The following is a 144,179-nucleotide window of genomic DNA, read 5'->3' as shown; positions in this document are numbered from 1 at the left end:
GGCAACAGGGGACCCGGGCCGTGATAGGGTCACCCGGCCAGGCCAATTGGCAGCCCCGGGGCGGAGCCCCAACAGGAAGGGGAAATACAAAAGCCTGGCCCCTGAGCTCAGTAGGCCGGAGACTGCCGGCAGAGGCAGACGTGCTGCCCCGCCAGCAGAGGCCTAGGCCGGAGCCTAGCCGCCGCCGAACCCTGACCCCACCTGGGCCCGGGGATTGGATAGGGCCCTCGAGGAGCTGGACCAGGCAACCCGGCCAGGACGACTGGGCCGGGTTACCCCGACCCCAGGGCCGTGCTCTGGGACCACCAGACTGGGCCGAGACCCCAGAGCAGCCTGAGTGGCGGACACCCCCGGAGGCCGGGCTGGATTTGGAGGAACTGCCGGCCGCCGAACCCCTCCCTGCAGCGGGGCAGGACTTGGAGGAGCTGCCCGAGGCCGACCCGCTCCCCTCCTACAACGACCTGGAAGAGCTGCCCCCTGAAGAGGAGTTTCCTGCCTTACCCCCGGTCGACGAGGAAGGACTAACAATGCTACCCCAGGTGGACTATCCTTGGGACACGGAGGCAACAGGTACTAGGGTCAGTGGGAAGGAAGTAGCCCAGGGACAGCCACGGCCTGTGGCTGAAGCCGCCGTATTGCCGGTGTGTTGCGGCGGGAGCCCCGCCGGCACAGTGGCAGCCGCTTCTGCCACTGCTAGGGCCCTGTGCTGGGATGCAGTGGAGACGGGTGGGCCTGCGTCCCCCTCCCCTTCCCCTTTGTCCTAGCCACCCCAGGAGAATTGCTCTCCTGACCCCGCCGGAAGCTGTTGCCTCCTCTGCTCCTCCTGAGCGATCCGCCTGCTCACCCTGCCTAGGGGTTGGAGCAATAGACTCCTTGCTCGCTCGCCCTGCCTGAGGGCCTGAGCGATCCTCTGCTCACCCTGCCGAGGGGTTGGAGCAATAGACTCCTTGTTCGCTCACCCTGCCAGAGGGCCTGAGCGATCCGCCTGCTCACCCTGCCTAGGGGTTGGAGCGATAGACTCCTTGTTTGCTCACCCTACCTGAGGGCCTGAGCGATCCGCCTGCTCACCCTGCCTAGGGGTTGGAGCGATAGACTCCTTGCTCGCTCGCCTGGCCTGAGGGCGAATTGCATAGACTGATCTCTCGCCAAGCGTGAGCTATTTCCCTGTAGGAAGCCACTGTGGCCTCCCACGGAACCCGAAACACCTACACGTGGTGGAGAATGCAGGCAGAGCTGTGCCCTGACGCATAGGGACCCTGCGAGTGTTGACCTCTCACAACCCGTGACTATGGAAGCGGAGAAGTTGATTAAATGGTGGGCCGAGGCCCAACAACAACAACAGGCGGCCCAGCTGCAACAGCAGCAGCAACTCCGGCAGACGCTGGGCATGCAACAACAACAACTCATTCGGGACCTGGGGGCCCAGCAGCAGGAATTGCAGCGGCAGTTTCTGCAGCAGCTGGGAGGCCGTGCCAGACCCGCAATCCCAGGCCTGGAGGAAGCCCCTGGCTGAAGCCGGCCAGCAGCTGGGTCCCAACCGAGCCTGACAAAGTTAGGACCGGCCGACGACCCTGAGGCCTATCTTGTGACTTTTGAGCGCGTTGCCACCGCCGCTGGCTGGGACCCGACACTGTGGGCGACTCTCCTCGCCCCCTACTTGACGGGGGCTCCCCAGGCGGCTTATCGGGCCTTGGGAGACGAGGAAGCCCGGGACTACCCCGCCGTGAAGGCTGCAATCCTAGACGCGCTCGACATCTGCCCCGAGACATTCCGCCGCCGCTTTAGGGAAAAGACATACCCTCCTGGAGCCCACCCGTGGGCTGTAGCCCAAGAGCTCCGGGACACCGGTTGGCGCTGGCTCCAGCCAGATCAGAACACGGTGGCAGCAGTGGCGGAGCAGGTCATATTGGAGCAGTTTGTACAGATACTGCCAGCTCAAGGGAGAACCTGGGTGCTGCGGCACCATCCGACTACCTTGACTGAAGCCATCCGCCTGATGGAGGACTTTCTGGCGGCTGAGAGACCCATCGGGCCTACGCCGGCCTCCGGCGGACGAGGCGGACCAACTGGATCCTCCCCGCGCACACAGAACCACGCAGCCCGACCCCCAGGAAGCTCGGCTCTGGGTACGAATCGGGCCCCGACCAAGGAGGCGCGGCCCCGGGACCACGCCGGACAGAGTGGGCCCCGACCGGGATCCGGGCCCCCGGGGCCCTGCTTTGCTTGTTGCCAGCTGGGACACCTCCGGAGGCAGTGCCCAGCCCTTTCATGTACCTATGGCACCGTCTACGCCAGCGAGGGGCGGGCCCGGAGCCGATCTGGCCCCGCCGTAACCATCCCCGTGGGAATCGCGGGACTGCAGTATGAGGCCCTAGTGGACTCTGGGTGTGGCCAGACCCTGGTCTTGCGGGGTCTTGTCCCGGAGGATGGAAGGGCCCTCAGACAGGTGGGCCTCCGGTGTATTCATGGGGACCTTAAGTTTTATCCGACCTTGACGGTCCCCCGACTATTAGGTCCGAAACCCGAGTGCTGACCGTGGGCCTGGCCCCCCGGCTCCCGTACCCAGTGATCCTCAGCTGGGACTGGCCCCACCTCGCTGGAATGCTTCAACAAACCGAAGATCGACCTGACACCAACCAAGGGAATCCGGGGGATGAAGCACGAGGGGGCCCGCCAGAGGACGAGGACCCACCGGAGGGCGAGGGACCCCGGGAAACCCCACCTGACCCCCCATGGGAGTGGAGGATCCAGGGGCCGGGACTAGGCCAACTGAGGGCGACGCCCCCGCAAACCCTGATGAGGCCCTGGCCGATTTCTGCTGCGATCAGAGGGAGGACCCTACGCTCAGCCGGGCATATGAACAGCTAGCTGCCGTAGATGGGGTCGTGGTCGACTCCCAGCGGGCTACGCAGTGGCCGCATTTCGAGCTGAAAAGAGACCGGCTCTACCGCCTGGAACGAGATCCCCAGACACAGGACCCCCACGCCCAACTCGTGGTTCCCCAGCCGCACCGGAGGGCCGTCATGAACTTGGCACATGATATCCCGGCTGCCGGACACCTCGGTGCAGACAAGACACTAGCTCGGGTGCTCTCCCGATTCTATTGGCCGGGGGTGTACCGAGAGATCCGGGAGTATTGCGCCTCCTGCCCGGAATGCCAACGAGTAGCCCCGGCTGGTGTTCCGCGCGCTCCCCTCGTGCCCCTCCCAGTGGTCGGGAACCCGTTCAACCGAGTGGCCATCGACTTGGTGGGACCGCTGGAAAGAAGTGTGGCTGGGTTTCGGTACATCCTTGTCATGGTGGACTACGCCACCCGCTTCCCCGAGGCCATTCCCCTGAAGAACGCCACCACTCGCACCATGGCAAGCGAGTTAGTGAAGGTGTTCGCGCGGGTCGGTCTACCCCGAGAACTGTTAACGGACCAAGGCACGAACTTCACCTCCCGGCTAATGCGGGAGGTGTGTGCCATCCTCGGAATTAAGCAGCTCCGGACTTCAGTGTACCACCCGCAAACCAATGGCCTCGTCGAACGCTTTAACAGGACACTTAAGCACATGCTCCGGAAATTCCCGCCGGAGGAGCTGCGGCGATGGGACCAGTTAGTCCCCCCCTTGCTCCTAGCCATTCGAGAGGTTCCCCAGGCCTCTACCCTCTTCTCACCATTTGAATTACTATACGGACGGCAGCCCCGGGGAATCCTCGACCTAATGAGGGAACATTGGGAGCAGACGTCATCCCCCTCCAAGGGGGTGCTACAGTACGTGCTTGAACTCCAAGACCGCCTGCGGCGGGCAGGGGCCTTGGCTCAGGACCATTTACAGACCACCCAAAATACCCAGGCCCGAACTTACAACCAGGGATCAAGGGCCCGTTCCTTCAAGCCCGGCGATCGGGTGTTGGTGCTACTGCCCTCGAGCGAGTCTAAGCTCCTAGGAAAATGGCAAGGACCGTATGAGGTCCTACGTCCGGTGGGACCGGTAAACTACGAGATCCGCCAGCCCGACCGGAGAAGGAAGAAACAAATCTATCATGTCAACCTACTCAAACCCTGGAAAGAACGAGAGGGGTTATTAATCAACCCCTATCCCCCAGACCCCGAGTTGGGCCCCGAGGTCCCCAACCCAGAGGAAGGGGGGACACCCCAACTCAGCGAGGACTTGATGGACGCTCAGCAGCGGCAAGCCTGGCATCTAGTGGACACGTTCGCCACCACATTTACTACGGCCCCTGGGCAAACCACCCTGGTCTGCCATGTGATCAACACCCCGCCGGGGGAAGTAGTGCGAACCGGCGCCCGCTCCCCACCCCGCCACCTACAAGCGGCGGTAGAGGAGGAGATCCAAACTATGCTCCGGCTAGGCGTGATCGAACCATCAACAAGCGACTGGCGAAGCCCGATCATGCTGGTACCCAAACCCGACGGATCACGCCGCTTCTGTATAGACTTCCGGAGGGTCAACGGCATATCAAAATTTGATGCCTACCCCACGCCCCGGATTGAGGAGCTGCTAGATCGACTTGGGAAGCTCGGTATTTTTCCACCCTGGACCTTACGAAGGGGTACTGGCAGATTCCCCTGGATGCTCGATCCCGGGAGAAGATGGCCTTTGCCACCGCCAGTGGTCTATACCACTTCGTCCGTATGCCGTTCGGCCTGCACGGAGCCCCCGCGACCTTCCAGCGCCTAATGGATCAGCTCCTGGCGCCCCACCTGCACTATGCCGCCGCCTACCTGGATGACGTGGTTATTTACAGCCAGGTCGCGGCAGTGCTGCGAACACTCCGAGATGCCGGACTCACTGCCAACCCTCGGAAGTGCCGTATCGGATGGAGGGAGACAACATGGAAGCAGAAGGAGGAGGGTGCAGGAGGGGAGGCCTCCCGATTCATACTGTGAAAGTAGGCCAATCGGCTACTTATCTCAAGTGCCTGTACACAAATGCAAGAAGTCTGGGAAACAAGCAGGAAGAACTGGAAGTCCTGGCACAGTCAAGAAACTACGACATGATTGGAATAACTGAGACTTGGTGGAATAACTCTCATGATTGGAGCGCGGTCATGGATGGATATAAACTGTTCAGGAAGGACAGGCAGGGGCAAAAGGGGGGAGGAGTTGCACTGTATGTAAGAGAGCACTATGACTGCTCTGAGCTCCAGTATGAAGCTGGAGATAAGTCAGTTGAGTGTCTCTGGGTTAAGCTTAGAAGCAAGAACAATAAGAGTGATGTCCTGGTGGGTGTCTGTTACAGACCACCAGACCAGGAGGACGAGGTGGATGAGGCTTTCTTTACTCAACTAGGGAAAGTTTCCAGTTCACAGGGCCTGATTCTCATGGGAGACTTCAATCACCCTGACATCTGCTGGAAGAGCAATACAGCAGAGCACAAACAATCCAGGAAGTTTTTGGAGAGTGTTGCAGACAATTTCCTGGTGCAAGTGCTGGAGCAACCAACTAGGGGCCGTGCTTTTCTTGACCTGCTGCTCACAAACAGGGAAGATTTGGTAGGGGAAGTACAAGTGGGTGGCAACCTAGGCAGCAGTGACCATGAGATGGTCGAGTTCAGGATCCTGACAAAAGGAAGAAAGGAGAGCAGCAGGATACGGACCATGGACTTCAGAAAAGCGGACTTTGACTCCCTCAGGGAACTGATGGGCAGGATTCCCTGGGAGGCTAATATGAGGGGGAAAGGAACCCAAGAGATCTGACTGTATTTTAAAGAGACCCTATTGAGGGCACAAGAGCAAACCATCCCGATGTGCAGAAAGAATAGCAAACATGGTAGGCATTAAGCTTGGCTTAACAAAGATGTCCTTGGCGAACTTAAATGCAAAAAAGAAGCTTACAAGAAGTGGAAGCTTGGTCAGATGACCAGGGAGGATTATATAAACACTGCTCGAACGTGCAGGAATGAAATCAGGAAGGCCAAAGCACAATTGGAGTTGCAGCTAGCAAGGGACGTGAAGGGGAACAAGAAGGGTTTCTACAGGCATGTTGCCAACAAGAGGAAGATTAGAGAAAGTGTGGGCCCCTTAGAGAATGAGGGAGGCGACCTAGTGACGGAGGATGTGGAGAAAGCTGAGGTACTCAATGTCTTTTTTGCCTCTGTCTTCACAGACAAGATCAGCTCTCAGACTGCTGCACTGGGTGGCACAGAATGGGAAGGAGGCGAACATCCCACAGTGCTGAAGGAACGGGTCCAAGACTATTTAGAAGGATTGGACATTCACAAGTCCATGGGGCTGGATGCAATGCACCCGAGGGTGCTGAGGGAGTTGGCTGAGGTGATTTCAGAGCCGTTGGCTATTATCTTTGAAAGCTCGTGGGAACAGGGGGAGGTCCCTGAAGACTGGAAAAAAGCAAATATAGTGCCCATCTTCAAAAAAGGGAGGAAAGAGGATCCAGGGAACTACAGACTGGTCAGCCTCACCTCAATCCCTGGAAAAATCATGGAGCAGGTCCTTAAGGAATCCATTTTAAGGCACTTGGAGGAGAGGAAGGTGATCAGGAACAGTCAACACGGATTCACTAAGGGAAAGTCATGCCTGACCAACCTGATTGCTTTCTATGATGAGGTGACTGGCTCTGTGGATGTAGGGAAGGCCGTGGATGTGATATACCTTGACTTTAGCAAAGCTTTTGATACTGTCTCACACAGTATTCTTATCAGCAAGTTAAAGAAGTATGGGTTGGATGAATGGACTATAAAATGGATAGAGAACTGGCTAGAGCATAGGGCTCAACGAGTAGTGATCAATGGCTTCATGTCTAGCTGGCAACCGGTCACAAGCGGAGTGCCCCAGGGGTCAGTCCTGGGGCCGGTTTTGTTCAACATCTTTATTAATGATCTGGAGGATGGGGTAGATTGCACCCTCAGCAAGTTTGCGGACGACACTAAGCTGGGGGGAGTGGTAGATACCCTGGAGGGTAGGGATAGGATACAGAGTGACCTAAACAAACTGGAGGATTGGGCCAAAAGAAATCTAATGAGGTTCAACAAGGACAAGTGCAGAGTCCTCCACTTAGGAAGGAAGAATCCCATGCACAGCTATAGACTGGGGACCGACAAGCTGGGCAGCAGCTCTGCAGAAAAGGACCTGGGGGTAACGGTGGATAAAAAGCTGGATATGAGTCAGCAGTGTGCCCTGGTTGTCAAGAAGGCTAATAGCATATTGGGCTGCATTAGGAGGGGCATTGCCAGCAGGTCACGGGAAGTGATTATTCCCCTCTATTCGGCATTGGTGAAGCCGCATTTAGAATATTGTGTCCAGTTTTGGGCCCCCCACTACAAAAAGGATGTGGACAAGTTGGAGAGAGTGCAGCGGAGGGCAACCAAAATGATTAGGGGGCTGGAGCACAGGACTTATGAGGAGAGGCTGAGGGACCTGGGCTTGTTTAGTCTGCAAAAGAGAAGAGTGAGGGGGGATTTGATAGCGGCCTTTAACTACCTGAAAGGGGGTTCCAGGGAGGATGGGGCTAGGCTGTTCTCGGTGGCGGCAGATGACCGAACAAGGAGCAACGGTCTCAAGTTGCAGGGCGGGAGGTCTAAGTTGGACATTAGGAAAAAGTTTTTTACTAGGAGGGTGGTGAAGCACTGGAATGGGTTACCTAGGGAGGTGGTGGAATCTCCATCCTTAGAGGTTTTTAAGGTGAGGCTTGACAAAGCCCTGGTTGGGATGATATAGCTGAGGTTAGTCCTGCTTTGAGCAGGGGGTTGGACTAGATGACCTCCTGAGGTCCCTTCCAACTCTAATATTCTATGATTCTATGATTCTATGATATCTGGGATACACGATAGGCCACGGGACCCTACGTCCCCTAATCGGCAAGGTGCAGGCGCTGCAAGAGTACCCGAAGCCAGCCACCAAAAAGCAAGTACGGCAGTTTCTGGGCCTGGCGGGCTATTATCGCAGGTTCGTGCCGAACTTTGCCACGCTGGCTGCCCCCCTGACCGACACCTTAAGGAAGGAACAGCCCCTCCACGTTCAGTGGACTCCAGAGCGGGACCGGGCCTTCCGCTCCTTGCAGCAGGCCCTTTGCCGAGAGCCCGTCCTGTACAGCCCCGACTTTAGCCGGCCCTTTGTCGTACAGACGGATGCCTCGGCCGTGGGATTAGGGGCCGTCCTAACGCAAGTCCACGAGGAGGAAGAACATCCAATACTCTACCTCAGCCGGAGGCTATTCCCTCGCGAAGAACGATACGCGACAATCGAGAAGGAAGCGCTGGCGGTAAAGTGGGCCCTGGAGGCATTAAGGTACTATCTCCTCGGGGGTACCTTTACGGTCATAACCGATCATGCCCCACTTCGCTGGCTGCAGACAATGAAGGATACCAATGCCCGGATCATGCGGTGGTACCTGGCCCTGCAGCCATTTGCTTTTAATGTCCAGCACCGTGCCGGGCGCAGCCACGCTAATGCAGATGCCCTATCCCGAATTGACAACGGGAGGTCCGCCGGCCTCGGAGACCGGGAGCCGGACATGAAGGGGGGGACATGAGGGGGGGGTGTAGGAAGCCACTGTGGCCTCCCAGGGAGCCAGAGCCTGGGGAAGGGCCCAAGATCTCTGATTAGCCCAACTCACACCCTGCCCCAGAGTCTGCCCGGCAACAGGGGACCCGGGCCGTGATAGGGTCACCCGGCCAGGCCAATTGGCAGCCCCGGGGCGGAGCCCCAACAGGAAGGGGAAATACAAAAGCCTGGCCCCTGAGCTCAGTAGGCCGGAGACTGCCGGCAGAGGCAGACGTGCTGCCCCGCCAGCAGAGGCCTAGGCCGGAGCCTAGCCGCCGCCGAACCCTGACCCCACCTGGGCCCGGGGATTGGATAGGGCCCTCGAGGAGCTGGACCAGGCAACCCGGCCAGGACGACTGGGCCGGGTTACCCCGACCCCAGGGCCGTGCTCTGGGACCACCAGACTGGGCCGAGACCCCAGAGCAGCCCGAGTGGCGGACATCCCCGGAGGTCGGGCTGGATTTGGAGGAACTGCCGGCCGCCGAACCCCTCCCTGCAGCAGGGCAGGACTTGGAGGAGCTGCCCGAGGCCGACCCGCTCCCCTCCTACAACGACCTGGAAGAGCTGCCCCCTGAAGAGGAGTTTCCTGCCTTACCCCCGGTCGACGAGGAAGGACTACAACGCTACCCCAGGTGGACTATCCTTGGGACACGGAGGGAACAGGTACTAGGGTCAGTGGGGAGGAAGTAGCCCAGGGACAGCCACGGCCCGTGGCTGAAACCGCCGTATTGCCGGTGTGTTGCAGCGGGAGCCCTGCCGGCACAGTGGCAGCCGTTTCTGCCACTGCTAGGGCCCTGTGCTGGGACGCAGTGGAGACGGGTGGGCCTGCGTCCCCCTCCCCTTCCCCACATTGTCCTAGCCATCCCAGGAGCAATTGCTCTCCTGAGGGCCCCCTCTGCTCACCCTGCCTAGGGGCTGGAAGCTCCTTGCTTGCCTCCTCTGCTCACCCTGCCTATGGGTTGGAGCAATAGACTCCTTGTTCGCTCGCCCTGCCTGAGGGCCTGAGCGATCCTCTGCTCACCCTGCCTAGGGGCTGGAGCGATAGACTCCTTGCTCGCTCGCCCTGCCTGAGGGTCTGCTCACCCTGCCTAGGGGTTGGAATCCCCTGCCTGCTCACCCTGCCGCCGAGGGGTTGGAGCAATAGACTCCTTGTTCGCTGCCTGAGGGCTCTGCCAGCCGAGGGCCTAGACTCCTTGTTCACTCACCCTGCCAGAGGGCCTCTGCCTGCTCACCCTGCCTAGGGGTTGGAGCGATAGACTCCTTGTTTGCTTGCCCTGCCTGAGGGCCTGAGCGATCCGCCTGCTCACCCTGCCTAGGGGTTGGAGCGATAGACTCCTTGCTCGCTCGCCTGGCCTGAGGGCAAATTGCATAGACTGATCTCTCGCCAAGCGCGAGCTATTTCCCTGTAGGAAGCCACTGTGGCCTCCCACAGAACCCGAAACACCTACAATGTGCCTTCCCTGGGATCATTATTGCTGTCTTGTGTGCTGCTGGACTGCTCTGGGGTCAGGAATAGGTCCTGACTGTCTGGGAGAACAGACAGCCCGCTCTCCTGCACCCTGCTCTCCTCAGCCTCCTCCTCTTCCTCGTCCATGGAGTTCTCATCGTTGTCCATGGACTGTGGGGTCACTGCTGAGAATTGCATGCAGCTCCTCATAGAAGTGGCATGTTCTTGGCGAGGAGCCAGAATGGCTGTTAGCTTCCCTGGCCTTTTGATATACCTCCCGCAGCTCCTTGATCTTCACGTGGCACTGCAGAGCGTCCCTGTTGTGTCCCTTCTCCAGCATGCCCTGGGATATCTTCCCGTAAATGTCCAAATTCCTTTTGTTGGCTCTGAGATGAGCCAGAATGGACTCCTCACCCCACAGACCGATGAGATCTAAGACCTCTGGTTGATTCCATGCTGGAGCACGTTTGGACCTTGCAATAGCCATGAGGAGTCCAGTGACAAAACTCTCTCTATGCTGGCTGCACAGGAAATGAAAATTCAAATTTTCCCGGGGCATGAGGGGAGGGGCCATTTCCGGGTAGCATGACCACGTAACAGTAGAGAGCGAATGTCCAGAGCGGTCACAACGGGGCATTGTGGGATACCTCCCAGAGGCCATTAATGTCGAATTACGTTATGCTCTGTCTACACTGACGCAAAATCGACCCAATAAAATCGAATTAGGCGCTACGCCACTTGCGGAGGTGGTTTTATTACGTTGACTTTTGCTGCGGTTTAAGTCGACGGAACTGCCGTACTAGTGTACATGCAGGCTTTCGGAGATCGACGTAAGTGATGTTACGTCGACCTCCGTCGCCAGTGTAGACCAGGCCTGAGTAATTAACCAAGCTTCCTGGATGGGCTCGTAGAGCCCACGAAGCCGTAGAGTCATTGGTCTGGTATCAGCCACATTAAAACTAGCCTGGGTATGTCTACATGGACTGCAATCACATCCTATGACTGCACTGTGAACATATCCTCAGAGAAGAGAGCGCCACCTTCTCATTCAACAATACCACTTCCTTCCAACACCACTTCGTTGTTGCTTGGAAATCTTCCACCCAAGTGCTGACCTATCCGTATTCTATCTGTTTGAGAATTGATGTGGTGAGATCAATGTCTGCGGCAGTATCCTGGTCATTGTTTTTGACTGAGTAAACTAACTCATAATTTTCTGAACAGATCAGTGTTAAGTCCACTCTGTCATACTCATTTAATATTTCATCCTGGCTCTTCCACAATGATACACTTGGAAATTGCACCTTCTCCCAATCACCTAAAACGAAGCACTGCCTGTAGAAGTGAAGATTCAGTGTGATGAGAGTGCAAGCACTATCTTTAGTAAGGAACGTACTGTATAAAGAGATGACTCAAGGTTCTCTTACTTTAATGATTATAATAATACATCTTCTTTATATAGAACCTATCTGCATGGCAATCTAAGTGCTTCACAGAAATGAGAGATGACAGCAAACAGATTAAAATATTAAAATTCATCTTAAAATGAGAGAAAACAATCAAATGAATCATAGAGCCATGGAAAGACAAATCATTATTTTAAAAAATGCCATAAAACCAAAACAAATGAAAAGCATGCCCCATCTGGAGTGCTAATATCTGCAAGAAGATATTAAGTGACATCCCCATTCCTGCGCAGGGACCTGTCACAAGCCCTATGCACCATCTAAATCCCACTTAAGTTTTGTTTTGCGGGCTTAAATGAGACATAAGTGGTGCACTGACTTTGTGCTGGCCCCCTGCACAGATGTGAAATTCACTCCTTGAGTGCTTGCATAATGCCCTATCACCTAGCTCTTACATTATTCCTGAAGGATTCACTGGCATAAAGGTTGGAAAACTTGTTTTGCCAAATTATAAATCCCCTCAAACATAATCGATTTAAAATGTGACAATAATGGGGCAGAACTTGTTAATATTCAAGTGCCATTTTTCCCATATGAAATTCACCAACTTCTTCAGCTCTATATGGGTTTTGTGGGGCTGTCAATCATAGCCAGTTTTAATGCCCCATTTGTCTCCTCCACCTTCTGCTCCCACCTCTGTGCCATTATCATTGTTATTATTTATACCCACCCTCAGCCCAAATTCCCTAGCCATCATCCTCTCCACATTGAAGTCTCTCCTAATGACTCATTTTTTCTGAGAAGCTCTCCAAAAGTGAAACAAAACTATATAACAAATTCTCAGCTTCAGAGCAGGAAATGTCCTCATTTAAAACAGGGTTAAGCACAAAGTTGGTACCTACTAAATAAATAATGATTCTGATTTTGGGCTGCCACTTCTGAAGGTGCAGTACAGAAAGTGCATAGCTCGCTTTACGCTATCCAAATCTGCATTTTTCAGTTGAGAAAAATTTTGGCCGAAAAATTTTGCCCAGCCCTACTTGCGAGGTGGGCAGCATAGAGTAGTGTATGGTGGCTGTTTGCTATGCCTATGCTGGGAGGTTTTTCTTCAAACTATTGTGGTGGATTAAGGGGTCATATATACTGCTGGGTCAGTGTACTGAAGTCATAGGGAGTGAGAGAACCTGTCCCAATAACAAAAACAGCAACAGTGACACTTCTGTCAAGTTAATAAAGATGGCAAAATACTATAATTAGGATTAACTGCGGGGCCCTTCTATATAGTCATAAACCTAGACATCTGGGGCATAATAAAAATACATTAACACATGGACATGTGAATTATTTTTCTTTGTTAGCAGCTGGTCAATTACAGCTTAATTTTGCTCAATTGAAATTGAGGGCAAAAGTCCCTTTGACTTCAGTGTAAGTTAAAAGGGCTCTTATAATACACGGGGGGGTTTAATTCTGGTTTAAATGTAAATGGCCAAGCTTCTTGTACTTTATGGAGGAGAAAAATGAGAATATGAATGATTTAAGATTTGGCAGTGAAAAATATGAATATCTGAAATTACTGGGTGTCAGCTTCTTTCTGTAATTCTGCTTGATGTTAACATATAGTTAATGACAGAGGTCTTAGCTTCTGAGAGGTGTAGGTGTTAGCAATAGGAAACACTAAATCATTTCCCTGCCACTGTGGGGGCCTCGGACATTGCTGAATCTTGGTCCATCCTATTGCCTGCCTGTGGCACATAATAATCTAGTCTTCTGCAGGCTGTAATACTTTGTTCTAATTTCAGTTGTTGGTTTAGTGTGTGGGTGATGGGTGGTATTGGTGGCCTGTGATAAACAGGAGGTCAGACTAGGTGATCTGGTAGGCCTTCTGACGTTAAACTCTATGACTTTATGAATCCTTAAATAAAAAAACATTTGCAAACACCATCATGTTCTAACCGTTATAAATAAATGGGTGTGAAAGTTTAGTAACAAATTATGTTCCAGTTTTGGATGGATTACTCTGGATATTTTGTGATTCTGTAGGACATCAGCCTGTTGGCACTTTGTTTTGCTGGCAAATTAATATTAATCACACAAGAGTGTTATAGATATTCTTGAGATAAGTAGGTGAGGTAATATCTTTTATTGGACCAGCTTCTATTGGTGGAAGGTACAAATTTTCGACCTACACAGAACTCTTCATCAGGTCCAAGGAAAGAAACAGAGTGTCCAAGCTAAAATATAAGTTGGGACAGATTGTTAAACGGAAGGGGCAATGCATGTTGTTGGCGATCATTTGAAATGAAGTGGACAATTGGAGGTTAGATTGATATGCATAAAGGGTTTGAAGTGGGCAGTTAAGGATAGCTGGAAGTGTGGTACGTTGCAAAGTGTCGTAATGAACCATTAAAAGAGTATCCCTGTTAAGTCCATGGCTTTTGGAGTCTGGAAGAGTTATGAATTTAAGTTCCCATGCTCACCTTTTGAAGGTGTTGTTCAGGTTTTTCTTGAGGACAAGTATTGAAAGATCAGATATGGAGTGATCACTTTGTGAAAAGTGTTCACCCACAGGTGAAGTGGCGGTTTTGTCTTTTATCACTTTTCTGTGCGAGTTAATTTGAGAGTGTAGTGATTGTCTGTTTTCATCCACATAGTTGTTATTGGGGCATTTGCTGCACTGGATGAGGTACACCACTTGTTGAAATAAGCACGTGTAGGACCCATGAATCTTGAAAGGTGTGTTTTGGGTAGTTTTGCTCATCAGAGCAGTGGAGATATGTCTATAAGTTTTGGGTCTGTTGTTCTGGCATGGTGTAGGGTCGCTTTGAGTTGGTGTGTCCTGGTCTTGGGGAGCTTGTTTCTGATGATGAGCTTGGTAAGGACTGGGGCAGGGGCTTGTTTGAAAGCCAGAAGGTGGGGTTTGGGAAAGATTTCTATTAGAATGTGGTCCCTATCAAATATGAGTTGTAATGGTTTGATGAAATCCCATATGAGTTGCAGTGTGAGCTGGCAGGTGACAACTAGGGGTGTGCAGTCTGTGGGTTTCCTTTTCTTGTATTGAATCAGGTTCCCCGAGGATATTCTGGCAGCCCTTTCCATGATGTGATCTACTTCTCAGGTGGAGTGTCCTTGTTTAGTGAAGGCGGTTTTAAGTGTATTTAGGTGTGTATCCTAAATTTCCTCTTTAGAACAAATTCTGTGGTATTTGAGTGCTTGGCTATAGATAACAGATTTTGTTTTGGTGTTTTTGTGGTGGTTGCTGGAGCTATGGAGGTAAGTGTGGTGATTTTTGGGTTTCTTGTATATAGGCATTTGTAGGGTTCCATTGTTTAAGCTAATTGTGGTATTCTGGAAGTTGATGCTTGTGTGGGAGTGTTCTAGAGAGAATCTGATGGATGTGTGGTGGTTGTTGAAGTTGTGGTGGCAATCCGTGACAGAGTTTAGATCTTCTGCTTAACAATCTGTCCTAACTTGTATTTAGCTCACTCTGCTTCCTTCCCCTAGCCCTGAAGAAGAGCTCTCTGTAGCTCAAAAGCTTGCACCTTCCACCAACAGAAGCTGATCCAATAAAAAATGTTGCCTCACCTACCTTGTCTCTCTCATATCCTGGGACTAACATGCTACAACAACTCTGCAAACAGTAGATATCCTTCTAAGGCACAAAAATCTTCTTTGAATTAATAAAGCCAAGCCACACATGGAAGTGCTGAATTGGGCAGGATGACCAAGTTAGCTTTATTTGTGACTTGTTTAATTTGGCCATTTAAAAGTAATCCCTTTTTAAATGACTGTTTCTATAAATATTAAACATTATGGGCTTGATTCCCTGCCACATTGCACTGTATGTAGTCATTTACCTGTGCAAAAGTGGGTATAAAATGCTACCAGATTAGAAGGGTAGTATTTTACACCCACCTGACAAAGGAGTACATATCTACACAAGGTGCAAGGCAGTGGAGAACCAAGTCAAGTATCTCTATGTGGAAAAACTGTGATTTTTCTGTGCCCTGGTCTACACTACAGAGTTAGGTTGACTCAAGGCAGCTTACGTCAACCAAATTATGTGTCTATGTAAGTGTCTACAATAAAATTTCACTCCCACCAACATAACTCACCTGCTACACTGACTGAATAATTCCACCTCTACGAAAGGCGTAGAGTTAATATCAGTGTAGTTAGGTCGACGCAGTGTCAGTGTAAACACTGTGTTGTTTGCATCGACTGTTGCTGTCTTTCAGAAGTCATCCCACAGTGCCCCAGACGGGCAGTTCAATTGGCGCAAGCGCTCCTGGTGAGGATGTGCACAGCCAATACGAGCAAAGTGTAGACACATACAAGTGATGTGATTACTATGGCAGCTGTATACCTACATAGTTGGTCAACTTAATTTTGTAGTGTAGACAATGCCCTAAATTGATTATTTTTACATGCAAAGGTTTTGGTTCAGATATCATTACATTTGGCTTTAGAGAGGTGGTAAGGATCAGTCTAAAATTACCTATGAACGAAAATATATGAGAAGCCTTAGTAAAAGTACAATCTTAACAGAATTTTAGTTCAGTATCTTTGAAATACATAAAACAGACACTTTTTTTGTTAGGATCTGCTATTTTAAAATACCATCCATGGGAATTAAAAGGTATTGTTTTGACCACCAGAGGGCTCACATATTTCCCCATGGATGCAATAGAAATATATTGAGAATGACTAACAAATTAATTTAAAAATTGAATATAAGGATTGTGAAATACACAGTGCTTTCTATATTACATATAGATATCGATATGCATACACATTTAATTAAATATGACTTAAAATCCTATATTATGTTTTAGTTCTTCAATAAAAATAGTTCACGTATTTTTGTTAAAAGTATTTTGGAATGAATAAGATAATTAAAGGCCTAATCCTGCCCTCAGTTTCACAGGCATAATTCCTATCAACCCTTGTATATCTGTGGGCAGGAGTGGGCCCTGTGTAGCAATGCATGTGACACAGAGAAAATAGACATAAACTTTCCAAAAAATAAAAATACAGCGGGCCTGATTCGCCTTTCAATTACATGTGTTTTACACTGATATTAATTCCATCACTGTTATTTCTGATTTCCATTGCTGTAAATGAGATCATATCCAACATCTGAAATAGAAATATCTTTTGAAATAGAAAATATACTCTTTTTCTACAAGGCTATATAAACTTTGCAGGAGCCATTTCCACTGAAAATTATGGACCTGATCCTGAAAGGTACTGAACTCTTGAGAGAGGCTAACAATTCTTGACTCCTACTGAAGCCAATGAGAGTAGAGGGTGATCAGCACCTTGCAGGACTGGGCCCTGATTGTGTAGGGGATCCAGTCCTGCAAGGTGGTGGCTAGTCTCAATCTATTGACCTCATTGGGAACTGAGTGAATTCAGAGTCTGGCAAGAGGTGCTTAGCACAGAAACAATTAGATTTTTCTTTTGGCCACCACAAACATCCATATTATTTAATGAATGCAACAGAAACATATTGAACATCTTTTAAAATATTAATAGAAAATAAATATCAGAGATCTAGGGTCCTGAAAAAAGCTGAGGACCTTTGTCTCCTTTTCAAGAAGCACTTAGCTCCTCATCTGATCAGATCTCTGGAGCTTAAATGAAACATTTCCTTATTAATAATAATGCATTGTGTTTCCAATGAATAACATCTGTATGTATCCTAATTTAACGAAAAATGCAATTAATTTTCAGATTAAAATAAAATGTATGCTTTTCATGTTGGAATCAACAACACAAATATGAAGAAGACGAAGAAAAAAATTCTTCTATATTGTTCACACAATGTTTTGATAAATCGGACATGTAGAACTATAGTTTTACCTCTGTAATGTTAAAGTATGTAGGAACAAAACCATCAGAATAATATAGTGTTAAGGTTTAATACTGTCAGATCAATATGCCAGATTCTCCATTTAATTCAGTTCTGAATAAACAGAGATTCTCTTTTTTAACTTGCTTTGAGTCACTTCCATATCTCTCAGTACCATATCTCTCTATATTGTCATAGCTTATTTGCTTCACTGTCTTTTTGGAGCACTAATGTATTTTTTCTAAATGCATATATACTTTGGCCTATTTGCAAGCTATTATTATATACCAGTTTTGGGGCTGCTATAATTATTATTATTATTATTTAATATTTTATTTTGCTAAGAACTAACAAAGTATAAGACACAACTATAAAGACAACCCTTGCCACAAAGAGTTTATCTGAAAGATAGACACAGGAAAATGGATTAGGATCTCTAGAGGGAGAAGTAAATTTAGATTGTGTTTTAATTACTTTGTTCTGGTTTAAGAGATCCTTTCTGTAATTTGACATGCTCTGCAGTCTTGGAAGCAACTAATTTTTAACCCTGATTGCACTGTCTGAATGTTGATACAGGGAGAGGAAACGGGGGCACAGTCGTCATGACTTTAAAGCACAATGGCCAAATCATCGCTTCCTGCAAAGATACCCATGGAAGGGATACAGTGGATCCAAGAAACTCCAGGTGATTGTTGATAGACGTTTTCCTCAAATCATCCGCTTTAAGGGGAGGGGCTAGGGAGTCCATGAAGATGACCTAGCAGGAGTTAATCCTTGAAGCACATTAACTCTCAATCAGAAATCTACGGGATCAGCAGAGTACAATTACACTGAGAGCAGCTGTCCCCCTTATCCATTCCCTCTGACATTCAAGTATTACAGAGGCCCAACCTACAAAATTTGAGAGGAAGTGGGGAGAATGGTGTTGTGGAGGGCATGTTTCTTAATCTAATCTATCTATCCTTAGTTTTTCTATAGGACACATAAATGAAGTATCCAAGCATGATGTATTAATGAATCATTCACTTACCCCACTGAGGTACAGGGGACAATCTGACCCAAAATCTTTCCAAAAAATTCTAGACCTTTTGAGAAACACTGGACTTTTCTGGTTCTCCTAACTGTAACTGGAGAGCAGAGTATTTGGAGAACAGTATTCTCATTTATTTTCCAGGGAAACAGTATTCAGTTTGGTCTCATCTGAATTTCACTTGTTTCATTCCAAAACAGCTTCCAGCACAGTTCTTGTTAATTCATATAATAGATTACTTCAGCAATCAGACACAACAGGCCATGCTTTAATGGTCTATTAAGATGTGCCTTATGTACATTGTGAAGCAAAAGGCCAAGTAACTTCAACCACCCAAGAAGTGTATTAATGGTCAATTAATGCATGCCTTGTTATGTCTTATTGTTATAATAATGCAGATCTTTTGTATTTACCAAGAAATGTCTATAATGAAATTGTAAAAATGATTTTGTGTGTATTTCATTGAAAGCATCTTTATTTTAGGATCATAGTAAAGGGAAAGGAGGGATTTAGTTTACTGTTTGTATTGACATTTTAAAATTTGTACTTTTAAACTTGGTGCACCAGAAGAGATCACAAATTATGTTTGTCTATTGGGTTAAGAATTTAAAATAATAATAATAATAATTTTAAACAATTCCCAAAACCAACGGACACCATCAATGTGAACTCAGTCTTTGGAGATGACTAATACAATTGAAAAAGGCAAGATTTTTGACACATTCTCTTAAACAGGTCATGGGGAAAGAAGAGCAAGATGTAAAATATGGATACACTGAGACATATGTTTCCTTCTGCTTCTGTAAGTGGAAGTGTGAATAGCTGCAGATCCTGACAAGAGGACGGATGCAGAGCAGGGAATGCCAGCTGTATGGCCTGCTTTCAGAGGTGTCCCAGAAGCACCTCCTTTACCCTGTCAGCATTAATTTATGCCAGTTCCATCACAGTGATATGATGCCCATATCCCTCCTACGAAGAGTTTCCAGAACATCAAAAGGTAGGAGGCACTACAAAGCTGTGTTGCTACAGAGAACAGCAAGGGTCTCTATCCATGTGAATGGTTTTGGCCACTGATAGATACTGGAGGTTGGCAGATTCTGGAGGTCAGCATTCATTCGGAGAGGAAGGATGTGAATCTCAATTAACTTTTATTTTAAACTATTTAAATAGCAGGTGTCCTCTACAACTGCCTGGAATTTTAAAGCTTGATTTATTCATTAGCTGTTTTAGGCTATGTTCAAGCCTCAATTCTACATACATCTTGGGCAGTGAGCCTGTTAGCCACGGGCAGCTCGTGAACCACCCTTGTGGGGAGGCTAGCCTCTGGGCCCGCCCCTTCTGCCCAAAGCCCTGCCCCTTCCACCCACTTTCCAGCCACTCACAGCCCTGTCGGAGCATAGAGTGTCCCAGCACCACTGCCAGGTGGCCTGAGCACCCCCAGAGCCCTTGCCCCAGCACTGCCCCAACCCACCTTGGCCCCATGCTGGCCGCCCCACCCGAGCACCAGCCCATCCTCTCCTCCCCCCACTGTCAGAATGCCGGCCCAGCAAGCACCAGCGCTGACTCAACCCAGCTCCGGGCTGGCCAGTCTGCCACAGCCCCTAGAGCACTGCCAGCCCGAGCCACCCCCAGGTTGCCCCCACTAGTGGAGTGCCAGGATGGTCCGGCCTGCCTCAGCGGAGCAACACCGACCTGCCCCTGGCTGGCTGGTCTGCCCCAGCACCAGAGCGCTGGGGTGGGCCAAGAGGCCCCAGCCCTGGTGAGCCGGACTGGGCCTGCCCACCCCAGAGGACCAGCCCCAACAACCCTAAATCTCTCTGGCTAGGCTGGGCTCCCACCCACCTGCTTCAGTGGAGATGCAGTCCAGCCAGCTGAGACTGCTACCGCTGCCAGGCCCATGCCAGCAGGACTCAGCAGGAGGGGATGAAATGTGGGCAGGGCCATGTCTGCCTGTCAGGGAAAGCTAAGCCTTCCCTGGCCTTACATACCTGGCACCCATGCTGTTAGCTCTCACAAAGCCCAGCACTGCTTATCTTATCAATAGTTGAATGAAAGACCTCCAAGGAACACCAGGTTCTGCAGGAAGTGGTACAGGTGATTCGTTAGATGGCACACCTCCCTCAAAAGCAGCACAGAACTAAAATTTTGGCATGGGAGATTCTGTTTCTGAAGTTGGTGACCCAGATTCTTCCCTACATTAGAACCACTTTGTGCCATGCTGCCAGTGGTCCAAAAGCCAGTGTAGATGGTCACAGAAGGATCACTTCAGCAATGGGTGATCCACTGTGGTGTAGAGCTGGTGTAATGGCTCCTGCAGCATTCTCCTCCCATTGTAGGAGGTGTGACCATAAAAAAGGGGCATGGCTGCAGATTCTCTGTACCCTGGTAATCCCCAGTCACATTCAGGCTGTTCTAAATTATGTCAGCACACAGCTGGACAATGACTGGGGGACTGGAAAAGTGCCTTAATGAAATCTCTCCCTGCCCAAAGTTGGGCTGTGCATTCTTTGGCTATAGATGAGGATCTGGGCCAGCATCATCTGAATAAGATGTAAAATAAGGAACCTGACCACTTGCGGTGATTAAAAACACATAGCAGTATTTGTAAGAGTAGAAACGTTAACCCCCGAATGATCCAGTCAAATTACCTATTTTCTTCCTAAATTCAACCTGTAGTGTCATTTGGATTAGGGTATTCTTCTTCTCACCCTGTCCTAAGGTATTGTGTAGCACAGCTACTCACTGTTGCTGCATCTCCCCTGCAGGTTACTGCGGTAGATGAAATGATGCCTTTATGCAACACGCGTATCAATTTATGAAGTGTTTGGGGATCATTTAGGTTGAATGCTGATACACAACCAAACGGTAAGTAATTACTAATATTACCCAGTACAGCTTTGAACAGTTTTGTAGCCAAGACTCTGCTGTTTTTAACTTTCATATTTTCCTGAAAAATGTTTAATTCTCTAGATTTTTTTCTCTAATGAGAAATGAAAATCAACCTTGACACAGCCATAGATGAAGCAGTATTAGAAGCCACTGACAGTCTCTGCTGAAAATTTGATCTTTGTCTTCCTTTGATGGCACTAGCTCAGCTGTGACTTTCAGAAATTATCCCCCCTGACTTTACTGCTTTTAACTTTTTATTTAAAAAAAAAAAAAAAATCCCTGAGCTTTAAAGACCTCCCACAATTTGACTTTTATTAATTTTTTTTAAAAAACAAAACAAATGTTGAAAAGAAGCACTGTGGTTGGTGAAGTGCTTTTGAAAACCATACGAGCACTAATGCCAGAGAGAGGTCTGCTGAAGTCTGGAGCCAGAGCCAGAAGCCTGAAAAGAAGAAGGGGAAACAAAATGAGCATTTAGCTGACACGACTAAAAACACAAGAAAAAAAATAAAAATACCATGATGTTCTGTTATTTTTATGGTAATGCCTAGGGACCAACCAAACACAGGGCCCCATCATGGTAAGTATTGTCCACATACCGAGTTGTAGACAGCCCTTGTCCTGAAGAGCTTACAATCTAAATAGATAAGACAAAGGATGGAGGAAAAGGATATAACATTATAAAACACAAAAACAGGGATATTTTTACTATAAATTAATAATTAAAAAAAATTATACAGTGTTCTTCCCCAAAGAGCCAGGGGTTTTCTAAACTCAATGCAATATAAAGCATCTAACAAACTCAGTTTCGGTTTTGATTTAAAAACTCAGATTAGTCTCTGAATGTGAAAAGGTAATAGATTTCATAACCGTGGGATACAAACATGAACAGGGGAATTCAGTCCCGTCTCAACACTTGCAAAGGACTGGAGGGCTTTCACCACATTCAGAGGGCTGCCAAATGATCAATTAGGCCCTCAGTGCAGGCTCCAGCTGCCCTAACTTTTGCCTGTACTGCAATGGCACCTCTTGGCCACTGCAGCAGTGGAGAATATCTAGGGCATAAGAATGCCCTGAAAAAGTTCCTTGTGCCATGGTTTCCTGTGAGGAAAAAATGTGCAGAGCTGGCTCTGTGGCTCCCACAGAAGATTTCTAACACTGCGGGTACTCCCATGGGCTCATGCATCTGCTTTGCAGCCCACTCACACAAGAATGGCTGGCACAAAGGGGCCAGAGAGTTGAACTCCATCTTGGTTGTCATGGATTCACTTCATAATGGGAGTGATGCTGTAATGGGAGTTACACCTGTGTACATAAGGTCAAAATTGGTCCTTATGAGCCAAGTCGTCACAACTGGCCTCCAATTTCATGCCTGAAATTAACTGCAGGAGCAAACAATAGGTTTATACATCAAACTAACTAGACTGGGTAATCTAAGTAGCTAGATTTCTGTATTTTATCACTTGCATCTACAACTGTGGTTGCAAAATTAGAGCCTGGTTGAAGCCTTTCTGAAAATTTGCCTGAGAAAGCTCAAACCTCTGTCATAAAGTACGTTTAGGACAAACTGGCCTACATCCTAAATCCACAGGTTCTGACCTTTAAAAAAGTGTAAGGAAATTTAAGAGAAAAGTAAGTAGGAAAGGTATGCAGGGTTGAACCACATTCTTTCATCAGATATACACTTACAGCTCCCAATGATGTCATGATTATCTGAAGTGAGAATCTGGTCCTTAAATGTGGCTGTAATTAAAATGAGCACTTTTTAGATATGTGAAAGTCAGATACCGTAAAATACCTATCCTAATCTTTTCTTTTTTTCTCTCTCTCCAAAGTGTCTAACTTTGAAAATTGCCTCATATTTTGTCTCCCCTGTTTTCTTCTTTCTTTCTTCATTCAGGCAGAAAATCTCCTTTGATGCTACTGTCATCCTTGCCAGATCTGCTTGAGGTTACCTTTAAATGAATTTGCCATGGCAGACAGCAGGGAGCAGGCAGCAGTGCTTGCTACTGAAGATCATCATCTTCTATAAGATTGTCATTAGATGCTTAGTTCTTTCTCTGGCATCCCAATGAGCAGTAGGGATGCAGAGCAATATACTCTGACTTGAGAAGATTTGCAGCTGGTCAAGGAGATCTGGAAAGGCACTGCCTTTTGCAGCCATAGATATTTGCTGCAGAGTGAAAAGGGGTATGCAGGCCTGAGGATACTAATACTCTGCACTATTATGCAATGGGGTGTATATTTCTTCCTGACTGCAGCTGATGATTAGCTTTTTACCCTGAAACATGATAATTCTTAATCCTTATTAGTTTTACTTTACCTTGTGATGTCATTTTTTTTAATGTGTACATCAATCTATTAGGAAGTGATCTGAGTCCATTCACATATGCCACCAAACTGTAGCTTTTCTAATGCGCTGAGATCCACAAATTATTTGACTTCCTCAAGTTTATTTGAAGTTTTTTAATTAAAATTCTTTGCCTTTATACTCTGATTCTACTGAATATGAAAAAAGGTTGTTGCGGGCTTGATTCTTATTTACACTAAGGACCCTATACAACTTTATGGCAGTGTAAAAGAAACCTTAGTGCAAATAAAAATCAGGGTATTTGTGTTTATTAATGAGATTTTTTACTGAGATTTTATTTGTCTGGACTGAGGAAGTGTTGCTGAAAGAAAGGAGTTGCTGCACTTGTTGGAAGTGATTTTATTCAGATATGAGTACCACAAAGATCTCCGCCTCACAGAGGCCCAAATAGATTTCAAAATATGCAACAAAAGCCCAAATAAGGAACACAAAAAATAAAGAACAAAGCTTCTGTGGTGACAATTGACAGTTCTGTCCCTCTGTTACAACGGATCTACCAATCTCAAGGGTGAAGTTTGTACAGGCTGGAGACAGCACTTTCTCAGGCCTACCCCACAACTGTGGAATTCACTACTGCTGAACCAAAGAGCCTGATACACCATTACCCTTCACATTTTGTAACTATTTACACCAATGCAAATTTGGCTTAAAACATTACCTTTCTGCTCGTGTAGCATTCGCACTTTGTACTCATTGCGCTGCTGTAAATGACTACATACAGTGCAGAGTAATGGTGAACTAGCCCCTGAAAGTGAACACAAATTCTGGTCCACATGCAAATCCCACTTTTTATATCTATCTAAGGTACTTGTATGACATCCCTCACCATAGTTTCCAATCACCTCGCAATCTGTAATGTATTTATAGTCACAATACCCCTGTGAGGTAGGGAAGTGCTATTATTCCCACTTTACAGATGGGGAACTGAGGCACATAAGATTAAGTGACTCGTGCAAGGTCATGCAGGATGTCTGTGGCAGAGCAGGAACTTGAACCTACATCTCCTAATGCCTAAGCTAATGCCCTAACCACTGGTCTGTCCTTCCCCTGTGTGGCAACACAGAGCATATTATTTATATTTAAATTAATTAATTCAAACCCCACACATATATCATTTCCCCTATAAGGGACAAATGCAGAGAGAACATTTGATTAGCATTAGTCGCCTTGCTTATATTTAACACTGGAAGGTACTCGGACATTACAGTGAATGGTGCAGTACAAGAACCTGAATAAAATGAAGCAAGGTTGATTTATTTAATATAAATGATAATAATATATTTATCCCAAGATCTCAGAACCATTTATAAACATTAATTAAGCCACATAACAATCGTATGAGATAGTTATGAAGCTAGTATAATTTTAGCCCACTTTGTAGATGGATTAACTGAGACAGTTAACTGGAGAGCTGAAATAACTTATGTACTCACACAGAATCAGTGGAAGAGTGAGGAATAGAATCCAAGAACCCTGACTTCCTGTTCCCTCCTCTAAACACTACCCATTCCGTCAGTTTCATGCTCCAACACATTTCTTGTTAATACTGTACAGTAAGTGACACTGGGATAATACCAGATTTGTATGAGACAGGAAAATTTTAATCTAAACTAAATGAATGAACTGAGTCATATGCATTAAATTACATATTCAAGTACTTCCAGGGGCATACACACAGTATTTTCAGTTAGAAAATCTTCTGGAGCTCATCTTGCCACTCCGGAGGAAAAATGTCATTGAACTTATATGCTTATAGGCTAGTTTAAATCACATATGGTAATAAAAGCACATGTATGGCTATTGAGAAGATACCATAGTATTTAGAGATCTCCTGATTTTTATCTTGAACCTAAAACATTAATTATGGGGAGATAGATTTTGAAAGGCACGTGGCATTTTTATGGTATATCATAATTTGCATAGACTTAATGAAGATAGACAGTGACAGGAATGTATACAAGCAGATGCTTTGGAATGATAGGTCAGCAATTGGTAGACAGCAGATCGTGCAGAAATATTGCGGATGACTAGTCTTTTTAAATTGTTCTGGCACTGCAGTTATTGCAAGCTTAAAAACCTATTGCATTGATATGTAGTGCCTTAAATACTTTTGATAAATGCATTGTTTGTTACGTAGTGCTCCCTACAAAATTTTCATTTAGGAACCCATCAGATCCTAAAGCCCAATGTGATAGTCCTATGAGTCATGCCAAATCACCACATGAAGGTTTTGGCTTTAATTGACAATTGAATGAGATATAAACGGGACTCATCGCTCATTGTTAGAGAACAAATGGCAGTTTTGTAAGAGTTCAGGAGTGAATTTTGGGGTCTGGTCCAAATTCCAATTTGGATGATTACAGTCTACTTACCTAAATTCTCTCCACACATTCAACTAGATACCATATTATTCTTCACTTCCTTTCTTAAACTGTTCTGTATTAAATACAATGAATTGCTGTATGCTGTTAGGCAACTGCCAAGTTTTACTCAGGAGGTTGTTATACTTCAGTATGAACTGAAATTATCCCTGTTTTTGAGATGAAAAGTGGTATAAAAATTGAAGATATTATAATTATTTTTCAAGGATAATTTACCATGTTTCCCTTCTCTTTGTTCTTCACTCATTTTCATTTTTCACCTTTTTTTGGCTTTCTGACTCTTTTTTTCACATTCTTTTTTAGTTTCTGTTTTCTATTAAATTAATTTTCTACAATTTAGCCATTTTAAAAAATGTTCACATTTTCTCTTTAAAAACACCCATTATTTCTTTTCTGTGCTTGCTTTCTGTGCTTCTTTTATACAAGGTATGGGCAACAGTTCAACAATTGCAAAGTACAAGTAATAAGGTAGCTTGTTATCATCAGCAATACAATTATCAGAGAAGGACAGAGAGGGTTGATTCCCTCTGACAGAATCCAACTCCAATTGGAATAGCATGTATATAATTTTTAAGTTATGCTTTTTTATTAATATTCTTTGTTCAGAGCTAAAACAAGCACATACCTTGGGGAAAGGTGAAAGAGGGGAGAGAAGAATATTCATCATAGCATGTGGTATTTTTAACTGTGTTCCTTCCTCTTAAACACTATTTGAGTACCTTTCATCTAATTAGATAGAATATGTTGGCTATATTTGCCTGAAACACCCCACTCTCTTATTAGATGTTGACCCTTCTGGGAGAGGTTTAAGGGGGTTGTTGAGGCAGGTGGCTCAATAGCCCACATGGGTATGAGGATGGGATGGGGTAAGAGTGGCTGTCTATAAAGACAAAATATAGGGTGTTGACTGAGTAGTCTTCAGGTAAAAACCCTTGGAGCATCCCCATCAGGGGATAAGGCTTGAGATTAATTTTATGTCATGTCATCTCATGCTAATTTCTTTGTCAATAAAGCCAACCCCAGGAAGGGAGTGAGTTTTTTATTCTAAACAGTGCATGGCCTGAATGCTGAGAATGTATGTGGGCTGTGCACAGAGGAATGGAGCTGTACATTAGAGAATAATTAATAAGTTTAAAATTAATATCCTTGGAACAGTGATCAAGGATGGGCACTTCCCAGTTATACTATATTAGGTATAGCTTGTGGAGACTAAGTTCCTTCTGGAATATGGACTTCCAGGACACTCTGTCCTTTAATTGTAATCCTTCCACCCTCTAAGACAAAATAGTAAAGGACTGCTACATTCACATGGAGAATATAATTCTTGCACAAAGAAATAGCAAAATATTTTCACTTATAACTAACGTAGTCTCCCTGCTGCACACATTGAAGGAAAATAAAATTCAAGTATACAGACAGAACACCTACAACAATATGTTCATGCAATTAAAGAAAATGAACAGTACTTCTACAACTAAATATTCCAAACACATGTCAGTTTAGCTTCTAGCTAAAACAGCTGATTGTCATCTGCGATGAGGAGTTTCTGCTTGAGCCACCATGGGGACGCAGTGTTTTGGCAGATTTTATAGCAATACTGACCTGAACAGAAGATAATATATATTGCAAAAGTTGAGGAAAAGCCACCTGCAAACTCTTAATCATTGCCATTCTTGAGTCCAATCAATGCCTGCTATTTTTGAGCTGGCTGGCCAGGTCAGTGCTTTGGGGGAAAGTTTCTGACAGATATTTGGCAACACTGAAGGCAGTAATGTCCAGAGAGGAAAGTAATTTAAAAAATCTTAGTTATTATATTCCTAAAATATTGAACCTAACAGATGATCAAGAGAGGAGTAACAGAACAGGCATAAAAGGTCATTGATCTTTTGTCTATCTGGCCTGCTGGGCCATCTGGTCCAACTAGTATGGTATCCTCACCCCAACAGTAGTCAATACTTGTTGCTTTAGAGGAAGGTATTTTTCCCCTCTACTTCACCCCAATAACAAGGCCAGTTAATTCTGCAATGTTGTATATAGGCAAAAGAACCTTTCTTGATTCCACAGGGAACTAATGCTTTGAAATATGAGATTTGATTAGCTTGCCTAGTTACCAATGTTGTAAGCAGTCATGAAATTATCCAACCCTTTAAAAAATCTATCCACAATATTTGTCTTGATTGCCTCCTTCCGTGGAGTTGAATGCCATATGTGAAAATACTACATTGATGGAATAAGTAAAAGAGCCTAAATAAATAGACTTTATATTTTATAAAGAAATATTTCCTTTTATTTTTTCAAAATGTACTGCTTTTTAATAGAATTGAATGTTTCCCTAATTATCTCATTTGGGTCAGATAAAAGGAGAAATTGGTCAATTTTCACTTTATCCTTAATAATTGTAATGACCCCTTTGAATTCTTTTCCTTTCTAACTAAAAACTCCTAAAATTGTGCAATTTCTCATCAAATGCATATTTCACTCATGTTGCTTAACACCGTCATAGCCCTTCACTGGCAATTTATCACAATTTATTCTCAATTTGGAGGATTTCTCGTGAGACACCACTTCATATTATTTGCCTCAAACATCTAGCTGGATCCCTTATCATAAAGAACCCCATAAAAAGAGATCACTAATGTTCATTATGATTGCCTTGTATAGTATGTCAGCAGAATAAACAAGCTAGGAAGCCAATATCCCAGATGTTGGCAAATATGGCAAAATAATTGTGGGTCTATTGACTGCAACATATCATGTGACAAGTAGAGCATATTCCATGGGTTACCCAAGATGATAGGAGACTGGAATTACATCCATCTAAGAAGTAATCATAACAACCATATTTCATCAAAAAATCTCAATGTACTGCATGAATTTACCTGCACAAAGCTCTTGTGAAGTGTGCATTATTATATCCATGAAATGTAAACAGAAGCACAGAGAATACAGGATTTACATCGGTTGTACAGTGAGTCAGTGGACAGATGGTAACATAACCAAACAGTAGACTGATGCATATTCCCTCAATTAAACAACTGGACCACGCTGTCTCTCAACACCTGGATTATACACAGGGAAAACTTGATCAAAGAACAGGATCTTCTGAAGTTGGATCTGCTCACTTCACAGCTAAATCAGTAGTTATAACCATTATTCAGACTCTGATGGAATTATATAGAGCAGAAGAGAATTTGGCCCAAGATACTAGCAACAGGAGCATTCCTCCAATAATAGGTGAATAAAGGGGGCATATGCCTTTCCCCCTTTTACCATAATACCAAGAGTATTAGGTAAGGTAGGAGACAGAAATACACCATTATACTAGTAACAACAACAGAGAATTACCACAAAACTAGCAACCCTGTTCTCTTTCATTTTGTTTAGAGGGATACTGAGCATCTGAGCACCGGACATAATAAAGAGATGATTCCACATGAATGAGGCCCATTTCCTCATAACACAGAGGAGTGAGTTCACAACTTTTTAGGGCTGTAACCTCCAGTTCAGCCCAATGGTATTCAGTGCAAGACTGGATAGGGGGACAAAGATGCCTTTAAGCCACGCTCATGCTCCCCATCTTTTTCGCTGAGAAATTGTGAGAAGATTATAAGATGTTTGGGGCTGGGACCACATCCATCGTTCCATGTGTTTGTACAGTTCCCAACACAATGACCCAGTTCTGAGTGGGGTCTTTGGTTGCAACTGTAATTCAAATAGTAAATAATAATTATAGAAGGAATTTTACAGCCTGGCCTCCTAAGCGAAGGCCGCACATACAATGGCAAGATCTTATTTAACATGTGTATTTACTTGTTAATCTGAAAATTTTTAACATGCTGGCTGCTACTTCAGTTTCTTTTACTGGGCTCACTATATACATTGCTTGTTTGACTCCTCTGGCTGCATAAAAATCAGTTTGTTGGTTATCTAGTGGGTAGAGAGAGCATAATCCCAACCTGTTAAATGAAAATCAATGCCTAGTGGGTTTTTTTCCAAATGAACTCTACCCCAAATATCTTTGACTGTGCCAGCCCTTATTCCTCCTCCCCCTTACTGCTCCCACTGCCAGAGCCAGCGTGAATCGCATTGAGCCATTACTCAGAGTAATCATGTGTTCATCTCACTACTTGGTTTTCTTAAAGTGGTATAAATAGATAGATAAAGTCCAAAATGTATGTTCAATTTTAAAAATGGTTTTACAAGACTAACAGATTTTTTTTTGGAATGAAAACAGGTTGGTGGGAATTTTTTTTTTTTTTTTTTTTGTGGTTTGTTTTAATTTAAATATTTTCTTGCATTGTGGCTAATTCTAACCTTTTACATGCACATGATGCCTACAGGCTTCAACGGGAGTTTTGCATGCATATCTAAGGGAATAAATTGGTCCAGTGTTTGTAACTCAGATACTGCAGCATTGTGTTGGTCCATGAAAGCCTAAATGTGAAAGTTTCTGTGGCACAGACTATAAACAAAAAGAGATATCATTAGTCTATTGTCATTGTTCAAACTGAGTGAAATGCAAAAAGTAAACAGTGATTAAAGGCTGGAAGGAAAATTAGATTTTCAAATTTCTATTATTTCCATTTCAACAGTCATCGATGTTATTAGTATCAAAAGACGTTATTTTTCTTTAAAATATATATTTTATAACATGTCAGTTTCACTTATGGGGTGGCTAAAGGCATTGAGTAGGATCCAAAAAGGGACTTAGGCATTGCAATGATCAGCATCATGACGCCTAACTTTTAAGCAGCTAGAAAATCTGAGGAACACACTGTGAGCCACAAAGCCTGCATTAGGCACCTAGGCTCCCTGAACAATGAAAGATCAGTGCTGTAAGCCTGGTCTACACTGGCAATGGAGATTGACGTAATGCTGCTTACATTGACCCCCTAAAGTATGCATCTCCACTGGCACGTAAGTTCCGTCGATTTAAAGCGCGGTAAAAGTCGACCTAATAAAACCACCTCTGCAAGTGGCATAGCACTGAATTTGAATTCCATGGGTCAAATTTGCGTCACTGCAGGCAGAGCGCAACGTAAATCAATGCCATTGGCCTTTGGGAGGTATCCCATAATACCCCGTTGTGACTGCTCTGGACATTCATGCTCTGCTGTAATGTGGCCATGTACAAAGGAAATAGCTCCTCCCCTCAAGCCCCGGGAAATTTTGATTTTCTATTTCCGGTTTAGACAATGTGGAGGGAGCTTTGTAGCGGAACTGCTCATGGCGACTCCACGGCCCAAACACACTCCAGCTTGGAGTCAACCAGAGGTTTGGATCTGATCAGTCTGTGGGGCGAAGAGTCTGTTCTGGCTCAGCTCTGAGCCAGCAAAAGAAATATAGATCTATACGAGAAGATATCTTGTGGCATGTTTGAGAAGGGGCACAACAGGGACACGCAGCAGTGCCGTCTTAAGATTAAAGAGCTGAGGCAGGCTTATCAGAAAACTAAGGAAGCTAACAGCTGTTCTGGCGCCTTGCCCAAAACATGCCGCTTTTACGAGGAGCTGCATGCAATTCTCAGCAGGGACCCCACCACTGTGCTACCATGCAACATTGATACCTCCTAAGAATCCCAGTTCAGGATGAATGAGGAGGACTCTGTGGAGAGGAGGATGAGGATGAGGAGAGCAGGGTTCAGGAGAGCAGGGTATCCATTCTTCCTGAGAGCCAGGACCGGTTAGTTATCCCAGAGCAGTCCACCCACACACAAGACAGCGGGACTGATCAAGATGCAGGGGAGGGCACATCTGGTGAATGTGTGTGGCAAATCTTTCTTTTTGTGGTTGTGTCCCCAGTCCAGCTTCTTAAAAGGAGTTTGTGTTTTTGAGGGGAGGGTCTTATTGGGTGGTGGCAAACTTCAGTGGAGGGTTACTCCCGGAACAGACTATTTATGTGCAGAGGTATGCTCTGAGAATCATCTGTGGATATCTCAAGGAAACGTTCATGTAGGTAATCTGTTAACCTTTGCAGAAGGTTTCTGGGGAGGGCAGCCCTATTTCTTCTGCCACGATAGGATACTTTTCCCCACCACTCTGCTATTAAATGAGAAGGCATCATCGTGGAACACAGCATAGCAGCATAAGGGTGAGGCCTGTACCCCGGTGCTTGCAGCAAATCTTCCATTTCCGCCTGCGTTACCCTCAGGAGACTGATATCACACATGGTCACCTAGGGAAGATGGAGCAAGTTTAAAGTACCCGACCAATACAGTCACTCTGTTTTATTCCTCTGACGTAGCCGGGGTCCCTGGGCGCCTCCCCAAGACTATTCCTAGTCCTAGTACTGTTGCAATGGACATTATGGGTCAGGACACTGGTTGCCCTATGTTTTCTGCCACTACAATTCACGCACAGTGTCCTCTAATCTGTTCTGCCCACCTCCTCCCAAACCGGTCTTTGGCAGGTTACAGGGAAGCCCAGTGATCCCTCTCCTTGCACAAGTGTGGATTGTGAATTTTAGTGCTAATGAAGCCTCTCTATAGCAGATGCAAGGGCCCCTTGCTTACCATGTCCGTAACACCACCCGACCCTTCCGAGATGTACAGAATGGAATGCGGATCTGGCTTAGCCTTGTGAACATGAAGGGGAATACTTTTTACCTTGTAACATTTCCTTTACTACTTTGGGTCAGCTAACAATAGCAACTCTGTGCTTTACTTATCTTACAGTAGACACCTCGGCCTTTGGCCCCCCTTGCTGAACTCCAACTGAAAGACTTTCCCAGAGTAAGAAGTGGGAAAAAAACCTGCAGGATGACATGTTCAGCGCATTAATGCCTCTGCAGCTGCTGACACAGAGCTCAGAGCCTGGAGGATGTCCTTGTCTGAAAAACTAGACATGGAACACATAAGATCTGCACAGGAGTAGAAGCGTGATATGCAACAGGAGATGTTGCATATTATGAGGGATCAGTCCGACAAGCTGAGGCATCTGGTAGAGCTCCAGGAAGAGCAGTGGCAGGACAGACTCCCTCTACAGCCCCTCCAAAATGCTCCGCCGCCTACTGCTTTGTTATCAACCCCCACCCAAAAGCGGTCTAGGAGAAGACTGAGCAGGGTGCAGTACGTGCTGCACTCCACACTGGTGGAGGTGAGCAGAATGATGTGACGGCTCCTTTAAGAACTGCACGCAACCACAGTTGCTTGCACAGTGACACTTTACAATGTTAAGTTATCCTCCTTTCCCCCCATTAAAACAGGTCACAAATAAAACTTTGTAGCATTAAAAAACATCTGTCTTTATTCATTCACAGTTTGGATGGGGAGAGAAGAGGAGGGGGCTGCTGGAGCGAGGGTGGGGGATGGAAAATAAAGCACAGCACAGACATACATTACTGCAATTCATTGAAAAACTGGTTTTTCAATGTTTCCCAAAGCTGAAGCACTCCGCGGTTGACTCTGAGCATAGCGGTGGAATCTGGCTGCTCAAAATTTACAGCCAGCCTATCAGCCTCCATGGCCCAATCCTGAGGGAACTTTTCCACCTTTGTTTCCAAAAATTATGGAGCACACAGCCCGCAGATATAACTGATGGGATGTTCTTTTCACTGATGTCAAGCCTAGTAAGCAGACATCTCCATCTGGCTTTTAAACAGCCAAATGTACATGCCACCACCATTCTGCACATGCTGAGCCTGTTATTGAAATGCTCCTTCTCACTGTCCAGGTGCCCAATGTAGGGCTTCATTAGCCAAGGGAGCAAGGGGTAGGCAGGATCCCCCAGGATCACTATTGGCATTTCTGCATCCCCAATGTTTATTTTTTGGTCAAGGAAGAAAGTGCCTGCCTGCATCTTATTGAACAGACCTGAGTTCCTAAATATGCACGTGTCATGCACCTTTCCAGATCACCCCAGATTGATGTCGGTGAAACATCCCTTGTGATCCACAAGGGCCTGCAAAACCATTGAGAAGTATCCCTTCCAGTTTATGCACTCTGTAGCAAGGTGGTCAGGTGCTAGGATAGGGATACGCATGCCATCTATTGCCCTCCCCCCAGTTTGGGAACCCCATTGCGGCAAACCCATCCACTATGTCCTCCACGTTTCCCAAAGTCACTACCTTTCTTAGCAGAAGCCTATTGATGGCCCTGCACACTTGCATCACAGCAGCTCCATCGGTGGATTTACCGATTCTGAATTGATTCCCAACTGACCAGAAGCAATCTGGGGTTGCCAGCTTCCACAGAACGATGGCCACTCACTTCTCCACTGTCAGAGCTGGTCTCAAGCAAGTATTCACGTGCTTCAGGGCTGGGGACAGCTCCGCGCAAAGTTCAAGGAAAGTGGCCTTTCGCATGCGAAAGTTCTGCAGCCACTGCTCATCATCCTACACTTTCATAATGATGCAGTCCCACCAATCTGTGCTTGTTTTCCGGGACCAGAACTGGCACTCCATGGACTGAAGATGATGCATGACAGTCTGCAACAAATGGGAATTGTTCCACTCTAAGGCTTGTAGTAGTGCGGCCTCAGTAACATCGCTATTTTCCATGCTGCAGCTCCTCTGTTGCCTTTGAAAATACTGCAGGATAAGTCGTGAGGTATTTGTGATGCTCACAACAATAGTGCAGAGCTGAGTGGGCTCCATGTCTCTCCTGCAACAGCGTGCGTGCTGCATAGAAAAATGGCGTGAAAAACCATTTGCAGTTTGTTTGGGACAAGAAGGGAGCAGGAGGGAGCACATTGCATCATGGGAGGACTACAAGCTTCCCAAAAGCCTCTGAGGCTAGTAGCACTGTGGGATAGGTGCACTGCTTTGAATGTCGACCCAAGTGTGGCGAGCGGGGACGCAAGAGCCCAGTGCAAGGAGTGTGGTGTGATCACGCTCCTGCGACTTCTAAAAATCGACAGCTGAAAGTCGATGTAAAGTAAATCGACTTCAGTCTGCAGTGTAGAAATACCCTGAGAATGGGATCCACAAAATCCAGCATACTAGGCAGGGAGCTGCCCAAACCAGCCAATGGGAGACACCAAGCAGAGACGTGTGTGTTAAACCTTAAATCGATTATCTGGGGTTTAGACAACTAGTACCTTTGCAGATCCCACCCATTGGGCCAAACTAATCCCTGGTGTAACCCCCATCGATTTCCACCGGATTAGAGTGGAGTCCGAAAACTGCCCACAGGGAGGCGTCGCAGAGCCAATGAGGGCTGATGCGCTGTGTTCACCCCACTATGTGCAGGGCAGGATCCACAGTAGTTTGGGGGGGGGGGGGTTAACAGCCGAATTAAGGGTGTGACCTTGCTGCCACCCCCAAAACCAACCCGCCCACACTCGGGCAAAACACCAGCCGCAGCCAATGGACCTAAAGCAACATCTGTCTGTCCCTGGAGGGGCCAAGGCCTGCGGCCCCAAGACATGGGACGCTCCCTCTCCCTGCCCTCCGCTGTGGGTGGGCTCCCCCCGTGTGAAACAAGCGGCCACTGCAGGGCAGGCCCGTCCCGCCGCGAGCCGGCTGGCTAAGGAACGTGGGCAGGCAGCCCGCGCGCTCTCGGAAGGGTTAAAGGGGCGGGGTCGAGGGGGAAGGCAGGGGCGCGCTCGCGCGGCTGGAGCAGCACAGCTGTTGGGCGTTCCGAGAAGCGCAAATTACCGGCGCCGCTCAAGGCAGCGCTCGACTCGCGCGCCCGCCCGCCATAGTGGCCGCGGCCGCGCGCGCTCGCTCGCTCGCGGCGGCGGGGGAAAGCGTGCTGGAGGCTTGAGCACGAGCGGCAGCGCCGGCGGTTGCGGGCAGCGGCAGGACGGAGCTGCCTGGCTCGGATTCCCGGGCACCTCCGCGCCCGGGCCCCCGGCTAGCCGAGCCGTCGAGTTTGTAGATGGGGCTGAACGGCGCCCGCTGAGGAGGAGCCGGGGCGAGGGAGCCGGGGCCAGCCGGTGAGTGCTCCCTCCTTCCCGCCGTGGGGTCCGTGCGGGGTGCTGGAGGGGGGGTCCCCCCAGTCCCGGGTCCCGCTGCTCTTCTCTGTGGAGACCCTTCCGGCCCGCCCCTCTCCCCTGCCGGGCGGGCGGGAGGCGCCTGTAGCGAGTGGGGCCAGCTGAGCTGAGCTGGCCTCGGCGCTGCGAGGAGCGCCTCTGCCTCCCGGGGTCGGGTCGAGCCGCTGGGCGTGTGAGCCGATCGCACGCAGGCCAGCCCGGGCCACATACCTGCGGGGGAAGATGGCAGCGCTGGTTTGCCCCCTAGGTGGGGACGGACTGACTGACTGACCGATCGCTGCCGTGCGTGTCCCCAGCGATTCCCCCCGCCGCCCCGGATTGTCTATTCCCCCGCCGCCCCACTCTCTCGGCTCCCGGAGATATCTGTTCCCGCCCCTCCCTCCCCGCAGGGATTATCCCCCGTCGCCGCCTCTCTTCTCCCTCTGCCAGGGATTATCGCCCTTCCCTGCGGGATTATTCCCGATGGCTGCCCCTGCTCAGTGTTCCCCCTTCCCCGCGGAATTACCTCTCCTCCCCTCGCTACAATCCGCAGTGAGAGCGGGGAAGAGGGGGTGGGTTGTACAGGGCTGTCACTTTACTAGGTTTTGTACTCGTACTACAGGCTGATGGAAGTACACGGTCGGGGGAGTAGGGGGATTCATGGTAGAGTTAGGGCTGCAGTGTGTGCGCCAGATGCAGGAGGAAATATGCAGCTGCTTCACCTAAGCGTTAATGCTTTTCATGTTGATGCTGATACGAGAGAAGAAGCCAACTCTGGCATCATGCGTTATGTATGCACACACAGTAGCTGGTTGTTGGGTTGTGGAGTGTCCTTTTCAATCTTTTATTTTTTTGCACAGTGTCTCTAGAAAATACCTAGTCTCCAGTTCCCATCAACTGTAGTAGTGAAGGAAATTAAAACATGAATGAGAAGATGCAAGGATGACATTGCTGTGGTGCAGGGTCAGCTCTGAACTGAATGATTTCTCTTGGTTTTCAAGGCAATTGGTTGAAGGGGAACCTTCACCATTCACTCGGATGGTGGGGTATGTGCGTGGATTATTGCTGTAGTAACTCTGAGGGAAAATCAAGTTTGTTTAATGGGGTAGAGATAAGCGTGACCCTTTATGTATGACTCCCCCTTTGGTCCCACAACTCATCTTTTCTCTACTCCCAATAGCCGCTGTACATAGGATTGTTGGATCAGAGCTGCAGACCTACCTATCAGCTCTGCAGCTCAGAGCTCAAGATTACATCCATTAAACTTCCCTTGACTTGGTTCTGGGAGGAGGAGGGGCAGTGGGAAATTGGAGAGAGACTGGGTGGCTATAAATAGACATCTAGAGGAGGCATTGAACAAATCTTGGTGTGTTACTTGTGAAAACAGTGTCTGTTAACTGGTTGGTTGTCAATAGAGTGCCATAATGTTTCTTTTTATTCCTGCTCTGGTGGTTTGGCTTTTAACATTCATAAATGTTCTTAGATTAGACAACATCTTTCCCACGTTCTGTTTGGAAATGCCGTAGAGAAACTTTACATTTTAAATAAAACGTTGATTAATTGGTGGCTGGTTTACCGACTACAGTACACTTTCATATAATTTGAAAAAAATCTTAAAAGGCTGTTAAGAAAAGACTAAACTGACAAAACACAAGAATGTTGAGTTCAGAGGCTGTCTCTTTGCCTTTATTTCATGTTTGAGTCTGGGTATTGCACCACATAGATTACCTGAGATCACGCATTGCTCAGAGATGTCTGCAGTGTCAAGGAACAATGTCATGAATAAGGCTGGAGTGTCAGTCTTGCCTTTGGATTTCTGTGGCTCTGTTTTAGAGGAGACTGTCTCCTACTCTAACTTTTTTGTCTTGATTATCAAATAACATCCTTCCAATATCTTATTGAAGGTATTGAGCCTTCAACTCCTTTGAATTCTATGTGCTTCCATAGGCTGCAGATCCTACAGATCACTGCTGTTTCCATTTATCTTGTCAAGAACAACGTAACATGGAGGTTATTGCCAATTAGACCACAGTAGCTCCTTCAGAGCTGTATTTTGTTGATGTATTGTGGACTAACTGTGCATACCAAAAATTTCTGAAATTATTGAAAAGCTGTTGCAGCATATGTGCATTAGATCCTTTTCTGAAGAAAACTAATTTTTTTTTTTTTTTTTTTTTGCAAATAGCAGAAGCAGTTAATTTAAATCCTGGACTAATCACCTGCACCTTTTCAATAAAAAATCTTGTAAATTACCAAAGAACATAAGCATCAAACTGTTGGTGAGGATGTGGAAAGGGTTAATCTCTAAAGAAAGCAGATGTAGACACACATGCAATAGCTGACCTCGAGTTAGCACACTAAAATAGTAGTGTGGGATGGGTGGCAGCTCAGGATAGCTGAGAATCAGGAGAGATTCTGTCTTACTCCCTGAGTACACACTGGACAGCGTGCTGCGAAGGCCATGCTCCTGTGTTAGATGCTATCTTAAGCAGAACTAGTACATGTATATCTACCCATGCTGTGAATTACACTTCTCAGTTGTTTTGAAGAAATACCCAAAATGAGGAAAAAAGGCCTAATTGCATGAGATAGGAAGGTGACCTTAACAGCTGTCTTCGTGAATTGGAAAGGCGGGGGTGATGGGTGTTAGGGTTGAGGAGGCAGAACGGGCTGAAGGTGGCTTAGATGGGTCTTAATTGCATGGACTGAACAAAAAAACTAGATTTCTAGAAATGTTATGGGCGCGTGGGGGAAAGCAACAGGATTTGGATACAATCTGTGTCAGAGGATGAGGGAAGATTGAAAACTGACCCCATGATTAAGTCTGTGACAGGGAGGCTGGTGGTGGTGTCAGCAGTGACAGTAGTAGACAGCCTAGTAGTAGTAGACAGCCTAGAAGTGGTGAAAGGCTTGGAGGAAAAGGAGTTTTGTAGTGGTGGTTTCAGGGACATAGGCTGACATACAGGTGTAGATGGAGGAGACAAGACAGCAATAGATGTGTAATGAGCTTTGTCTTCACTGACAGATATTTTGTTTTTACTGTAGGATAACTTACAATAGTTATCTAACTGTAAAATCCTAAATGGAGAAAAGGCATTTGTAGTGTTTACCCAGCATGAGTTAGGTGAGGTCAGCATTACATCCATGCCTGTGGTTGACACCTAATTACCTCACAATAAAACTACAATTTCTTATTCCCACAATGTTTTTACAGCAGGATAGCTGATGTGCGTTGGCTATCCTGAGGTAACAAACCTCTCTTTTTGTCAGTGAAAACATAGCTTTAGTTGTTAGTATAAAGATGGTGGCTGAAACTGATGAGATCTGAAGGAAGGATATATGGGAAGGGATATGTGTGAAGGAAAAGGGAGCTGAGAAACAAGGGGGCCAAGAATGCTGCCTTGTCTACGCTGGAAAGTGTTGTCAACATAAATTACAGCGATGATCAAAAAGCGCTATAATTACAACACTTGTACCTGTCCACACAGCACTCGTCTTGCAGAAGCACGTCCACATTTGGTGCTCTAGCATTGACAGTGAGAGCAGTGCACTGTGGACAGCTATCCCACTGTGCAACTCACAACTTTGTGCCACTAAGAATTGTGGGAAGGCGGAGCAGATCATAGTGAATCATGGGTGAGAGTTTAATGTCCCATGATGCAGTGATTTCCATCCCATCATTCCATGGGTTTCCGACTGCATTTTGTGGCATTTTTCAATAGCCCTAGTTTCTTGTGCATTAGCCGTCTCTGTCTGAAAGGATAGATCCTGCACCTTCTCTCCACTGTTGTCAGTGTTCTGAAGACGTAGTGGCAGGTCATGCAATATATCATGTGCTCCCAATTGGAACAGGAATCCATAGCACCTGACCTGCTGTGTGCCACGCAAACAAACCATGCTGGATTACTGTTTGCATTCACGGAGCATCTGCACACAGTGCAATGTGCTTTGAGTGTGAAATAAGCACTGAATGATGGGATCGTATCGTTGTGCAGGTCTGGGATGATGAGCAGCAGCTGCAGAACTTTCAAATGCGCAAAGCCACCTTCATAGAACTCTGTGCAGAGCTCACCCCCGTCCTGCGGTTCAAGGACACCAGACAGAGCTGCCTTCTCGATGGAGAAGCATGTAGCGATTGCCATGTGGAAGCTGACATCTCCAGACTGCTACTGGTCGGTTGCTAATCAGTTTTGAGTCAAAGTCCACTGTTAGAGCTGTGTTAATACCCCTATGCTCTTGCTATAATTGCATTCTGCTACAAGGGACTGAGAGTCTTGGAAATGTGTGTGAAATAGTGGATGGCTTTGCAGCTATAGGATTCCCTACCTGTGCTGGGAAGATAGATGGCGCACACATACCAATTTTGACCCCAGACTATCTTGCAACAGTACATCAGTAGAAAGGGGTGTTTCTCTGTGGTACTGCAGGTGCTTGTGGATCACCATGGGTATTTCACTGACATCAATGCAAGCTGGTCATGGAAGGTGTATTACGCACGCATCTTCAAGAACACTGGCGTGTACAGAAAGCTACAAGCAGGGACTTTCTTTCCAGACCAAAAGAGTCCAATGGGGGATGCTGAAATGCCCACAGTGATCATGGGAGACCCAGCCTACCCCTAACTACCATGGCTCATGAAGCCTTATATAGGGAACCTGGATAGCAGTGTGAAGCATTTCATTAACAGACTGAGCAGGTGCTGAATGACCGTTGAATGTGCATTTGGCAGATTAGAAGTTCACTGGTTATGCCTTTATGGCAGGTTAGACCTAAATGAGAAGAATATTCTGCCTGCTGTTTGCTCCATAATATTTGTGAAGCTAAGGGTGAAAAGTGGCCTCCGCAATCCACCCATGGGGAAAATCACCTTGCGGCAGACTATGAACAACCAGATGTCAAGGCTATTAGAGGGGCACAACGGGGGACCATTTGAATCAGGAAGGCCTTGAGGAGCCATTTTGACAATGAGCAACAATAAAGTGTCTTTCTAAATAGCATTGTCCCATGCTATGACTGCTATCCAGCTTGCATTGTGTGTAAATGTGAGGTGCAATCACTGTGCGCAAGAGACAAATAAAGATCGCTTATTCCTCACAGAGTATGTCTTCATTAAATATTAAATAATTATTAACGACTCACAGAAAGCTAGGCTGGATGGGAGAAAGCAGTGAGGGGCAGTGTGAGCTATGACAGCTGAGTGTAAGTCCAGTTATCATTCTGGAAGCTGTTTGAAAGGGTGGAGTGAACGGGGATACCGAGATGGGCTGGGAGTTTGGTAGGAATATGTGGGTGGACTTTGAGGAGGGCATGGAAAATAGTTTTGTATTGGCAGTAAGGAGGGGTGAGCACACGCGAATTCAGTCTGCAGAATTATTAGTGAGGTTAGCAAGATTGTTTGCTCTTCCAGGCCTTTTATCATGGGCTCATAATCTGCTATCACTCACTCCTGGTTTCCCTCCTCTCCTGCCTATCAATTTTTTTTGATTTTCAGACAGTGTCTCCATGCCCTCCTCGCCTCCCACCCCCACACCTCAGAAGACAGGAGGAGTTTTTGGAACATCTCTTTGCTTCTCTGTGGTCATTTTCTTATCTGCAGGTGCTTGGCAGGTGTGGAGGGCTTTTCCCTCAAGGACACATCTGTAGAAGCACAATAAACAATGAAAAGAAGCATGATTGTGAGTGCAATAATAGCATTGATTCATTACTGTAAAATACACTTCTTTCTCACTGTCTCCTGGCAAGCACACAGCTCAATGATCAATCATGATGAGTTGTGCCTGAGTGGGGGAGGGCACTCAAACTGGGGAAAGGGCTCTGGGTGATTGTTTAGTGTATTGATTCAGATAGATAGGGACAAAATTTCAAATTGTGCTACCAGTGTCCATAGGCAGGGGCCAAAGAAGCCAATATCTCACTCCTGAGAGTTAGTAGGGATGCTAGGGTGTATCTCCTCCATGCTAGTAGCTTCAAACCGGGTCCGTATGCTGCTCGCCTATGTGCCACTTAGGTCCCTGTGCAAGTGATTGCTGATTGACATGGGAAAGCTTCCTACAATGGGGGAAGAAACAAAGCAGCTCTGCTGAGGAATCTCTGGCAGATGATTGGAGAGTACCTCCAGGAAAGCTTCCTAGAGATCTCCAGGAGGATTCCTGTGAAATCTCGGTGTACATTAATACACTTTTTGCTGCACTGTCTAGTTGAACAGGGGAATGGGAAGCACATTCAAACACAGCTGCTATGGTGCATTTATATCCCTTTGACCATCTGTAAAATGCAACAAAGCAAAGAACAGCTGTACCTCATGTAACTGAGCAGCATCAGCTCAAAAAAATCACTTACCTGAGTTCCCCTCTCCTGCATACCGGGAGTTGAAGGGCTTGGACTGACTTGAATCCTTTGGGGTTGAGAAGAGGTCCTGGCTCTCCATGTCACCAAACGACATGGTCCCCTGCTCCGCATCATCCTCCAACTCAATCTCGTCCATGACTTCTTTGTCAGGGTTGAGTCTGGTGTCTGCTGCATCCGGGTCCACTGAGGTATCCATGGGTCTCTTGGCTGCGGAAGTGAAGTTGCTACTGATGAAGGCTTCCAGCTTCTTATAGAAGCAGCAGATCTTTGGCTCTACACCAGAACGATGGTTTGACTCCCTAGCCTTTTGATACCCCTGCTGGTGCAGCCGCTCAATTTTTTTTTTTTTTTTTTTTAAACGGTACTGCAGCATGTCCCGTTCATAGCCCTTCTCCACTATTATGCAAGAAATTTGACTTTAGGTATCCAAGTTCCTTTGCGGGAGCGAAGCTGGGACTGCACATGCTCCTCTTCCCAAATGTTGATCAGCTCGAGAAGCTCTCGTATGCTCCAAGCTGCCATGGTAAACTGGGAAGATAAGATTTGAGCTCTCCATGCCAACCAAGCAGGAAGTGGAATTTCAAAAATTCTTGGGACTTTAAAAGGGGAGGAGTGGATAGATACAGGGTAGTGGAGTTCACATTGATGGCTAGAGCTGTCAGGATGAGCATTGTGGGACACTTCCTGGAGGCCATTTATCATGCCATAACCAAAAGCGTGGTCTACATTGACACTTGGTGTAAAAAAACTACACCTCTCGTTGAGGTGGTTTTATTTTGTTGCTAAATTGGGGGGAGTTGGGTTAGCTGGGGTGCATTGCAGTGTCTACACCACCGCTGTTTTGGCACAAAAAGCTGACTTTGGTCGACAAAAGTCTATATTGCTGACCAGGCCTAAGATCGTAACAACTCTTTAAAAAGACATACTGCTTTTATAGCATAAGTAGTTGTAAAGTAATTTCACAGGCCACATGAAATAATCCAAAATGGTATTGGTAAAAATAGAATTTGTTTCTATAATTTAAGCTGGAGGGAATTCAGAAAACCCTTCCTTATTTTAGTGTGTTTAATTACTTTCAAGGTCTTGTTGATTAAAGAATAACATGATTAAAGCAAGAGGGATGCTGCTAATATGAAATACTCTAGATATGTAATATAAGAATTTTTAGAATTCCTGCTAATTTTAATGTCCAAGTGCCTTGAAATTCTGTCAAAGTGACATCAGAGAAAAATACATTGGAATTAAGTCAGTTGATATGTTAGCAGCAAACTTGACATATATACTATGAAAGTGTCTCTTATTAAAGTAAGAGCTTTAGCTATTTTAACTTTAACCTGACTCTTTTCCTCATTTGACAGCCTTTTTCAACAGGAACAGCACAACAGTCCTATATCCTGGCTGGTTGATTGATTAATAGTCTCTCTTCCATAAATTTGTGGGGCTTAGTGTAGCTTTGACTTTTCTGTCTTTTGCATCTTGCACTGACCTGTCAGTTTTTGCTTATCTATAGCATCTCAAAGGATAAAATCTTGCTTTAGCTTTTGTGCTAAATTCATCTAGCAGTTGATCTCAAATCAATTCAAAACTTTGCCTTCTGACACTCAACATTTTGTCAAAGTATTGGTAGAATGCTGCAGATCAAGAAGCAGGTGAAGGCACACTTTTATTAACGTGTGCTTGATGGCTTTTTATCAGTGATTTTTTCCCCTCATATTTCCTTGCTTTCTGCCTCTTTATCAGTATAGCATAAGCATGCTGGTGTACTGCTCAAGAAGAGTGATTAGTTAATTCATTGGTTTATAATTTGTCCTTTTGTGGCTGTGTTGCCACCTGGTGGTCAAATGTGCTTATCAGAAAAGACCTGAGAATCTAAGTGCAAGGTGTACTCCTGGAGGAATTATGTACCAAAAAAGTTTTAAAATTCTGCACATTTTATTTGTCAAAATAACAATATAGTCATTCTAGTTTCAATTATTTTGGTAATTTTATTTAAAAATACCTGTCAACAAGTATGTCAACAATACAGATGACAAAAAAAAAGTTCCCCAAGAGTAGTGAGTTAAAGAAACCCCATATGACAATCTAGTTCCAGTTGGGGAGTACAGGAGGAGTTGTGTGGGTCCCCTCATAGCCCAGACAGCAACAACCCCTCCAGTAGAGGCCAGCTGCAGGGCACTGCTGGAGCCCAGGCACCTGCACTCTCTGAATCCAGTCGCGGGACTCCCCCAGAGCCTAGGCATGTGCACCCAGTCTCCCCAGAGCCCAGTTGTGGGGCACCCCCAGAGCCCAGACACCCACTCCCCTGTCCCCCCAGAGCCCAACCTTGGGAAGCCCTGAGCCCAAACACCTGCACCCCCCTCTACCCCAGGAGCCTTTACTCCCCCAGCTTCTTTACTGTCTTGCCAGGGGTGTGGTGCAGTGTGGCCCAGCACGGCCCAGCCTGGCCCTGCTCTATCTCACCTTTTGCCATCTCCGGATGGATGAGGATCAAGCCAGGCAGCCAGAGCATGCAGAGCCTCTATACCCACTTGGCTGGGCACTCCCCTCATTGAGAGCTGCAGAGTCCAGTGGTCCCTAGTGGCAGGCAGCAGCTCTGTAGTTCCATTTCTGCAAAGATCTTCGTTTCCCCCTGCAGATCATTAATTTGCACAAATTCTGCATTGTGCAGTGGTGCAGAATTCCCCCAGGAGTAAATGTGCAGGAAAATGTATACAAGCAGAATGAGTTGGTTTTGTTTTTTTAATCACAAAACTATCTGAGGGAGGAGAGCTAAGACTAAATTCTATAAAGTTATCAAGGAGAGGAAGCTCTTGTATAGCATCTACTGTCCATTGGGAAAATAAAAATAGGAAGGGTGTGAAATGAAAAATTAGTAATTCTAACTGATAGTCTTGTTAGATCTCCAAAAAAAATTGAATGCAACAATGAAATCATTCTAATGTAAACAAAGGTTTGCTGGTATTCATCCTTTATCACACAAGCAGAATTACATGGATGGGAAGAACCTCCTAGACAAACTTTTAATTTGTCTTAGAGACATTGACTTAAATCATTTGAAACTAATTTTTTGAAAAATCTGGTTACTGATAAATCAACCTTTAAATGGTCTCTTGCTTAAAATTCCTTCAGATGACTCTTAATTTTCCTGATCTTCTGTTAATGTTTACAAAGGTTTTTTCAACTATACACTAGCTGCAGTCAAATACACCAAACGATCAAATATAAAAACTAGAAAAATATTTCATACCAACTCTAGGTTACAGTATTCTTGGCTGTTGTCAGTAGGTACAATGTTACATAGAAATGACTTAAATATCTGGTGCCCACAATATTTCACACTAACAATCTTTGCACTTTTGTCATGGTGGTTGAAATGCGAGAGGAACTATTGTAATTAACAAGGCTTGAAAAGGATCTTGCCCACTAGAGTATCGGGTGAGGGGTTAGAGGACATAACTTAAATTCTGCGTAGTAGTAGTCATTTAAGTTTCTAGTCCTTCTGGCTGAAAAACAACCTCATTGTGATCTCCCAAAGTGTGCAGATAGGCAGCTTTTGTGGCTTGCTGTTAATCCTAGCTTTGCTAAGCAACAGCAGAATGAGATGAACAATACTCACTCTGCTCAATTCATTTTTAATAAGGCTTTTAAACCATAGTATTTGAGCACTTCCAGAAAGTCATGTTGTCTACTCTACAGCTACAGACATGTTGTCTACACTCTGCAACTGTGCTGTTGTAATGCTATTGTGTAGACATTTCCTACAATGATGGAAGGGATTTTTCCATCTCTGTATGTGATCCATCTCTCTGAGTGGCAGTAGCTAGATCATTGGAAAAAAATTTCCATCAACTTAGCTGCATCTACGTGAGGGTTAGGTTGGCATAGGTATGGTGCTTAGGGGTTTGATTTTTCTTTTTTTCACACCCCTCCTGAATGCTGTAGCTATGTTGACCTAGCTTTTAAGTGTAGACCAAGCTTAAGTTATGTGACTAGAATTTGTCATGTGAGCCCTTGTTAGGGCACACAAGACTTTGACGCGAAATCAGTATAGTTTGACAAGAGCAAGGCCCTGAAAGCAATGCTAAGCCAGCAGCCAGAAAGGCAAGAGTTAAGACCTCTCAGGAGCAGAACCCAGACGCTGCCCTCTGCCCAACCTTAGGCCAGAGGAGGAAGTGCCTTAGGGTCTGGAGCATCCTGAGATGACCGCAGACATTTGCTAATGCTTAATAAGCTAAAAGGTTCCTATTTTAGTAGTAATAAAGGGGAAGTAAGACTATGGCTAGGTTCTTTTTGAAGTAAACAACTAACGTCACTTTGTTCCAGAAGGTCCCTAGCTAACTATCAATAGACTAATAGCAACTAAGTGTGTTAAGGCCCAATCCCTACTGGGATTGAGATATACATCATGTATTACTGGGTAAGGCTTGCTGCAAGGTGAGGGGGGAAAAAGGGTATATCAATCCCCCGAGAGCCTCCCCAAGCTGAGACTCTCCGTGGATCCGTGGAAGCGCTAGCGGATGCCTCGGTCAAGGCGGTTCCCGTACGTCACCCGCTTATCAGAATGAAGTATGGGTCTCCATTGTTCTTGCAGTGGTAAGCGTCCCTGCACATGTTTAGATAAGGCTAGCTCTCTTACATCGATGGGCCCCCAGGAGTATATTGCTGTAGGTATCCTCTTGGCAGGTCTCTTCCTTGCTTAAGGTTCACTTCTCTGTTCACTAATTGCAGCTGCTGCTGCAGTTGCTCAGCTCATGATAATAATAAGTCCTGTACCTATAAGTTGCTACTTTATATCCTTGTGGTTAAGTGTACTTTCATTGTACTTTTCACCTTAAGACTTGTGCCGGAGCTTCAGTTTCTTTATGGTAAAGGACTCCCGCTCCTGTCTTTCTTATGCTATCTCATGTAATAAATAAGCACTTTTGACATCCTTTTGCCAGTGTGCTCCATCCCACCACTGAGATAAAAATACCGAACACTACAGCCCTTCTCTAAGGGGAAAATTGACATTGCCTTCATTATAACACATGGCATAGCAGACCAAAAAAAGAGGAGCAAGCACACTGATTTTATATTTTTTTGTTTTGAAGTGGAAAATTTGTGATATTTAAGGTGATTCTTAGCTCCTATGAGTTTATTTCACAGCCTTAGAACTTTTATTGTGACTGGTCCACAGATGAGTTTTAACATTTCAGTGGATTCATTGTGCCTGAGGAGTGGAATTGTCTATTTCATGGTCCAAATTCTGGAGCTTCAGGCAACCTTTTGGGTATCTGGATTGCAGTTGACTGATTGCCTTGAAAATGAAGAAAATTTTGAATTTGACTTGCTGTTCTATGGGAAGCTAGGTAGAGAGCAGAAGACAGTCTGGTGTGATGGGCTTATGGTAGCCTGTGGTGCTTAGATGATGCCGCTTATTTGGAGTTTCCTAAGGTCTGATGGTAGTGCTCTAGTCATCTTGACTGCAATTGTTAAAAACCCAGTGGGCAGCAGGCAAAACTCATGTTGCTGCTTCTTGCGTTGGGAGGACATGTATGAGTAGCAACAAGGACAGGCAGTGCATGGCCCAGAAAGGGAGTTTGTGGGAAGGTGTGTAACAGAGAATTCTGGAAGGTTATTTGACTTCCTTTAGGAGCCCTTTGATGTTTAACTCCATACAACAAAAATATTCTTTCTCTTTTCTCCTCCTTTCCCCCCGAGTGAAAGATGTGGAGTCCAGGGACAGTACCCGACTAGAAATGGAGTGGAAGAGAGGCTAGGTATTGCCTTTGGACTTCTTAGGGAGGGTGCTGCTGATGTGGGAGCATGTCTGGTTAGGTGGGGTTGTCAAATTTTTCAAGCCCTGTATTAGTATAGAAAGGGTTCTTTTCAGAAATAGAAAACAAATTTAGCTAGAGTACTCCCTCTTGTGGTTCAGTTGTGGTAGCTGAAATAGAGGAAGAGTCCTGGGGGAGCTTGGTAGTTAAGTGTGGATGCTATGTGAAGCTATATAGACACCTGATGAACTTTTTTTTGTGTAGAGTTCCTTTGTAGTGAGCTTTTTTAAAAAGATAACTTACTGTAGTGTCTCTTAGGGTAGCCTAATACATTTTTACAAAAATAAATGACAAAATATAGAGGGGTACAGAAAATATCATGTAATAACTGGGCTTGGAAATTTAACTTGCCTACTTATCCACCACTTCTTTCTCCCTGACAAGCTGATGAGCTTGTGCTATCAAATCATGCAGAATCTAGATCTTTCTTCCACTTGCACAAAACATGTATGTTTAATAGCTCCTGTGGTATGAAGAGAACTTTCTGAGCTAAAGTCAATACATGGCTTCCTTAAGTCTCCACATAAATAACATATAGACATGATTCTTGTCAATTTTGCAGCCTATCACAAGGTTCTGAGTAGCAAGCCAGTTTTCACTCTTTTGCAGTGAAGGAAAGCTATAAGCAGCAACAGGGGCAATGAAGTTGTCTATTTGGAGACTTAAAGGAGTCAATGCAATGAGACTAATCAGTGTGTGTGTGTGTGTGGTGCTCAAATCAGAAGCTGGGCTAGGGTGTGTAGAATAGAAGAGATACCCTCATCAGTCATGAAGTTCTGGAGTTGGAGGTGGAACAAAGAATGTCTTTCCAGCAGCCGGGGGAGATGGAGGGCTTCAGACTAATCACACATCTATCGAAGCAGAAGCTAATAAAAAAAATTGAGCCTTTTTAATAGTGACTGCGTCTTGGCAGAAATCCAGTGTTTCTACTCTTCCCAGACCCAGTCTACATTAAAAGTTTTTACTGGCTTAGGTAACTATGTTGGTCAGGGGATGTGATGATTTGTGACTGACATAGTTGTGATGGCAAAAGCTCCTACCATAGATGCAGTTATACTGGGGGGGGAATCTGTTTTTGGCAGTCTAGCTTTCTGCAAAGCATTCCTTATTCTAGACCCAGTTGCTATGGTAGGAGTCTTTGCTTCTTCCTCAGGCCACTGGAGCTTGACTACATTTCATTTGTCTTCTATCTAGAAATCTTGGTAACCTGGTAACTCTTCAAGCACTGATCATTAGGGATTTTTTGTGTCTGTTTAAAAAAAACATTTTTTGTTTTGTGGGAGTGAAAAATGAACTATAAATATAAAACAAAGTTATAAATGCCTGTTTTGTGGCTAATTATGTGAATATGTAACGAGCCAGAAAACATTAGTTTTAACAGTACTTAACACAGATCAGTGAAGAGTAAGGCATGTCTACATGAGACTTTTGTCGATGCAAGTTATGTCAGCATAAAGCTGCTGCAGTTAACATATTGCTTGTGCATATCACTTGGCTCTTTGCGTAAGTGCTGTGTGTTCACCAGAAATGCTTGTGTCTATGCACAGTGCAGTGCACCATGTGTAGGTGTTCCAGAGTGCAACCTGCTGCTATCCAATGTACTGTCTTTTGGGAGATTTTGGCAATGCATGGTGGGGCAGAGAGAAGCTGCTTGGAGTGACTGGGAGCAAGGGATCAACTTCTCAGTGTGCAACTGTCTTCATCTTATAATGCCATCTCTATCCCATAATTTATTTATAGAGCTGCAAGAAGAAATGGATCAGTGGGGTGAATGATGATTTCTTGGAAGACAGATGTCTGTGGTACATAGTGAGAACTAATTCAAGGTTGTTGGTGGCATTTGTGGAGCAGCTGCAGATGGTGTAGTGCTGCTTCGGGGCCTGAGACAAGCACTGGCTGGTGGGATTGGACTGTAATGTAGGCTTTGGATAATGAGCAGTGGCTGCAGAACTTTCCTGAATCTGTATAACAACCTCTCCCCAACCCTCCAGCCCAGGGACATGAAAATGAGAGCTCCACTCAGAGTGGAGAAGTGAGTGGTGATCTCACTGTGAAAACTTGCAATGCCAGGTTGCTTCCAGTCAATGGGAAATCCCTTTGGGGTTGGACTGTAGGGACCATTGTCATGTAAGTGTGCTGTGCCATTTATCATCTCATGCTACACAGGACTGTGACTCTCAGCAATGTACAGGACATGGGTGAATTTGCAGCAGTGGGGTTCCTGAATTGTGATGGAGCAATAGATGGTGCACACATCCTATTTTGGCACTAGACCACCTTGCCACAGAACATAAAGGGCTCCTTTTTTTGTAGTTATGCAAGCATTGGTGGATCATTGGGGATGCTTCACCAACAGTGATGTTGGCTGGTCAGGGAAGGTACATTACGCTTGCATCTATAAGAACACAGCACTGTTCAGAAAGCTACAAACCAGAGATTTTCTTTCCCAGCTAGCAGATTACCATTGGGAATGTTGAAATGCCAGTAGTGATTCTGGGGGACCCTTGCTCCCCAGCTCATGAAGCCATACACTGGCCATCTCAACAGTAATTGAATCTACCGGCTCAGCAGGTTCAGAATGACAGTTGAGTATGCTTTTGGTCATTGGAAGGGTCGCTGGTGTTTACTCACAAGATTGGATCTCAGTGGGGAGAAAGTCCCAATGGTTATTCTTCCCTGCTGTGTCTTGCATAATATGTGTGAAGCAAAGAGGGGAAAAGTTGCTGCTGGGGTGAAGGGCAGAGGTGGAGTGGCTGTCTGCTGAGTTTGAACAGTCAGATGCAAGAGCTATTAGAAGAGCTCAGGGAGGCTTTGAAAGAGCACTTTAACGTTGTGTACTGTGTTCTACTTCACTTTGCTGTTTTGAGGCCTGTCAGAAATTTTATTGTGCTTGGTGTATATCTATGAATATGTAGCCTTTCCTGTCTACTAGCCCAACCCAAGGGTGTTCAAAATAAGGAAAGTCTGCCTCTGATGTTTTTTACACAGCTTTGGGAAACGGGGCCTGAGGCTCCTCTGTGTCTGTCAGCGTGTATTCACCTCAGAGCAGACCCACTCAGACCATCCTCCAGGAACAAGGTTTTATTCTGCAAAGAAACATAGACCAGTATTACAATCTCCTCTTCTGCTTGCCTGCCAGGTGCTCCCAGCCTAAGTCAATGCTGAAACTTCCTGCTGGGAGGCCAGAGGGTGCTTCCTGGCAGGAGCCAAGAAGTTCTCCCAACATGCTGCAGTTTGTAGTCCATAGCTTGTAGTTTTCTGCTGCTGCTGTAGAAGCACACTGAACCTTGGGCTACAAATATAACCGTAATGCATCTATTAATTTTTGCAGTTCTTGCTGTACATTTATGATTACTGTCACTGATCCTATAAAGCAACTAGTAAAGTGGGTGCTTTCAGATCTGTGAGGCACTTTGCCGCATATGTTGTGAACTAATAAAGATTAATTACTTTCCAAATAGAATTTTATTCAGTAACAAAATCAGTGCCAAGAAAAATCTGCAATTTAAAAGCAAATACATTAAACTTAATACATTACTGGAACAGTACTTAACAACGGGACAGAATATTCATGTCTATTTTACCTACACATACACCAGTTTGTGAAAGCCACGGTTGCTATATGTGAAGCTATGGTTGTCCTTAATACCCTCCAGGGTGGAGTGGTAAAGGTAGGGATGCGCCCCCTGATGTTACGTAGAATGTAGAGGGGACTGTAGTGGAATTCTCTAGGGACTACCAATGGAGGTGAGCCAGTAATTGTTGACCCTGTAGGTCCACAAGAGTCTACCACATCTGTGTCTGCTGCTAGAGAAGCCACATCCTGTCCTGGTGCATCTCCCTCTCCTTTTCCTGCTGGGACTCCAGGGTCTTTCTCCTGTCCACTCTTTCCTTCTATAGGCTGTCTGCAGTGTTCACTCTCTAGGCCCTTTGCCCACGTCCTGAAGCAGCACTGACTTGCAAGACCTCATTGAACTTGTCATCCTGAGTCATCTTATTTCTGCTCCTTACCTGGCTCAGGTGTTCTGCAGGTGTGAAGGGGGAACCCTTGAGGCTGCAACTGTAGTAGCTGCAGATAAAACAGAGGTGCTACTATTAGTATAGTCACAACCAAAATCAAAAGTTAAGATTCAGAACTCCCTTCCCTTGCTTTTAAACAAGACATGATTATTGACACTTCTGCTTTGGAGTCTTTATTCCTGACACCATTCAGTGCACCATCCATGGTGAGTATGGCCTGCCCAGGGGTGAGAGAAATGAGAAGGGAATTTCTTGGTTGCATGAAAGTATGAATTTAGGACAGTGGCACTGAATATTGGCACAATTTCCATAGCCAGCGGTGATTTTAGCTGATCTCACTCCTGAGGTAGAGAGAGCACAAAGGTAGAGAGAGCACAGCTGTTGTTGGTATCTCAAAGCTGCCTGGGCCAGTATGCTGCTAGCTTGTATATTCCAATGGCCTACTGACGTTGTCACTGACTGGCATGGGAAAATATCCTGCTGCCGAGGAAGAAGTAAGGCTGCCATCCCTAAAAACCTTCAGGAAAAAATTGCAGAGCACTTCCATGAAAGTTTCATTGAGATCTTTCAGGAGGATTCAAGGGACATCTCTATGTACGTAACAAACTACTTCACATGGCCCTCCCTTGCCTAACTCTAAAGGAGAATGAAAAGCAGATGATAATGCTACCTATCTTTGTTGTAGTACGAGTAGATTAATGAAAAGTTGATAGCTGTGCCCTGGTAAGTTGGGAGTGCCATGAGTATTCATTGTAATTGGAAATAGTTTCATGCTTACCTGGGGTACCTTCCTCTTCATCGGAATCAACTGCCAGGGCTGACTGGACTGCAGTGAGTCTCAAACAGGTTCTGGCTCATGGCGTAGCTGGACCTCCTGGGTGCATGTCTCCCATCATTCTCCTCTTCCTCCTCCAACTTGTCTTCGCTGTTTAAGCTATGGGCCTGTGTCTTAGGCTCGTTGGAGGTATCTATAGTAGTATATGAGCTGGTTATGGGGTATCTGCTGGAGGACTGTTTGCACTGACAAAAGTAACACTGTGTCTAAATTCGTGCTATGTTGACCTCAGTACATTGACCATAGCTCAATGCTGCTTGGGGAGATGGTGTTATTGGGTCACTGTAACGGGGCATTTACATTGGTGGGAGATAAATTTAAGTGTAGACACATACACAACTACATCGTCACTAGGTGGCTTACATTGATCTAACTTCATAGTGTAACCCAGGCTCAAGTCTGACAGCACAAGTTACTTAAGTAATCTAACTAGAACAGGCAAACTTCTCATGCTTCCTCAACAGTGTTTGAAAATAGTCTTTAAATAAATGGGAAGAAACACAAATCTCATGGAAAGTGTCAAAAGCTGTTTTTTCCAAACTCATCAATCTTTCTTCCATTCAGCACTTTGATTTAGACTGATGATTTTTAATGCATGTCCAAGAAAGACTGAAAGATGCGTGTACTTCCAGGACTTAAGCAAGTGAGCCTTGTAGGCATTGGAGTTTCAGTTCAACATTCCAGTCTGTCCTAACTAAGTATGATCAATTAGATCATCTGTAATGGATGGTTCCCTGTTGTGATGCACCAAGTGAACAGTTTTACTAATAAATGGTCAGAGCATTGTAGCTATATTATTTGGTCTTATTTATAAGGACCAAAATGCCCATTGGGGGGGGAACCTGAAATCTCTTACAAAAAGTCCTCAGTAATATGTTCATCTAAAAGGTCTTGGTAATGCTGTCAAAAAAAAGCCTTTTATACATGGGATAAAGAGAGATTTAAAAGATTTAAAAGCCTGCTTTTCAGATCAAGTTAGTTGAAGGAACATTTGAGTTTGCACAAAAGAATGCTGTACTACTGATTATATTGCACAACGCTTTTTTGGAGCCTCTAGTTTCTTGTTGGAAGCTTTAAGCAACTCATGGTACTTCTTGGCTCTCCCTCTTTCTTACATAACAAATGCAGAATGGCTTCACTCTTTGTGTGCTGTGCATGTGAATGATAATAGTTTTATGCTGTTGTCGTTCCAATATCCTTGGACCAACCTGGCTACAACAAGGTAGGTGAGGTAATATCTTTTATACGATCAACTTCTGTTGGTGAGAGAGACAAGCTTTTGAGCTTACACAGAATTTAGTTTAGATTAAAAGGCTATTCCTTGCTTCTTACAATCAAACACTCTTAGCTGTCTAAACTTTCTAGGATGTTTCACAATAGGCTCTTGTCTTATAATTATTATGCAAAACCATCTGACTTCTAAATCTTTATCTTGCTAGCTATGTAGGGAAGACTGAGAGCCAAAGTTTAACCTTCATTTGTTCCTCATAAAGACATGCAATAAAAAATCAAAATTACTAAAGAGAAAATGCAGCATTTCAGGTCAGTGAGAGAGAACTGTTTGATTCAATCTTTTGCCTGTTTGCTAAAATTGTCAGTTGTAGTGATTGTCTTTAACTATGTGTGTAGGTACCAACTAGGGATGGGACTGAGACCAGACCCTCTCCATATACTTGAAGCTCATGTATATGCTCTTTATTTTGAAAAATGCTTTTTCTCTTTTAAGCTATTTCCAAGATCACATTAGTGAGAGCTCTGCATATGGGACTACAGGATAGATACAGCTTAGTCTATTTACAAACTGTGGGATGAAGTACTGTTGCAAGACGTTCCAAAATAATTCTTCACTTACTGATTTAAAGGTACATCTAGAAGTTACATGGAAACTATATGACTCTCAATATTTATATCTGTCAACCAGTGTTCTCTAAGCTCTTACCTCTTACATATACAAACAGTTATCAAAGCATTAAAGAGGACCATGCTAAAAAGGTCTTCCCACACATAAAACACTTCCTCAGTATTCATTCCAGGGCATCTGGAAATTTTACTCTCCTAAATTATTAAAAAGGATATTCCTCGGGCATCCCCACCCCAGAAACAAGCTTCTCCCCAACACAAACAAAATCACCATATTTCTAGAAGGCAAACTCTCCAGGAATACCTCAGACCAATTTTGAATTACGTTACTCTGATTGCTTTTCATTGGTGATGTTGGAGATCTGGGAACTTTCTCGTGTCAAAAGTGAAAAATATTGTCAAGTTTTTTGAAAAACAATTACCAGCAGCCATTTTTAGCATCATTTAATACAACACTCAGTTTCATCCACACTGAAAGTGCCTTATCATATTTGAAGAGCATTTTTTATTAAATGTCTCCAAAGATCTTCAGATATGCAAGAAGGCTCTTCAGTCACCTGCTGTTGAAGAAGGGGTTGATGGGTATTGCACCTGAGTAATCAGCACTGATATTCTTGATGACTGTCTTTTGGAGGCAAAACTCAGTTCACTTCACTGCTTGAACCCATAACTCACTCCATTAAAAAAAAAAAAAAAAAAAGAGTTCTGTGGCACTTTAAAGACTAACACATTTAATATTTGCAGGCATAAGCTTTCGAGAGACTTCAGCTCTCTTCTTCAGATGCTTTTCTGTATTACTGCATCTGAAGAAGAAAGGTGAAGTCTCTCGAAAGCTTATGCCTGCAAATATTAAATTTGTTAGTCTTTAAAGTGCCACAGAACTCTCGTTGTTTTTGCTGTATACAGCCTAACACGGCTACCCCTCTGGAACTCACTCCATTCAGAATATGGAAAGCTTTATAGTTCTGCATTATGCAGTGGTGTTCTAGCCATGTTGGTCCCAGGATAGACAAGGTGGGTGAGGTAATATCTTTTATTGGACCAACTTCTGTTGGTGAGAGACACAAGCTTTCACGCTCCACAGAGCTCTTCCTCTGGGAAAGATACTCAGGCCTGGTCTACACTACAGACTTTTTGTCGACCAAAGTCGGCTTTTTGTTCCAAAATAGTGGTGTGTACATACTGCATTCCCTGCCCCCTTCCCCGACCCAACTCCCCTGATTTTGTGACAAAATAAAACCACCTCAATGAGCGACAAAGCATCAGTGTAGACTCAGTGCTTGCATTTATTGTGGTAAATGGCCTCCAGGAAGTGTCCCACAGTACCCATTCTGACCCCTCTGGTCATCAGATTGAACTTTGCTGCCCTGCAACCATCCTCCACTCCCCTTTAAAATCCCAGGAATTTTTAAAATTCCACTTCCTGCTTGGTTGGCATGGAGAGCTCACATCTCATCTTCCCAGCTGACCATGGCAGCTCCACATACCAAATGCTCTCCTGCTTGGAGCACACCGAATCTTCTGGATCTGATCAGAATTTGGGGAGAGGAGCCTGTGCAGCCCCCATGTCTCTCCAGCTAAAGGAACTTCAATACCTATGGTCAAATTTCTCATTTAATGGTGGAGAAGAGCTATGAACGGGACACACTGCAGTACCATGCAAAAATCAAGGAGCTGCAGCAGGGGTAACAAAATTCTAGGGAGTCAAACCATTGCTCTGGGCAGAGCCAAAGACTTGCTGTTTCTATGAGGAGCTGGAAGCCACCTTTGGTGGCAACCCTCACCTTCACAGCCAAGAGACCAATGGTTACCTCTGTGGGCCTGGAAGTAGCAGACGCCGGACTTAACCCTGACGAAGAAGTCATGGATGAAGAGGTTGAGATGGAGGATGATGCAGAGCATTGGGACCATGTGATTTGGTGATAGGGAAAGCCAGGACCTCTTCTCAACCCCAGAGTGACTGAGCCAGTCCAAGCCCTCCAACTCCTGGCATGCAGGAGAGGAGAGCTTGGGTAAGTAGTTTTTTTATTTTTTTGGAGTAGATGCTGCTTTGTTATATGAAGTACAGCTGTCCTTTGCTTTGTTGTATTATACAGCTGACTGACGTGATAGACATGCACAACAGTAGCTGTGTTTGCATGTGCTTCTCATTCCCCTGTTCACCTATACAGTGTGGTGGAAAAGTGTGTTAATGCACGCCAAGATTTCACAGGAATCCTCCAGAGAGATCTCTAGGAAACTTTCCTGGATGCATTCACCAATCCTTTGCTGGAGATTCCTCAGCACAGCTGTTTTGTTTCTTCCCCCTTTGTAGGAAACTTTCCCATGCCAGTCAGCAATCACTTGTGCAGGGACCCAAGCGGCACACAGGCAAGCAGCGTAGGGACCAGGTTTGAAGCTGCTAGCATGGAGAAGATACACCCTAGCATCCCTACTAACTCGGAGGTGTGAGATATTAGTTTCTATGGCCTCTGCCAGTGGAAAATGGTGGCACAATTTGAAATTTTGTCCATCTGCCTGAATCAATTACCCCTGATAATCACCCAGAACCATTTCCCCAGCTTGAGTGTCCTCCCCCAGGCACAACTCACCATGCCCTGGTTGATCATCGAGCTGTGTGCTTAGCAGGAGACAGTGAGAAAGAGGTGTATTTTACAGTAATGAATCAATGCTGTTGTTGCACTCAATCATACTTCTGTTCATTGTTTGTTGTGCTTCTACAGATGTGTGGAAACCCCTCCACACCTGCTGAGTGCCTGCGGATGATAAAATGTCCGTGGAGAAGCAAAGAGGAGATGTTCCAAAAACTCCTCCAGTCCTCTGAGGTGGAAAACAAAGAAAAGAGCATGGAGACAAACTTTGTCCAAAAATCAAAAAATTGATAGGCAGGAGAGGAAGGAAAACCATGAGTGAGTTATAGCAGGTCATGAATCTATGATAAAAGCCTTGCAGGAGCAAACGGAGCTCCTAAAGTCACTAATAATACTGCAGACTGAATTCATGTGTGCTCACCCCCACTTGCAGCCAATACAGAACTGCTTTCCATGCTCTCCCCAAACTCCACCCACACATTCCTACCAAACTCCTGGCCCATCTTGGTACCCCATTCGCTCCCACCCCTTCAGACAGCTGCCACAATGATAGCTAGGCTTGCATCCAGCTTTCATAGCTCACACTGCCCCTCACTGCTTTCTCCCCTCCAACCCTCCTTTTTGTGTATGTTGTGAATAATTGTTATTTAATGAAGACATACTCTTCAAAGAATAAGCAGTCTTTGTCTTTTGCACATGGTAGCTGCACCTCACATTGATAGTGCAAGCTGGATAGCAGTCATAGCATGGCACAGTGCTGTTTAGAAAGAAACCTTGTTGTTGCTCATTGTCAAAATGGCTCCTTAGCACCTCTCTGAATGGTCCCCCATTGTGCCCCTCTAATAGCCCTGGCATCTGGTTGTTCATAGTCTGCCGCAAGGTGATCTGCTTCTGCTCCACCCTGGAGGGAACTTTTCACCCTTAGCTTCACAAATATTATGGAGCACACAGCAGGCGGAACATTTTCCTCATTTAGGTCTAACCTGCCATAAAGGCATCGTCAGAAAGCTTTTAATCTGCCAAATGCGCATTCAATGGTCATTCGGCCATTTATTGAAGTGCTCCTTGCTGCTGTTCATGTTTCTCGTGTAAGGCTTCATAAGCCATGGTAGTAATCGGTAGGCAGGGTCTCCCACGATCACCATGGGCATTTCAGCATCCCCCACTGGACTCTTTTGGTCTCAAAAGAAAGTCCCTGCTGGAAGCTTTCTGTGTACAGGGCAGTGTTCCTGAAGATACGTGCATCACACACCTTCCCTGACCAGCCTGCATTGATGTCAGTGAAATGCCCATGGTGATTCATAAGCACCTGTTATACCATAGAGAAGTAAACCTTTCTATTGATCTACTCCATCGCAAGATGGTCTGGGGCCAAAATTGTGATGTGTGCCATCTATCGCACCACTACCACCAGTTAGGGAATTTCATCAGTGTGAAGCCATCTGCTATTTCATGCACATTTCCAAGATTCTCAACTCCTTTGTAGCAGAAAGCGATTAATGGCCTTGCACACTTTTGATAACACAGCTCCAGCAGTGGACATCTTGACTCAGAACTTATTTGTGCAGTGTGCACAGTGTACTGCTCTCACTGTCTATGGTAGAGCACCAACTGTGAACGCACTTTGGCGACACAGTGAGTGTTGTGGATAGGCAAAAGCATTGTAATTATAGCGCTTTTTGATCATCGCTGTAGCTTGCATCGACAATACTTTTTAGTATAGACAAGGCCTCAGAGTGCCAAAGCTAAATACAAGGTGGAACAGATAGTTTAGTATAAGTTGTTAGCACATATTCCAAGGGACTGTTCAAAATGAAGTGGCTTGTTAACACTAAGGTAGACATAGGACAAAAAGGATGGGGGGAATGGTAGGTTACTGTTTGTATTAAGCCATAAAAAGTTATGAATTTAAGTTCCCTGGCTCGTCTTTTGAAAGTGTTTATGCAGGATTTCTTTGAGAATGAGGACTGATAGGTTAGATATAGTGATCACTTTCTGTGAAAAGTGTTTGTCCACAAGTGATACGGTGGTTTTTTAAATAATTTTTCTGAGTTATTTTGAGAGCATAGTGATTGTCTGGTTTCTCCCTCATGATTATTATTGGCGCATTTGATGCACTGTATGAGGTACACCACTTGTTGTGGTAAGTATGTGTAGGACCCAGGGATCTTGAAAGGTGTGTTGTGGGGGGTGTTGATCATTGTAGCAGCGAAGATATATTTGCAGGTTTTGCATGCGTCTGGCAGCGTCTGGTGCTGCTCTGAATTGGTGACTTGGTCTGTGGGGACCTTGCTTCTGATGAGCTTTTGAGAGGTTGTGGGGGGGGGGAGAGAGATTGAAGGCCAGAAGAGGGGCTTTAGGAAAGATTTCTTTCAGGGTGGGGTTGTAGTTTGATATCCCATAGGGGTTCCAGTGTGGTTGATGACAACTAGAAGTTTGCAGTCAGAGGAGGTTTTATTTCTGTATTGAAGCAGGTTCTCTTGGGATATTTGAGTGGCCCATTCCATGGTGCCTTTTTTGGTGAAAAGGTGGTTTTGAGTGTGTTAAGGGGTGTATCCCGGACTTTTTTCTTGGAGCATATTCTGTAGTATCTGAGTACCTGGTTGTAGATAAGTTTTCTTGGTGTGTTTGGTGTGGTTACTGGATCTATGAAGGGAAGTGTGGTTCTGTGGTTTTCTTGTATGTGGTTATCTGTTGGGTTCCATTGTTGAATATGATTGTCATGTCCCGGAAGTTTAATGCTAGGGTGGGAGTGTTCCAGAAAAAGTTAATGGAAAGGTGGTAATGGGCCACTTCACCTTGAATAGTCCTTTAGGATATGTGCTAACTATTTATGCTAAACTATCTGTTCGACCTTTGTATTTAGCTGTGGCACTCTGAGTATCTTTCCCAGACCCGAAGAAGAGCTCTGAGCAGCTCGAAAGCTTGTCTGTCTCACCAGCAGAAGTTGGTCCAATAAAAGATATTCCCTCGCTCACCTTGTCTCTCTAATAGTTCTGCATTGTCTGATGCCAATGAGTTTCTGAATCATTAAGAAACATAATTTTGAGAACACTGAACAGAGTCCACTTACAAAGGCTGAAGAGAAGAAAAAGGCAAAACTACATCACAGAAAAATCAAGTGATCACTCTTGCCCATGTTGCTGCCTACTACCTTCTTCCAGGGCCAAGACCTTTCTGATTAATTTGCTTGAACTTGTGACCACATGGTGGCTGTTGTAAATGTTAAAGGATATGCAGACAAACACAAAATTCTGTGAGAGAGCCAATTACAAAGCAAGAATCAGCTCATTCAATTGTAAAAACAATATGGAGTGCAGTCCCAGTAGTACAATCAAAAGAGCTTACTCAATTGTGATGGAGAGGGTTGTGTCCTGCTTGCACACTTGCTTCAGTGACAGAAATTCTTTTAACACTTCCATGTACTGCTGCATGTGCAGAATTAAATTGATCAGTTTGGGGAATCATCCATTCAGAAAACAAATTGATTGAAGATCTCCATGGGTGGGACACTGGTGGCTGTGTATCACAGTTTAAGACTAGAGAAGAAAATGGCAGATGAAAAGTTAACTCAATAATCATCTGATGAAGAGGAAGGAGTTAGTGATGGAATTTGACGATAAAGCTATAGATAAAGCTGGTGGAGATAATGAAAAGCAAGATGCTTAAAGAGTTGGCCTGCTACCTACCTAGCATAAATGCATTTTAAAATGACTTTTGTTTTGTAGTTGCTATGTGTTTAGCTTAATTTTTTGTTTACTAAAGACTGAACAGTTACAATGTTCACATTTAAATGCTAACCTGACATTGCTAAAAAGGTGGTGGTAATGCTCTTTTAGAACTCCATTTCATTGAATTTAGCATTTTTCGTAGTTAAAGTAACTCAGTTAACTAACTTGACTTTTGTAATTAGGCATAACTATCTAAGACTAAGTCTGTTGGATGCCATTAAGTCCAATTCTTTTTTTTGTTCTAAAAAATTAGTGCTGTGAATATTTGCTATTTTTAATCAGTGTTTGACCCATCTATTGACCACTTATTCAGGGTGGAGTGGATCATTCAGGTTCAGATTTAATCCAAGCAATGGGTACCAAAAAAGGCCCACCATCAGTTATTTAACTATGTTGAAGCTAATCTTAAAATACTGTTTCTTTTCTGGATAACACACAGGGCAAGTCTAGTTTACAAAATTAAGTCAATTTAAGATATGACAACATACAGCTGCCACAGTAATTGAATTGCTTTTGTGTGTCCCTACTACGCTCCTTGTGTCAGCGGTGCATGTCTTCACGAGCAGTACTTGCATTGATGCAGAGAGCAGTGCACTGTGGATAGCTATTCCACTGTGCAACTTGCCACCATAAAGTGCAAGGTGTTCTGGGAAGGGTTTACGGTGCCTCATGGTGGCAAATGAGTTGTGCAGGGATGACTGGGAACATGGTTTCAAAGTTCCATGATGCAGTTTTCTCCATCCCATCATTTCATCTGCATCTCATAATGTTTTGCGCCTCTTTTCAAAAGCCCCGCAAACATGTGCGTCCATCTCTGAGAAGCATGGATCCTGCACAGCCCTGCACCATTGTGATGAGCATTGTGAGCACAAAGTGTCTGATCCTGCAGTATTTGCAGAGAAGAAACGGGGAACATGACAATTCCTTGGAATCCAGCTTGCTGTGGGACCTAGAAAGAAACAATTCAACGTGGTTGTTGGCATTCATGGAGAAGCTGCAGATGGTAATGTACCAGTTCTGGGCCCAAGAAACAAGCACTGACTGGTAGAATTGCATCGATGTGCAGGTATGGGATAATGAGCAGCGTCTGCAGAACTTTTGGATATGACCTTCCTGAAAATGCATGTGGGGAGCTCGCCGCAGCACTCTTGCAGTGACACCAAAATGAGAGCTACACTGAGCATGGACAAGCAAGTGGTGATTGCTATGTGGAAGCTTGCAACGCCAGATTGCTACTGATCAGTCGGGAATCAGTTTGGAGTTGGGAAATCCACTGTAAGGGTTGCTGTGATGCAAGTATGCAGGGCCATTAATTGCATCCTGCTAAGAAGGACTGTGACCCTAGGCAATATGCCAGACCTAATGGATGGTTTTGCAGCAATAGGGTTCCCGAACTGTGGTGGGGCTATAGATGGTATGTGTACCCCTATTTGTGTCAAGGTGGTCTGGTGCCAAGAGTATATCAACAGAAAAGGCTACTTTTCTGTGGTATTGCTAGCACTGATGGATCACCATGGATGTTTTACCACCATCAGCACAGGGTGGTCAGGGAAGGTGTGTGACGCACGCATCTTTAAGATCACAGGCCTGTTCAGAAAGCTGCAAGCAGGGACTTTTTTCAGACCAGAGGATTATCATTGGAGAGATTGAAATGCCAATAGTGATTCTGGGAGACCCAGCCTACCCCTTACTCTTGCAACTCATGAAGCTGTATACCGGCCACCTCGACAGTAGTAAGGAGTTCTTCAACTACAGTCTCCGCAGGTGCGCAACAACAGTTGACTGTGCCTTTTGGCCATTTGTAAGGCTGCTGGCACTGTTTACTCGCAAGATTAGACCTCAGTGGGGAGGGGGGGGGGAAATCCCAATGGTTATAGTTGTGTGCTTCATAATGTCTGTGAAGCAAAGGGGGAAAGTTTCCACCAGGCTGTAGGTGGAATGGCTGTCTGCTGATTTTTGACCAGCTGGGACCCAGGGCTCTAAGAAGACCTCAGCAGGGAGCTATATGGCTCAGAGAAGCTTTGAAAAGACCATTTTAATAGTGAGCCATAGTAATGTGTGTTGCTGTAGTTCTCTCTGCCTGGCATTTTTATTTTTTTGCACCCTGCTAAGAACCTTGTAATGAGTGCCGTGTATGTAGTACTATAACATTGCAAATGCACCTATTGCTATTCTCTGTGAATGTCAACCCCAGCCAACATATGTTGTGATCTAATAAAGATGAATTAAGTTTCCATAAATAGACTTTTATTCCAAATGCATGCAAACAGACATCCTTATAACTGAATGAAACTTTATGAATACAGGGAAAAGAACCTTTGAAGGGGAAAGAACAGCTATTATTTTACAAATACAAACACCAACTATCTCTGAGGTTACATAAACAGTTCTGCAGGTCCCTCTCTACCTAACTATACAGGGTAATGAGAAGCAGATAGCAATTCTACCACTATTGGTTATTTCACTACCTCTTCTAACATGATTAAAAAAGAATAAATGAATAGATGTGTCCCTGTATCAAACTATACAAAGCAAACTATACAAAGCAAACTATATATTTACCAGAGGTTCCTTCCCCTGCATCTGGCTTGCCCATGCTGGATTCTAGGGACAGGCTCAAATGCTCTGGAGTCAAAAATAGGTCCTGGCTCGCTGAACCACTGGATCCCCCCCCAATTGCCTATCCTCCATACTCCTCCTTTTCCATGTCCATCACCAACTCCTCACTGTTAATTCTGGGGGCCTGTGACTTCAGATCCTTCGAAGTAGTCACAGGGCTGCTGTGGGTGGTGGAGGGGGCGGGGTCTCTTCTGAGGATGGCATGCAGCTCTTTGTAAAAGCAACTTGTCTGTGATTCCGCATTAGAGCGATGGTTAGCCTCTCTTGCCTTCTGGTACACCTGCCGCAGGTCTTTGGCTTTGACACGGCACTTCTGTGGGTCCCTCTTATAGCCCTTCTTCCCCATGCCCTAAGTGAGTGGTTCTCATCCTTTTTGGCTCGAGGGCCAAAGATATCATTTTTACAACCATGAAGGGCCACCTGGTCTCTGCCAGTAGCCCTTCCCCCCCCCCCCACTGCAGCCAGACAGAAAGAGTTCAGCAAGGAGACTGCCTCTTCACTGATCTCCCATCTCCCTGGCTGCAGCAGGGAAACCGCACGTGTCCCCTAGCCCTGTGCCTCCACCTGTGTCCCTAGGCAGTGGCTCCCTTCTACAGGCAGGGGACAGGTGATCAGTGCTCCCCTCCCTCTGGCTCCAGCAGGGACCCCAGCACTTTAGAACCCAGGCAGAGCACTTTGCTGTTTGATTGAGCTGGGGGAGAGGAGCACTGATTTCCCCTCCGTCTGGCTCCAGAAGGGACCCCAGCGCCTATGGACCTAGGCAGAGCGCTTTGCTGTGCCCCCTGCTACAGCCAGAGGGAAAGGAGCACTGATCTCCCATCCCCCTTGGCTGCAGCAAGGAGCCTACAGCGGTCTTAAAGCCCCATGGAAATGCGCTCTGCCTTGGTCCTTAGGCAGTGGCTCCCTTCTGCGGCAAGCAGGAGAGGAGCTGCAGGCCACCTTTTGGCCCCTGGGCCACAGGTTGGGAACCACTGCCCTAAATGATCTGCTCATAGATACTGACATTTCTATGGCTGGATTGGAGCTGTGCCGGCACAGCATCTTCTCTCCACAGGCCCAGGAGATCCACCACCTCCTGTGTACTCCAGGCAGGAGTGTGTCTGCAGCATGGAGTCTGCATGGTCAGCTGGCAGTTGCTAGGTGAGCTCTCCATGCTGAGCAAACAGGAAATGGAATTTAAAATTCACAGGTCCTTAAAAAGGGAGTGGCGTGTGCCTGGCCATCGGTCAGCGAGTTCAAAACTGTGACCAGAACAGTCACGATGAGGCATTGTGGGGCACCTCCTAGGGGCCACTGAATTTGACATAAGTAACACAGTATCTACACTGACACTGTGTCACCTAGTTATGTTGACCTACGTGCTACTCCTCTTGCAGAAGTGGAGTTAAGTTGGATTTAGTGGGCGAGTTACATTGGCAGAAGCGACATTTTAGTGTAGGCGTTTACAAAGTTAGGTTACGTAAGCTGCTTTGCGTTGACCTAACTAGTGTAGACCGTGCGACCTTCTGACAGATGCGTTTAATGGATTTTTTTTCATAAATAAGGAAGTACACATTCAGCCCTGTGCCATAGAAAAATAAATCAACCTCTCTTATTTTGTGTGAAGCAGTGATTTTTATTTCTATAAGCATTTTGCGGTTGCAGGTGTGAATTTTCTTCAAAAGTGACAAAACTGTTGCTGTGTTCAGTGGCCTATATTTAAATATGTTGATGGCTTATTTAGTTCTGATTTCAAATACCAGCACTGCTCGTCATCTGGCAGTCTGAGGCCAAGGATTGACTGGAGCCTTACCTATTTTCTTGGCCAAGAACCAGTTCCTTGAGAAATCATTATAGCAGTGTGACGAAGCTATGTTTGCTTGTCTTAGTCTCACTTCTTCAGGCTGACGCACCCCAAAAAGGTTTCTTTGAAGATAGTGGGGGTGGTGCACCATAAAACTAATATCTCAATGTGTGCTTCAAAAGTGATGGGTTAGATGTCTTGTAACTAACTGCACAAATTTGTCTTTTTTTTTCTTTTGCTGCTGAAGGACCCTCTTAGAACGCTCTACCTAGATTTGAGGTTTACATCTCCAATAAATTCAAATTTCTTTGTGACTTCTCACTCCAAACACTTCATCTATCCCCTCTCATCCTTGCTTTAAAAGTCTCTCTGCATAAGAGAATGCATTTCTTGGATCAGTATACAAAGCTTTAGGATACAGGGTATACAGATCAGTATACAGAGTTATAGGATCAGTATACAGAACTGAAGGAGTTGGTTTGATGTTTGGCAAGGTTTCTAAAACTGATATTGATCTCGATTTAAACTTCCAGTCAACATCTAGAGCTTGTTTTTCTAAAAAGTACCTGCAACTCCAGTCAGTTAGTGGAGCCTATGACTCTGGAGCCATTTTGAAAATGACTTCTCTCTCCTCATGTCATGAAGTGGCAATTGTCAGCAGCTATTCATTGCCAGGCCCTCATTGGGCCAAAAGTGCTGCCTACTACCACGCTATCTTGTTTAAAATATTTCAGTTACTGGCTTAGAGGACCTGTGCTTCCAGTCTTAGCATTTATAGAAATTGCTAATAGAATGTAATATGTAACCATCCTTTATTCTCTTTAAATGCAAAATATTAAGGTAGTCTTCTGATACATGGATGTCTCACTATATCATACTTTATAGTTATTGCAAGCTTCCTCATTAGGCCCTGTAAATTGATAACATGGTACTTCCAGTTCAGTGAACAGCCAGTAAGGTTACAGTGCCATCAGTTGGGTACAACTCCCATATTTAGTTTCATATTTGTTTTTATTCTGAAAGTAAATACAAAATGCATCCAAGTATTCCATCTGAGTAGCAGTGATTAAGAAATCCAGAATCATGAAGTAGCTGCTATACTTGCATATTCAGTTTAGGTACTACAGTATGGTAAACAGATCAGAATGCAAAAACGTTGTTAGAAAATTGAGTGATCTAAGCTTGATATAGCAATCACAATTATGATAAACAAAGCTGTCAGAATAAAGACTGTTTATTAATAAGGAGTTTTTAATATTTTTCTGTCATCATAATGCTTTGTGTGCGTTATTATTATTATTTTTTTTTTACAATTAAGCTCTGAGTTGTCAAAACTTGGACTTCGGCTTTGTGCCTTACAGTGTGCCAGTGCTATGTAATTGTAAAACAATAATGTGTAGTCTGTTATTGCCATAACAACCAAAATATGAAGAATCCATGAAAGTACAGAACTCTGGAACAATACGGAATAAGAACTGTAAAAGTTGACATTCTCTTAATATTGGTGATAAAATTAACTTCTAGTAATCAAACACTTGTCTGGGTCCCATGATGCAGAGGTCAACTTTTGTGGCCTTTAGGAATATCTTTTCAACTGTTTCAAACAAGTCTATTTAGTTGATTATCTTAGAATTCTATTGTAGTGTGGAAACACTGGTCTGTGTATAGCTTAAGGTTGAATTTGCACTTAAAGCAGGATTTCAACCATTGTTACATGTGAAGCGTACAGTATATCCTTCCAAAATTACAGAACTGAGTACAGAATGAATTTTGAGGAATTTGCAACTGAATCCATTAATTTTGAGTTACACCTAATTGAAAATTGGTCCTCTAAGAAATTCTGCCATGTTGTGTTAGTCGTCTTTTGGTCTTGAAATGAAGAACTAGCAGACACTGTCCTCTTCCACTGGAAAGCATACAGCCCTTTTCATCAAGGTACTCTGAGGCCTCTTGTGTGAACGTATATCCTGTTTGACTCCTCACTAGCTTAGATGACCATATAGCATTGATATCGAAAATGTGTTCTCTTGCCTTCAGATTGCTAGGAAACTGTACTCCTTCCTCTGGATGAGGTCCTGGCCAGGGCGATCCGTGCATTGCTCACTTCCAGCTGAAAAAAAGACCACTTTATTGTATCTGAAGCTGACCGTGAGGACCATGCACTGGCTGCAGCTGGTACACAATGTGGCTGCCCACCCTCCTCCATAGTCTAGGCCAGTGGTTCTCCGCCTGTGGCCCAATCATCACACAGCTGCAGCCCATGTGATATCCTCAGGGCCATCCAGGTAGTATATACATTGTGTTGAGGCATCCCACATGACACACAGAGCTGCATATGTGGCCTACAATGGTAAATAGCTTGAGAACCCAGTCTAGGCCATCAGGAGCACATCAGGTCCATGCTAGAATCATTTCACTGGCTTCCAGTCACTTTTAGCTGCTTTGGCTTAATTGAGAGGCACCTGGGGCCTCAGTTTTTCTTTGAGGACAGTAGGTAGCAGCTGTCTTGAAAAAACACCACTCTTCATGGAATTTTCTGAAGAAAAATATTCTTCTGTCCCAATTGAATAAACTTAGTTATAAAAATGGCCAAAAAAAAACAAACCAAAAAAACCCTTAGTCCTAAGTAGACACACTCAAACTATCCATTGCATCAGAGCTAGTGAACAAGGAGAACCAGACAAGAAACCTGTATGCTCAGGGGAAAGTAACAGGAGAAACTGGGGGTGTGAAGTGGAATATAGTGGTAAGTTATTACTGGAAACTGCCCAGCATGCTCAGACTGCTTTGAACTGCTCCCAGAATGTCAAAATACAGTCAGAATCAACAGGTGAATCTGACTCAAAGTAAAAATTAAAAAATTAAGATTGATACTATGTAATCTTAATAACTTGAAGGTTATGTTCTCTTTGGGTTTCTAGTTTAGTGTTCATGTATGAAATTTAAGAGTTCCCAGGGAATAGTGCTAACCGCAGTTTTTGTATATGTAAGGAAAACCTTAACTACTCCCTTCACATGCTCTGTTCCACAGTGACATGGGTGGGAGAAGGTGGGAATGGTGATGTCTGTGTTCTTAAATCAGTTTAATAGTATCTAGGACTAAAAATACTGCTGTGTACTAATCCTACCTTTCCTGTGGTGACACCATACAGTCAATATTTGGGTGCCTTAACTAGACATTTCCATATTTTAACTTGATTGGATATCCTTAAATTTGACCTTAATTCTAAATATCCATAGTTTGTAACGCATTTTTAGATAACTGAAATACTTGTAATACTTTTACCCTTAACTCCAGTTTAATGTGCTTTTTAATCTTGGAACTCAGTAAATGCTGTCATACTGTGTTTAGGACTAGCTTTATGTATGTGTTCTTTTTATGGAGAAAAAAGAAATGTAAATATTACATCATAAAAAATGAAAGTATTCAAACTTCATCACAATGTGTATGTCAAATGCAACTTTATTTTCAAATGAATGCCCCAAAAGCTACTCCTGTGCAAACTAAGATTAAAAAAAGTGTATGTTAAGATATTAATGAATAATTCAACTAACATTGTCTTGCTATGACTGTGAGCAGTGTTAGAATTATGCCGGGGCTTGCACTCTTTGATAATTCACTGGCAAACTTGAGTAGACTATTTAACTTGTGACTGAGGCTACAGTTGTGATAGTTTTGCCTTTCACTACTTTTTTGCCTCTTTCGTCTCCTTATTGAAGCTGTTTTTCAGAACATTTTTAGTGTTGGAAATTACCTACAGGCCTCAGTTGTTTTTCTTGCACTGACTGTTTCTAATCAAAGCCCTCCCACACTCTAAGCAATAGAGGAGCTGTTGTGGCTTTAGGCATTTTCAACACTTCAGAATATTTTTTGAACATACATTAAATCAATAGAGGAAAAACTGGGAAGTAGGAAATGAGTATGGTATTAAGTGAATGTAAATAAGTGATAAATGAGAGGTTGATGCTTGTTTCTTCATATTTAAAAACCCACCAGTCTCGAATCTGGAGCTGTTTGCTCCTTGTTACGCTGTTGCAGGTTTTTTCCTCTTCTCTCCTTTTTCCTTCACCCCACTCCAAAATAGACCCTTGTTTCTTGCTAGACTTTGGGGTTGAGTAGCAATCCTCCTACCTGCAGTAACCTCTTGGCTCCTCTTTTCTGGTACCTTGTGGTGAGACGGGGTGACTCCTCCTATTGTGTTGATGATTGGAGTGGCATATAGGTGCACTACAGTGACTAAAGTAGGCTTGAACCATTATGGAACAGATCTCTGCTGTCCTGTTTGCTCTCTGAGACCTCTTTCCCATATCTGATAAGATAAGGAGATTGTATGAGATGCCCCATCCCCTTTGCTCCCTTGACTAGGCAGACACTAGGATTGGCCTATCCAGGTATGGTATCTGCTGGGGCTAAGACACAGATTTCACAGAGAATATTCTGACAAAACTCCTCAACTGTGTTTGAGGAAACTAGATGGGAGAGCGCCACCTTCTTTTCCTCCCAAGGTTACTGATCCACCAAGGGCAGATAGTTTCTGCCTACCTGGGCCCTTGTGGTTCTAGCAAGTTCTGAGGAGAGTGAGTCCTTCCCTCCCTTGTATCCAGAACAGATCGGTTTTGGTCATAGAAGACTGTTCTTCCCTCCCTCCCCCACCCCCCGGCCAAAAAAAAAAAAAAGTGTCAAAATGTCCAAAGCATGAATTTTTGTCCTAAATAAAGTCTTGAGAACCAAAAGCTCTGAAGAAGCTATTCAGTTCCAGGAGGAAAGCCTGGCTCTGTTTTCCTGTTTTTATGAGGACATTGAGGTTGTTCTGGAATCCTATGATATACCAAAGAGAGACTTCCAAAAAATCCTTATGTTGGTTTGTCAATGAAGGGTTGGATAAAGCAGGAAATGGCTCTGGAGTATCAGCGTTAATGTGGGAAGAAAGATTAAAAGGGGCCATTATGATCATCTGTTCTGACCTGCACAATGCAGTCCACAGAACCTCACCCATCCACTCCTGTAATAGACTCCTAACCTGTGACTGAGGATGTATTGTATTACTACTTTTTTTTTTTTTTAAAAAGGTACTTTGTGCAAGCAGAATGGATACTTTATGCTGATTATTGCTGATAATTTAAAAGTTTCATCTGTTTAAAGTGATATGTGTAAAGACATATGACAAGGCTTTTAGTTTGGCTGGGATGCTTCCCAATTTGTCTGAAGCCTGATTTTTTTTTTTTTTTTTTTTTTAATAGACAAAGTAGATAATGAGGCTTTTTATTATTTTTGGATCCACATGCAAATTGTAATACACAAACTTTCAGGCTAGTAAAATTGCTTCTTAAGGGAATTATGTGAATTCATATAAGAAAGCATAGCTGCTTATACACAGTGATTTATTAGTGAAATTCCTACAAGATAGGAGGAGTGGGAAAGGCACATCAATGTTTCAAAGCTGTGGCCTGAGGTAAATAGCTTGTTATAATATATTTTAGAAAACGAGACTACTGCAAATCACGGAAAAAATGTATAGAGGAAGGGACAAATGCATTTCCTTGGTTGTGAAGTTATTGAATGTTCAGGACTAGAGAATGCATAGATTAGGGAAGGGTGCACATTTCCTTAGATTTTTCTTCTACAAATAAATCATTATGGATCCCGAGTCTACAAACACATCTATGCTTGTGAACAACTTTAGAACCATTCCAGTCTATTAATAAGATACATATTACAAGCTTTTAAAAAGTTATATACGCTTCAGCAAATGGAATTGACACAGTAACAATTTTTGGGCCCTATCCTGCATATTTACTTATGAGAATAATCTTTGTTCATGCAAGTAATCCTATTGAATATAAATTGACTTCAGTGGAACCACTGATGTGACTAAGAAGAATTCAGATGACATAGGGTTTTCAGAATCAAGTCCTTAAATATTTGTCAGTTTTAACTTTTTTTTTTCAAAATATTCTAAGCAATTACACCTTCTTTAGTAAGAATCAAATGCCAGCTTTAGTTTTAAAGAGGCAAGAGCAGCGAACGATGGGGATAAGAGCAAGCAAGGGCGGGGCCTTAAGGGAAGTGGGCAGAGCAGAGGTGTCTAGTTTTCAGAAATTGGAAAGTTGGCAAAACTACTTGGCTTACAATTGAACCATTAGAAGGAACTCACTTCCAACTTTTACTGTGTGTGGAAAGTGGCTCATGCTTAGACTGATCACTTATGGTAGAAAATGACAGTGCAAAATACAGAAAACATTTTGGCAGTGTATAACTGCAGTTCACGGAATATTTTTTTTCTTCCATACTTCATCAGCTTTAGGTAGTGAACATTAATTTCTCTCTCTAGAATTGAGTGCCATTACTACTGACTTGAGTATTTGAAGCAATCCCATGACAAACTGGTGACACGGGATGAACCACTTGATGATTACCTGTTCTGTTCATTCCCTATGAAGCACCTGGCATTGGCCACTGTCATAAAACAAGATACTGGGCTAGATTGACCATTGGTCTGACCCAGTATGGCCATTCTTATGTTTATGTTCAAACCTTTTCAGACAACCATTTGGTATTTTCTGGCAAACGGAATCAAATCCTGTTTTGTACTCTTCACAGATTTTCATTAACTGCCTAAAAGATAGTATTTGTTTTCAATCTGCAAAAGTGTTTCACATTACTTCATGATACATGACAAATGTATGGACAACTTTGTTTGCATTTGACAGCTGCAGAGTGGTTGTTGCACAAGAAATTTAATCACATGGGCTCTGCAACTGAACCCATATGGGCAGACCATGTATTATGACTTGGCCCAGTAACACCCTTACCCATCTCTGTTTACACAGTTATATCCGTGTAAAGGTGCTAGTCCTCTATAGGAAGGGGAATAAGTTGGACCGGTGTAACTGCATCCCCAGTAGTGATTGTAACAGCATAAATATTTTGATAAAAATCACACTCCTTAACAAAAGTTATTCCCTTACAAAAACAGTGTAGATCAGGCCTTGCCATAAAGTATTCAATACTTACATACAATTTAGTTTAGGAGAAACTAAAACTGGACTTTGAATTCGATTTAAATACATCCATTGGTAATGAATGCGTTCACATTTGTTGATAGTGGGGAAAATAGCTGACAGTTGGACATGCCATGCCTAGTTTTCCATACCCCATTATTAGTCTTGACTTAAAAAGGCAGAGCATTGGCTTCTATTTTGACTGTGTTCAGACAGTACATGGTGGGGGGGAGGGTTAAAGGTGTGTAACATTGTTTGTTTGCGACACCAATCCAGCTAAAGTTGACTGTAACACATGCAAAAAGCCATTGTCTATCAGGCAATACAGTGCCAGGTTACCCAATCTTGTAAACTGATGGAAATAATTTATCAGACTTCCAAATCATTCTCCTGTAATGATGTCTTTCCTCAGAGCTCTCCCCAGCAATATACCTTGAATTTCAAAATTTTTAAAACAAAAATGAGGGCTTTCTCTACTGTATATATTGTGATAAACATAGACACTTTGAGAACCCTTCTGGTATCCCATTTTCTCATAATAAAAGGAGGCAAGAATTGTTTTGAAAATAAGTGTTAAACTTATTTTTTAATTTAACATGTATATAACTTCAGTGGTTAACACTTTGAATAAAGGAAACCTTTGTTAAAAGTTCACTCTTGCACCTTTGATTAAAGTGCTAGAGCTCATGATTAAAATCCTAGAAACCTCGCAGAGGTCCATTCCTGATATTTCTGTGGTTTTAAAAAAAGAAAGGTAGCAAAACTTTTAGAAATACAAGTGAAATGACCACTTTTAAAAAGATTCTTTGGAGGTCACTTAAGATTCTGCAAACAGGTTTGATTGTTCCTGTATTAGTGTATGTCATTGTATTCACCACCACCATACTGTTAATTTTCAAATGAATCTCAAAACCTCACTTTAAATATTAATAAATACCAATCCAAAAAACACCTTTCACCGACTCAAACATACACTTTCCCCAGCTTCAGCTGCCCTCTTACAATAGGAAATACCAACATGTTTAATTTTTTTATTTTGGTATTTAGGCAATCTTTAATTGTCTACATTTAGATTATGAGCTTTAAATGTTCACATTTTACATTGCAATATACAAAGCAAAATGATCTAAAAAAATCTACTACAAATTGTAAAGCAACAGTATGAGATGATATTGATCTGGGATATTTCAGAGGGCTGAAATGCATGACCATGTGCTATTTGATTTAATCCAGCAGGGGAGGTATGAACTAAATGTCAAGGTAGTTCTGTTAACTGCGGAGGGGTAGATGTTCCTGAACATTGATAGCAGGCACTTTCAGACCTGGGAGATCAATGATATAGAAATACAAGTCCTTAGTAGATGAATGGGATTGTTTGCAAAGCCAAGAATAGTTTAGGAGACAGATGCATTATAACATGTGGTCTGGTGGATTCTCACACAACAGTACACACTTCCAAATAAAAATTATTTTCTGTTTTAGTCAGCATTATCAAGGTAATCATTCATTTACCACTGTCTAAATACATAGTAGTAGCCAGACATGGTTCAATGTTTCTGGCACAATATTTGCTGCGGCTTTTTTAATGATGATCACTAAATGTTTTTGATTTGCTTATAGAACATAATCTTCTTTCCACAATGAGCCAGATAGACCAATCAACTTTATACACTTTTCAAACTTTGTAGTTTTTAGAAAGATCCTAGTATATTTCAATTTACTTCCTTTAAGTTCCCATTGAATGTCAGATTTAACCACATCCTCCCCTTAATTTACACAGTAACTGCATTGTAGGATAAGTTTTCAAGACCATTTTCCTTTTTTGTTGACAAAACACAATTTTTCACAAAGAAGCAGGAGGGTGCAGATCCAATATTTTTCAGTTGCAACTCACCTGTTAGACTGTTTCAGGAACCTTAACTGTGAATTTCCTCACTAGCACCATCTTGCAATTTAAGTTCTTAAAACGGTTTATTTACAGTTAACTCTAAAGTTTGTCTGGGAATAAACTATAAATAAAACTGTTCTGACTGATGTTCTTGGTCAGATATCAATTAGATAGTGGCTGTCTACAGAAAAAGGGTAAGTGGTTAAAGATGTACACATGCTCCTGATTTCCTTGTCAATTTTTGTGCTTTTACAATAAGTTTCTGTGTTAAAAAATGTTACACTCCCCTGTTGCTGTATGAAAGACTTACATGTACAAAAGGGGGACCTACACAGGTGAAACAGTGAAATTGACTAGATTCCTAATTGTCAAATGCCACAAAATAACTGAACTGAAATAATTTTTCTCAAATCATTTTTTTAAAAAACCCACATGTGCTAGATATAACAATAGTAAATAAAAATATTCAGATTCTTTTATTTTGTTAGTTTGGGGAGGGGTCAACTTAGAGCATGTGTAAATGAGGTGGAAATATTGTGATTCATCTTTTTTTTGAAGTTCATTTACTGCAGTTCATTTAAAAAACTGTCCTATATGATTGATTTTCATTTGTACAAATTAACATAAAATCTATTGAAATAGTCTTGAATAACTTAGGATATTTAAATACTTGTTCTGTGCAGTGTATTAAACTGTAAGAGGTGGTAGATAAATTCTTTTAATTAACGAAATGAATGCATGCTGACATTTCTGAGGAACATACAGTGGCAGGCATTGTTAGTTTGTGGCAACTAACTCCAAGGGGGCTCTGCACAGGTGCAGAGATCCATCTGCATGGAGCAGCTGCAGGATCAGGACCCTCAGCTGTGATAGGTGCAGTGCTTCACTAAATATTTCGCATCATATATAAACATCCAACTCTTGTAATGAAATAAGTCTAAAATTTGTAAACACCCTGTAATCTGATTTTAATGTACTATCAAAACATCTTACTAGTTAGATTTATTTCAGGCATTTGTATCTTCATAGTATCTAGACCTACTATAGCTTTGTGGCAAAACAAAGTCCACTAAATAGGAAGCTAATGCCCAATGGCTTTGTTTAACACTACGATTTGAATGCATCAAATAGGGAGGACACTTACAGAACACTGTCTACTTTAAATTTCTCCATGGTATGAGAACATATTGCTCCTTTTGAATAAAATATGAAATCAACAATTTGATTTTTCCTTGTATGGATTAAATGATAAATGTGCACAAGGATGGGTTTGGTTCAGTCTTCCCTGCAAAGATTAGGCTGAATTGGGCCTATTCTTATGTAACATGTACAAAAGCAGTTGGCACCGCTTCTAACTATAACATGTTTATTCAGGACTTTGGAATTCTGAGATACTTCAGAGCCAGCTTCTGCAAATAACAGAAAATTGAAACAATGAAATTCTGTGACTGTAGCTTCCATTGACCACAAAATTCCAGAAAACCTGAAAACACCAGTCTCTCCTAGTATGTTTGATGGAAACCAGCAGCTAACTGAGTGAAAATAAATTTAATAATTCATGTAATATTAGCAAGTGGCTGGCTGAATAACTTCAAAAGAAAAATCTGGTCATGAGTCTTAATGCTTGCTTTTGTGGCTGCTTCGACTTTATTTTAAAAGGTTAGTTTGATATTTAATGCTACAACTTTAAACTTTTATGTAATTAAAAAAGACTGGAAGTAACTGTCTCTAATTAGTTTCTTTACTGTGAGACTTCTGAAAAGAATTTAATTTCTTCTTTTTTCCTTCTTTCTTTTCAGTTTTGAGGATGTGAATGCATCAGTATCTCAAACACAGAACAAGCAAAAACCCCCTCCTCAAAACAGATAGAAAAGGGAAGAAATAGCAGAGCACTGCAGCAGTTATTTTGCTGAACCTAAATTCCATGTTGTGTAAATGGAGAAAACTGAGCCCTTGGCTGTTGTGAGGGACTTGGTGGTTGTTGAGGTACAGCGCTAAATAGTTCTTAGATACTTTACTAAATGGCCTTTGCCCTGCGGGGAGGGACAGATTCGTGGCTCTTGTTGCAATTTTGGGAGAAAAAAGTGTGTGGTGGATTTTATTACAAATAATAAATGTAAAATGGATTTAAACTTTTCACTTAAACTACTATAAATCTTACTAACCAATTAAAGATTAAACAGCACAATTTATCTAATCAAAATGATAGTTGGAACTGTTAATAAATTAACAAATTGATTTTATTCCATATTATTATTGTTAACTGACTAAATCACTGGATGAACACAGTAAGACTTAAATTATGATGGTAATGACAACACACAATCAGTTTTTACGTACTGTCCCCAGAAACATCAGGAGGCATAGCTTACTTCTCAGTCCTTTGAAGCTCTGTCTAGACTCCTTAAGGTTGCCATTTACTGAGGCCTGGTCTACACTACAGAATTAGATTGACATAAGACAGCTTACGTTGACCTAACTCCGTAAGTGTCTACAATAAATGTAGCTCCTGCTGATGTAACTTGCCCACTACACCAACTTAATGCCATCTCTGTGAGAGGCGTAGTGCTTAGGTCAGTGTAGTTAGGTTGACACTGCATTGCTTACGTTGACTGTTTTTGCCTTTCAAAAGCCATCCCATAATGCCCCCACGCTGACATTTAAATCAGTGCAAGTTCTCCTGGTGAGGATGTGTATCACTGACATCAGTGTAGTGTGGACATGCAAAAGCAATTTAATTAGTTTGGTGGCTGTATGTTGATGTAATTTAGATTTTGTAGTGTAGACTTGTCCTGAGTGACTTCTCCAGTTGGCTTTTTCCCAGATTTAATTTATCTCTACTTCTTGGGCAAAGTATTTTTTGCAGATGCTATCTTATAACCCACAAAATGATTTAAGATCGTACTGATTTAGCATGTGCGTATCCAAATTCTCTCTCTCTCTCTCTCTCTCTCTCTCTCATATTCATATATATATATTCACACCTAAAGAAGTGTTCAAAGAAAAATCTTGAGCTTGGCTGGTAGGTGTGCTTAACCACAGAATAGGGATGAGAGAAAGGTATTTAAAAGAAAAAAAGATTTCTTATCTTGCTCAGTCATCAGTGTCAAGATATAAGAATGGCCATACTAGATCAGATCAATTGTCCGTGTAGCCCAGTATCCTGTCTTCTGACAGTGGCTTGTGCCAGATGCTTCAGAAGGCATGAATAAAACATGGTAATTTATCGAGTGATCTGTTCTGTTATCCCATCCCAGCTTCTGGCAATCAGGTTTAGGGACACCCAGAGCATGGGATTGCTTCCTTGACCAGCTTAGCTGATAGCCATTGATGGACCTATTCCTGAATCCCTGTTAACTTATCCAATTCTTTTTTGAATTCAGTTTACTTGTGGCCTTCACCACATCCACTGGCAAAAAGTTCTACAGGTTCACTGTGCGAAGAAATATTTCCTTAAGTTTGTCTTAAACTTCCTGCCTACTAATTTCATTGGGTGATTCCTGGTTTGTGTTGTGAAGGTACAAATAACTTTTTCTCCACACCATTCTTTATAGACCGATATCAAATACCCCCATTAATGGCCTCTTTTCTAAGATGAGCAGTCTCCGTCTCTAATCTCTCCTCATATGGAAGTTGTTGCATACCCCTAATTATTCTTGTTGCCCTTCTCTGTACTTTTTCTAATTCTAATATATTGTTTTTGAGATGGGGCAACCAGAATTCAAGATGTGGGTGTACCGTTAATTTATATAATGGCATTGAGATTTTTTCTTATGTATCCTTGTCCTAATGATTCTTAACATTATTAGCTTTCTTTGATTGCTGGTGCATGTTGAGTAGATGTTTTCAGAGAACTTTCCATGATGAGTCCAAGATCTTTTTCTTGCATTGTAACAGCTAATTTAGACTCATCATTTGTACGTACAGTTGGGATTATGTTTTCCAACATGCATTTCTTTGCACTTATCAACATTGAATTTCATCTGCCATTTGTTGTCCAGTCACCCAGTTTTGTGGTTGATTGTTTTGAACAATTTATTACAACTGACCTATTCTTATAAAACTTTGTGAAGAAAACGGTGCTAAAAATAGATGGGTGAAGCATCTCATCCCAAATATCTAACATTGGATTAAAGAGGAATGTAGAGGATATGCTCAGTATACTGAAGCCTATATCCATAGCCTTAAACTTCAGAGAAATTGTTGCTGCATTGCTGATGCTGTTGAAATTTGGAAAGCACTTTGAGACATTGAAGAAAGAAATACTTCACCAGAAAATTAAACTGCAGGCAATAAAGAAGCGAATGGATCAAGCACTGACTCCACCTCATTTTCTTGTAAACATTCTCGACCCCAGATATAAAGGTAGATGCCAAACTTCTGAAGAAGATGATGCTGCCACAGCATGGGCATCTCAAAAATCACTCCTCAGTTATGCCAGTCATAATAAATTTCAGGGCTGGAGCGGAGCCATTTAAACAGTACATGTTTACTGACAATGTTTTGAACAGTCACTCCCCTGAATTGGTGGAAATCATTAGACAGGCACCTTGAAACAGAGTTCCTTCACTTGCTAAGCAAACTTTTCACAGCAGTAGCTTCCTCTGCAGGCACAGAGAATATTTTCATCGTTTGGTATTATTCACTCAACGCTAAGAAATTGACTGGGAGTTGAAAAAGCAGGAAAACCTCGTATTTGTTTGTCTATGAATAAAAATGACATTGGGAGTCGGGAAGATGAGAGTTAGTTGTAGAAGTTTTAAGGACAGTGTACATTTAGTGTTGTGATGACTTGTCTGATAGAGTTAATACAATTTGAAAATTAAAAAAAAAGTATAAGGACAGCTGTCAGATGGCAACTCAGGAGACTGCTGCAATTGCAAATGTGAAACATTTATGTAACGTATAAGATTTAGTTTAATAAAATGCTGTTGTTTGTGTGTGATTTAGTTCTTACCCTTGTTAATGTACTGCTGCCTGCATCTGTAGCTTCACACAAGTAATGAGTATTATGTACTATTTCCTAAATTAATAAAAATCAAGTTATCTAAAAAATTACACAAAGTATACTCTCTTAGAGGTGGTAAAATGCTGTATTGAGTTGTAAATTAACATGTTTTAATTATCAGATTTGCACCATTGTTTAAGAAATATGTGAAGAAGTATCAGTGGGAAACTTGATTTAAATCCAATGATTTAATCGCCTTGATTTAAATCAATTCACCGTGGGACCAGGTAAGTTCCTCTCTAGTTGATGCTTATGCTGGCTGGTGGGCTTCCTCTAGGCCAGGGGTGGGGAACGTCTGGCCCACGAAATAATTTGGTCCGGCCCGCGGTGGGCCATATAAGGCCCGCGAAATCATTTGGTCTGGACCTGGCGGCAGGGGGGAATTTGGCGGCGGCACGGTTTCACGGCGGCGGCGGGGTTCCGTGAGGGGGGCAGTGCCCGCCACCGAAACCCTGCCACCGTTTGCCCCTTTTCGGTGGCGGGCACTGCCCCCCGCCGCCGAATTCTCCCCCGCCGCCGAATTCTCCCCCTCTGCCAGGGCCACCATCAGGCCCTTGACATAAAAAAGGTTCCCCACCCCTGCTCTAGGCACTTGTCTAGTCAGGCTGGCATAGCCTGTACTAGTCTTGGTCTCCACCTTACTATCCCAGTAGCCCTTCTTGGTGGTGTGGTGAGCCTGCAAGCTCTATTTCTGGTATTAGCAGAGTTACCAGATATTTTTAAGACTGTCTGAATCCCAAGATTGTAACACAAGTGTAGAAACTTGAAGAATCCTAGAGCCCCATCTCTGGTCACAGAAATTGTTAAAATTTGGCTGATAAACAGCCTGTTTTCTAAAAAGGAAGGGTAAAGGTGCACCGAAAGTAGAAAATAAAGGAATTGTTCCAGAAGGTTGTTCATTCAACCTCAACCTTTACATATGGTGATCCAAGAACCTTAACTTTCACCAGGGTCTCCTCTTGGAGAAATCAAACTGTTATCAGACAGAATTGATTCTAATCTGAGGAGTAGGGGAGTTGACTCAAGTGACACATGTTAACAATGCCTTGATCTTGGCATTTGTGAGAGTAATTATGTAGGAACATCCAGGATCTGAGAGCAGAAGGATAAAATCTCAACATTAGTACAATAAAAACATGATCTTTTTTTAAAGCAGCTTCCCAGTGGACTCCTTAATTAACAGAGAAGGATAAGACTGGAACATCTGTGGGATGAAGTTTGGTAGCTTCTGTTCTCTATTGGATCTGGATGTATAGTAGGGATTGTTGGAACAACCATTATTTAATCTTTTTACAATGAAAAATAGTCAAACAAATTATGTATATTATGAATATTCATTTTATGTGGGAAGTAATGTGGCATGGAATGTGGGTAATGGTACTTGCAGCAATGAATGATACTTCTTAGTATGACTAGCAGTACTGTTTGTTCCACCTCACTACAGCAAATGGATTAAAACAGTGGTTCTCAAGCTTTTTGTATTGGTGACCCCTTTCACACAGCAAGCCTCTGAGTGCAACCTCCCCTTGTAAATTAAAAATACTTTTTTTATATTTAATACTATTTTAAATGTTAAATTTATAACTCTGTTATTTAAAATGAATTTACCTTTTCTCGCTGCTTTTAAATTAAGACTAAAACACATTTTATTGAATTATTGTTATAAGTAGAAAAGGTTTTTTTTTGTTTTTTTGTTTTTTTTTTTGTTTTTTGTTTTTGTTTTTAAATAGTTACTGTTTAATACTGGGGGTGCAAATAAATTGTCAATATTACTTTTCACAGCAGACTTAGCACCCCATTGCAACCCTTACTTCTGCATTGCTGCTGGCAGCGGTGCTTATTCAGAGCAGGGTGGCTCATGACCCCCACATAACCGACTGTCTGAGGGGTTGCAACCCCCAGCTTGAGAACCCCTCGATTAAATGATTCAGCAGGATCATAGCTTTAACTGCATCTGTTTTGACTTCTCTGAAAAATTACAAAAAGATGAGAAGAATTAATTTGAAAGAGGAAAAGCACACTTTAAAGAATTGTCGTTCCTATTTTGTTTTGGTACTATTTTGGGCTTTATGAATACTCATTTAAGACCTTAGCAGTCTTTGTTTCAATATATTTTTAAGATATTCAAACAAAAAATATAGTCTGCATGCACTTTCAACTTGGGAAAAATCCCATGTTTTAATCATGATGATTAAAGTGGTGAAATATTTATTCACATCAAGTTTTTTAATATTCCTTCAAAGGCTTTTGGCTATGATTTTCCATTTAGAGAATACAGTCAGTTTTGTATTTAGTGATAGTTTTTTTTTTTTTTTTTTTTTTTTTGGGGGGGGGGGGAATTAAATCCCCTTGTGTGGCTTTTTAAAAAAATTAAAATAACTGGCTTATGTAAGTTAACTGTGCTTTCAGTGAATGATGGGTGCTGAAAAAAATCTATCATAATATAACTTCTTTCTTTTGTTGAAGTTTTAAAGTAATCTGAAAGACAGAAGAACAAGGAAATTGAACACCAATCTAGACAGTTGGTAAAATTTTCAAAAGTGATCCTTTAAGGTTCCTAAGTCTTACTGAGAATCAATGGGACTTAGGCTACTAAGTGTTTTTGAAAATTTTACCCAGTGTTACAAATGCTTAGGTTTGCTATTTGTACATGTCTGGCAATACAGACCAAGAGAGCTAAGTCTGATGGTACTATTTTTGCTTAAGGACAGCCTTCTCTGTCACTTAAAATGATAGAAATGAAATGCTGGAAGCGATCTCCAGAGGTATTCTAGTGTGATACCCGCATCGAATTATGACCACATAATATATATATATATACACACATGATCCCTGACTGGTGTTTCTCTAAGATGTTACTAAAAACCTCCAATGACAGGGATTCCACAACCTCCCTTAGAAGACTATTCCATCTTGACAGCTGCCCATTCATTCAGGCTCCCCCAGGAGGTCGGAGATAGCTATAGTTAGTTTCCTGACCATAATATCTTGTCCCAAGTGGGTATGTGCTGCTCCATCAATCTAGCTTTGATGGGCTTTCCACACTAACATCATGTGGCGCAGAGAGGAAAGATAACTCTTATTTTGTTTGTTGATTGTTGGCTCCACGAGCTGAACTACTTGAGATTTTGTAGCCACACTGAGAGCCTAGGCATACTGCCACGTTGAAATGCAGACTAAATAGTAAGTACAAGAATTCAAAAAGACCCCAAAACTGGCCTAATATGACTTTTTTGTCAAATATGTAATTGGTAGCAAACAATTTCATATTCTCATTCACCAGATTCCATTATGAAGTAAAAATATTTCCATGCAGAAAACCTACTTATTATTGAGACTTAAGTACAAGATGGGTTCTGACAAAACAGCAACTATGCAGTTGGAGAAAGTAGAATCTCAGGTAAAGAAACTAATTTTATTTTTCGACTACATGGGTACCTAAGCTTCCTAGTCTCCATACTGCTTAAAATGACAAAAATATGGACATTTATTGCAGTCAAATAGTCCAAAGAAACTCTTGTCATTCCCTCAGTTTAGTACTTTCTTGTCACCATTTTTCCATCTTCTATACTATCATGATATGATAAAGGAGCAGCTCCAGAATTAAGACTACACCTGGATAGTCCTTTTAATGGGATTTTGCATATGTTACATCATTTCATACTTTGGATTTTTTTGAGGGTAGGGTGAGGAAACATTTTTACATTAAAAAATGCTTAATTTTCTAAAGCTGTAGTTTTCAACCTGTGGTCCCCGGACCTCAGGAGGTCCACAGACTGTCTAATATTTCCAAAGAGGTCTGCATCTCCATTCAAAATTTTTAGGTGTCTGCAAATGGGAAAAATAGAAAATCACTGTTTAAAGTAACTTTTGTTAGGTTATGTAGCATAGTTCACAAATCCAGTGTTAGAAAAAATACAGCCCCCCTTTTTAGATGGTTAAAGTTCCAAACTGCATATAATGTCCGAAACAAAATGACAAAACAAAAAATGGAATGTTTTCACAGGAATACTTGCCTCTCTCAAACAATAGAGTTCAAATGGTCTGACTGTCACCTTGGTGACTTCTTTGCTTTGGAATAGGGATAGTGTGATATTTGTATTGCATGGGCTTATTCATCTTGTCTGGGGTTTGTAATTTTGAGTTGGATGTTTTATTTTGTGCCTGTAAAAAGAACTTGTATCTTGTATCCTTGAATATATAATAGTCAATATGATCTGATTCCGTTGACCTAAACATGTTGTTCGCTATATACTTTTTCATAACATGTCAGGTTAATGAAAATTTGTAACAAATAGTGGATGGGATTTTAAAAGTCCTCTAAGGAAAGTAGGTGTCTAATCCCCATTGAAAATCCATGTGATTTGGGTGCCTAACTCCCTTGGGTCCCTTTGGGAATCTCAACCACTGACTTTAACTTAAGTATCATTGGGTAAAGATATTTACAAAATTGTCTCTGGAATGGTAGAAAGTGTTTCTTCCAAATTAATAATAGTACTGATTGTATTTTGCTTTATAGCATAGCTAATGACTTGGCTGCAACAACACTGCATGCACTGGTATGTCATTTTAGCTATTCATGTTCATCATAATCACAGCCTCTGGCACCAAGGTACTGAACCTTAGCCTAGAATGAACCCTGAACACACTTGGTAACTTTAAGATTTAATTTAATTTTGACAGATGATTAAATACCAAGATTTAAGTCAGTTAATAATTCTGGAGCATGTGCAGCAAGATCAGATGACCTGATCGCTGGAGAATCTTAATTAGTCCTCTGAAAATTCATTAATACTACTTTCCTGACTTGACCTAATGCATTCCTGAATGCACTAGTTGGTGGAAAAGATTTACTTTTCTACTAACAGTTTGAACACTTGCTTAACCATTCTACCCAAATCATTCTCCTTTAGAAATACTTGTATGTGCTTCAAATTCAGTAAGGCAAATACAATTCTAGTGATGCATCTGAAAATGGCTCAGCTGCAGTCGCAAAGATAGTGGGGAAGAAATACTTCCTCTACATACCTGCCTTACTTACTTTTTTATCGTATTTTAAACCCTCTGAATTTTCTGTGGATCCCTGGCTGTTGATGATCATGCTATAGAGATACCTAGATGGAGCCAAACAGAAATTGATTGGGTAGTTTGAATTATAGAGAAATTAATAAAATATGGAGTTCTGCTTTGCTAGCTATTTACTACAGAGAAGAACTTTTAGTTTTGGAAGCAAATCTAGTTCATACTATGTGGTATAACTTTCTTTGGTTGTCAAAGAAAGGCAAAACACGAGAAATTCATTACAGTAGAACCTCAGAATTACAAACACCAGAGTTACGAACTGACCAGTCAACTACACACCTCATTTGGAACCAGAAGTACGCGTAGACAAAAAATAAAGGAAATACAGTACAGTACTGTTAAATATAAACTACTACAAAAAGTAGAGAGCAGCATTTTTTTCTGCAAAATAGTGTTTCAAAGCTGTATTAAGTCAATATAAACTTTTGAAAGAGCACCATAACGTTTTGTTCAGAGTTACGAACATGTCAGAGTTACGAACAACCTCCATTCACAAGGTGTTTATAACTTTGAGGTTCTACTGTACCTTTTTCACCTCTCCAGTTGATTTGTTATCTCCAGCAGGTGGGATTGCATCGGTGTATACTGAACAGGTATTAGAAAGTTGTCTCATTTAATTATTAAAGAAGAATCATCCTAGGCTTATTGTCAAAATAAATGCTCTATTTTAGTGAATTGTCTTTATTCTTTACAACTGATAGTTTAAAGAGAAATCAAAACCAATTTCCTCAATATCAAGCTCTTGATTTCTCTCTCCATTGACAAGATTGTCCTTTTCTGTTGGCCAAATAATGCCTCCAGCCAATAAAATTCTAACTTTGCTTTTATTTCATCATCTTTGGTGAATGGTGGTGGTAACTTTCTTTTATATCTTGCAAAAAAAAAAAAATAAAAATAAAAAAATCTTAAAATACCATTTTTATTACTGGAAAATGCAGCATTATGGCCAACTAGTCATTAGACAATTGATGCTTCAATTTTTTCAAACAGTTTTTACAGCCTGAAAGAAATAAGGCTGTAGATTTTTTTTTTTCTCATTTAAATATGGGTGAGAGTTTCATACTTATGAAAATAAGGGTTGGCTAGCACTGATTTGAGCCGGGTTTAATGTACGTAGGCAAGTAGTCATGGTGCAGACTTCTATCCATAGCTCTATTACTCATGATCTGCCATACCACTGCTGTTCTACATCTCTCTAGATTAAAAATAATCTAGCACCTCCAGGCCAGAATCGCATTATTCTAGACAGGCAACCTCCCTGCAAATTAAGTTGGGAAATTTTCCGGTGTAGATAACTGAAGACTAAGAAGCAGCTAAATTATTCACTTGACACCTAAATTATAATTTCAAGCTGCGTATCAGAGGGGAAAGACGCTCCGTGCATCCTAGACCCTAAAAATAGTTGTCTTTTGTGTGTTAATGCTCAAATGATTCAAAAAGTTCTAAATCAAATAACTCTAGTGAAGCTATCCCAAGTAGTGCCAGTTCCATTTTTCCCTCTTAAAAACTGGCTTTTACTCTTGTGTTTATAACCCTTCCTAAAACAGGCACTAGGATTGTAAGCTTGCTTGAAGTATCTGTAACTCCTTGGCTCCAGAAGCTGGAGTTTTAGAAATTGCTACTATGAAGGGATTGTAAAGATACTACTTTCTAAGAAGATAACATAATATTGCCAAAAAGTTGCACCAGACAGTTCAGCCAAACATGGTGCTTATCCAGAGGATATTATAAGGTTGTTTTAAGGGTTAACCACTTTTCCTTTCTGTGTTTAAATGCTTGTACTGTGCCACTCCTTCTCCCACCCAAGTACATAGCAATACATAGCACTTCATATATTCAAACACAGTTCCCACTGACTTCAGTTGCAGCTGTGAGTGCTCATCACTTCTTCTGATCAGGTCCTGGGATCTCAAATGGGGCATTCAGAAAATAAGGCACACAAAATTAGTGATGGCCTGTGAAAAGTTTGGTTTGAGTGACTTGCTTAGCATCACACAGGAACTCTGTGACAGAGTTAGGAATAGATTCCAGTTCTTCGGGCGGAGACTATCCTTTCACTTCCTGCAATCGCCTGCTTCATTCACCACACACCTTCTAATTTACGCAATAAATAAAGCAGCGGTCCTACAGACAACAACCTCCTTTAATGTGCAACCCTGATTGATCCCAAGAGCAGGTTCATTCTGTCTATTGAATTAATGAAGAGTCCTGTGGAAACAAATCAGGATGTAATTGTATAATTAAAGACTGTATTGTAATCCCTCCACCCAAAGGGACCAAATTAAGATTACACAGGCATCTATGGCATTTTCAATAGGATGCTTTCAGATAGTCCATCTTTGGTCGGTCAGTCATCATCCAGCATGCATAGTGTACTGAGTACTGTTGCACCTCCAGAGTGACCAGAGTTGATGTCCTTGCACTAGGCATTGCATATTGAAGTTTCCAAATCAGGCTCGATCCTGCAAATCAGTGACAGGCTGGGGTGGCCCTGTGGGCAGTACCAGGTAGGGTCCAGGGTGTGCACCCATTCGCATTTTGATGGAAAGTGTAAGAGGACGGTGTGCCGAAGTGTTTTTTGTCCATCCTGGCAACATGGCTGAAGAATATGGAATGCTGCCTTTGAATATAATGAATGGTTGAAGGAAGGCCAGATCTTTGCAAATTGTGACACGTTGCACAAAATCAAACCACTTTATGCTCAGAATTTTTGAAAGCACATATGGCATGCCTCTAGCCACTCCAGTCAGTGAAAGATTCAATTCAAATCAGGACAAGCAGTGTAATGCTATCAGTGCTTACTGTACATAATTTTTTTCCAGGATACTCATAATATCTTATGACGGCTGCTGAAATTAATTCTATCAACGCTTTTCTGGCTAAGTAGTAGACATGCTGAGTCCAAGGAAAATGGCAACAATTCTAATCTTACTATTGAACAGATTTCTTGTTTATGCCATTTTGAAACAGATTTATCCATTCGTATGTAGGCATGCTAGAATTTTGATAGGCTATCTTTGGGAATAATTTACAGCTGGAGAAATAATCACTTTAAAAGAGAACTGGTTTTTGCCCTATATCTCTGAACACATCCATTTAAAAAAAAAAGTTTATAAATTTTAGTGCTCACAAATGTAAACTGTTAATAGCACAGTCTTCATCTAAAGGTACTTTACCTATGGTGTAAGCAACGTGCCTACACTAATCCATATTACTTCTGTCCTGTAATGCTCCTATTTAACTATTAGCCCTCTTTGGAAAAGGCTTCCAATTGTGTAATATGGTCAAATGAAGACTTGCAAAAGATATTCATTCAGAATTACTTGTCACCTAATTCAAGTTTGGAACTGTAGTCACCAGATGCTTCTTTGAGCTTGAAAATAAATTACTATATTTTTGAAATTTTTGTTAAAAGATAACCTGCAAATATTTTTTGTTTCATTCTACATATTAGTATGGAGATTTGGGGATTAACCCTGTGACCAGCAGGTGGTGATTGAGTCAAATTTGAATATAAGCAATAGTCTCTCTACTCAACAGCATTTTTGGGTTTCTCTAGTGGATGAAATGTCTGTGGTTCTCACAAGACTAATAGGTTTATTGAAAAGTTTGTTTGCTTTTTCCTCTTGACATTTATATGTCTAACTCTGTGGATGGTAGGCTTGACAAGGTGGTCAGCTGTAACCAGTCAAATAATGTCAGATATTTGAACAAGAATACCCTGATGTAGATGGTAAAACTAGGAGAGGTATGCGCACAATGCCAGAAGAAAGATCTCAGGAGCAGTTCTTCAAACACTTGTCCCACTGGGTATTCACAGTGGGTGTACATGCGCTCCATGCACCTGAGACCAGAAGACTTTTTTAACAGCCATATTCATCGGTCTGCTCCTGTGCTCTGTGCCCCCTCAAATTCTATACCATGGGTCTACGAGGCAGAATGGACCCACTGCCTCTCTAGCTCCTTTCTACTGCTTGTGGTCTGTGACAGAACCCTTCAGTGTCCTCAGCTTTTGCTGGCAGTCCTGCTTGAACTCACTTGTTTTTTCTTAGTTAGTGGTTAGTGTTAGTTTTGGTATTTAGGGGTTTTTCCCTACTTGCTGCCCCATGGTCTGGAACACGTAATATGCCCAAGATTCCAGGCTTTAAACCCTGCCTGGACTGCCCCAAGTCTTTCTGATTAGGGACTCTCACAAGAGCTGCCTACATTAACTTAGGGAATCGCACATTTCTTCTAAATGTGAAAACTGCTGATCCTTTCCCTTTGACAGTTTGGAAAGTTCCAGCTCCACAGACACTTCATAGAACTCGCTGCGAGGCCCCATTCTAAGTCTGATCCTTTCTGCCCCCTGGCACACTGGCTGGAGCCTCTGAGTAGTGCCCATCAAGTACCAGTGCTCCCTAGTGATCCTTGAGCAAGTCCAAGGACTTGTCTAAGTAAAGGAATAAGGAGGGTAAAGGTGAATACTCCCTTCACAAAGGGATAAATCACCTCATAAGTCCTCTAAGAAGAGGACTGCTTTTCCCCTATCCTTGGTACTGAGTGAGACTCTGAGGCCTGGTGTAAGTATGTTGGGAGCTCACCAGGAGCCTGTGTTGGCACTGATGGTACTAAGAGCTGTGTGTGCTCTGAAAGCTTCCATGAAGGGCAGGACTGACTTCTTCACCTCTGAGAGGGGAAAGAACTGTTCATTTTCTGTACCGGCATGTCCAGCAGTATCACACCTGAAGAACATCTCATGCAAACCTGTGCTTGTGTAGCTACCTAAAGTCAGAATTCCTCCCACTCTGCCTGCTAGGCCTGTGTATTCTTGTATCAAGGACCTGGTGATCTTCACTTATTCTTGTGGATCTGATAGTGCCCAGGGATGTTCCTACACCATTAGCACATCATATGCTGGTTCTGAGTACCGGCTGTGATATAGAGACTGACACTTGTGAATGCGCTTACTCTCTGGTTCCTTCCATCAACCAGAGTATTATCATAAGGCAGTCAGTACTGTCTGCCCCACCAATGGAGTCAGGCCACTCCTATTCTTCTGATGAACAAGTGGTATCAGCAGCTCCCCCCAACAGTCCTGAGGTGAGAGGTGAACCATGACAGAGCTTCTTGGATACCTTCATGTTCCTATAGTGCACGTTATTGGCCTGTGCTACCTGTTCTTGGGACCCTCCTCCATATCCTTATGATTGCACTCACTTGCATACCGGGGCTCCTCCTGGGATCATTACTTTAGAGTAGTGTTTCTCAACAACCAGTCCATGGACCAGTGCCAGTCCCTGAGATCTCCCTGACACAGTTTAGGAAACCAGTAAGCCGATCCTTGGTATTGGAAAGGTTGAGGAAACATTGCTTTAGAGTTCTTGACTATGAAGACCCTGGATGACACTTTAAACAGAGGTCAACTCCCCAGAGAGGAACTGCAGCACCCCTATTCCCCCAAATATTTTGAGGAAGAGGAACAGCCACATCAGTTGATTCTACTGGCAGTTCTTTTGTCCTCTTCCGTGGATGAAGCAATCGCACTGGCCTCACCCTTGTCACCAGAGGATTATAGTGTCTAGATTTCTTGAGGAAGAGCAGGGAAACTCTCTGGATTCCCTTTAAAGAAGTTCAAGATCCAACTCATAAACTTCTGTACATTCTCCAGACTAGGGGCCCTAACAAGGTGGTGCTCTCTACTAATGAGGCCATATTGGACCCTGTTAAGGTAGTTTGGAATACCCCAACCACAAAAAGGATGGAGGAAAAAAATACTTTGTTCTGTCCAAAGGGGAGGAATATTAGTTCTCCCATCCTAATCTAAACTGTCTTGTGGTCCAGGATGTCATGGAATGCAATGGGCTGCACCATCCTAGATCCACTCCTTTGAACAAGGATGCCAAGAGACTGGATGTCTCTGGCAGAAAGAATTCTTCATTGGCTAGCTTTTTATTTCATATAGTAAATTACAGGCATTGATGTCCAAATTTGTTTATTGATTACAACAAGCTGTTGGAATTAATTAATAAGCTGCTACATGGGCTCAGGCCTTGATTCCAGGCCATCCTTGATGAAGGGGAAATTGGTTGTCAGATCATCCCTTCGTGAGTCACTAGATGCAGCAGATAGCTTCCTGATGCATGGTAGCTTTGCTCATGATGAGACAGGCTTCATGTTGCAATCCTCAGACTCCCCAAGAAGGCCCAGGCAACAGTAGAAGATCTCCCTTTGAAGAAAACAGCCTGTTTAGCAAGATAACAATGAGTCACTTCATTCTATTAAGGACACTCACATTGTTCTCCTTTCCTTAGGGATATATACCATGGCACCTGTAGGAAATATTCCATCTGCCACCTCATAGACACAGTTCTACCTCTCAGCTGATCTATCATCATCATTGTAATCCCCCTAAAGTGTCAGAAGGTAAAATGCAGCAGGCACAATGCACCACCGCCATACCATCTTCAGTCTCAACCACCTTCCAGGAAGGCATTTTGAGGGGATGCTCGAGACCTGTTAACCTGTCTCCGCACCTCCAGTTACTCCCATACCCTTTGGTGATTGCCTGGCCCATTTCCTCCTGATGTGGCAGAATATTGTGTCATACAAATGGGTCCTAGACATCATCTAGACTGGCTACAACGTAGAATTCCTGTATACTCCTCCAGCTCTGGCCCCCCTGTCCCTCTTCAGGGACCCCTCTCATGGGAAGTCTCTTCAATAGAAGGTAGATGCCCTAATTTCACTAGGGAGCAATAGAGCCTGTGCCACCTCAACGCAAGGGCAAGTGGTTTTACTCAACATATTTCCTCATCTCCAAAAAGAAGGGGGGCTGGAGACCCATCCTGGACCTGAGGCAGCTGAATGTCTTCATACACCACTCAATATTCAGGATGACTATCTTGACTTCAATAATCCCCTTTCTGAATGAAGGTGACTGGTTTGAGCCCTTGATTTGAAGGGTGCCTTTTCATATAGCACTTTCATCCAGCACACAGGAGATTCCTGCATAGTATAGTGGACCAAGAGCATTTTCAAACAGAGTTCTCTCCTTCAGCCTCTTGATGACAGAGTTTTTTATGAAGGTGCTTTCTGGGATAGCAGCGTATCTGCGTTGTCAAAGCAGCCTGGTATTTCCTTATTTTGACAATTGGCTGCTTACGGGACAATTGTATCAAAAGAAATGGACAGTGGCCCTCTCCTTACTGAACTTCTTTCACTCTTTTGGACTTAGTGAAATCCAGAAGTGTCCACGTTAGCCCCCACACAAGATATAGAATCTGAACTCAGTTTTGGCCGAGGCATGCTTACCATTACAGATTCTGTGTGATGGAGGACCTCATTGCCCAACTGCAGCTCAGCCCCACAGATGACAGTACAGTCCTGCCTGGTCCTTCTAGGCCATTCGGCTGCATGCACTGATGTGACAACCTTTGTAAGGATCTGTTGCCTGGGAGTGCTTGTGGATGGACTACGGTCCAAGCAGACGCACCCTGGACAAACAAGTTTAATTTAATCCGAGTGTCCTCTTGTCCATCATCTGGGAAACCAAAGAGATGTGTAGGGGTTCCCTTCATTCCGCATCACCCACAGACAGTCATTACAGATGCCTCCTTACTAGGCTGAGGAGTGCATGTAGGCGACCATATGGCTCATAGTTCCTGAATGCAATAATCTTGCACATCAATTTTCTCCTGCTTCACGGAGTGCACAAACCTTGCAAAAGGTTCCTACCCTTCATCTGCTCCACACATGTCCAAGTTATGGCAGACAACGTGACTAGTACAATATTTTATATAAGCAGGGAAAAGTGAGGTCTCCCCCACTCTGCAAGAGCTAAATCAAGCTTTGGAACTGGTGTGTCAGATCACCCTGTCAGCATTACACCGACCAGAGTAATGAACACTCTAGCAGATAGACTAAACGGATATTTCAACCAAGATTGTGAGTGGGAACTCCACTCTTCAGTGGTGCAGAACGTATTCTGGTAGTGGGGTTTCCCATTCTGGGACTTCTCCATGACTCAAGCAAATGAGAAGGGCTCACTTTACTGCTCATGAGCTGCTGTGGGATATAACTCCATGAGGGATACACTTTCTGATACACTGGTTGGATCCATTAAAGTAGGCCTTCCCTCCCATTCTCCTATTAGCCCGTGTCTTCAGGAAGATCAAGCAGGAAAAGGCAAAAATAATCCTGCTAGCACCTTGGTGGTTGAGACAATTTTGGTCTGCCACCAACCTGCAGATGACCTCTTCCTCATGCATAACCTATAACTGTTTCCAAATCTGTCTCAGAATGAGGGCAGAACCAACCATCCAAATCTAGCCTCCCTCCATCTGGCAGCCTGATTTTTGAATGACAGAGAGTTTGAGATTAATAGAGTGTGACTAAACCAGACTAACCAGTTCAAGTACTTTGGCTGGGTTCCAGAAGATGGTGAGCTTGAATGTGATATGGTCCAAGCTGGGGAGTGCTGGCAAAGTGTGGAATAATATTTCGGGTGTTATATATGACAAGCATATGTCACTGTGACTGAAAAGAACAGTGGTGCCACCATAATGCTCTGCGGTACAGAAACACGGGCAGTAAAGGGCTGGTAGGGTCAGCGCCGACAGGTGTTCTTGAAATTGCGTCCCAACTTCATCCCAAAGGTCTCCTCTGAATTTCACCTGAATCGTACTGCTCGCTTTCCAGGCTTCCACCCAAAATTTGACAATAAGGATGACAGGAAGCTGCACTCTGGCTGTCAGCAGAGCTTTAGCCTCCAACTAGCAATAGGCAAAGCCCTTCAGAAAATCTCTAAGACTATTCATTTCCATTACTAAGAGAGTGAAAGGAGAAGCAGTCTTTGAGAAGAGACTCTCAAAATGGATTTTGGGATGTATTCTTCTCTGCCATGAGCTTATGGAAGCTTCTCACCCTCAGGGTATCTGGGCATATTCAACTAGAGCACAACTCCTGCAGGGAGCTAGTTTCCCTCTTGGACATCTGTAGAGCAGCAGCTTAAGGCTCCATTCATACCTTTATTAGGCTTTATGCTCTTGTCCAAGCTTCACCAGTGGATGCCTCCTTTGGTTTAGCATTCCTATGGCCTGCAGCATTCTTCCTCCCATACTCCTTCACAAGGAGTATTGCTTGGGAGTCCCCCACAGTAAATACCCATATGGACCAGCACTTGAAGAAGTGGAGGTTACTAATTTTTATAGTAACTAGAGTTCTTTGAGATGTGTGGTCCCGATGGATATTCCACTATCTGCCCTCCTTCCCCACTGCTCAAATTCTTACTTGAGTTGCAGTAGAATAGGAACTGATGGGTCCTCTCTGCCACTTACGTCCTCAGTTCAGACATGAGAGAGCATATGGCACAGGTGTGGACCAACACGCTGCTATGAAAACATCTTCTGGTCTTAGGCACATGGAACATATGCACACTCATAGGGACCATGCATCTTGAACTCCAGTAACTATAAGGTAAGTAAACTCCGTTTTCCCATGCTAAAGTTGGTTTAGCATAGCCAATACTGGCATTGCATCAAATTTAAAAAGCAATTGAGACTCAGAAGCAGCACCACTTCAAGTCTACTAGCACTGCAGAGATTACTAGAAATTGAATGTAGTGTCCAGAATGGCTTTCCAAAATGAATAAGCCTTCATAAAGGAAATTCTCTTTTTCCCCTCATGGAAATGACAGATGTGAGCACATCAGGACTTTCAGTTCCTGGGCACCTAGTTCCCTGCAGTCATCTCAGCCTTTGTAGTTTCTTTTGGAAGTCCCTTTGTCAGGATTCTTGCTCCAAAAACGTTTGAGGTTAGTAGTACACTGATTGATCCAGCTCTGAGGGACAGATGTCTGAAGAGAGAAAGTCAGAAAATATTTAAACAGGATCAACTATCTTGTATATTACCTAAATACTTTCTCATTTTCTTGGGCTGCATCACAGATTTAGTGCTTCAGTTACATACTAAATGAGTTAATTTATTAAAGAATGAATGGAGCTGTGCCACTGTCATTTTAATGAGGTGCCGAGCATATTTCTAGTGTATATGCTGCTTTCAGGACTTAATCTGACCAGGAGAGGGGAGGAGTGGTGGTTTATTTTTATACAGTGCTCTAATACACGTGGTCCTTCAGTCATTTAAGAAGACAGTCCCTGCTCCAAAAGAGTTTAGTCTGCAGACAATGTATGCCCAATAAATATGGAAAAGGATACTGATTGTCAGCCTGAAGAGCTCCCTAGCATTTTAAAAATGGTTAGATCACCCACAGAAGAATAGCATATCCTGTGTGCCCCTCCACAGCAAAGGAGAAGACTTAGAATCACTGATAGAGAATGACGAACGTCTGAAACTCAAAGGCTGGCTGGCTGCAGATTTCTTTGTTTGTCTAATGCTAATAGATGTGCTAATAATAAGGCACTATTATAATGCAGAGATATAGATTAAGTGAAATACTATGCTTGGATTTAAAAGTAGCAAATAATTTTTATGGTCAACAATATATGCATCCTAAAACAAGGTTCCTCTGTGCTTATGCTTCAGAATGTAAACTGGTTTTGCCACACAATATGGTGTTGCAAAATAGGTTAGTTATTTAGTTATTCTGTGGGTGGGGTCATGTGCATAATATCATTATATAGGTGACCAAATATGCATAATTGTCCTTTTTTTAAAGTTGCTGTGCAATTATGCTGTAGATTTTAATCTTTCAGTAAAAAAAAAAAAAGTAATGGTTGCACAGAAAACCTTTAGAACATGAATTGACCTGTGAAATGATGCTGTGATCTCATCTAATTCTTGCAGACATCCTGAAACAATTGCTTTGAGAGGTATGAATTGCATCCATTTAAAAAAACAACAAAAACAAAGGCAAATGGTAGCTTTAATGTCAACATAAACTGTGTTGGTAGAGCTCTTATCTGGCTGGATGCTTACCCGGCGGTGTAATTTGGGATCCAGCTGTGTGCACTCTTTAAGCCTCCTGAGTTTGAACAACCCAGGCATTGACCCTGGCTCCGGTCTCTAGGTCAGTGATCTCCAAACTTTTCTTCTTGTGCCCCTATGTGTCTGCGTGCCCCTGCCCCCCCAAACCCCCTAGGCTGGGAGCAGAGTGGCAGCTGGGCCAAGGGCTGGCAGCCAAGCTGTACTTGGGAGCAAGATTGTGGCCCAAGCCAGGGGAGCGGGAGCAGAGCAAGGAGCACAGCTGCGGACAGGGGGCTGCGAGCAGAGCAGAGCTAGGAGCAGAGCGTGGCTGCATAGCACGCCCTACCCAATCCCTTGTGGGGGCTGGCCAGGCCCTACCGTGCTCCCCTGGATGTTCCTCCACACCCCCATAGGGATGCCCCCCTCACAGTTTGAGGACCTCTGCTCTAGGTACACTCAGAGTACAAATCCATTGTCTAGGACCCCTTTCTGAGATCAGAGATCCAACTGACTAGTCCTGGGGACTAGTGCTGATCTCTCAGGCTCCCTTATAGCTTAAGCACACTTTCCCCAAATCCATTTAGTGATTACTCTGGATTTACAGTCTAACTCTTCAAAGGCATTCAATGGTGAAAGCAGCACACGCTTTGCATAGGATTCTAAACCCCATTATTCTTTATTTAGATAATAGGCGAAATACACATATGTGAACAAAATAATACACATCAATACACATTACCCTACCTCAGTTTCCTTACTACTCTGGAGAATTCTTTTGGCTTAGGGCAGAGTCCCTGAGCAGTCCAGGATCCATCCTGTGAATAAATTTTTCAGAACTTGGAACATGTCTGGTCTTTTTTCCCTCTTCTCCAAGTCAACTTGTTTCTTGTCACCTTTGCTGGTCCCACAGTTAAACAGGGTCCCCTGCTATGAAAGTATGCCCCTTTCTCCTGTCCAAACTCCCTCTGTTTCTGCCGCTGATCTCTTCTCCCAAAGGGTTTGTGAGACGCATTCTTTTATAACCTTCTTCCCCTTTGTCAGGTGACTGTTCTGCCTCACTGGGTGATCTGTTGCTTAGTCCATCTGGGCAGGCTCATTCTTCTGAACAGCTGCCAACTTTGTCCAAGAGTGCTTCTGTTTGAATTGAGGACCATCAAGGTTTAACAACCCTCCGTTGTTAGCCCTGTACCACCAGACTTTGAAATTTCAGTCCAACATTGTCTATCATAGGCTAGAAAATGACATGGTGTAAAAACATGATCCTAATGCTGTCAGAGTATACGTACATTGTTGTCACATACAGTTCAGCAAAAGTTCCCTTCCACATTTTCAGCAATAGCAGCTGAACATTAATTTTTCAGTACAGGATCAAATGCCATTGCTGCTGACTTCAATATTTGAAGCAATTTTGCGGCACATCTCTTCAAACCAATATCTGTTCACTTCTGGCAAACAAACACTCATGTCCTCCTGTTTATACTTATCACAGAATAATTTACTGCTTGGTAGGTGTTTTGCTCCAGTTCTTGAAAAATACTGTTATTACTAGTCAAGAGAAATTCACCTCATTTAATTGTTTCTTAATGCGGACATATCTTTCAGACAAAACTCAGGTTAGCACCAGAGGTTTGCCTACACTAGGAAATTACATCATGTTAAAATAAGACACCAAAAAGTCATGGTAACTAACATTGTGTATAATCCTCAGTCATACAGCTTTCTCCACTTTTGTTGATTTAATTTTAATACAGATATTTTGTAGTAGTTTGACCGAAATTTAGTAACTTTTTTAAATTAATAGAAAGCTTATCTTAATTGCTAACAATAAATTGTTTGGAAATCTACTTTTATTTAATTTCTAGTGATTGGTGGGAAGATACAATGTTGTCTTTTTTGTTCTTCTTAAACTGTCCAAGTCCCTTTCACTTCCAGGGAAGTCCTTTGGCATGCAATCTGTATGTAGAAGTGTGGGAAATGTTGAAAGTGAACTATACTTGCAGATGATTAATGACTCTAGCATAGTTGCATGTTTAAAAAAACCCCCAAACTTCTAGGCAATGAGACCAAAAATAAACGAATTTATAAAATGTCATAGTAGGCCACATCCTGCTTGCATTGGTCAGGTGAAGTTGTCCCATGAAGACGTTAGGCCTTCTTCTATGAGTAAAGCACCAACATTGTTACTGGAAGCATGTGCTTTTCTTTTAGATTTATGAATTCTCCTTAGTGTTAATCAGGGGAGACCTGAGTGAGTTAGTTGCTGTAGCTGAGACTTACCCTATCACTGTAGGTCTGAATACCTGGACCCAGTCACAAAAAGCAGGGACCTATGCCATACTGAACCATGGTGTTAGACTTAGAATAGTACTGTAAGTTCACAATGGGCCCATCTGGCCTAGAATCTGATATACATACACTGGACATAAAAAATGGATATTTGGGTAAAGACACTGCGGACTACTTAAAAACAAAACCTTGTCCTCTAAGATTGAAAATGTGTTTAAACTTTCAGCATAGCTACTTTATTATCATTTGTGAGGGCATTCAAGACAGGACAATATGTTCAGCTCCCACGTTATATCTACAGATCAGCATTTGCACATACACAGGACATCCACCATATATTTGCAGTGCGTCTAGGATGACTTTAGGTACATCAGGTGCATGCTGCATATCAGGAGTTCTTTTGGGAAACTGTGTGTTAAATGGTGCAGACGATATGAGTCCAAAAAGAACTTTTCCAAATAGCAGTTGGAAAGTACTGCAATCTGACATGTTGAAGTGTTCCTCATTTTAGTTTATCATTTTTATTCTCTTGGAGATGGGGATTGCTTTTGTGAATTCTGTACATAGCAATAAAGGCTGCTTGCCAGGAAAGCTCATCACATACTCTTGCAGCTATGAGACAAACTCTTAAAAGCCTTATTAAATAAATGTTTATTTGTAAACGTTCCTGTGTGTGCACAAAACATTAGCAATCTCATAGCTAATATTTAAGTTCCAAGGATATCCACAAGAAGTTATTTTTATACTTATTTTGTTTTTATATGGGTACTTTGCCTTTTTCTGTTGGTCTTTCTAAAATAGAAGGCAAAATGCTGTAAAATGTATTATATTCACAAGGTGGGTGAGGTAATATCTTTGATTGGACCAACTTTTGTTGGTTGAAAGAGACAAGCTTTTATGCTACACCGAGTACCTTTTCCAGACCTGAAGAAGGGCTCTATGAGATAGTGTTCACATTATGTTTAGCTCTAATACTGAGTACCTTTCCCAGACCTGAAGAAGGGCTCTATGTAGCTCAAAAACTTCTTTCACCAAGAAAAGTTGTTCCAATAAAAGATACTACCTCATCCATCTTGCATGTGTAATAAATTTTACAGCATCATTGCACTACCATAGCAATAACACTAGAAACAATACAAATGTATTATAAAGGTTTTTTGTATATTTCAGAGTGTTCTATTAAAATGCAAACACGGAAGGGACTATCTTCAATTATGCATCAGTATGCTGACATACAGTGCTAAAGCTGCATGCTGTGGCTGAGATGCCTCCTTCAGGTGAGAGTATGTTTGATGTTCATTCTCACCTGGGTTCTTTGCAAGAAAATAAGATAAGTTTGCAGTCTTCCAAAATGAAATTATATAAACATTTTAAAAGTGAAGAAAAAGATTGGCCTGGCTGTGCAGTTTTCAATTAAGCCTAAGTGAGATAGAACTTAGTCATTTCCTGAGACTAAAATCAAAATATGAAGGACTTTAAAGAGAGAGATAAGAAGGAAGTTAATGCATAGCATCAATAATAAGTAACTAGTGCTGTGGTCCACTTCTAATGATTGCTTCTTGTTTGTAAAACACATAATTTGTCAGAATTTTATGGAATTAATTCTGATTCTTCTTCGCTGAGTATTCCTGTGAGTGCTCCACTTTAGGCATCCCTGTGCCTGTAGTCAGAGATTGTGGTAACCGTGCCTGGGTGGATTGTATATGTGCTATCCGCCTCTTACGCTGCGTCAGGTAGTTTACATAATGCTGTGTGACCACCCCCCCACCCCCCACCCCCAGTTCCTTTTCTACTACCTTTGGGTTGAGTTGGAGCACTTAGTGTAACCTTTGGGTGGGCTAGAGTTCACTTCATTGCCTTTCTCCACTGCCTAAAAAAACCATCTCCCATGGAAAAGCTGCTGGATACCCAGAATTCAGTCTTTAAAAATTTTCAGCAAGGATTGCACAGGGTCAAGCTCCCCTACATTTAAGTCCTAAAAAGAACAGCAAGGAATGAATTAAGTACCAACATTATAAATCTTATAAGTTATGTTTAATTTTTAGAACATAACATGGCTATTTTACAATCCATATGTATTATCTTTATAGTTTTACATAAACATAAATAAAGAAAATATATTAAATCTAAACAGGTCAGTCCCCACAGAAACACAGTGAGAAGTAACTCAGCGTTTTCCCAAAGTTTAGGTTGAGTTCACCTGCGTCTCAGTTAGGCCTTGATCACCAACCAAGGCTATAGTCTGCTGAGTCAAAAGCAACATCTGTCTTCCCTCTACTTGCTTATAGAAATCTTCAGCTGAATCCATGCAGACTTCTACTTTTCCTCTACTGAGCCAGTCAGCTAACTGATATATTTAACTGAGTGGTTGGTTACTAGATTTTTTTTTAAAAACCCTGTTATACTTAAATACAAAACTGGGAATAGCAAAATATACATTTCCCCATTATTACATTTAAAGAAAAGTTGGTGAATCATACTAGCTGAGACAATTTAATTGAAGCAGTTTGACTAAAAATCAAGCAACATTAAAAGTATACAATTAAAATAAAAAAATATTTTCCCTTTTCTATAATTAACACTGCCAGAGCTTCCCTGGTGGAAGATTAACTATCATTGCTGCAAAATACTTGAAAGTTAGGGAAAACAGCTTGCTTTCTGTTTCAGGGCCTCAGCAGCTTCTCCCAACTCACAGAGCACATGGCCTTTTGTAAAGCAGCTGCCTTTACTGCTTGCCCTCATGGAGTCCGACCCCAGCAACAGGGAATCTATTAGAGCATACCCAAAACTACTACACCCAAGTCCAAAAACGTCTGCATATGGAGTGCTGAATCAGCGTAGCAACAATGACTCAGCTACAACTCACTCCTATCCAGCCCTCACCATAGATCTCTTAAAGAGATATCTCCCTATTAGGCGTATGGATTACATTAACAGCGCCTATTATCTCAATTTAGTCTAAGATACCAGTATAGTTAGTAACTAAAATTAGCAGCTAGACAGATAGTTATACTTACCTTTATGGCTTACCTTATTTTATTTTTTTAAAATAAAAGCTTTAATTTTCTTATTAGGAAAATAAATTTCAATTTTCAACCTAAACCCACAAAATATTCAAACGATGGGGGTTCCCAACCACAGATCTTTTTGCAACAGCACAGAACACCAAATGTCCAAACTTTTGCTCCAGAGCAGGACTGGCACCCTATTCCTTAGGCGACGATCTCCTCATCATATGGGATGTGCCTTTAAAGTATGCATTTCCTCTGACCCCACTTCTAGGTTGGGTCATGCACAAGATCAGGAGAGGCGACTCCAGGATCATCCTAATAGCCCTTACAAGGCCCAGACAAACGTGGTTCCCATACCAATTAAAGATGGTGTGGTGTGTGCACCTCGAAATCTTCCTCTAATACCCCCTCTCCTCTCCCAAGACTTGGGACAGATCCTTCATCTCAATACTTCATCTCAAAATTTGGCTACTCCATGCCTCAGAGAAAATGAAATAACTTGTTCAGAGGAAGTAAAAGACATCTTATTAAACAGCCATAGACCAAATATAAGAAAGACATACTCATAAATGGAAACAGTTCAAGACATGGTGCCAGAGTAAACAAATCATACCAGCAAATTCTCCTTTACTAAGGGTATTGGACTACATATTAGAGCTTAAAAAACAGGGACTGTCTACAAGCTCGATCAAGATACACCTTGCAACTATCACAGCGTTCCACGATAAGGTGGATGGGGTCACCATATTTGCCCATCCAACAATCAAACGCTTCTTCAAGGGCATCAGGAACACTTACTCCGAAATAAGGACTCCAGCTTCTACATGGGACCTCAGCCTAATCTAAGGGGGACTTCTAGAAACCCCATTTGAACCACTAGTGACATGTTCTTTACTTCATCTATCAATGAAGGTGGCTTTCCTTATTGCCCTCATGTCACTAGATGTGTGGGAGAACTAGGGGCCCCCATGGCACACCCTCATACACAACTTTCTTTGAAGACAAAGTTACCTTTAGACCACACCCCAAATTCCTATCCAAGGTTGCCTCCCTATTTCATTTAAATCAATCCATTCACTTACCTGTGTTTTTTCCAAAATCACAATCAAACAAAGGAGAGGCAGCACTTTACACCTTGGACATCCAAAGAGCATCCACTAGCCTTCTACATTGAAAGAACAAAAACTTCAGAAAATCACCAGATCTATTCCTCTCTATCATAGAACAATCAAAAGGGGAGGCCATATTAAAACAGACACTATCCAAATGATATTGGGATGCATCCACTTTTGCTATCAAAAAACATCAGTTACTAGCCTCAATGGGAACCCGTGCACATTTTACTAGAGCACTTTCAACATCCATAGCCTTTCTCCACAATGTCTCCATTTTGGAGATCTGTAAACAGCAAGTTGAGCATTAGCCTACATAGTCACAAAGCATTATACTATAGAGCAACAGTCGTCATTAGATGCTCTATTCAGGCTCATGGGTTTATCAACCATCACGACTGCAACTCTGGAGCTCCTTCCTTCCACAGGGGGCACTGCTTGACAGTCACGTAAAGTGGTACACCTACAGGGACATTCCTCAAAGAAGAAGAAGGTAACTCACCTTGTGCAGTAACAAGTTCTTGGAGTTGGTTGTCTTTGTAGGTGCTCCACTACACTCCCTCCTCTTCTCTTCGGCGTTTTCTACAGAGACACGCTGCGGTAGCGAAGGAACCAGGGGATGGTTGATTGCATAGCGCTATGTAACCGCCTGGGGTGTCAAGAGATGGGGACAGTGCATGTGTTATCCAACCAGGCACTGCTACCTCAAATTTCCAATTACAGGCGCAGGGCACATGGACACCTAAAGTGGAGCACCCACATGGACTGCCATTTCAAAGAACCTCATCTTAGGAAGGTTAACAAATATGAAATGGCATTGGCAAAGATATGTAATTTTGTGGAATCTAGTGAGCTCTGCACAATTTTTTGTAAAGCAATAAAAGCATATTATTGTGATTTAACATTTGTGATCCAGTCACTGTATAACACATATTACACCAATAAAAATGCTGGATAGAACCACTTGCATACTTGAGCAAACATATTTATTTTATACTAGAAAACCAGCTTTAAGAGAATGTTACAGTTGTATCGTTAGAGAATTTGGAAGTCATTAAATGTGCGTGCAAGATTGTTTGCCAGCTTGAACTGGAATGGGTGAAGAGGGATTTAACATGTAACTCTTCACAGGGGCTTTTAAAAAAACATGTGCTATGTGCAGTTTGATTTGGTCGTTCTTAGTCATTTTTGTTTCACTGGCATAGATATGATGTGCAGCATGAACCTCACAATGTGGTTGCCAACTTTTGTCTATTAGTTAAAGAATAGAAATAATATATTGCTGTCAGAATCTATGAAAGCATAATGTAACTGTCATTTCCCTCCTACACATGCTTTCAAGGAGAATTCACTTTCTAAAAGTAAATGGGGGGTATATTTATTGCAAATATGGTTATAGCAGACTTTTTTAAATATTAAAAATGGTTCACAAACCTGTTGATTGACACAAGCTACTGTTCTTCAGGATAGCATTTAATTGTGTTAAAAAATTCTATTTAATAAAGAGTGGCCAATAAATATTTTCATGAAATGGATTTTTCTAGGAAGGATAGCTATCAGAATGTAGGTGTTTTAAATACCATCCATTCTGTAAAGTTGTTGTTACATAATGAAAGCTATTGTGGAAAGTAGTGAAGAAGTAATGCAGATTTGGAATATGTTCCTGTGTGGGAAGAAAGGGTATGAATATAGTTTTCTGACTTTTTTGCAGCATATGGACCACTGCAATATAGTAGTTTAACAATTATTATTTTTAAATGTTTTGTGTTGAAGATTTGTAAGCCCATGTGTACATGCAGATATCATAATTGTTCAGCTGTACGCAAGCACACAGGTACAATATGCATATGTTTGGACCTGCAGTATGTGTGGACGTGCACATGAATGCTGAAGCACTTCTTGAATGTGCAAAGAAATGAGAAATAGAAGGAAAGCAGTCATGAATACATGTTACATTTAATAATTATACATGCAAGGTTTTCTCCCAGGATATAATGTATAGCATATATTCACTTATGTATTTCTTGACACCTTTAAAACACTAGCAAATGTTGGAAAAAATGTGCTGCATCTAGCTTTAAAGCAATTGCATTAGTAAAATTCTAGATGGATTGCAATAAATAAATAAATAAATCCAATTTTCTGTCCAAATCCCTTTCTTTGTAAATGTAAATAGAACATTGTTCTGCCCCACACTCACTCCAGTGTGCTATATAAAATATCTACAGTAATCCCACTGGAGCAGTCACTAAATCAGTAGTCTCTAACCATCTGAGATCTCTTATGAATATTGGTATTTATGATGAGAGGAAGAGAAGACTGGTTCTATGGATGTAGGGAAAGCAGTGGACGTGATATACCTTGACGCTTTTGATGCAGTCTCCCACAATATTCTTATCAGCAAGCTAAAGAAGTATGGGTTGGATGAATGTCTATAAAATGGGTAGAAAGCTGGCTAGATCATCGGGTTCAGTGGGTAGTGATCAACGAATCGATGTCTAGCTGGCAGCTGGTAACAAGTGGAGTGCCCCAGGGGTCAGTGCTGGGGCCAGTTTTGTTCAAAATCTTCATTAATCATTTGGAGGACGGAGTGGATTGCACCCTCAGCAAGTTTGCGGATGACAATAAGCTGGGTGGAGTGGTAGATATGCTGGAGGGTAGGAATAAGATGCAGAGTAGCTGTCCTAGACAAATTGGAGGATTGGGCCAAAAGAAATCTGTTGAGGTTCAACAAAGACACCTGCAGAGTTATGCACTTATGACAGAAGAACCCCATGCACCGCTACAGACTGGGGACCGACTGGCTAGACAGTAGTTCTGCAGAAAAGGATGTGGGGGTTACAGTGGACAAGAAGCTGGATATGAGTCAACAGTGTTCCCTTATTGCCAAAAAGGCTATTGGCATATTAGGCTGCATTAGTAGGAGCATTGCCAGCAGATCGAGGGACGTGATTATTCCTCTCTATTCTGCACTGGTGAGGCCACATTTGGAGTATTGTGTCCAGTTTTGGTCATGCCCCCCCCCTCCCCCCACCACACACACACAGAAAGGTTGTGGACAAATTGGAGAGAGTTCAGAGGAGGACAACAAAAATTATTAGGGGGACTGGAGCCCAAGACTTATAAGGAGAGGCTGAGGGAACTAGGCTTGTTTAGTCTGCAGAAGAGAAGAATGAGGGGAGATTTGATAGCAGCCTTTACCTGAAAGGGGGTTCCAGGGAAGATGGAGCTAGGCTGTTCTCAGTGATAGTAGATGACAGAACAAGGAGCAATGGTCTGAAGGTGCAGTGGGGGAGATCTAGTTTGGATATTAGGAAAAAAATTTCCCTAGGAAGTTGGTGAAGCATTGAAATGGGTTACCTAGGGAGGTGGTGAAATCTCCATCCTTAGAGGTTTTTAAGGTGTGGCTTGACAAAGCCCTGGCTGGGATGATTTAGTTGGGGTTGGTCCTGCTTTGAGCAGGGAGTTCGACTAGATGACCTCCTGAGGTCCCTTCCAACCCTAATCTTCTATGATTCTATGGTTTAGTTGTATTTCAGTTTTTAAAGGTTTGTCCAGACTATTTTGACATTATTTTTTTCTTTTTTCAGCAGCAATGCAGCAAATTTTGGATAACCTTACTGATCTGCCCACATCAACAGGAGCTGAAGAAATAGACCTTATTTTTCTCAAAGGAATTATGGAAAACCCTATTGTAAGATCTCTTGCTAAGGTATTTTCAATTAGTGATAGTTTAAATTAAATTTGTCACTTTGGATATTTTCATTTGGAATATTGTAAATTCAAGAACTCTGACTGATAGTGATGGTATAAATTCAGAGCTTTTGTCCAGAGCATATCTACCACTGGTGGACTTGGAGGAAGTTGTGAGCACAGATGTAGTGCTGGACCGCCTTGATTTGATCCTTTCTCCACCTATTGAACTCAGTTTCATTTCTAGCATTGAGAAAAGGGATTGGAATATGGAAGATGAAAATAAGTTTGTTTATTTTTATTATAGAGCTTAGGAGTCTCAATCATGAACCAAAATCCCACTGTGCTGGGCACTGTACACAGAACAAAAAGATAGTCCCTTCCTCAGAGAGCTTACAATATAAATAAAAGACAATTGCCAAATGGATACTGACAGACCAATGGGAAAGTAAAAGAGACATTATTGGTCATTGAGATAGGCTGGGGGCTCAGCACACCAGTAGCCTAACCATTGTCAGGTTTTTGTACACACCTCAGCAAAGAGTTTTAAGAAGGGACTTGAGGGAGGATGATGAGTGAGTTTTGCAGATGTCATGGAGCCTTTCTCCCAGGCATGAAGGGAGAAAACACAAAGGTGGTTGTTTGAAAATTGACTTGGTGCCGCACAACATTTTGATTAGTTTTATATCATTCTAATTTTTTAATGTGGCACACATTAAATGGATTAAAACTGGCTGACTGATAGGTCTTAAAATGTAATGAGGAATCATTGAGAAGGTATATTTCCAGTGGGGACCCGCAGGGATCAGTTCTTGCCCCTACACTATTTAACATATTTATCAATGACCTGGAAGAAAACATAAAATCATCACTGCTGAAGTTTGCAGTTGACACAAACATTGGGGGAGGGGTAAACAATGAAGAGGACAAGTCACTGATTCAAAGTGATCTGGATCGCTTGGTAAACTGAGTGCTAGCAAACAATATGTGTTTTAATAGGGCTAAATGTAAATGTATACATCCAGGAACAAAGAATTTTTATAGGATGGGTCTATCTTGGAAAGCAGTGACTGAAAAAGATTTGGGGGTTATGGTGGGTAATCAGCTGAACATGAGCTCCCAGTGTGACACTGTGGTCAAAAGAGCTAATATGATCCTGGGATGCATAAACGGGACTCTCAAGAATGAGTAGATGTTATTTACCTCTATATTTAACACTGGTGCAACCATTGTTGGGATATTGTGTCTAGTTCTGGTGCCCACAATTAAAGAAGGATGTTGATAAACTGGAGAGTGTTCAGAGAAGATCACACAAATGATTAAAGGATTAGAAAACATGCCCTACAGTGTTAGACTCATAACTCAATCTGTTTAATTTAACAAAGAGAAAGTTAAGAGGTAACTTGATTACAGTATATAAGTATCTACATGTAGAACATATATTTAATAATAGGTTGCTCAATTTAGCAGAAAAAGATATAACACAATCCAATGGCTGGAAGTCGAAGCTAGACAAATTCAGACTGAAAATAAGGCATACATTTTTAAGTGAGGATAATTAGCCATTAGAACAACTTATCAAGGGTTATGGTGGATTCTCCATCACTGCCAATTTTTAAATCAAGATTAGATCTTTTTCTAAAAGATATTTGCTAGGAATTGTTTTGAGGGAAGATTTATGACCTATGTTATATAGGAGGTCAGACTAGATAATCACAATGGTCCTCTCTGACCTTGGAATCTTTGAAAATTTAACAAGGATTATTTAACAAAAAAATTAACAAGGATGGAGGCTGGCATTATGAGCCGATCAGAGGTCGGAGTTGATTTGACAAATTCCTATGGTTTATGTATTTTAGAGATTGAAAAATTTTTGAAGAAAATTTCAAAATACTCAAAATTTGAGATTTTCAGTATTTAGTATTTATATAGCACTTCAGTGGTACTTTGTGTACACAATACCGTTAAACACCTCTCGCCATCTAATGATACATTAGAAGTGGAGAGTGAGAGCAAGAAGAATAAAGCTCTACTCTCTCCTACCACATCTCATCCTTTTTGTCTTTGGCCAAACATACATTGTGTTTGACACATGGGATATTGTGCTTGCATGGAGCCCCTCTGAAGTTCGTGGAGCTTCATGCAGGATCACAGTGCAGAATCCATGCCTTAGACTGTAAGCTTCTCTGGGTATGACCATCCTTATTTGTGTCATGTACAGTATCAAGCATTTTTGGTAATAAATAATAATGCTACTTAACAAATATAAAGTAGACAATTAAATAGTCAAACATTTTTATAATTTGAACTACATCTTAGCAGAGATGGCCTCATGAACCATCTTCTTTACTAATTGCCATTGCATGGAGCACGTTCCTGCCCATCCTTCATACCTCTGACAGTTTTAGTAATTGATTATATGGAAAGGTAGTTAGTGTATCTTTAGAGATCTTTGTGAAAATAAACAACTGTGAACAAGGAGGTAAGTCAGCCCTATAACAGCAGCTCTCTGTGGATCCACCAGCAAGTCTCCATGAATCACAATTTGAGAACTGATGAAATAATCTAAAAAACAAAATTCTTGTTCAATGATCCTTGAGTATAAAGACAGAAATGCAAGAGATTCATTGAAGAATGCTGTCAGATTTATGTAACAGAAAAGTATATTTTCTGTGAGACTTAGAAAATTGTATTTTTTTTTAAAAAGGAAAGAAGTGTACAATGATGCAGCCTGGAGAGAGAGGTGTAGAGAGAAACAATGGCAATATGCAGCTGTTAGTAACAAGAAGGGAGTGAGAAAAGACTAGAAAATAATATAGTTTGTGTTAATTTAACAAGAGTGACTTCTGGGCTAAGAAAGTGCTAAAAGTGTGAAAAGGTACTGCAGGGATCTCAAAAGCTGGGTGTTCACATTCCATATCTGCTGCATACAAATTTATAGCACAGGTAGAGTGGTTGATTTTCAAATGTAAATTAAATAAATTTTTCTGTTAAATTTGATATCTTTTTTTATCACCAGAGAGATGATGCTTTAAAAATGAGCTGCTTTTCCTCCTTTGGCAAGAGCATGTATTATATGGCAAATTACAGTCTAAAATCTTGTCTAGAAGAACAGTCAATGGCAAATCTACTAGTGTGCCACACAGTAACTCTCCATTGGGATCCTGCTACTGTGTACTAAAAGTGAGCTTTGCTCTACTCCACTTTGAAATGGGAGTAGCTCAAAGCACATAGGGAACTTTTAGTGCACAATAGCAGGGTCCTCATGGACAGTTTCTGTGCGGCATGCTAGTGCTCTGTAGACGTACACCTCAGCTTGCTATACACTGTCTGTCTAGATGAGCCCTGTGACAATTTTTTTTCATGGCTAAGTTGCAAATGCAAAAGAGAGAGCCTATAATGGAAAATTTTACACTCTTGACCATGGACATGTCTCCACTGGAAAGTTATACCACTTTAACTATGCTTGCATACAATCCCCTAGTGTGGATGCAATTATATCTGTATAAATGTGCTCTATTCCAGTGAAGCCATTCCCTTATTGGAAGTGGAATAAATTGGACCAGTATAGCTGCATCCACATTTTTACAAAAGGGGGAAATGAGTAAATTCTTGTTTGATTTTTTTTAATGCAAATTGCCATTACAAAATGTTACTAATTATAAGATCAGTATTTTTGTCTTTTAGCTACTGTTGGTTACAATGGTAGATGTTATATAATTTGTATGGTATGTGCCAAATGCATTTAAAAAACAGCAGCGACATAACATTTCTTTATCTTTTAAGAATAATTCATGTGTCTGGCTCAAAATTCTCAGTGAACCTTATAATAAATAAGGTTATTTAGTCAATGATGTGATTTTTTTCTTTAAAATAGAAAAATAATTGAAGCTTTCTCCTTCTTTGTGTTAAATAAGCTACTTCAGAGGTTAATCACAAATTTTGGGGCTCAATAAAATTTACAGGTAAGAATGGAGACTTGAATTCTATTTATTTCATGAGAAATCATTTCAGAAAAAAATGCATACAGATTTTTCTGTTTTTATAGCGAAATTAAATTTAAACATCTGCCTTTAACACTGCCTCTACGCAGCCACACTGAGAAGTGGTTTTCCTAGGCACATACTAAAGGACCCGTTTTAAAGCAGTACTGGACAAGTGGACATGTGCACATGTCCGTCAGGCCATATACTAAGGATATATATAGTTTGCTCCTTGAAAGGGTATCTCAGTTCTTCTCTTTCCCCAACTAGAGTGGTCATGAATCAGTCCTTTTGCTGATTTGAGTTTGTTAAAATTATTGTAAATAATTTTTACTAGTTTATGTAGTGTTGAGCATTGCGAACTTTTTTGTTGTTGTTTTCATTGGGGAGTTCCCCCTGTTTTTTGATTGTCTTGAGCTCCATCCCTGATAACAAATAATGAAATCTGGATTGTACCACAAAATTGCTTCTGATGAGCATAGTAAGCATCTGCTAAGTCTAGGAAAGAACTCTGTTGAAGGCAGTACATCTGTAAGTCTTTTCAGAAAAGGGATGAAGAGGCCCAACAGACTTCTTTATTTAGAACTTGCCTTTACAATGGAATCTGGAAGCTCATGAGTCTGTAATCTTCCCCTAAAAAGGCACTGGAAGTGTAGTTTATTAAGCCATCCTCCGTGACAAAATCTGATATCACGCTACTGGACTTCAAAAGGGTTGTCTTCTGGTTTGTCATTAAAGAATGACAACATAAGTTAAATGATTTCATAAGACTTAGGATCCAATCACCATCAATGGAGCTGGAAAAAGCACTTCCCTGGGGTCTTTAGGTCAGAGGTTGTTCAGCACCGATACGAGGGACTCTGACAGGACTTCTGCCATCTGATCGGTCAGCCTTCATTGTGGTTGATCTTCCTGAATCCTAGGCATCGTAGCAAGGATAAGGACCTCTAGATCTTCAAAAGTCAGACCTGTCTCAGGCATTGAAGTAGTTGCCAGATTTATTGGCTAAGACCACCATGAAGTGCCTTCTTTAAGGTTGCTGGTGAAGGGACTGTCTGAGGACTTGGAGCCATCCTCATGCTGAGCCCAACTTTACCCTTGAGTTCCATAGTATCAGTTTTGTTGGGTTTCTCTCCACAACAAGCAATGTTCTTGGAATCATGCAGGTGAGTCCTCCATCTGTAGAGCCTTGGTTTCAGTATGTGCCAGTGCTCTCCTGGATCTGTAGGGCTCACTGTTCCAGCCAGTATCAAGCTCAGTACCATGGACTCTGCTTTGCTGAGGTTACAACACAGGCACCAGGCCACTGTGTTGCTGCGCTGCTGTTGTTGGGCCTGAACCTAGCTCTCTCACTGAGATCTTTGTAGCCTTAGATTTTCCCTTGGGGAGTCAGTGCGTGATCTATTTGGTTATTCTGCACAAGAATCTGTACCTCAGTTTTATGGTGGGCAGCAATTACTACCATTGCAAAGTGCCACTCTGGACTGGCAGCAGCCTTCAGAATGTTTCACTAAGTGGTTGGCAGCTCATCTGCATCATCAGGTCTTGCAAGAGTTTTATCTGGATAACTGGCTCATAAGAGATCAGTCTTGCAGCAGGATAGCACATGGCTTGCAGGAGACATGTTCCCTCATATTGTAGTATGAGACTAAGTGAAGAAAAACTTCACTTGCTGATTCAAAACCTCAATGGTTACTGTACTATTAGCCAGTTGTTGTCACCTGGACATAAACTTGTAGCAAATGTCTGTCTCAGGTTCTGCATGGGCAGTAACCCACAGTGTACTTATAAATACCTTTCTCTTACATTGGTGTGGGAAAGGGGTCTTTTATGAAAAAATGCTTTTTCTCCACTTCCTATCATTGCCAGAGTAGTGTGGAAGATTTGGCAGGAGAAAGCCAGAGCAAACTTGGTTGTGCCAGCATGGAACTAACAGACCTGGTTCTCAGTTTGTTGCTCTGTCCATGAGATCATCCTTTCACTCTTTCTCTTGAGTCAGAACTTCTTGTCGCAGCCGAGTAATTTATACAGACTTCATGTCCCTTTATCGTTGTTGATTTTCAAAGACAACATGACTTCACTTGTCTGAGGTGGTCCAGTAAGAGATGGAAAGCAGTCTCGTAAAGGGTGCCAAAGTTAGAACTGACTTAAAAATGCTCAAGGCAAATGCTTTGACATGGTGGTTGTCTGATTCCAGTTGTGTTGTACTTTCTCCTATCTCTGGTATCACTGAAGCAATTCTTGGCAGCTGCTCATAATTACGTGGCTGGCAGTGAGAGCCAGCAATTCTTATACTATTGTCTAGAAAGAAGTGGCCTTAGGCTACACCCCAAGTTTCTGACCAAAATTGTATTTCATCTCAATAAGTCAGTTTCACTGCCTGTTTTTTTTTTCCCCCAGAGCCCAATATCTGTTTTGGGGAAGTGATGTTAAGATGGTTAAGAGCTCTTAGCTATTACAGTATACTCCTGATTACCCAATAGTATGGGGGTGACAGATTTTATTCAGATAATCTGGAGTTCGGATAATCAAGAGGGCAGGAGCTGTTCAGCAGTGGAGCGGCCTCGCATGTGCGGCTCCTCCTCACAGCCCTAGCCTCAGGGTAAAGGGGGTCTCTGCTTTGCCTGCCAGGAGTGCAGCCTTCTCCCTACACATTGTGCCTGCAGGTATCGGGTGTCACTGGCCTTGCAGCAGTGCAGGGAGTCTTCTGCAGCTCCACTGTCATCGCACCGCGTCACCCACTCCATGACAGCAGAGCTGCAGAGGACTCCCTGCACTGCTGCAGGAGCCATTCAGCAGCATGGGAGCCTCCCCTGTAGTCAAGGGTTTGTTGTTCTCATCCTTGTAGTCCTGGCCAGGAATCTCTGCTCTGTTATCGGAATCTGCATTATCCAAATCCCTTCTTTCTCCTTTGTGTGATGTCCCTCTGGGTGCTCTACTGTAGTTGCGGCAGTGCCCCCTGCGCCTGGGATCAGAAATCTTAATCAGCAGTGCCCGTCGGACTGCACATGGGCACCTCTTCTCCCCTCACGCTGTGTGTGGGACATATATATAGCGCTTTGTGATCTAACTGTCCCTAATTCCTTCTCTGCCGCCTTTGGTGTGGGACGTGAAGGTGCTGTGGCAGACCCTGGGGTCCAGCATTCCAACCTGCAAATGCACCACAGGAAATACTATGTTCCAATGAAGGATGCGGCATTCTCAGTGCAGTGCAAGAGAGAGGCTATAATTTCCAACCCCATTCTAACAATTCAGACAGAGATTGGAAATGCCTGAACCTGTTCGGACACAAGGCATGCTCATTAGCCATGCTCCAACTTAGGATTTCAAACTATGAAGCTCTCCTGGCAAAATATAGCTACCTAAACTACTCCAAATTGGATGAACTCTGCCATGATCTACCGGAGACCACGAAGGAACAATTCCAATCCTTAATATTGGAAGGACACCTCCTAGTCCATACAGCCTTACAAGCCTCACTAGATTCTGCAGACACCGCTGCTTGAACCATCACAACTGCTGTCATCATGAGGCACGCATCATGGCTCCACCTCTTGGGTTTTCCTAAGGAAGTATAAACTACAATAGAGGATTTAACGTTTGAGGGCCAGACATTATTCTCAAATGGCATGGATAATTCTCTACACTTCCTTAAAGATTCCCGAGCTACACTTAATTCTTTCGGGAGATATACACGCCAGCACCAAAGAGACACTCAGGGAAGTACCACCTCCACCCCACCTCGATCTTGAACACAACAATACACCTCAACGGTACTATGACACCAAATACCGACGACAAAGGTCTCCTACTAAACGTAGACAGTCCACCCTGCAAGGGTCTACCTCTCACATACCACCATCGAAGCAACAATTTTGAAGGTGTGGTTGAGGCCATGAGAAGCCTTCCCTTTTTCCAGTCATTCACAGCATCTTTGACATTCCATCAGTTTGGCGACTGATTAGGTCCTTTTATCCCACCTTGGAGACTCATCACCTCAGACAAGTGGGTCCTAGAGGTAATCATCCTCTTCCTATCTATCCCGCCCTGCAACCTCTCTCCCTGTCCCTCTTTAGGGCCCCTCTCACAATTACATTCTGTGTGGAAAAATAAACATCTTCTACAATTGGGAGCCATAAAAGGGATCCCTTCCTAACACAGGAGATAGGGTTTCTACTCCCACTATTTTCTGATTCAGAAAAAGTCCAGCGGTTGGAGTCCCATCCTGAACCTTCGCAATCTAAACAAATTCATCAAACTGCAACATTTCCCATTACCCTCTCTGTTATCATCCCAGCACTGGAACTGGGGGACTGGTTCTCTGCCCTCGACCTACAAGACACATACTTTCATATTTCCATACACCTTTCCCAGAGATGATTCCTCTGGTTCGTCGCGGGCACCGACTACTACCACTATAAAGTACTGCACTTCTGACTATCCACAGTGACTCAGGTGTCCTCTAGGATCTTACCTAAGGAAACAAGGAATTGTCGTTTTTCCATACTTGGATGAAAACAACACTCTCCGATCCTTCCACGGCTGTTCAGAGATGGTGGGTTATTAGACTGTTCTGTAATGTATAGCTTGAGGGGATGCACGTGTACACAAACATGTCAGTCCAATGCTGCTTTAAAATGGTTCTGTGGCTATGTGGTTAAGCATGCTTATCCTACAGTGTGGCTGTGAAGGCAAAACAGCAGATTTACTTTAGATAAGGAGCTCTTTTTAACCTTCTTGATGAAAAATAAATCAGGAAATAAAATTAATCACAGGGATGAATGAATTAAAAGTACTGTTCTGTTGCAATACATTTGCTATCTTTAATATAATCTTGTTTTTTTAAATCTCTCACAGGCTCATGAGCGACTGGAAGATTCTAAACTTGAGGCTGTCAGTGACAACAATCTGGAGCTAGTGAATGAAATTCTTGAAGACATCAGTCCTTTAATAAACAAAGATGAAAGTATTGCAGAATTAGTTGGTATACTCAAGGAACCTCATTTTCAGGTACCATTTTGTTTTTCAATTTCCATATTTAAATATGTTACCACTTACATCAATATGCATATGTTGATATATTAACTAGAAGGAGTGAAAAAATAATTGTAACACCCCACCCCCCAGCCAAACAGAAGAGAGAAATTGGAAGGAACACCACAGTCCTTTTTCACCAGGAGTAAAGTTAAAGAGAAATAGGATAAAACCAAAACAAAAAAAGACGACTTGGAGGGATTAAGTATATATGCTGACTAATTAATTTTGATCACAGCATATTATACATTCCTTAACATATTTTCAAATCTGTCTCGATCCAAGGACTTGCCATTCTTTCTTCCCATGATCGAAATTTCCTATCCTCAGGGGGAGGATGTATATTACATACAGATTTGATATCCTTTCACCTGGAAACCTACTTCTGTACTGTTAGCTAAAGAATCTGGTTTTACAACTGCTCACCCTGTTGCTCTTGCAGTACAGGATTTTTTTTTTAACTAGGCAGTTTTATGGTTCCAAGGTTACACAAGATCTAAAAGGATTTCCCTAACTTTTTGTCACTCTGAACTTAATTTTATCTTAAATTTGGATTTACTTTTGTCCACTGCTGTGGTGGATATTTAACATTTGGCAGACATTTAACTACAGCATTATTCTATCTCTGGGAGTAGCCAATAGCAGGTTATTCACAAGAAGGTGCAGGAAACTCCCTATTTAAAAGTCTCTGGCCTTCTCTCATCCTTCAGAAAAACAGTTTCTTAAGGATCTGGGAGAATATGAGTTTATCTAACAAACCTGTGATCATGTGGATTCTAAGCTCATCCTTTGAACCCTTGGGTGTCATCTGTCAACCTTTAGGTGCTGAATTACTGTTTATTAATCAATGCCTTCCATGGATATTAATAGTAAACATGCTTTATTCATTCTTCATTTACAGTCACTCTTGGAAGCCCATGATATTGTGGCATCAAAGTGTTATGATTCCCCTCCTTCTAGCCCAGAAATGAATAATTCTTCAGTGAACAACCAGGTAGTACCAGTAGATGCCATTCGTATACTTGGTATTCACAAAAGAGCAGGGGAGCCACTGGTAAGTAAATGTAATTAGTTGTGTCTGTCTTTCACCTAAACAGTAAGAGAAATATTTTAGCTGTTTTGAATTTTCTATACTCTTCTTACTACTTCTCTTTACTCATTTTGGTGTTTATAATTTTTTATTGATAATCCGACTGATTATAATGTGCACTATAACATTTTCAATATCAGTTTGACAAGAGATACAATAATGACAGGCTTAAAATGAAGATACATGACCATTCTTCCACATATTTCTCTTCAAGGACAAATGAAGACATTGTCATTAGGCAGGATGCTATGCTAGGATAAATTATACGAAGAACCCTTTTTTTAGTATTTGGTCCTAATAAGGAATGGCAAAAGTTAGTGTAGTCAAAAGCAAATGGTCTGACCAGTATATGCTTACGTATCAATTTCCTGTCTGAAGTACATATGATTTTGCATTTTCTTCGCCCTGGACCATGCATATTTATTGCATAATACAGTGCAGTAATGTCAGTATGTTAACAATTTGTGCTGTGGTCACTATTAAAAAGTCAGTATTTTACTTTGGATAAGAAATAACTAGGATAGCTCAGATAACATTCTGGAGTAACTCAAGGTGAAACTCAAACAGTGATGTTAAACCATGTAATGGTGTCACTCAATGCTTCCTTTAGGGTGTTACATTTAGGGTTGAGAATAATGATCTGGTAATAGCACGAATCCTGCATGGCGGAATGATAGATCGACAAGGTCTTCTGCATGTGGGTGACATCATTAAAGAGGTGAATGGCCATGAAGTTGGAAACAATCCAAAAGAACTACAAGAACTACTGAAAAATATTAGTGGCAGTGTCACTCTGAAAATTCTTCCCAGCTATAGAGACACTGTTATTCCTCAACAGGTCAGTAACATGATACTTCAATTGCTTCTGCCAGAAAATGTTTTATTTAGTGATTTTTTTTGTATAGTACATAAGGTTATTATAACTGAAAGAATGGAGACAAAAGACTTTTCTCTATTTTGTTTTCTTACTTTATGTATTTGACTGCACTCTTCGTATAGTCATTTTAACTGTTCTCCTACATAAGCAATCAGTTTCCCCTTTGTCTGCATCTTTCACATGCTTAAGAGATCCAAACAGTATATCACAATGCAAAATAAATCTGTTGTAATTGATCTACACCCCATCCTGGATTTTGTCTCAGATCTATCCACCCAGCCAAATTCTCTTTTAGGACAGTTGTCATAATAAAGCTCATAAACTTAGTTAATTAAGATGCAGATGCATACAGACTGAAGTACTGTCTCTCTGGTTCTGCTAGAAGTGTTCTTTCTACCACATTCTCTTTGAATGATTTAAAGTGTAGAGGCTTCTTCGCTTTTAGAGAAAAACACTGAGGGGCGGGCACCATCAATAATAACCAGGAGTTACTGCATAAAATTACAAGAGATGCCTCTTGTGTCCCCTCTGTTCATTCTGTCATCCAGTTTCTTTGTAGGAAGAAAAATACAAGATTTTATTAACTGTGTGGCATTCACTATCTGTTCAAGTACAGGTATAGAACCTGGAAGTTGTTTCCCTACATTTTATAGTATCAGAAAAGATGGACCAATTTTGATTTTTGAAATGGCTGAATTAGTTTGTATTCAAGAAGAATTTCATGATGGAATCCACAAAAGCAAAGATTTTTGTGGAGGCATTTCAGTCAGGGGATTTTGTAATATGCCTGGATCTCCAGAAGACCCACCCTTTTTTATATGCCTATAGATCCCTGTTGGCACTGCTGTCTGAGAGTAGTCCTCAGGAGACAGTCACTTTCAGTCAGAGCCAGTCCTGCGGGCATTTATGTCTGAACTGTTAACATCACATTGTCCTTAACAGCCAAAATGCTTGGGCTAGAAGTGGCAGCAATAAAGTTTAATTTCTTCAAGTGATGGTCCCTATGTGTATTTCACATGTGGGATATACATGCGCACCATGTGCCTGAGTCTGGAATTTTTGTAAGTAGTGTTTGTTGGCCCACACATGGGCTGTAGATCTCCTCATGCTCCAAACAAAGGACGTAAACAGAGATGCGGGCTGATGCCCCTCCAGTTCCTCCTTACTCCTGCATGGTCTGAGTCAGAATCTTGCGTGTCCTCCACTCCTTTTTTTTATTGTCATTGCTGTAGGATGTTGTATAGAGTTCATTTTTAGTAGCTTTAGCAGTTTTTAGTATTTTTATAGCAAGGTCTACATAGTATAGTTAGTGTTTTTCCTTTATTCTTCCCTACTTGGGAAAGTTTACACCCTTAGAAATCTGAGTTTATGCCCAGGGCCCTGTGCTTCAAAAACTGTTTCTTGCCCTCGCTCCTTTTTAGTGAGTGGTGAACATCAACAGTGCCACTACTGCCTGGGTGAGGATCATATTTCTGCCAAGTGCAAATCTGCCACTCTTTTCTCCCCAGAACTCATGAGGTTTGGGAACTGAGATGCAGAAAACAATTTGTGGAGAAGGCAATGAAGCCCCAATCAGATCCGGGTCAGGAACACCTCCGTTCATCCGCCTCAACAAGCACAAGCTCAGGAATGGAGGCTGCAATTGTTAAGCCTAAAGAGAAGGCTTTACATGAGATCAAGGGACATTCTCATAGACTTAAGGACAAAGCCATCTTTGTCTAAAATTGCTCTGAAGAGAGAGTCTCCCTCCCTAACCCCATCAAAGTCAGGAGAGCCAGGATGCATGGGCACTAAGGATTTAGGCCTGAGTAAATCATCTTGATAGGAGAAGGAGGCACACAAGGTTATAGATCCAATGGTTCCAACCCTGGCTCTGATGGTGAAGGGTTGGAATAAACAACTCCTGATGCTCCCATCTACTTCTAAAGCCGATGTGGTACTGGTAGCAACATGGCCCTTGTAGAGCCAACCACCATGGTGACTAGAGAAGCTCTGGTTCCAACGGCTCTCATACTCCAGGGCATTCTGAGGCCTGTGTCTCCCTGGAGGGCATCTTTACTTTTCCCTACCCGCATTCACCTCTCTTATCAGGTTCATCTCTATTCTGGAATGTGGATATACCAGTGAAAGAGATTATTCCAGTGAAGCAACCATTGGTACTGTTGATTCCACCAGAGATAAGGGATCTAGCTTTCTCTTCAGATGAGTCTTAGCACCTGCATGATTCTCTGCAGTATCAGGCGAAGGGAGCACAAGACAAGAACCGAGGATGATCAGGATTCGACCCCAGACCAGATATGATTGGCCAAGGGATAAGTGGTACTTGATGCCATGGAATCCTCCTTTGCCAGTTGATCCATCATACTGGCAATCTTGGAGACCATCGGAGCTCTGCCAGAGACACCCACAATCAGTGCATGAGTAGTATTTACCATTGCCCAGCTATCCACAATTGGCACCATCAGAATATTTGGAAAGGGAAGGTGAGCCAGAGCCAATGGTTCTGGGAATGATCTTGTCATCCTCACCAGATCAGGCAGTTACTCCATCCCCTCCGTCTCCATCAGACCACTTTAAGCAACACCAGGAGCTCATGCACAAGATGGCTGTGGAGCTACAGATTCAGCTGGAGAAGGTCCATGAGCCTCAGCACAGTTTGCAAGACATTCTGCGGCCTTCCAGTCTCTGCCGAGTGGCCCTCCCCATCAATGAGGCCATCATGGACCTGGCAAAAGATGGTTTGGCACACCCCAGCTCCTTGCATGTCCACCCCAAAGAGGGCTAAGAAGCACTACTTTGTTCCATCCACTACTTTTGGTCTCTCACCCACTGCGTAACTCTTGGTTGGTACAGGCAGCTACAGAGCAGTCCAACCAACACCCAAAGTCTACTCTCTCTGATAAGGGACACAACGGACTTGATCTGCTAGGGAGAAAAGTCTTCTTATCCTTCTTGCTCCAGCACAAATTACCAAGCCCTTTTGTCCATAGATGATGTTACCAACTATAATAAGTTTTTGGAATTCAAGGATAAGCTCTCAGAAGAGAGGGCCCAGTCCCAGGCCTTAGTGAATGAGGGCTCCTTGGTGGCCAAAACTTCCTTCCAAGCTCTGCATTTAGGAAGATGGCTGCAGCCATTGTTATGAGGGACTAGTGATTGCAATCCTCTGGTTTCCATAGAGAGGTGCAGAGTACCATCCAAGATCTGCCCTTCGATAGTATCAGCCTACTTCACAAGAAGACAAATGAGGGTCTTCACTTCTTGAGTCGTTAAGGGCAATGCTTTGCTTGTTGGGCATTTACACTCTTACCCCTAAGAGAAAATACCATAGACAGGAGGTGGGGCAAGACCATCTTAAGCACCAACATCCTCAGGAGCCATCACACAAGAGACAGAGGGTTTATGGACCCAAGAATTCAGCCACTGTAACATCCACTGCTACATCATATTCCAACCCCAAATGAAGAGTTCCTTTTGACTGGACTGCTGAGACCTGCATACTCTTATTGATACGGCTTCATTGCCCTCCCCTGATATTTGGAGGTTGACATACCCAATTTGCCGAAAACTGGAGAGCCCACTATAGACAAATGGTTATTAGAGATTATTTGTGGTAGCTATATGATCAAGTTTATGGAACCTCCTACTCACAAGCCCCTTTCCAGTTGCATTTCAGGGACCACTCTCACAAGGAGATTCTATGATAAGAGGTAAACTCCTTTCTCCTCCAGGGAGCTGTAGAAAGGGTTCCATCACAATATTAGGGAAGGTATTCTATTCCCCTTACTACTTGACCCCCAAGAAGAATCAGGGAGGGAGACCAATTCTCAATCTGAGGAAGCTGAATGGATTCATTTGAAAGCTAAAATTTCCCATGATATTATTGGCATCAATAATTCCCTCGTTAGAGTAGGGCACATGGTTTGAGATTCTTGACCTGAAAGATGCATATGTTCACATAAACATCCCCCAAGCTCACAGGAGCTTCCTCAGTTTCTCTTTGATCAAGATCGTTACCAGTTCAGATTCATTCCCTTTGTCCTACCTACAGCACCCAAAGTCTTTACAAAAGTTTTTTCAGTAGTGATAGCTCAGATGAGAAGGCATGTATAGGCTTCCCTTACCTCGATGACTGGCTTCTGATGGGCAATTCCTATGGGAAAGTCCAGTGAACAACCCGTGTTCTGCTCAGCCTTCTGCCTTTGCTGGGTGTCTGTGTCAATCATGAAAAGTCCACATTGACTCCCATGAGATGATAAACTTTATAGGGGCAATGTTGGACTCAACCACAGCAAGACCATATCTACTTCTTGACAGGTTTCAGACCATGAGCACACTCATACATCAGGTCACTATCAGACCCAGGACATCAGTCAAAACTAGTCTTTCTCTCCTTGGCCACACTGCCTCATGCACACACATGATGCCATTCACAAGACTTCATCTTTGTTACCTACAAGCCTGGCTTCTCTCTATGGACACACCGGAGAAGAGCAATATAAATAGCAAGGTGACAATTCCTTCCAAAGTTTTGAACTCTTTCAGATGGTAGATGAAACTGGAAAAGGTTTGGGTGGGGATTCCGTTCCTCACACCAACTCCTGAGGCAACCATGGTTACCAATGCCTCTCTCTTGGGTTGGATGCTCACATGGGTGTTCATATGGCACAAGGAATCTTGACTTTATGGGAGTTCAGAAAGCATATCAATTTATTAGAACTCTGGACAGTCTGTCAAGCCTGCAATGCCTTCCTCCCACTCATCCAATCCAGACGTATCCAAATAATGTTGGGCAAGATGGCAATGATATTTTATATAAACAAGCAGTGGGGAACGAGCTATCTCCCTCTGTGCATAGAGGCAGTCACCCTCTGGAACTGGTGCATCAGCTGGCATATTTACCATGAGTGCAAAACTCCCTAGCAGATTGTCTGAGCAGACTTTTTTCTGCAAATCACAAATGAGAGATTCACAATTCAGTTGTCAATGTTTTTGCCCAATGGGGAACATCAGACTGGGACTTTTTTTCCTCACAAAAAGAACAACAAACTTCTTTAGTACTGCTCCAGAGCAGGCTGTGCAAGGGCTCAATGGGAGATGCCCTGCTAGTTTCATGAAAAGATTGCCTGGGGAATGCCTTCCCTCCCATCTCATAGACACCACAAGTTCTGTGGAAGATCCATCAAGACAGAGCTCGAGTCACCCTGATTGCAACCAATTGGCCAAGATAGTTACAGTTTATGGATTTGTTGAAGCTCCCTGTTCACCCATCCATGAACATCCTCTCAAAAAATAGGGTATTTGTCCCATAGAAAATGTTGACTTTTCCATGAAGAATTGAAAATCAGAATACTTTGGCCAAAACCCAAAATATTTCTATTCTGAAATGCTACTGCAGTGCATCATGCTCCCATTCTCTTCTGTAGACTGGGCTACCTGGCCAAACTACATCTCCCATGATGCATATGGGTCTCTTCTCTTGGTGAAAAGAGGCATGCATCATGGCAGTTGCGTGGCTATGGTGCATCCTGAGAACTGTAGACAACTGAGGAGGTGTTTGGTTTTTGGGTGTTCAGTTTTTTTGACAAAATCAGTTTTCCATAGAAAGTAGACACTTTCCACAAAAATAATTTTAGTCAAAAACTCTGTTTTCTGTCTAAACAGTTTTGACAGACAACTTTCAACCAGTCTCAGTTATAATATATTTGTTAATTACTTACAGCCCCCCTCCTACATTAAAAGAATGCTACAGTTGCAATGTCAAGCACTCAGTAGTTATGAAATGCTAGAATCAAGATTGCATTATAGTACACTCTGGAAAAATAATATGTGATCTTGTAATTCAAGTGTCTTTAAGGTGACTATAGACCAGGGATTCTCAAACTCTTTTTTTGCTGGGACTCCCTTTGAAAATATTTCAGGCTGTGATGACCTCACCTTTCCCCAACCCCCCATGCCATTCCATCCTTACCAGCATGCACGAGGGCTGATAGCTCAAAACCCCTTGAGAAGTCACAACCCCCAGTTTGAGAACCCCTGCTATAGACCCTTCTGCCCTGTCCCCCTTCTCTCCAGACTCTGTACTCCTCTGCTCCTCTTTATTCCTCCCACAGCTCCTTTCCTTATCCCATCTCTGCTTCTTCCCCTTACTTCCCACCAGCTCTTCCCTGTCCCCACATCTGCATTCAGGTCACCTTGCTTCCCCCTTCTCCTTCATGCTGCCTTGGTAATAGCGATGGGAGCATTGAGAACACAGGAGGGACATTCTTCCTGCTCTCAATTTCAGTGCATGGCAGAACAGAATTGTTCAGCTGTTGATAGAAGCAATTGCAGAAAAAGGGATGGCACATGACTAGTTTGACCAGTCCACAGTAGATGTGTGAGGATGAAGAATGCTCTGTACAGGCAGAATCTTTGGAGAGTGATGCTGCTGTCAGCCTATAACAAAGCTCTACTGACTATATGCAAACTGCAGTTTTCAGAGACTTGGCTGAATTTGGGTACAGTCTCAATTTAAGAGACAGAGACTTCCTCAGAAGTTGATTTGCTTGAGAGAATGGGAGGTGCCAAAAAGCTCAGTGTTCTAACTGATTGTTCCTGTAGCCTGTTAACTTACACGGAAGGAGTAAATGCATTGTTCTAAATGGATGGATCTGAAGATTCAAAAAAACCTCTTTGCAGGTGGTAAATTTCTCTTCCTGAATATGGTTATCAAAAACATAAATTCTCCAGGACCAGCTTTGAGTACAAGCAAGACAAAAGACTGCTAGGGCTGAGCAGGAGCTGTAGGAATCTAGGAATGTGCCGAGCTTTAGACAGAGATGCATTCTCCTTTACAGGGGATAAGGCACACAAATCCCCATCTCCTGAAGCAGTAGAATCACAGTGAAGTTCCCTTTCCTGTAGCAACTCTGAGAGAAAGGCCTTAATGCAAGCAAGACAAGTGATTGCTTGAAACCTCCGCAATTCATAGCCCAAGTTCATACACAGAATTTCATAAATCTCAAGGCCAGTGCTTACACTCTCAGAAATATATATTTTAGATTAATTTCAGTTTAGTGTATGTCAGAATGTGGAGGCGTGGCTTATACTAAAGTATAAAAATGAGTGTTTCAGTTCCAGTCAGACAATGATTGTATAATTTTTTTTAAAAAAGCCGAATTTTGTATTTTCCTGGATTGAAAAGCTTTTTGTGACAATTTTAGTGTTGCTTTAATGCTGTCTTAGCTGGTATAATATCAGGCAAAATGTTCTTTAAATCTTCTCCAATAGCTTGAATTTCACTTGGCCAAGGCAAATTGTTAACCATTAATAAAATTTTGTATGTCCTTAGCAAAGTTACTAAGCATTTTTGGCTTTGCTAAGGAAAGTAATGAGACTTCTTGATATCAATAGCAATCTTTGATATCCAATCTTTTAAGCTTTTATATTTTACTATGTGTTTCAGGTATTTGTGAAGTGTCATTTTGATTATAATCCGTACAATGACAACCTGATCCCATGCAAAGAAGCAGGTTTGAAATTTTCTAAAGGAGAAATTCTTCAGATTGTAAACCGGGAAGACTCAAATTGGTGGCAGGTTGGTAAAATGCTGAGACCTTCTTTACTTTTATTATTTATAATAGTAATAGTTTTGTATTAATCTAATTCTGTTGGTAGCAGTTTTAGGAAAATGTATTGATCCTGGTTTTCATGCTCCATCCTAATCTCAAAATCTTAAAACAAAACAAAATCCTTACACTGTTCAATCTTTCACTCAGTATTTTCTGTACCACACTCTCTTTTTATACTATTTCTTATTTGGCCTTATTTTGATGTCTGAAGCTGCCAACTTCCAATATTCATTGTGGATAGCTGATTTCTAGCAAAGTATTAAGTCTTAGGTTGTCTATTAATTATGGTCACCTCTGACTGTGATTGTTGAAGAGCAGGTTCTTCTTCAAGTGGTTGCAGACATGTATTCCACTCAGGTGAGTGTGCACCAAAGCCAGATAATTTTGTCTGCTAATACCCATAGGGGCAGCGCTGGCTTCCTTCCCCTCATAGCTGCTCCCATGGCTATATAAGGGCAGCATCACCTCAACCCCCCTCAGTTGTTTCTCACCACCCGCAGCTAGAGTTAGAGAACTTAGGGTGATCTTTCCTCTGACTTGTCTTTACAGTTTCCTGGGTCACTTTTGTATATAATTATTGTTATTACCCTTAGTTAGCTACAATAGTTAGTAGGTCGTTTCTCCTGGTGGGGGATGCCCTCACTGGGCTTAATACATTGCCCTTTGTGCAGCAATTATGATCCACACCCCAGATTTTTTCTTTCTTCGGGAAGGGCACACTAAAGAAAGGTGCTCTGTTTGTAAGTCTTTTTAAAAGAGGACAAAGATAGCTAGAGATTTAAGATTCAACCAACAACTTCTCAAACAGACAGTGTGGTCTTCCTCAATGCTGGGAACCAGTGTGGAAAGTCAGATCCCTGAAAGAGTGCTGGAGCCAGTACAGACTGGTGCTTCTAGACTAAACTCAGATTACTCACCCAGAAGGATGATGGACTGCTCCCCTTCATCGGGCCCACCAACAAAAATAATCCACAAAACAGATTGGGGTCATTCCAGAGGGTGGGGAGATTCATTTTCTTGGTCTGAGAAGTACTGACTGGCACTGGGAATCTCCTCGTATGAGGGATAGAGCAGGACCGTCAATTCAGTTTCTGGTATCAAGGCTGGATCAGCCTATTGAGTCCAGTACCTTTAACAGACAGGACGGCACCATTGATTTCCACTCTGACTGCATATCAGGCAGTAGCAGATTTGCTGTGCCTTTCTGTTCCTGATTTACTGCTTATTTAGGACCTTCATTTGACTGCTGTTGTATTATCTGTCACATCCTCTGCTATCCTGTCTTTTCAAACTCCACCAGCTGGGAACTTGCAAGAGTCCAAACAAAATAAACCAAAAACCCTCTCACAGAAACAATATCTAGTAGGTCATTGCATTACATTTTGTCTGCTGACACGAACAGTGATCCGTTGTGTTGCAAGTTGTAACTTGCAGGTATACCAAAATGGATGTCATTGAATCCCTACAGCTAGAGACTTTTCAGCATCCATCCAGTATTTCTTGAATGGAAAAGAAGTGAGACAGTCACTTCATTCCATCTGGCTGCTAATAAGGTGAAAATATGACTCAGCCTATAATTTATACTATTTCATTTTAAAAGAGATGGATGCAGGTAGGTGCTATTGAGAGGACCAAAACTGTAAAATTTCAGGTTTTTGTGTGTTGATACTGACAATGGGACTCTCACCGTAAAATGATTTCAGTAAAAAATATCTGACTTACAAGCTTTCATAAATATACTTTTTGGCTTATAAAACCTAGGCCTATGAGTTTTCTCTCCCAAGAAGTAGAAAAACAGAACAAAGAGAGTGGAATTTTAAGATATGGTCAGTTATTAGGTAAGGATAATATTCCATGTTCATGAAATGACAGGAAAAACAAGTGCATTAGGTGCCTATATTTGGAATCATGCTTAATTTAGGGCCTCTGATTTCCAAAAAGAATGCAGGATAAATGCATGTGTGTCTGTAACAGATGTTGTCCAATGCAGAATCCTTTCAAACTAAGTATGTTTGGATTTAAGTGTTTTCTGAGCAATTTTGGTCAATTTGGTAATTGTACGTTTTAACAAAGTTTTTTAATAATGGCTGAAATATAAACCTATGGAATTAGAAATGTAATAATTGAAGTGGTAAACTGTATAATAACTTAAGTAGTTTTCTGTCTCTCTACTCTAACTGCTTTCTTGAATTATGATGCTTAAGTAGACGAGAGAACTGGCAAACCCCATTGTGTTTCTGGGAAGCAAGATGTTTAACCCCTTTGTGCTAAATTTTAATTAACATCAGGTGTCCATCACTAATGCATCAGCCCTTAGCATCCAGAAATCCAAACTGACAGTGTGACATCTTTCAAGAAGTTAGTTTTCAGGAATGAATGTCTGATTGAAAGCTTGCTGCTTGTTTGTGTCACTGGACTAAAGTTAAAATATTTGTCACAAGGGATTTATAGCTTATTAACTTGATTCCAGGCTAGCCATGTCAAAGAAGGAGGAAGTGCCGGCCTTATTCCTAGCCAGTTTCTGGAAGAGAAGCGGAAGGCATTTGTTAGGAGGGACTGGGATAATTCTGGTAAGGTTTAATGCACATTCAGGGATGGGTTCCTTTATGATCAGTTTGCTTTGCTTTTTCCACTTATACAATTAGGCAGACCTTATAAAAGAGGCTCCACTGGTGGTTTCAATATATAAAGTAAATGCTAGTCATTACAAATGTATCTTGTTTTGACCTTGACTGGAAGAGCAAGGATCAGAATGTACACTCCCTGTTTTCAGAGTTCTGACACTTTTTTGCTACCTGCTGGTGAATGGTAAAATTAAGCGGGAAAATTAACCATATGGTGACCATTTTGTTACAATTATTTTTTCAAGTTGCTTTTAAAATATATATATAAATATTTACTGGAAACAATTTTTGTCCTTTAATATTTGTTTCTAAAAACTCATTTTGTTTTTTGATACATTTTATGCAGAGCATTAACTTTTATGTGTCTGCTATATCGTTTAAAATATATGCAAAGAGGATTATTAATGATTAGTCTCTCCAGTAAAGCTCATACTGCGTTTCTGGTTTTAAAAAAAATGTGCAACCATCTTTCAGAATATGGATGTCTTTTTAGTTAATCCTAAAATCCTATAGAGTAAGTGACCATAAAAAGATATTTTTCAAGAAGTGAGTTTTGAGAGCTTTCAGTTCTCTTGTCTGTTTTACTTTCAGGGCCCTTTTGTGGAACAATAAGTAGCAAAAAAAAGAAAAAGATGATGTATCTCACAACCAGAAATGCAGGTACATTTTAGTCTTTTACATTATGTGTAAACCCAGTAGAATAGTGTACAAGTCCAGTATGTTGTAGAGTTTCTGAATTTGCATTTTATATTTAGTTTAATCTGCTGGACCTAGTGTGATAACCTAGCATGACAACAAATGTCTGTGTTATAGCCGAAAGTTTTAAAATAAATTATAGTAGCTTGATTTGCAAATCAATTAACTAGACCAGAAATTATAAACAGGGTAGTTTTTGTGGTTAAATCATGGTGCCCAAAGAAAAGTTGTTGCTCTTGAGCAGATGCATGAGAGGACAGAATAAAGAATCAAAGAACAAGTTTCTAAATACTTAAACACCATTGGCACAGTGGTAAACACTGGCATGGTGTGACTATTGCCTACATTTCCCAAAGACAATTCTACTACAGAATCACTGCCTACAGTAGATGGTCATTGAAAGAATCTACAGTATTCCCATTTCTGTTTATACATAAGAAAACTGTGAAATATATCAGATAAATACCTTTTAAGTACTTTTTAACAGTAATAAGTAATATATAATTACAAAACAGAATTGCTGAAGTTTTCTACAAATGGAAATGACTTGATCTGTTTTTAATACTTTTGTTACTTTTTTTCTATGTAGAATTTGATCGTCATGAAATCCAAATATATGAGGAGGTAGCCAAAATGCCTCCTTTTCAGAGGAAGACATTGGTCTTAATAGGGGCCCAGGGAGTGGGTCGAAGAAGTTTGAAAAACAGATTTATAGTATTGAATCCTACTAGGTTTGGAACTACAGTGCCATGTAAGTTGTCAGCACTCCTACCATCAAATCCTATTTACAGGAGCTTGTAATTCATCTGGAAAAATGTACTCTAATCCAGTGGTTCCCAACTTTTTTGGCTCGAAGGCCCCAAATACCATTTTTACAACCTTGAAGGACCACCAGTCTATCAACTCAAAAAATGTATTGATGTATACACTATTAAGGACTACAAATCACTTACATATTTAAAGTAAACATTTTGATGCTACTGTGCTTATTTTTACATTCACTATTTTACACTTACAAATTACTCACAGTATGTCACACACTCAGAGACAAAGCACTAGTGCGGATGAGTGATTGTCCCTGTACACCGAAGCACATGGCCTGGCAGCTAAGTCATGGTGGGTGGCCTGCTAAGTGCAGGCCAAACCAGAAGGCACTGATTTTTAGAGTCCTGCCCTTCTCCTCAAGCATGGTGGGTCCTGGTTGTTCCGCCAGCTCCCCACCCACCCACTGCAGCCAGACAGAAGGAGTTCAGTGAGGAGGCTGCCTCCTTGCTGATCTCCCTTCCCGCTGGCTGCAGCAGGGAAACCGCACGTGTCCTGTAGCCTCTTGCACTCCAGTTCATTACCTAGGCAAAGGCTCCCTTTTGCAGCCAGGGGGACAGGAGATCAGTGCTCCCCTCCCTCTGTCCCCAGCACCTAGAGATCCAGGCAGAGTGCTTTCCTGTGTTCCCTGCTGGAGCCCGGGGAAGGGAGTGCTGATCCTCCCATCCCCTTGGGTACAGCAAGGAGCCTGCACCAGTCACATAGCCCTGTGGCAACATGCTCTACCTGGGCCTTAGGCAGCAGCTCCCTTCTGCAGCCAGCAGGAGGGGAATGGCGGGCCACTTTGAAAGACCCCCTGGGCCACGAGTTGGGAATCACTGCTGTAATTTGAAACTTGTCCTAGTGATGACTCAGTCTGGGAGTAATAATTGTGTGTTTAAAACTTGGTCTGAAGAATGAAATAAGTTTTCAATCTCCTCAATAAGTAGGAAAATCCTATTTCTATGTTAATGACATCTAACTACCAGCAAAACCTTTGTCTTTTTGTGCTGAGGACAGGAGTTCCAATACATTTTTGTGGCAATAATATCCAAGTATATCTATTTGGGGAGTTTTCTGTAGTCCAGATTATCAATATCTGAGTGCTTCTAAAAGTTCCTGATGAATTTTAATAATGAACAGTTACTGGAATTTTGCTCTTTAAATTTTAGTCTTTAAATGAGCTCTTTATTTTTCTCTGTATATGAAACTAAAACTTCCCTATGAATTTTTATTTCCTAGATTTAACTCATAGTATCCTAGCGATCAGTAAACTATGGATTCAATTTTATTGGTTGTTAAGGTTATAAACTGAGGGATGAGAGGCCAGTTAATGTCATTTTTTCCTCCTCCTTCCTGCACCAGCCCCACCCCTCTCTGCTCTGTTCTTCCTTTTAACTGATGAAAGCTAGCCTTTCCTGCAGTATGTAAATTTTCTCCTACTTCGCACTTTCTCAAAGAACCTCTCCTTCCTGTCTGCCAAACCACCCCTTCTGGCTGACTTCTGAGCACAGAATACATACCTGTTATTCCCAGCCAGTTACACTTCTAAGAGCCATCTCTTCTCTTCTGCCTCATAGTATGCAGCAAGGAATGGGACTGGCAGTAGTGGGGAGGAAGGCAGGTCCGAAAGACAAACCAGGAGTCTCAGTCTCTTTCCTCATCTGTAATGCTCAGCAAACCCCAGAACTGGTCCATGCCCTAAGAATCTGGGTGCATATCTGGTAGCATAATCTCTCCAAAGGAACCTATGCTGAGAATCAGGTTAATAATCCATGTCAAAGGGTAATGCACAGCATAACATTAACAGTAAATTGTCTAAAAATTAACAAATTATAAGTTTCTGTAAGATGTCATAACTGCAGATAAGTAATAAATGAGATTTCACAATTAGTATATGTGCCAACATTATTTATTTAGCTCACTTTTGGCTACTTGAATAGGGATGTCACAGAACTCAGAGAAGACATTGTCCATGTGTTAAATATCTGACAACCTAAATAGACAAGGCAAATTGTCAAGCACTACACCAACAACATATTATTTAACCAAGCTACCATAATAACTTATTTGGAGATTCATATAAGTACATATACACTAATATTAGTGTATGTCTGTACACTATGCGTTCATGCATATGTGTGAGAGTAGGTATATAGAAAAGATGTGCACTTAAAACTGCTGTCATATGCAGAGCTAAATCTAAATAAATACATATATACATATTCCTACTTGGAGGTAAAAATGGTCTCAGAAAGGTTTCACAGTTTCTATAACTGAACAATAAAATGTTTTCAGACTCTTCATAAAAGATTTTTTCTCTTACATCAAGGTTGTGTTCTCCCTCTAATATTGTCAATACTGATCCTCATTTTTCAGATGTGTGTTATCAATATTGATCCCCACTCTTAGAATGTGTATGTCTAATGTGTATGTGGCATTGAGTTGGAATCCTCTGGATTCTGTGGATTTGGATTCAGTGCCAAGTTCACCTTCCCTCCGCTTCAGATTTCATAAAACCTATTTTGGATATGAAGTCTGCCATTGCTCACTTTCCAAATGCCATTTCAAGTTCCTCAGATCAACTGTCTAGTCCATCTAGGATTTTATACCATATTCATTGTAGTATCTTATGCATCGGTAAGGTTTCAGCCTCAAAACAGCATATGGTCCATGAGGTTAGTGAGACTTGTGGTTTTCTGTAATAATGAAGATGAGAATGGTGAAAACTATTTAACAATAATAAAATATATTTAACATTTCATTATTCACTAGTATCACCTAGAGGCCCCATTCAGAATCAGGGTCCCATTGTACTATGTGCTGTAAACAGTTAAAATACAGTGTTTGCCCTGAAGAGTTCACTACTTAATTTAAGACAAGAAGCAACAAATGAGTTGTGGAGGGATCATGAGGGAAGCTGTAAAAAGGACATGCATTTATGTAGGGAAGTTTTGAGCCTAGTTAGCTTGACAATTTTTTTTTTTTAAATGTTACTATAGGAAATAAATAAGACAAATAATAAAAGCTTCTACTGGCCAACTGCCTAACTACTAGCACTTGAAAATTTACCATCAGCTTTACAGTAGAAGTGGGTCTTGAAGGAGGACTGGGTAATTAGTGTTTTCCTATGGCTTTTCCACTTTCACACACTGTGTCTGAGAGAGAGATTGAGAAAGAAATTAGTGTGTTGGGATTAGCTGGAAAGAGCCTAAGGGTTTGTCTACCCTGGCACTTATGCCTTCAAAACTTTTGTCGCTCAGGGGTATGAAAAAAGCATCCTGCTAAGTGACAAAGTTTTGTCGGCATCAGCACCAGTGTAGACAAGCCCTAAATCTCATTGAAAATCAGTGGGACTTAGGCTCCTAAGTGTCTGTCATCTTTGAAAATGGAACTTTGTGCTTTTGAAAATTTTATGCAGTGGTGATTGGTTAAGAGGAAGCATAATAAATTTTGGGTATGGAGTGAATAAGGAATGATGAAGGTGAAGAAAAAAAGAAATAAAAGGGTAGATTAAATGAGGGAAGGAAGAGAGTAGGGCAGACGGAATGGGTATGGGAGGAATTGTGCTCGTAAGTTTTGAACATGAGCTTGGACAATGGTTTGTTCCACACACAGAAAAGACCCATACATTATATGTCTGTGGCTTTACAGCCAATCCAATCTAGGATATATTGGCGGTTTTTATATTCAGTGATTTGTCAAAAAAAATTTATTTAGTTACTTCACGAAAGCCAAGGGATGATGAAAAAGATGGACAAGCATACAGATTTGTGTCACGAGCCGAAATGGAGGCAGATATTAAAGCTGGCAGATATTTAGAACATGGAGAGTATGAAGGAAACCTTTATGGCACCAAAATAGATTCTATCCTTGAAGTGGTTCAGACCGGAAGGACATGCATCTTGGATGTGAACCCACAGGTATGTAATGTATCATGTACCCTAAGATGAGTATCAAAGTGTTGAAGAGGTATGTTTTAAATCTGAAGACTTTTAAGCCAATCTTGTACGCTACAGTACCATGGAAGACTCACATGTTAGTTTGGATTTTTGGCACTTTGAGGTGGAAGAGGTCCGGAATGTGCAAAGCAGTTCAGGTCCTGTAACGAAGTGTTTTGCATTGCTGATCAGTAACCCATTTGGCCAATGTAAGAGTGATTTTAAATGTTTCAGAAGGGAGTCTCATACCATCCTTTGGTATGAGCACTTTGATGATGGGCTAGGAGTGCAAAAATTTGTGTCTTTTGTTTAATGGTACCAGGTTAAAATGGAAGTACTTCACTCTTTAGTGACTGAGAAATACAGTGACTTATTCTCATTTTTAGCTAATTCAATTTAGTCTAGTGTTTCTGGGGATTTTTGTTTGTTTGTGTGTGTATTTTTCTTGTTTCTAGGCCTTGAAAGTATTGAGGACTTCAGAATTTATGCCCTATGTAGTGTTTATTGCTGCTCCAGAGTTAGAGACTCTGCGTGCTATGCACAAGGCTGTGGTGGATGCTGGAATTACAACCAAACTTCTAACAGTAAGCAAACTCTTCCATCTTTAGTTTCCTTTTCACTGGATTTTCTTAAACCGTTTTCCTTTACAGCATGTTCTTTGTAACATGTGAATGTAATGTCTTGCTAACGAAGATAAGGCAAGATTTATGTTAGATTACATATCTTAGGTTACATAATACAGTGTAATTTAAACTGATCAAATATTATTTGTTATATTCTTTGACATGGATTGCTAGATTTTTAAATAAAGTTAATTGATTTATTAAGGTGGGGTTTGATAGCAATCCCTGTAATTTGGATTGTCTAACATTTTCTATTATAAAGGATACTTGCAGCCTTTGAGATGTTCTTTCACCTTCATTCTTTGCAGCAGACCTTTGATATTTGGGAGGGGGAATCTTTTTGGGCTTCAGAGAGACCTTTTCTTTGTCCCATAAAGTCCCATTGAGATTGCCTTAAAATATAAATGGCTTAAAAATCAAAATTGTCCTTCTCTCACTTGTGTTCTTCAGGAGGATTTTGACAGCCTGTCAGTCACTGAGCAGGCTTGCACTGCTGCCAGAGCAGCAGCACATGCTGCACTGGGAACACCTGGCAACTGCCAAAGGGAGTGAGGAAGATGATGGAGAACCAAACTGGGCTTCTCTGATCTGTAAATTACCTGGCTGCAACACATGGAGCCAAGTGGCCCCGTAGACTAGGAGTTTCTCTAACTTCTGGGGAGGGGAAGAGATGGGGGAAAGAATATGAGCTGTGCTCCCTTAGGCCACCCATTGGACTGAGCATATGATACCAGTCCACTCTCTGGGTTAACACATTGGTCAGGAACTCCCCCAACTCCAGTGGCATAAGGGAGAGAGCTGGGCTGGACTTCCCCTGACTGCTCCCTGTATCCACCATCTGGACCCAGCAACCCATTTTTTCCCCTCTCCCGTCTGAGAAAACAGCCTTCTCCTGCTGCCAGTTGATGTTCTTAGTCCTGTAAGAAGCTCTGATAGGAGCAGTCTCTGCTGTAATGCCAACAGTTAAAATCCTACTGATGATTCATGATTGGGGTGGGATATTGTTACATTTACACATAAAATAATTAGTTTTTACCTTTTTCTTTTTAAAACTGGGAAATAAGTTGCACGTGCAATTGTAAATCTGGCATTTCCTAATTTTCAAGTGTTTGACTTTGCAACCTAAAGAATGTTTTTGCTGTGCATTTTATATATATATGTATACAGAATGTGTGTGTGTGTGTGTGTTACACACAGAGATAGTGTGTATTCTTTTCAATTTCATCCATTTATGCAGCCACTTCTGAGTAAATGGATGCATTTGGAAGGTTGAATCTGCTTTTCATACTAGTGAATTATTTTAAATCATTTCTATATAACAAGCTATTACAAAGTTCCCTATTGCTTCTGGCTCTTATGGTGCTAAATTAGCATTCCTCCTTTAGAAAATAAGATCATAAGATTGGCCATTCTGGGTCAGACCAATGGTCCATCTAGCCCAGTATCCTGTCTTCCAACAGCAGTCAATGCCAGGTGCTTCAGAGGGAATGAACAGAACAAGGCAATTATAAGTGTGATCCATCCCCTGTTGTCTACTCCCAGCTTCTGGCAATCAGAGGCTTGGGACACTCAAATCATAGGGTTGCATCCTTAACCATCTTGGCTAATTGATGGAGCTATCCTCCATGAATTTATCTAATTCTTTTTTTAATCTGGTTATAGTTTTGGCCTTCATAACATCCCCTGGCAATGAGTTTCACATGTTGATTTTGCATTGTATGAAGAAGTACTTCCTTTTGTTTGTTTTACACCTCCTACCTATTCATTTCAGTGAGTGACCCTTAGTTCTTATGTTACGTGAAGGGGTAACTAAACTTTCTATTCACTTTCTCCTCCATACCATTCTTGATTTTATAGACCTCTGTCATATCCCCCCTTAGTTGTTTCTTTTCCAAGCTGAAAAGTCCCAGTCTTTTTCTCTCTCCTTATGTGGAAGCTGTTCCATATTGTTAATCATTTTTGTTGCCCTTCTCTGTACCTTTTCCAATTCTAATATATCTTTTTTGAAATGGGACAACCAGAACTGCATGCAATATTCAAGGTGTGGGCATACTATGGATTTATATAGTGGCATTATGATATCTACTGTCTTATTGTCTATCCCTTTACTAATGTTTTCTAACAGTCTGTTTAGCTTTTTTGACTGCCACTGCACATTGAACAGATGTTTTCAGAGAACTATCCAAAATCTCTTGAGTGGTAACAGCTAATTTAGATTCCATTTTTTTCTGTGTATAGTTGGAAGTATATCTTCCAATGTTCACTACTTTGCAATGTTCATCTTTGAATTTCATCTGCCATTTTGTTGCTCAGTCACCAGTTTTGTGAGATCCTTTTGTAACTCCTCGCAGTCTCCTTTGGACTTAACTATTCTGACTAATTTTATACCATCTGCAAACTTTGCCACCTCACTGTTTGCCCCCTTTGTCCAGATCCATTTATGAATATATTTAACAGCACTGGTCCCAGTATACATCCTTGGGGGACACCACTATTTACTGCTCTCCATTCTGGAAATTGACCATTTATTCCTATCCTTTTTTTCCTGTCTTTTAACTGGTTACTGATCCATGAGAGGACTTTCACTTTTATCCCATGACTCCTTGCTTTGCTTAAGAGTCTTTGGTGTGGGACCTTGTCATAGGCTTTCTGAAAATCCATGTATACTATGTCTGGATCATCCTTGTCCACGTTTGTTGACCCTCTCAAAGAATTATAATAGATTGGTGAGGCATGATTTCCCTTTACTTTTCCCCAACATATTGTGTTCATCTATGCATCTGATAATTCTGTTCTTTACTATAGTTTCAACCAGTTTGCCTGGTACTGATTGCTGGCTTTTAATTGCCAGGCTCACCTCTGAAGTTTTTTTGTTTTTTTTTAAATTGGTGCCACATTAGCCATCCTTCAGTCCTCTGATACGGAAGCTGATTTAAGTGATGGGTTACATACCCCAGTTAATAGTTCTGCATTTTCATATTTGAGTCCCTTCAAAACACTTGATTGAATACCATCTGGTCCTGGAAACTTATTACTGTTTAATTTATCAGTTTGTTCCAAAATCTCCTCTATTTATCCCTCAATCTGGATAGTACTTCAGATTTGTCACCTAAAGAGAATGACTCAGGTGTGGGTATCTCCCTCACATCCTCTGCAGTGAAGACTGATGCAAAGAATTCATTTAGCTCTTTCGCAATGGTCTTATCTTCCTTGAGTGCTCCTTTAGCACCTCGATCGTCCAATTGCCCCACTGATTGTTTAACAGGCTTCCTGCTACTATTGAATTAAAAATTGTTTTGCTGTTTTTGAGTCTTTTGATAGTTGCTCTTCAAAGTCTTTGTTGGCCTGCTACTTTTACACTTGATTTACCAGATATGCGCCTTCCAATTTTGAAGGGATACTTTTTTGCCTCTAGCCACTTCTTTTACTTTATTGCTTAGCCATTGTGGCACTATTTTGGTCCTCTTGCTATGTTTTTTAATTTGGGGTATACATTTAATTTGTCTCTTTATTGTGATGTTTTTTTAAAGTTTCCATGCAGCTTGTGGGCATTTCATTTCTGTACCTTTTAATTTCCATTTAATTAGCTTCCTCATTTTTGTGTAGTTCCCCTTTCTGAAGTTAAATGCTACTGTGGTGGACTTCTTTGGAATTCCTACCTAATTCCTAATATACATTTATTTATATTCATGCTTGTTATTATCAAGTGGTTCAGCTATATTCACCTCTTGGACCAGATCCTGTGCTCCACTTAGGACTAAATCAGGAATTGCCTCTCCCCTTGTGTGTTCCAGGATTAACTGCTCCAGAAAACAGTCATTAATGATGTTTAGAAACTTTATCTCTGCATCCCATCCTGAGGTGACACACAGCTAGTCAATATGGGAATAGTTAAAATCCCCCATTATTGAGTTTTCTATTTTTATAGCCACTGTAATCTCTCAGAACATTTCACAGAAACCATCACCATCCTGGTCAGGTGGCCGGTAGTATATTCCTGCTGCTATATTCTTATTATTCAAGCATGGAATTCCTATCCATAGCAATTCTATGGTACAGTTTGATTCGTTTAAGATTTTTACTGTATTTGACTCTCACTCACATATAGTGCCACCGCCCAATCAATGCAACCTATTCTGTCATTCCTATATATTTTGAACCATGGTATTATCATGTCCCTTTGATTATCATCATTATATCAAGTTTCTGTGATTCTGTGAGGATCAATATCCTCATTTAATACTAGGCACTCAAGTTCACCCATCTTAGTATTTATTTAGACGTCTAGCATTTCTATATGAGAATTTATAAAATTTGTCACTTTTTAGCTGTCTGACATTATCTGATGTAATTGAATGGGCCTCTTCTTCCTTTGACTGTTTCTATTCAGTTCCTACCTGGATTTGTTCAGTTCCTACCTTCACTTACTATTATGAAAGTGCTACTTACAAAACTAATTTTTCAGTGTGCCTTATGTGACTTTACATTAGTATTGGGCCTTGAAATAGTTATTTTTGAGGAAGAGAACATTGGAGCAAACCAACCAGCAACTGCAGGGTTTTTTTTTTAATTGGTTGTATGCAAAAGTGGCTTCTGATCTGATACCCATATCTTGGTAGTGCTATATATGGGAAATCCAGGATTAATGACAGTTTTATAATGTCTTTTTATCACCTTATACTTCAGACATAGAATGTCCTCATCAGCAGTCTTAAAACACGCCTCACATACCTCAACATCTTAGAGGTAAAATGATTGGATAAAATGCAGTCCAAAATAACAAGGAATGCCAGAGCTCATCCTTTGATACTGGAAGATGGAATTCTAAAACTCATGCACCAAGACTCTTGATTTGGTGGCAGTATCTGATGGAAAATTAAGTATATTTAAGGCCAGTAAAATTGGCTGCCTGAAGTGTTCCTGAAAATATTACCCTCACACTCATTGCTATGTACTTAACTTCGAGCACATGCTTTTATGGGCTTTGCTGAATTCAAATTTATAGCAGATTTTGAAAGTTTTGCTCTTAATGTTAACCAGATTACATTAAGCATACCTTCTTTTATCTCCATCAAATATTTTTAAGTAAAAGTTTTTACAAGTATTTGTAGTAAATGAAAGCTTTTGTTTAATATTGCAATTAAACCTAGTAACATTCAATTGCACTACCTGACAAACTGATGTTATTAATAGTTATGTTCCTTCATTTATCTTTGTCTGAACTTGTAATGACCTGCCAGTGTCACAATTTTTAATTAGTCTCCAAATCTTTTCAACAGGACACTGATTTGAAAAAAACCGTTGATGAAAGTGCACGGATCCAGAGAGCATACAACCACTATTTTGATCTCATCATTGTAAATGACAATCTAGACAAAGCCTTCGAGAAGCTACAGACTGCAATAGAGAAACTGAGGTTGGAGCCACAATGGGTCCCAATTAGTTGGGTATACTGACAGATTTCTGAAGATGGGGTTAGCTAACAAATGAAATTAGCTGCAACAAACATTCTCAGAAAACATTCTGCGGAGATGGAAGATACCTGCAGCGCCCTTGCATTTTTACTCTGTATATTAAGATGATAGTACACTATTCTCAGTTTTTATATAACATATTGAAGGAAAAGTGTACTTAAATATGTAATTTATTTTAATTTTTCTAACTTTATACAGATAACCTTTCTATTCATATCACATGAAGGAAATGTGTTGAAGCATTTTTATATGTTTTAATTTAGTACCTTTGCCGCCTTCATCAAAAACTTTCAAGTCATTCACTTTAACATTTGCATTTTGGTCTTACATTTTAACTGTGATAAGAAAGGATACTTGAAACAATTTTTGTAAAACTCTTGTTCATGTTAGTGTTCATGTGGTCAAATGTCAGTTGTTCTTCTTAGGAGAAAACACTAATTCTTTTCCTGGTAGGCACCTTCAAATTAATTTTTTATGGGAGCAGAATTTTAAATATTAAAGCAGCGACCAGCCCTGCTTTGCTATATTGCTCTGACATCTTTCTCAATGTTTATACACTTTTGCAGTTTCATGGTTTCTTGTTGTCTGTTTTGATTTAGACAGATGTACTGTAGACACCCCCTATGTGTATCTTTAAAAAACAATAATGTAAAACAATACCTTGCACTCTACTTATTAGTCTATTCTTGGGAGCCAACCTTTTAGCCCATTACAGTTGAGGTACTGATGTCAGAAAGGTTGTATGTAATGTAATCCATTGTAGTTAGGATCATGGTGAAGTAGCCTGAGAAGAGAGCCTTATATTGCAGAGCCTTATAATGAGGCTTAGTGTGTAGGACTATTTATTCACACTTGTGAAAACATATTGCTAAAGAAAGCTACATCTTTATTGAGACATTGTTCAGTATTTGTATATTAATCTGTGAATTCAGTTCCTGTAATATTTAGATGGCTCTTATTTTACATTTTGCAATATTGTGAGTGATCAGCTGTTGTATCATGAAATGTGATGTAATGAGATTTTTGTGCTATTTGTCATGTTGTGTTTAAACTGCATTCTTCATTGAATAGCTTGTGAAATTGGAAAGTTATTGTCAGATGCTAAAAATCAATGTTATTTATATTTTGTTTTATAACATGATTTTTTGTGTTTAGTGATGAACTAATTCTCCATTCAGTAGACTCACTGGCAAAATTCCTATTATCTCCAAGTTCATATTGATTCATATTTTCAAGACTTTTACTAATATAAATTCTTCTTAATTAATATAAAATGAAAGTACAAATTGTCACTAAGACAAACTATTCTTGTGACCATATTTTATATTATGCTAGCTATTGTATATAGTCACAATTCTTCATCAGTTACCAGGTTTATGAGTCTAAATTACAGTCATCTATCCACTTAATTTATTTTCTGTCTGGTGACAGGAATTTGTACTCTGAATTATTTTTTCCATGCCAAAGCGTATGACACAGAATGCCAACAAAAAGGGGACTTCCGCTGAATTCTCTTTCTGATGGAAAACCCAAAAGAGTAGATACATTGTAAAAACAATAGTGTGCCCTTGGGTTTTTAAAGATTTTTGATTCTGTACACAAGAAAACAGGGTTCAGGTAGTTTTAAGTAGTTACTTTATACAGAGAAACCATGAGTCTTTAAAGTTATATTATAGAAGATTAAAAAATATCTAAAGTATTTTTTAAAGATTTCAGTATATTTTGTAAATGTTATACCTTGCATAAAACCTTGCATAGCCTTGGTATTCTCTGTGGCTCTTGGTATTAAGATTTCAGACTTTCGAAAGGAGTCTGAAACTTTTAAGGAAACCTTGTATTACTACTTTGTTTTTAATCTGTTAAATTCTGGGTTTTGTTTCATTTTTAAAGTTTGGTAGATTTCATAAGATGTGGCGCCAGCATGACACTTTTCTGTTTGGTACTTTCAGATTCCATGATGCTACTGCTCTGACGGCACTTTGGGGAATAGATCTGGTGTTGTTGTTAGTGCCAACAGCTAGTAGAGCCTTTGCTTGAATATTTTAAAGATTCAGTCTTGGTACTATAACTTTATAGCCATGATTAATCTATCAGTGTCCATATTGTTTACTATGTAATAGGAGATAAACATGTGCTGTATGTAGGAAATGTTATCTAGACAGATACTACGCATTTTCATTATGAGTTAGAAATAACTAACTCCTGAACTGTGATGCCAAAAGTGGGTTGAGCCAGCTCCTTCCTAACAAGTGAAATTAGAAGATTTTACTTTCCACACTATAAGGCCGTATATTGCAAATTTCACTTATTCTGCAGCTTTGTCAGAGCGTGTTTGACCAAATGGAAATGTAGGTGCCAAGTTCCAGTCAGACAACTACTGTACTACTTACAGGACTGTTAAAAGGGCCTAGCCACCCAGTGTGGTGGTGTTTTGTGCTAGAGCCTAGGCCCTCATGTGTTCAGTAAAGTACAAAATATAAAATTGATCCTGGAGCCTAGCGTAAGTGCCATCAGGCCTGCTATACCAATTAGGTGTCATCTTTAAAGTAGAAGCAGCGAGGGAGCTCCCTCATAGGAAGGATTGTCTGCCAGGATGTGTATAAGAACCTGGTGTATCAAAACCTGTATGGGGATTATCTGGATCCCCACTCTTAAGCTGGTAAGCAAAATAAATTTTTTATTTCTTTACCAAATCTTTCAAATTTAGCAAAGTATGCTTTTCTCATTGACGACCAAGTTAGCTATATAAGCACACCTGCTTTGGATTTAAAACAACTGTTCAGAAAACATTGGAACTTTTCTTTATACTATGAAAAAATAGGTTTTCAGCGCATTTGGTCATTAAAAAATGGCTGAATCTTGTCTTTTACTTTTTAAAAAAAAAGTCTTCTAGTTTGACAGCAATGAGAATTTTGAGTTCAAACCAACTTTTTGGAGACGTTGTTAAGCCATTCACTACAGAGTTTTAGAATGAAGATGCTATCTCCACTGTAACTATGGGGATAGCATCATGTCAATACATATCGCTAGGAAGGGTATTAGGCTAAAGATGTATTTTTACAAGTTAGACTGAATTGAACTGCATAATATATAAATAATGAAGCAATGCTATGAATGAATTAAGCTTGAACAAATGAAAATATTTCTCATGGTATGTACTGTATAGTTGTTATAATTTTAAGCTCCCAAAATACTAATTAACATTTCCTATTGTCCAGAAATCACTTCCGTATTTGGTCCATCTTGCTGAGTATTAAACACTTGCTCACTTTTTCCTGGACACTGAAAAGTAAAGTACCTAAACTTTATGCTGACTGACTGATCATAACAAAACAATGGATATGTGTGAGTGAGGGAGAGATGCCGCTAAATTTTTAAGGCATAGTAGAACCTCAGACTTATGAACAACAGAGTTACAAAATTACCGCTCAATGACACATCACATTTGGAACCGGAAATACGCAATTAGGCAGCAGCAGAGATCAAAGGGGGGTGGGAGCAAATATAGTACAGTACTGTGTTAAACATAAACTACTAAAACAATAAAGGGAAGGTTTTTAAAAAAAAAGGTTTTGGCAAAGTAAGGAAACTGTTTCTGTGCTTGTTTCATTTAAATTAAGATGGTTAAAAGCAGCATTTTTCTTTTTCATAGTTGTGAAACCCAGTGGGGAATATACATGCTCCTGTTCAAAGGCAGGTTTGTGCTTCTGCATTTAGAACTGTGCCCCATTCATTAAATCCTAGAGAGATTATTTCAATATAATTTGTATTCGCAAACTCAGTGTCAAAAATGTCAGGTCCTATTTGTTTTAAAAGAAGAGAGTGTATTGTGAGAAATCAGGTATCCATATCAAATAGTGGAAACAAACCTCTTTGGTATACTGGGCCTTTCACCTTAAACCTTATTCTAATTGCTGTCAATCCCTAAGGTAAAACTTTTTGAGTGCACCCTCCCATCTCGCAGGGTTCTAGATCCTGGGCTCCAGCCGCTCCCAGACATCTACACTGCAATTAAACAGCCCTACAGCCCAAGCCCTGCGAGCCCAAGTCACGGTCCAGACCAGGGTGTCTAACAGCAGTGTAGACATACCCTTCAAAGCACACAGTTTTCTATTCTAAGGATAACATACTGCAAATAACTTTTTATAGCCAACCACTCTAAATACCACTCTTGTTACGAACTTGTATTTCATTTTTTGGTACACGAGTTCATAACGAGAGTGGTGGGTTAACATGTCTATCGCTATGAGGAATCATACCCCACCATTTCTCAGTATAGAGAATTCCTGAGTAAGTCAATGGTGTTGCCTGTAAGAAATTATTTGCAATATGGTGTCCTTTATGTAATTTGCAGTGTTAATTGTACAAAATATGAAAAACATCTTGGTTAAAGACATTCTATAAAGTAAGTAGTTCCATTCCTGTTAAGTAAACCCACCTATAAACAATTAATTATTTTTACAGTGGAGTTGGGCAGTATTTATATTCTATGGGGCAAATTCTGCTCAGAAGTAAATGTGAATCATACATGTGTATTAGAAGGAAAGATTTTTGGTACTCAGTATTTTTAACTTTCATGCTAGTGGGCATTTGCTCCTCCATTTGCTGCTAACGTAAGATATGATAGGGAACCCTAACCTGTCCTCAAGCATGAAAGAGTTGAATTGGTTCTGGGGACATTTTCTCTTGAACTCCCTTTTATTTTTAATGAGACTCTCTGCCAGCTGTTATCCAGGCTCAAAGACGAGATAGTTGGGCACCTCCAAGACTGACCTAAATATTGCTCCATAAAATACCCAACAGGTACTTCTCTAGAAAATAAGGAACAGTAAAGCCTCTTCCAGAACTCAAGTGGCTTTTCTGTACTATCTTAACCACTCAAATAATGCATAGAGCAGGAGTCACAAGATTCTTTTACCATTGGATTTTATTTGATGGCATTGTATTGGCTAGTACAATACAGTTTTGAACAGGGGTCTATTCTGTTTCAAAACACAGTCTAACACATCATATTGTGTTCATGATATACAAAATATTACTTCCATAGACTTTCTATTGACTTTTAAAAATACATGTTGAGTATACCCTTCTCCCACAAATCTTACACTGCCTATGTATAATGTTTCTATATATTGTGGTATATAGTAAGGGGACCCACCATTACTGAAGGAGTCTAAAATCTGGAGTTTCTTTGTCAGGGACTGTGCTAAGAAATTCAAGATTTTGGTTGAGTTAAACTTTGATTTACATTTATATTAAATATGTCTCTGATGTCACTTTGAATTAAGATTTGACTTACCTTGTGTGTTTTCACAAGTGGCTTCTTTTGGATGCTAACATGCATGCTTTTTGTGTAACTTATTAAATTTTAAAACTGGACTTGGTACTTGTGAGTTTTAAAAATTGTTCTCCTAATGTATACAGGTCTCAGCAGTGCAAAAAACAAAATCAAGAAAACTTTGTCTGTTGCCACATTAACCAACTGTTGAGTTACATTTTCTAATGTAAAACTGAAAATTACTTAGCAACTAAACTGTTGCCTAAGAAATATGATATTATGGAACAGGCCCAAAAATGCGACCTGTTAGTATTATATCTTTACATGGATAAAATCAGCTAACATGTTGGACTACATTTTTAATCATTTTGTATTCTAAGATTTTCCCCCCATTATCATGTTGTCTTTTACACAGTTAACTTTTTCATGTCATGCATAGTCCAGCATAAAAATGTTAATGTACAAATTGTGAAATTCTGTTAATTTGCAACAAAATATTTTTGTATATAATAAAATAAAGATTTAATATTGGGAAAACATGTCTCTTTTCACGATGTTAGCTATACTGTGACTCTTAACCAGATAGTAAAGTTGGTAAGATTCGACCACACTACACATTAGATCTTACCTCAATAAATCTCTAACCAGAGCCATCTATTCTTTTAAATTCAAAAATTCCTCTGGTGTTGCAAGTGGGCTGTCTGTCAACCAATGTACTTAATCAGTATACCTAAACATTCTTCTAAAGCATTCTGGCAGAC

General features: G+C 42.0%; 1 protein-coding gene across 6 annotated transcripts; it reads left to right on the top strand.

Moving 5' to 3' along the window:
- Positions 1–35,582: 35,582 nt before the first annotated feature.
- On the top strand, positions 35,583–143,945 carry PALS2 (protein associated with LIN7 2, MAGUK p55 family member). Of its 6 annotated transcripts, none has more exons than XM_067562052.1 (12): positions 35,583–35,758; positions 105,285–105,385; positions 114,225–114,377; positions 115,303–115,455; positions 116,102–116,329; positions 123,816–123,947; positions 126,452–126,551; positions 127,197–127,265; positions 127,891–128,052; positions 131,823–132,025; positions 132,499–132,627; positions 137,946–138,987. In XM_067562052.1, the coding sequence occupies exons 2-12, from the start codon at positions 105,287–105,289 to the stop codon at positions 138,120–138,122; spliced, it is 1,605 nt and encodes a 534-aa protein (XP_067418153.1). In that variant the 5' UTR covers positions 35,583–35,758; positions 105,285–105,286; the 3' UTR covers positions 138,123–138,987. The 6 variants fall into 6 exon arrangements, with proteins under 6 accessions (XP_067418153.1, XP_067418151.1, XP_067418152.1 ...); XM_067562050.1 differs by having other exon boundaries at positions 105,285–105,403; XM_067562051.1 differs by lacking the exon at positions 35,583–35,758 and adding an exon at positions 98,769–98,845 and having other exon boundaries at positions 105,282–105,385.
- Positions 143,946–144,179: the final 234 nt, after the last annotated feature.

The sequence above is a fragment of the Emydura macquarii genome, unplaced genomic scaffold (genome assembly GCF_026122565.2).
Source record: "Emydura macquarii macquarii isolate MOO-44397 ecotype Brisbane River unplaced genomic scaffold, CSIRO-AGI_Emac_v2 contig_2422, whole genome shotgun sequence".
NCBI classification, from domain to species: Eukaryota; Metazoa; Chordata; order Testudines; family Chelidae; genus Emydura; species Emydura macquarii.
This window is presented reverse-complemented; position numbering and strand designations above follow the sequence as displayed.

Excerpts from the sequence above, each read along its gene's own strand:
- PALS2 (XM_067562049.1), top strand. Across the intron at positions 116,330-123,815 it reads ACACTGTTATTCCTCAACAG|GTATTTGTGAAGTGTCATTT; the intron begins GTCAGTAACATG and ends TATGTGTTTCAG. Across the intron at positions 128,053-131,822 it reads GTTTGGAACTACAGTGCCAT|TTACTTCACGAAAGCCAAGG; the intron begins GTAAGTTGTCAG and ends AAATTTATTTAG.